Below are 144,179 nucleotides of genomic sequence, written 5' to 3'. Positions count from 1 at the left end.
TCAAATGGGTATAACTCTCTCATCGGGACACCGTTCTAGGTCGTTCTTGTGTCCAAATCGAAGCCCCGGAAATAAGCTTCCAATGGTTCTAACCTCACATTCAAATTCAAAGTGTGGAAAAAGAAAAGGACAAATGAATGACGGCTGATCGTAGGTTAATTATTCGAATTAAATTCGTTGGTCCAATCTTACTTTACCATCATACCACCACCTCAAACAATACCCCAAAATAAGGTAAGAACATTCCAAATACACTATTAAGAATGTCAAAAATGAGCCCATGCTGGAGCGGAGGGTAAAAAAATTCCAAGCCGATACAATAAAGGTCGCCATAACTCAGCAGATAAGTCTTTAATTCCGATAGATATAGTTGAATTAAAACACATTAACCCCTAATTAAATAAGGATGACTTTCTATACGCATTTTGGGGTCATTACAATGGCTGTATGCAATCTGCCATTCTTTTAAAGCATTGCGAACATTTTCTGGAAAGGCAACAATGTGAATACCAAATTTATCCCACCAAACGAGAAACCAGTTGGGGAGATCGTTGTGTAAAAGGTCGGGAAGGACACGAAAGAACCAAGAATGGTTCCGTGGGGGATTCATATAATAAAATGCTTGAGAAAAAGCATTAATGTAATCCCAATAGCTGTAATGAGATTCCTTATTTTCGATCTCAAGGGTACGAGTAACATGAGGATGCATGCCCCAGGCTGGCATCTGCAAGATCTGCTGGATAGTAGCTTTGCTGTAATTAATGGGACTAGCTGTGCGATTGGGCTCAGCAAGAGTATGTTTGAAGTCGACAGAGGCAGTATCAACAAGGATCTGCTCATAGATATATCTGTTTTGATCAAAGTGAGGTAATGAATGTTGGGTAGTCAAATACCTCCTTTTAATTTCCCATGGATCTTTCATCCATTGAATATCAAAATTTTCAATGTAAAGGACTGTTTCCTCAATAATAAAATTCTGGACATATGGTACTGGAGTGAGGAGGACATCTTTAGCCGAACGGCTAGATTCCCCTTTTTTACTGGAAGTGGCATATAGCCCTGGAAATTCTGTATTGTAGGGATTGCCCCTACCGCGGCCCCGTCTGCTGGAGCCTCGGCCCTTATTCTGCATCAGGACCCTGCAAATATTCGCGGGTCAGAAAGTCTAGGAGAGAATTAGTTTCTCCTTTAATATATTCAATATCAAAATCAAAAACTGAAAGTTGGCCCTGCCAGGTGGCAAAAATTTGTTTTTGAGCCACCTAAACCACCTAAGCTATGTCCTTGGAGGCGGCATGTCACCTGTACCTGAAAATGGTTTCCCAAGTAGGGTGAGCTAAAACCCAGCAGAGATATGTGAAAATAATATATGAGAATTAACTAAGATATCAACATCAGATAAATGTTCAATACTTGCAAACCAACTTACATCCTTTCCATGACCAATTAGTATCGACATCTATATTTCAGTCTATTTCCATTCATTTAACCAAATCAATTCATTGATATAGTTCATTGTAATTTAAACAATTCAAACGAGACTACAACTCATTTATCAACACTTCATTATTCAATCACTTTCATTTTCTTGCCATTTTACGGAATCACATCCGAGGGTTCGGGACTTTCACCCTGGACACTCCGGCTAACTTAGTTTTCAATGGAGTCCATCCCTATCTCCTCCCAAACAATGGAGTACATCCCTTATCTCCTCCTAATAATGGAGTACATATACAATGTATTTAAAAGCATGTCATATATAACGACTACCAAAATTCATACATTCAACAATTTAATCAAACCGTCATATTCAATGACATAATTCATATGACTAGTTTCAATTTACCTAGTCCTCATTCGGTTTCTACAACAATTATAGCGATCCCAGTTTTCCCATCTTTGTTTATTGTATTCTGGACTCAATTCCGTGGATGTGTTGTTGTTGTTTTTCTCATTCCCATTCTGTATTCATAGTATTTGAGTCTTGGGTTGTGTTAGGCACGTTTGAAATAGGTTGGTTGTGTTTGGAAACCAAAAGTTGATGCCCAGATTTTGGTCTTCACGCTCGAGCGGGGCTTTTGACGCTCAAGCGGGCCCTTTGCTTTTGTTCCTCCGCTCGAGCGGGCAGTTTGGCGCTTGAGTGGGATTATTCAGTCTATAGTATTTTTCTCTGTAGGTCATCGGACGCTCAAGCGTCCACTTTCATGCTCGAGCGGGGACCTTCGTCTGCAGAACTTTTGGAAGTGTGCATTCAACGTTCGAGCGTTGCTTTTCACGCTCGAGCGAGGGTCTGTGTCTGACGCTCGAGTGGGGCGTTCCACGCTCGGGCCGACTGTGTTTTATATCAGTCCGAGATGAAGATATTTTGGATCACTTTTTCGACTCTCTCTCTCTCTCTAGCTTTTCAAAACCCAAACTTGAGAGCTTCTCACTCTAGATTACATCTTCTCTCCAAGAAATCATCTAGTTTTAGTGATCTTCCACCCGAGCCCCTTTGTAAAAAGTGTGGAGCTTGGTGTGAGCTACATTTTGATCCGAAAATCATTGAGTTTGGAGCACCTTCGAATTTCTTCATCTTCTCCTTTGAGCTCCGAAATTTGAGGTAGGGATTACTACTCATACTTATGGTCTTTGACATAAACTTGTAGTCATTTTGATTAAATGTTGAAGTTGGGAAATTTTGGGTGTTAGGGTTTCAAAATGTATAAAGAGGGGTTTTGTTCTTTTGACCCATACATGAGTATTTTGTGTCTTAAAATGAGGTTATTGATGTTCATTGATGATATTTGGACCTTTGGGTCAATGTTGAAAAAAGGGTGAGAAAAGCCCTAATTTGTTGTTATGAATTAATTTGTATAATTAATTTGGGACAATTATGAAAGCATGAAATCGAGTTGGAAATAATGAAATTGGGTAATTATGAGATTTAATGGTGGAGTTGGATTAATTAATCACTCACTTTTGAAATTGTAGATAATTTATCTGTTTGATAATTTATTATCTGTTTAGAAATAATTGTTTTGGACTATCGGTGGAGGATAGTTTTGATTGTTGTAGACACTGCATGATCATTAGGTGAATTAAAACTAATCAATTGAGTATATCATTGAACATGACGGAAGGAATAACACATATTAATAATGGTGCTTGACACAGGCTAAAGCTAGCACGTCTGTCAAGGACTTACGAGAAGGACCTAACCGCAATCACTGCTAACAGCCTGACTCTACGCGACTTGGGTGACGTCCCACTAACCCTAACACTGTACTACTCATCATTAAGCACTAACCCATGAATAATATTAATTATAGTTTTATTTTATTTTATCCTAATTATCACATCTATGGTCTCATGATCTACTGTGCTGGAGAGGGAGGCCTAACGGCAGTAGCCAATAGGCAGATTTGTTCCTGGATTTAGTAAAAAAAGACAGGGTAGAGTTTTGACTCTAGCCTTGATCTTCTGAACAGCTTCTGTATGTTTTGGACCCCATGGAAGAGGATTTTTTCGAAGTCGGAAATATAAAATAGCAACATCTGTAGCAAGGTTAGGATAGTAATCATGGATATAATTTAAACTTCCTAAAAATCTCTGTAATTGAGTTTTGTCTTTCATTTCATCTGGAAATTTAGATGCAAATTCCATGCTTCTATTTATGGGAATAATAGTACCATTATGGATATTATGACCCAAAAATCGAATTGTAGTTTGGAAAAGTTACATTTTTGATGCAGAAACAACTAAGCCATTTTTAATAATAACATGCTTAAAAATGTTAATACATCATCAATATAGCAAATAGAAAATTCTGTATAAGGATTGAATATATCATTCATAATATGCTGGAATTCAGAAGGTGCATTTTTAATCCAAATGGCATAACATTGCATTCAAAATGCCCAAAGGGTACTGTAAAAGCAGTTTTGTATCTGTCTGCTTCGGCGATTTGGACTTGCCAATATCCTGATTTCATGTCAAATTTAGAGAATATGACTACATCCTGAAGACGATCTAAAAGATCTTTTTTATTGGGAACTGGATACTTTATCCATTGTAAGGCTTCATTAAGAGCTTTATAGTTGATTACCAATCTTGGCACACCTCTTTCAATTTCTGCATTTTTATTAACATAAAGGCAGTACAACTCCAAGGAGATCTACTGGAGCGAATGAGCTGTTTGTGGAGAAGAGTATTAATTTCTGACTTACAGAGTTCTAAATACTCTTTTTTCATTTGACTAGGTCGAGCGCGAGTAGGCATTTTCCGCTCATCATAACCTGGTTTATAAGGAAAAGAAACTATGTGTTTCTTCCTACTCCAAAAGGCATTTGGAATATCACTGCAGATTTCATGTTGAAATTCTTGTCCAAGTGATTTAATTTTTTCCTAGAAAGAAGACTGTTGAAGTCGTTGTTCTGTGGTTAAAAAGATAATTTCCTTTTGTAGGAAATTAATTTGTTTTACTTTGAAATTAACTAGATCCTTAATCTGATCTAATTCTTTGGTATAAGGTTCTGTAATGAATTCAAAAATAATCGGTTGATTATTTAAGGTTGTGTGTATGCCAATAGAATCAATTTTAGAAATTGGCATAAGTAAACACAAAAAAGGTGTTCCTAGGATTATAGCCTGAGACATGTTTTTAATAAGAACAAAAGAAGTCGGAAGACATAATCCTTGATTACAAATTAATACTTCTGGAAGTTTATACTAAATGAATAAAGAATTACCACTTGCACTGGTAAGCGATTGAGTTCTTTTATGAAAGTATTTAGTAGGAATTAATCCTTCATGAATACAGTTCATATCAGCTCCACTATGTACAAGGGCAATTGCATCTTTTATAATAAAATCGGGTTTTTATCATAAAAGTGATTCTGATATACCATTTCTGAAAAGTAACTGTACTCATGAGCATGAGGTAATCAGGTTCCTTTGTTTCTGAACTAGGAAGAGATTCAGAAGTGGATTCATTACTTATGATTCCTTTTTCCTTATGCTGGATCTTACTATTAATCTTTTTTATTTCATAATTAATAGCAATATTAGAAGTTTGCAAATGTTTAATTTCAACTTTTAAAGCATTGACTTCCATTTTCAAGTCCTGGATAGTTAAAGGCTTTTCTTCAGTTACAGGTTAGAGTGTTTGAAAGACTTCTTTCATACTGTAACGTTGAGGAGGAAGAATTTCTTCCTTCTTCAGATGTTGCAAACATAATTCCAAGAATTTTAATTTCATTTATGGATTAGAAATCTGATCAGCAAAAGTAATCATATTCTGTTCTTCTTCTGTAAGAACATTGATACTGGGTCCTCCAATATCAAGTCCGTTCATTTCAACTATGGCTTTCCAATAGTTGACTTCATCAGATATATGATTTATGTGATTTTTACATTCACAAATTTTTGGAGAGTCATTGGACTCATTCTCACTTCTTGAAGAGTATAAAGCTGCAATTTCATCTTCTTCATTAGAAGAAGTGTCTGATTCATCAGAAAGTATTCCAAGAATCTGTTGCTGAATATCATTATCGATTGATAGTTCATTAAGCTTCTGTTGTAATTTTGATTTACAATGATTAGCATAATGGCCTATCTGTCCACATTTATAGCATTTAATTGTGGATTTAGATTTCTTCTTGGAATATTTTTGCTTACCTTTTGAAGGTATTTGTGGCTAAATTGGATTTTTAACATATTTATGTTTTCTGGATTTTTTGGAATAATACTTGGAAGATTTTCCAATTTTATGTCTCTTCTGTTTGTGAGGATATTGTAATTTTGTATCATAGGAAAATTGTTCACAAAATTCGCCTAATTCTTTCCTTCCTGTAAGATGTTGGTGTTTCATCAGTTTCTGTAGTTTAAGATCATTACATAAAGCAAGTCCTTCATCAGTGATAATGCCTACGAGTTGGCCATAGGTATACCTACTGTATGGGATAGCCAATTGATTATGACGATCTCTTAACTTCTTTCTTACTCTTTCGGCAAAAAGAGTAGGAAGACCATCAATAAATTTGGCTTTCCAATGGTCTGAATTAGCATCAGCCCGATGATGTACTTTCATTAAGAATACATCCTTATACCATCTATAATGAGATAAAGATGGACATCGTAATTTCTGTAATAGTTCTCTACTCCGATCTTCAATACCGGTTAGGGCACCAATGAAATGGAGAACTATAGTGTTTACCAAAGTGTAATCAGTATCTTGCTCAGTAGTTTCAGCTCTGGTGTCTGGATCAGTTTTTATACGAGTAGAACCTAAAATTTCATTATTTTGTGCTGTAGTGAGAATACTATCCCACCATCCTTTGAGTAACCCGGTAAAGCCACTGACTATAAATCGGGCAACTTGATGGTCAGTATTCTCATTTTGTTTGCATACGGTGGCAAACATAATCATATGCTGAAGGACTTCGAATATTTGATATTCTGTAAGACCATCAATATTCCATTCATAAATGGTTCTACTGTGGTAAGATTTCTGACTATGGAGGAAATCTTCTTCATAAAGAAGTTCCATAGGGCTAGGTCTGGAATAATAATATCTGCTTGGGGCAGTATAAGCAGTTCTGTCTACATTGGTCCCATAATTGACTTTATTTATTGAAGAAGGTTCATTTAGGAAATTAACCTGGATTTCAAATATTTGATGAGGATCCAAATTCTAATAATTTTCATCTATCTCTTGGAAATGATCTCTGGATAACATATTAACTTGAGATGATTCTCCTATATGAAGATTTTTAATCTTAGTTAAAAGAGTATCCACGAATTCTGTATTATCTTTTTTAGGTTTTAAGTTAAAATTTGTTACTGTAGGAGTAGGCTTAAAAGCTACAAGTTATATGTCTGGAGTCTTAGTTTGGAGATGACAGGTGTCCTTAATATGAACAACTATTTCTTCAATTCTGGTTAACTGCTTTCCCATAGTTTGACAGAAAAGATTAGTATAATTATTCTGTTTTAGAATAGGAATAATTTGTTTAACTGTCACCGCATTAGTGCTTTTTGCAGGAGGTTCTACAAAAGCAGTAATAACTAAGGGTTGGCTGGTAGTAGAATCTCTAGGAAGTAATTCTAAAGATTTTGCAGGAGGATGTACTGATGTAATAATATTGCCATCAGTAGTTACCCGATTTTTCTGAATATTTTCTAAGACATTTATTTGTGAATTTGATATATTACCACTTTCCATAAACCATAATGGAAAAGGTTGATTCCTTTGGTTTTATTTTAAATGTTTATAGTACTGGATTTTAGTTTCTGTTAATTGTTCTGGAGTGTGATTTGCAAAATACCATTCTTTGAATTTTGAATATTTTTCCTGGTAAAAATCTTGATTTAGGATTTTCCTGTTTTCACTACCGGGATTAAAATCCATTAAACTTCAAAATTCATATCACTGGCAGTAGGACTATAAGGTTCTTTGCTACTGGATTCCTGAGGTTCATAAATACCATGTGGGATTCTATTGGTTGAAAATTGTAATCCTTGGACAACTGGATCCATAGGGTCGATGTGGTCTGGATTACTTGGTGGTCTTGATGGCATACCTTGGATAACATATTCTACAGGTTTAGCACTAGAGTGTCTGGATGACTCAGGAAAGTCTGCCCTATATGCTTCTCTAAAAGAGGGAGTAGATCTGATACTGGCGGTTGACAGACTTCTGGATAATTGCCTTTGAGGTCGTTGGAAACGAAGGTAAACATTACCTCCTTCTGTTTGTATAACATCATCCAAATTGTGTCGAACAATTGGTGTTGGAGGAACAACATTAGTTATTTGCCATTTTTTTAGAAAAGTAATTTTTTCCCATTCAATCATTTTAGGAATGGTAACTTGACTACTGTAAGGATTGGTGTCAATAAGCCCTGTGTGACCTTGGTCACTCTGCTTTCTAATATAAGGATTTGAAGTTGATAAAACCTTTAAATAAATTCTGGATATTACTGTAAAAGGTGGTGACCCTAGAAGATACTTATAACCATGAGATAAAATTCTCAGTTCTAAAACCTTAGATAGGTTTTGATCTGATAGGGCTACACTCAAGTTGGGATATATGTCAAAATATATTGGACCATGAGCTAGGCTAGTTTCTATGGCTCCCATTAGTGAAGCTCTCCAATTGGTACACCTACCATCTCGTAGTGTACACTGGATACTGGTATTTTGACCTAAAAGAGTCAGAGGTTTAAAAGCAACCTGGACAAGTCCTATGTGGACATATTTGTATTTCCGCAAAGAAAGGATAAAGATCCTGAAGTTGTATTAAATACAACTTGGACATAGATATGTCCTTGTATCCTGGAAGGTGGCTGTATGCAATCTGCCATTCTTTGAATGCATTGCGAACATCTTCTGGAAAGGCATCAATCTGAATACCAAATTCTACAGTCCATTTTGTTATCCGCTTTGGTATTCCCTAGATTTGGAAATGGGATTTCCAATGTGATTTCTAGAATAAAATTCCTCGTTTAAAACGAGTTTTCTTTTATAAATGGTGGAATAAAATGGATGATCCCAAACCTCATCAAGAACTTCTCCAGAAAATCAAAGGTCATACACAGGCTTGCTGGGATGCTACTTCCAAGCTAATCCAGCAGCACCTACAGTCTAGAATCCATTTGTCCAAATTTAAAATGAATTACGACAAAAATATCCAGCACTTTCAGAACAAGAATTGGTCATCAAAAGTGTGGACTACATGAAAGAACAATTTCTTCAGTCATTTAACCGTGATGATACTAGCATGAAATCTGGTACCAGTCACAACGATCCAGATGAAGGTCATACTGATCCTTATGAGGATGAAAATGAATTTACAGTACTGGCAGGCGAATCACAAGAGCCAACAGATGCCGATCCAAATTTTGGAGATTTTTGGGACTCACTCACGGGATTGATTGCCGACAAAATGAGTCAAGAAAAGGACAAGAAAGGAAAAGGAAAAGAGGAGTAATGCGCCACTTTGTCCTCCATAAATCCAGCATCACTTTCCAGCTCCATGTCAAGACAAACCTACTTTCAGCTAAAGTAGATTCTTTGATAGTTGGCCATCTAGCCATCCAGCTGTCTATCTATCGACAGTAAGTGATATGGGAATTTTGAGAAGATAAGACGATCGACTCCAAGCCAACCAGGACACGCCACTTGTCTTGCTCATCCTTATCCATTATCTTTTATTTTATTATATAAGGGATGCCTCACCCTTGTTGAAGGCACGCTTTGAATATTTTAAGTTTTTCAGTTTATAAGGCTGTAATCTCTCCCTCTCTCAGTGTGTAATTTTCTTTCAACCGTTTGAAGTATAATAAAAGAATAGTTGCAGTACTGATTGTAAGTATTTCATACTCTTCTTTTGATGTATGTCTGTTTATACTCATGTTATATTAAGTGATACATTAGCTTTTCATATTGAAAGTAGAAATAATTTTTTAGAAAACTTTTTAGCCATTTGGCCTAATGACCCTTGGGGTCTCCAGCAATTAGAAGAGACTAATCGACAGATTAACCAAGTCCAGTTGCAAATCCAGGAATAAATCTGCCTATTGGCTGCGGCCCTTAGGCCTCCCCCTCCAGCACAGTAGATCATGAGACCATAGATGTGATAATTAGGATAAAATAAAATAAAACTATAATTAATATTATTCCTGGGTTAGTGCTTAATGATGGGTAGTACAGTGTTAGGATTAGCGGGACGTCACCCAAGTCGCGTCGAGTCAGACCGTTAGCAGTGATTGCGGTTAGGTCCTTCTCGTAAGTCGTTGACAGACGTGCTAGCTTTAGCCTGTGTCAAGCACCATTATTGGTATCAGAGCCAAGTTTAATGTTGGTTATAGTTAGTTTTATTTTATTTTAATTATACATTTATGGTCATCATACAACTCTATGTCTACTACTCCTACAGAAGATGTTACATCTACAGTAGCCAACACAGTGGCCAATACAGTAGCTTCTACATCAGAAGCCAGAGAACTCGTAGCTTATCAAGATGTTAAGGAAGCACTTGATAAGTGGACCATACCAAAAGTTAAACTAGATACCATCTATAAGATAGGTATGCTTGATTTCTCCAGTCGAAGAATCATTAAAGCTTTTGAGCATGCAGCTTCAGTCCAGAATAATGATAAACTTATGTATTTAATACAACTTCAGGATCTTTATCCTTTCTTGCAGAAATACAAATATGTCCACATAGGACTTGTCCAGGTTGCATTTAAACCTCTGACTCTTTTAGGTCAAAATACAAGTATCCAATGTACACCACGAGATGGAAGGTGTACCAATTGGAGAGCTTCACTAATGGGAGCCATAGAAACCAGCCTAGCTCATGGTCCAGTATATTTTGACATATATCCCAACCTGAGTGTAGCCCTATCAAATCAAAACCTATCTAAGGTTTTAGAACTGAGAATTTTATCTCATGGTTATGAGTATCTTCTAGGGTCACCATCTTTTACAGTAATATCCAGAATTTATTTAAAGGTTTTATCAACTTTAAATCCTTATATTAGAAAGCAGAGTGATCAAGGTCACGCAGTGCTTATTGACACCAATCTTTGCAGTAGTCAAGTTGCTGTTCCTAAAATGATTGAATGGGAAAAAATTACTTTTCCAGAAAAATGGCAAATAACTAATGTTGTTCCTCCTAGACCAATTGTTCGACACAATTTGGATGATGTTATACAAACAGAAGGAGGTAATGTTTACCTTCGTTTCCAACGACCTCAAAGGCAATTATCCAGAAGTCTGTCAACCGCCAGTATCAGATCTACTCCCTCTTTTAGAGAAGCATATAGGGTAGACTTTCCTGAGTCATCCAGACACTCTAGTGCTGAACCTGTAGAATTTGTTATCCAAGGTATGCCATCCAGACCACAAAGTAATCCAGACCACATTGACCCTATGGATCCAGTTGTCCAAGGATTACAATTTTCAACCAATAGAATCCCACATGGTATTTATGAACCTCGGGAATCCAATAGCAAAGGACCTTATAGTCCTACTGCCAGTGATATGAATTTTGAAGTTTAATGGATTTTAGTCCCGGTAGTGAAAACAGGAATCTATTTGACTTATCCATCTTTGGCGGAATCACTTCATAGCCCCACTTGACCATTGAGGTTATTTTGTGTATTCGGCAGCGGACTCATGCTCAAATGGGATAAGGGCAGATATGTGAATTTATTTGGCTTATCCATCTTTGGCCGAATTACTCCATTGCCCCACTTGACCATTTTCTGAAGCTCGTTTCTTGCTTTGTGCTTAGTTTGGTGCTTTAGACAACATACATAACTTTCATTGCAACTTTCATTAACATACATAAGTTATTTCACAAAACAGGTTTCATTGACATACATAAGTTTTTTCTCAAAATAGGCATTTTTCATTCATAAACTATATGAACAAGTATCACTTTATCAATGAAAACCGCCCTAATACAAAAAATTTACTAATACTAAAACAACTAGATAAATAAACAAACTACAAATAGACTATCTTTAAACATCTTCAAAGTCCTCTGAATTTGACTCCAGAGGTTCAACTTCTAGCTGCTCGTATGGAATCGGCAGGTCAAGAGTCACTTTGGCAGCCGCCAAAGCTTTGAGCCGGCCATTCTTGAAGCCTCAGTTTTCAAACTTCAACGCTTTGTCTGCAAGTAAATCCTTGGCTTTAAGCTCACTGGCATCAAATGTCTTGCCTACGTGTACCTCTACGCGCTCCCGGGCTTTCTTTGACTCCTCTAAGTCGGCCATTAATTTGGCATTCTCTACTTTGGCTAACTTCAACTCATCATCTATCAAGGCAGCCCTCTCCTCGGTAGCCCCCTCTCCTCAGTGGCCCACTAAAGCAGATCAACATGTCTTGATTTCTTCTCTTCGACAGCAGCCTTCGCCTGCTCAACTTTTGTCCTCTTGCCTTCGGCCTCGGCCTTTGCCATGCCCGCTGTCAATTCGGCCATTACGGCTGTAGCCTTATTTCTTTTGTCCTCAAGTTGGCCTTCTATCACGCCAAGTCTCTCCATCACTTCGTAGTGACGACGACCGATTTCTGCTATCTTGCCCGCTATCTAACAAGCATGATATAGCAGTCACATTGGTCAACAACAAAACAATACAAAAAGATCAAAGTACACGCTACTTACCAATATAGTCGATTGAGTCGCCAGGGCAATAGAGACGACATCCGATTCGGCACGGAACGCGGCTTTGTCTCACGGAAGTGAAAGCGCCGATGCTACACTTAAAGCCATGGCTGGATCCCTAATAGTCGATCCACCGAAAAGAACCGGCACGTGTTTCATCCTTGGCAAGATGATGAACGGCTTGGCCAAATTCGGGGAAAGCGCCTCCAACCTTTTCCGTTTATCAATTGGTTCTTTTGGTGATTCAGCAGGGCGATTTTTGCCCATTTGATCGGTTTGATCAGAAGCAGAGGTTTCTATTGGTTGTTGATTAGGGACTTCATCAGCCACAACCAATTCCTGAATTGTTTCTAGGACGGCCATTGGAGCGGGAGTTTCTAGGCCCCCCCCCCCCAGTATCACTGGCTTTTCTTCTTGCTGTCATCTTCTCAGCATTTCTTCATCTGGAAAACTAGGCAAGTGACTCTTTGTCTATCTCATCAAACTCGGCCCCAGGAAAATCTCCTAATTTGGTAAATATGTCGTCCTCTGGAGAAGCAATCACTACTTGGCCAGAAGTAGAGGGTTGGCCGTTACCCTCAGGGTTAAGTTGCTCAAACGCCAACTCAATTTCCCTGTTTAATTCTTGTTCCTCCAAACGACCCCCCTATCCAGCTTCTTCGACATCTGAACTTTCTTCTTCTGTATGGCCCTCGGGTATAGCCTCTTCGGCGTCTCAATCTTCAAGGCCAATGCTCCTTAGGCTCCTGAAATGGGGGAATATAAGTGCCATAAGTTGTTGTTCGCCCCTTGGCACAGGGATATGGTCAACTGTTGAAAATGTTGAGTAGGTTGGGTCGTATCTTAATAGCAGGTGTGTCGCATGCCCCTTCCCTTGTAGATTGGCATGCCTTTTGTACTTGAGGACCATCTTCACCTGATTAAGAATGGCCTCATCTGGCGACGGGAGGTCTCTTTTTAAGTCGTTACCTGCACACAACAAAACTGGTTAGTAATCTTTTAGAGTTGAATAGAACGTTAAACTTAGAATTATGTTCAGCCACCTGGCTCGCCCTTCAGTCTTAGCATAAGGTCTTAGCGATCTTCTTCCTTGACGAATTCCCAATTGCCTCAAACGGCGACCGTTACATCGTCGACTCTTTTTCCAGAGCTGGCAGGCATAGTCACCAAGTGGTGATCTATGTCCTTGGGTGTAAGAAAATAACAGCCTTGCCAACTAATCAATTTCGCCATGACGTAGTAGTGCCAAATGCCTAGGATTCCTAGGTTGAGCCCAAGTCGGCGATTCAGTTCCACTAAACTCATGATTGTACGGTAAAAATTCACATTGAGTTGAGAGGGAATGAGACCCCCAGTAACACAAAACAGTCTTGAGGAAAGGGTGTAAAGGGAAATGGACCCACCCTCAGCAATTGATAGGAGAGGGAAGACAATGGTGTTTGCATCATCCCTTTCCATATCAACCACACTGTCTCCAACAAGAGACACATGGACATCATCTAGGATCAAAAAGTGACGACAAAAAGCAGCGACTCGCTCCACAGAAAGGAGAGCTTTCAAATGAGTCGCCATTCTAGGCGGAATATAGGAAATGCAAATAAAAACACAAAGGGGCTAGAATGCGAACAAAAGAGGAAGAGAGTGACGGACTTACAGGTCTGAACAAAGGAACAAAGCGAAGAAGCGATATGAAGCAAAGTTAAAAACGCAGGAATCTTGTGAGAAAGGAAAAACGGTGTGAAGAATGCCGAAGAACCAATGTTCAACACATACAAATTTCAAATCGCATTAAATGAGCGTCAAATTATGAAGAAGTAGAAGCACTGATGATCCCATATTGCGTATGATCTGACGTATCAGTACTAAAAGGCGTGCGTGTGCCGTATTTTCAACTTTTGAGGCTTGAGAAATCTATCAGTCGAAAAGTACACATGGAAGCCAACCATGCCAAATAACAGATGCTAATCGGATGTTCGGGGGGCAATTGGGGTGGCCGAATAAATACAGTCCTAAGCTTTATGAACTGGCTGGGTACAAGTTGGCCTATACCAGGCCCATCAGCTGGTCGCATATAAGTCGACCCAAGCCAGAGGGCCCATACCAGGCCCATCAGCTGGCCACATATAAGTTAGCCCATGCCAAGTCCAGTGGAGGGCCATAGTCGAGTACAACCGAATTGAAGGGCTATGAGAGCCGTGTAACTCATGGGCTATATAAAAGGCCCAGGAACGAGGTCAAAGCCCAATAGTGGGTAGTGGGCCCTGAGAGGGTCCATGGGGAGCAATATAAAAAGGGTGAGAGAGAAGAGATGAAGGGAGAGTTCTGTTTGAACGAGAGAGTATTTCTAAATCCATTTCACCACAATACCTTTTTAAGAGCGTTTTATTCATGAGTAGGTCTAACAGGGTTCATGTCCAGTTTTTGGTTGCCATGGTAGAGATTAATCGGATCGGGGACTATGATTGGGGCGACACGACTTTGGCCACCATGTACAGTTATGCGAGTGCTATGTCACATAATTGTGGTACTGGATTACGTAGATAATGGCATATGTAGAAGGTACATCTCTTACTTCTCCTCTTGACACTTTCTTTGTTTCTTTATTTGTATATATCTCTCTATCTATGCTACTTGTTTGTTGCCCGCACTATTTATATGCTGCCAATTTTATCTGATTATCTACTTTCTATTCTTGCCTGCAAATGTGGTTCTTTGAAAACTTCCTAGAGGTGGGCCCTGGGGTACGAGGCTTCTCCCTGAACGTCTTTCCACAAGCTATTCGATACTAAAGGGATTACAGGGACTGGTATCATCCTCCACTCTTCTCTTCCATTTGCGAGGATTTGCAGATGCTCGATACCATCACTCATGACTACGTGACTCTTTCAACTATTGATACTTTGGTTTACTCTGTTCTTTTTCCACTTGCTTGTATTGATTATCAAATTGCCTTTTTAACATCATGTGGAGACCTTGGGCTACTGTAACTATTATTGGTATGGTCTAGTTCTTGGCCATCCAAGTGGCTACTTGACAACAACTCTTGCTGGAGGGGTCGTTTTATCAAGTTAGCTACCTAGCTGAGTGGTTGTGCCGCTAGTGATTTGGTATGGTCGGCTCTAGGATTCTAGTAATTCCTTTTACTAGCATGAGGGCAGGGTATTTTTTCACTGAGGAGGAGCTCATCTTGGTCAAAGATGGCACTGATGCCATAGGAGTGCTAGTGGAGGGGTACCACATGGAGTATGTCTATTTCTATTTGAGAAGACACCTAGTGGGAGTTGTAAATCGTCTTGACATCTTCCCTGCTACTCGAGGTCGAGGTCGAGGTTTAGGTCAGGTTTAATTTCCAGGTCTAGGTGTTGTGCTAGCTTAGGGCATTGGGGCTATTACAGTTGAGGGCCACTAGTGATGCCTACTGTTGTATCAGTGATGGTACACAACCAGCAATAATACCCTTCCATGTGCCTGCCGAGGTCGAGCAAGTATCTTTCTTATTTTCAAATTTTTACCTCTATATATTGTTTATGTTTTGTTCTGGTCTTGATTCCACTTTTCTAATATAGATTCCACATGCACATATCAAGAACTGCTATAGGACGATGGTAGGTATGATAGTGATGATCCAGGAGTATGGTATGGGTACCCGAGGCCCAATCTAGGTATCTTTCTCTTCGTCCTTTCTGGTGATCCCAACTATTCTAAAATTTTGGCATATTCTAAGTCCCTTTCGGTTCTTTGTACGGTGTTGGCCTATCTGGTCATGCAAGTAGAGCTTCTACTTCTCGACCTGTGGAAGGGAGTGATTTAAATGATGATTTCGAGGCCAACAGAGACGATGATGATGATGATGATGATGATGATAAGGAGGAGGAGGAGGGTTAGGGCACTTCAAACCACCTCGGGGAGGTTAATTGGGTCCACTCTCCATAATCTTAGGATTTCTTATTGTATTTTTGTATTTTTGTTCTTTTTTAGAAAACATTGTATAGGATGCATTTGGGAAATGCCTCATGCTTTTCATAAAAACATTTGTATTGCTCCAAAGTTCAAAGTATATACACATTGAAATCTTATATTCTTTTTATCAAAACCTTTTATTTCTTTTAAATGCCTGGCCTCTTGCACTTTTGTCATGAATCTAGTAATAACTCTTTGACATAAAAAAAAAAATTATAACTCAAAAATACTATACGAACAACCTAACATGACTCTAACATAGATGTTGGAATGCCCCTATTGTCTCTAAAGCGCCATGCCTCAAATGAGCCAAACTTTTCCTATCAGCACATGATGTTCCAATGCACCAAGGATGTACGTATGAACAACCTAACATGACTTCACAACTAGCCGTGGAGTTTGGGTTTTAGGGTTTTTCCACTTTAAGCCATCGTTGCTCTTGTTTGGCCTATAAATACTCCATCTTGCACAAAGGTTTCTTCACACAAGTCTCTTCTAAATAGTTTCTATCACCATACCTTGCTCTCTATCTTTAGTTTGTAGCCATGTCTTTTGGGAATGGTTTATCAACATGGATAGATAGTCTGGATGGTGCAGAGTGTGTCGGCTTTCGTAGTTATGACCTGAACTCCATATTTCCTCTTAGCAAGTTGAAAATTGACTTGTTTTTCCTTAGTGTGGCGGTTCAGTTTTAGGACTCGAATGTCCATGTTTTCAGACATGGTCATTAAGAGCTTTGCCCCACTTTTGACGAATTCAAAGCTTTGCTAGACTACCCTCCGAGGGCTGACTTGGTGCTATCGACTCCTTTGGTAGGCTATCCCAAGTTGCACGGGAAGTTCTGTCCGTTGTTGCTGGGTGAAGCCAATGCTTGCATTCATAATGGTGAGTTGTTAATTATCACTTTGACTAATAGGTTCCTCAATAGGTGAGACTAGAGGGACCGAAAGTTCTAGGAGTACAGGCGGACCCCTCTATGTATCTGGTTGCTTGTACAATTCTTGGTCGTGCCGAGTAACGAGATAGTTAGCTCCATCATGGTTGATGTGGCCATGCAGGTCAAGGATGTGAGGAGCTTTATTAAGCTGGTTCTAGCAGAGACTCTAATGGATTTGGATGAGGGTTAGATTGGTAGGACCTTGGAATTTGCAAGGTGTCCATTATTGCTTCAGGTATCACCTATCTTACCTCATCTTTCACCTCTATATTTTTTACCTCTCTTTTCTATTTTTGCACACTCAATTGACTTTTTCCCCTCATCTCGTACCTCTCTATTCTTTTGTCCCTCTTTTTCCAGATGTGGTTGATGGATAAGTTGAAGGTACAGGCAGCTTATACCTTTTACTCGGCAATCTCATACCATACTCATTCCCAACTAGTGATGATGGATTCTGCTAAAGGTTAGTATGATTTTATGAGCTCCCGAACATACATAGATATAAGTTGGCGTTGTCCTTGGTTAGTGTTTCTAGCTATGACTCAAGGGATACCCCCATTTTTAGATGTAGAGGTAGTTGGCCTGACTTATATGGTCTACTATTTCCCTCATCGGATTTTACGGCAATTTGGGCATGAACAGGTGGCTCATTTCGGTTCCCCTTCATACCGACCTTCTTTTGCTTTCTGGGTGTTTTACTTGAAGGCAAATGCCAAAGCTTGGCAAGATAGGACACTTATGATGGCGAAAGTCGGTTCTAGTTGTCGGCTATCAAAGGCATTCATTTCGTGGCTTGAGCATGAGATTCAGTGGGTCGAGACACACAATGAAAGTCCATTTCAGAGGATAATGACTGAGTAATTCCGACATAACTCACAGTGCCCCTAGTTTAGAGTTTAAATCCCCTTCTTTTATTTTATTTTGAGCTTCTCAAGACTTTCATTGAATAGAAATTAGTTAGCTTTTCTTTTGTTTGTCATGTTTGAAATTTTTATCAATAAAATAGTGCAATGAAGTTTATTCTTTTTGTTTTGAAAATGTTGTGTAAATGATCAGATAGAAAGGAACACAAATCACTCACCCTTCTCATTAAAAACAACCCAAAACACAATTCTGCGAGCTCACTAATCAAATAATTCTACAGTTGAATCCAATGAATTGTGCAACTAAAATTCATTTCCTCAACGGATCTTGCCATTTAAGTATTTGGATTAATGACAGGTGCTAATGGATGATGAAATCTAAATAAGATGTGGCCGAACTTTGGGGTGAAGTTGCCTACGTATCCCAAGGGTGGGAATCACGCCGTTTGAAGTTCAGGGTAAGGTTTACTCGAGTGTTAACTCACTCCTTTTGCACCCTAACTTTTGCCAAGATTGCTTGTTCGAGTTTTCAACCTCGCGAGCTTCCATTTTTTTCTTTATTTTTTTTTCTTCTTTTTCTTTTTCCTTTTTTTTTTCTTTTGCTCTAATTTGTTTTAGGTTGCCTGTTGGATTTTTGACCCCTGTACATTCTGCATTCTGATGGCTATTGCCCTGTTTTCCACAGTTATGGGTTTTCGTATACTTTCCGACGCTAGCCCCAGAGCTCGAGGTGGAGGTGCCTCTTGTGATTCCGTACTCGCTCGTATTTGAGGGCCAGTACCGGCCGAGGGCTCGAGAGACTCTGCCTTACCTGCGACAGTTTTTTGATACGGTGCGGACGACCGAGGTAATTCAGAACTCTCAGTTCTCCATGTTTTCATCTTTGGTTCATCTTGCACATTTAACATTTCTAATCGGCTCATGCACTTGATTATCCGTAGATCACTTGGCAACCCTGGGCACCTCTGGATGGAGATACCCGATTTCAGTTTCGTGGGGGATGGGCTGCTTCTCGGTACAGGATCCTATTTGAGGGGCCAGTTGGCAGGGCCTGGTTTCTGGGGGACCGCTTCATGCGCCAGACAATGGGCTACCCCGAGCAGAGTGTCCTCGCAACACCTCCGAACGATATGCGGTCCACTGAGGGACTCACTCCTCAGGAGGTTGATTTGGCTATGCTGGGCACTGATGTAGCTCTACATTTGGAGGAGTGGGAGTACGCGACCTACCGTCATGCATACTTGATGTCCCCATTGATAGGTGTCCGCACTCCCACTCGGAGGGCTTCTGGCATGCCATCATCGAGTCGAGCCCGAGCTACAGACATACCTTCGACTAGTAGGACTCGCACATCGAGAGGTGGGGCTGAACTGGTTCCCCCGATTCCCCCGACTTATCAGCACGCTAGGTGGCCAGATATTCTGATCGAGCTAACAGAATGGCGATACGGGGCATCTTACCCGATCCCATTAGAGCCTCCATTGCCTGATCATCGATACGTCAGAGACCCTGACTCACCACCAGTATGCTTTACAGTTTTGATTTATCACTCAGATATTTAGGCATTCATTCATTCACTCATAACTTGCATTCGCATCTGCAGCCTCCCAGCAAGTATACTGAGGGGTTGCTCGGGTTGATGACCTCACTCGAGGACATGGTCCTGCGGAGAGAGACGCAGTTGTTCATCGCCGGTGTTTCGGTACTTTTCAGTTTTCCTGCATTTATTATACTTTTGATGACATGCTGAATTCGACTATTTCACTGCATTGGTTGACTGTATGTGTAGAGCACATCTGACACACACCACATTCATATACCATATCTGCGTGCATCCACTCCACGTAGCTTTCTTGTCTCTGCATCTGATATACATATTGGCTAATGCATTCAAATTGCACTCTTCCTTTTCAGATGCCACTGCTACAGGCTGGGCCATCTAGGCCTTCTCGGGGAGCTGGGAGAGGGGGTTCGACCCGCAGCCGAGGCGGACGCAGAGCGCCTGTCACAGAGAAGGAGTCCAGCGAGGAGGAGGAGTCTGCACATCCCCAGTTAGAGACATCCGCTGACAGAGAGGGTGACTCTAGTTCTGGCTCCGATAGTAGAGATGATGCCGAGGAGGATTCTGAGGACGACGACTCCGATTTAGATGATGATGATGGTGCAGAGGTTGTTCCGCAGAAGAGGACGAAGAGGGCCTCTTATTCCTACGCTTGATAGCACTGATGCAGCTGTTCCTGCTTTATTTGCCTTTTTTTATTAGTAGTTGTAGCACATTGTACATTATTAGGCAGTTTTATTTTCTGTAAAACTTGTACCCTTGTTGTAAAATGTTGTAACAAAGGAAGCATGATGGAATGAAACAGATTTTTTGAAAAAGTGTTGTATTTTATGTTCTTAGCATCACATCGCATCATTTTGTACAAAAATGAGATTGAATGAAAATTGAGCAATGTGTATCACCAAGTCAGGTAGTGAACCGGCGCAACAAACTAAACAACTTAACTCGCTAAGAAACAACAACACCTTAGCAAGTTTACAACTCGATAAGCAAATCCCGAGGAATGTTGATAAACAAAGAGTAACCACTCGACGAACAAAACTCGACAACTCGATAAAACTTAACAACAACTCAATAAACAAATGCAATTCGGACAAGGCGAGCGATGGAATGCGTCCGAAATAGAAGGAAACATGGTCCTTCAATACTCCCAACACACGGGAATGCTAGGTGCTCCATTCTAGAGATTAGGAAAAGGCCGAAGACCAGCTTTCCTCCATGGTCGACCACCAGAGGAGGCTGGCTGACCAGCTATTTTCCTTGGAGACCAAAGGGGTGGTCGGCCTACTAGAAAAAGTGGTCGGCCGACCACCTGGTTTGGCGACAACCAGATTTTTGACAAGTGTCCCCAAACAGTGCCTTATTCACTATAAAAGTTCTAGCTTCGTGGTTATTTCATTTCATCTCAGTTTTGCATCAAAATGGAGGCATTCCTCATCAAAAATCTCGCAGCTTGGATTGCTACTTTAGACGGCTCGAAAAAGTTGAACTTCCGGGGCTTTGGCTTGAATGCACTATTCACGTTGAGCTGCACTCCGCTGCATCTTCCCTTTCTCCATGCCGCGGCGAGGTTTTGGAATCTGGTAACACATGTCTTTAGCTTCGGTGGGCAAGAGATGTGTCTTAGCTTCGAAGATTTCCAAGCTTTGATAGAGTTTGAGTGCAACGAGGAGATCTTGCCCCAACTCCGCTTTGGCCATGTTCAAGCCTTAGGACGAATGTGTGGGCTCACTATGCACGACGCTTGGTGTCTGATCTGCAATAGAGAATTGGACATCCTCAGTTTCATTCAATGTTTTTCTGATCCCGGTGACCGCGGTGACCATCATTGGCAAGGCTTTCGGCGACATGCCCTTCGCTTGTGCATGTTATCTAACTTTTTGCTTGCCCCAGGCTTCAGCGGGTCTAGCGTTCGTTTGATTGAAGTTGCCCAAGGCTTGAGGGAGGGTAAAAGCTGCATTGTCATGACATTGGCCGAGACACTGATGGGCTTGGATGCTTTCCATTGCCGAGAAACAACCAGATTTATGGGGAGTCCACTACTACTGCAGGTAATGTTTCCCACCCTATCTCACATATATATTGCTCACATAACTTGGCCGTCAGGCTCAGTTTTTCTCATGAAACCCTTTTCTCACTTTTCTCTCAACGTATACCTCTTTGTTCTTTCATCTCTCATTTTTCATCCCTCCCCAGGTGTGGTTGATGGACAAGTTGCAAGTTGTGGACTCTTGCCCAGCATACTCAGCTCGCGACTACTTCTTCTGACGACGTCTAGTCGATGCCCTTGATGAGGAGTGGTGGTTCCACTGGATGTGCAATTTGTCCGCAGACCACATTGCTTGGCGTTGTCCTTAGCTCAATCTACCGACAATGAGCTACAGCATGTCCCAGCAGACTAGGATTCAGTTGATTAGTCTGACGCACAGCGTGTTTTACTTTCCTTTCCGGTTCCAGCGCCAGTTTGGCCATGATCAGACTTGCTCGCCAGAGGGGATAGAGTATCCTGCTGCATTCCCGGTCCGAGGCACACATCTTGCCCGGTATGCCACAGCATAGAGGACGAGAGAACTCCTGGCTCCCACTCCCAATTTCAGTTGCACCCTGTCTGATGAGTGCATAGATTGGCCCAATGAAGAGGCACAGATTGGGCCTACTTTGGCATCAGAAGCTTCGACCAGCTCTGGGAGGGGGCGCAAGAACACCTAACTTAGCTACTGTAGACGTGCCCATGGGCCTCATGCTACAGTTCGGACTCAGATGTGTCACGGTTCTTAATCTGATCTCACAATGTGCAATGTGAGACTGATAAATCACCAAAGAGTCCAAATCCGGCAAATCGTTTTGTGAAAACAGATTTTTAGAGAGAAGTGCCAAACATGGACTGCTTTGTCAGATACAGAGTTACCACCTAAATATCTTTTATGGGAGAATTTAGGAAACCCTGACTCGTTTGCCTAAGGCCACGTGTCTATCATCACCAAAGTTGCCTCGGCTCAGGAACTTGGGTACGATTGGGGAAGGTCAGCTATGAGCACCCCCGCTCGCCTGATCCGAAAATCGGCCTCTACTAACCATGATATCTAGTTTTGAAAACGTTGTGTGTTCTTATTCTGATTAATTAGCTAATCTTACTATGTGATGCGCACAACACAAAAGTATAGACTAGATTGCCTAATTTGGAACAAAGCATTGCATATCCATTTGTTTGGAAAATGGTTTGAAATTTGCTACTCGCAAGTAGGCTAAAATACAAATTTCAACGAGTTGTTCCAACTCAAGTAATCCAACCTTCACCCACAGGCATTCAGACAGTAATATCACATAAGCACATGGCCACATGGTAAGCATGCTGTCATGTTAACATTCACACTCATGCGAGATGCTAAAGCATAAATACTTACAGCGTACTCCGAGCCAAAACAAAGAACATGTTAGCAATCAAACGTATGATCCAAGTCCACGTTAAATGGCTAATGCATCACAGGCAAAATGCAATCTAGAATAGGCTCGGCTAATCCTAGGATGGCATGTGAAATGCAACAAGTAACATGTATTCCAGTTAGATTTGAAATACTATGCAGTTAGCATGATGCGCCGAGCCCGGTGCATGCAATACTGATGAATGAATGCACGTATGCATAGCGTAAGGTATGCTAAATTAAATATGCTACTAACCATCAAAAGCAGGTAACTAAAAGGGAGAAAGAAATGGAGGTTGGAAGACATGCACACACACACCCACACTTATTACACATTCGCTCTCGCTCGGAGGGACTAAAAGAACAATACAAATTAATTAACCTACAAGCTAATTAATTATTACAGACCACTGTAGACACCCCATTTTTGACCGACCTTAAGACTCAGACGTCACCAACTGAGCGCTCAGTGATGTTGCAAATTATGCTCGTTCTGAGGTTGTAGAGTCTCGGCTGAGAGCCCTGCCTCCGGGATTCAGAACCTTTTTCGTGCCTTGCCTCGGTTTGCGAACCAGGTCCTGTTTTCGCTATTTTCTCTTACTGAAGGGAGGGAGAGGTCTCGTAGACCATCTCTTAGTGGCCGTAGGCTACGTTTTGTGGTCATAGGCCATTTTTTCCATTTGGAGACCAGTTTTCGATTTTTGAAGCCGTCAGCCGTGTGCCTCGGTTTGGGACCGCTTAACTAACTCCGTTTGCTCTGATTTTTGGCACACACCTTGTTTCCTCTCTTTTGAGGGACACTGTGGCCTGAGAGGTCACCTTCGTGGTCGCGCGCCACCTCCGGTGCCTAACAGCCTGTTTTCGGGGGCCCGAGCCGCGTGTTTTGGCCCCCGTACCCTCGTTTTGCATCGGTTAGGGTTCATTTTTGGTATGGACCCTATTTTCATTGTTTGGAAGGTGGTACTATAGTGGGAGACCAGCAATTCATTTGGAAATCATTTTGTCTCTCCTCCAGCCAGTTTTCTTGACAGAAAGCTAGTTTTCCTCACTTTTGGGCCATAATTTCTGGTCTCCCATACCACCATTGTGATGTACTCTTCTGGGAGGCCACCAATATGGGTAGGTCGACCATCTTTTCTTCCTAACCCTTTTGAACCTTGCTAGAAAGCTAGTTTTCCTCTTTCTTGGGCCACAATTTCTGGTCTCCCACCATACAGCTGTGTTGTACTCATCTGGGAGGCCACCTTTCTGGTATGGCCGACCAGCATTTCACCTTGACCGTTTTGAACCCTGGTCAGCCAACCAGGGTAAGTGGTCGGTCGCCCACCTTGGCTGGTCGGCCAGCCTTCTGCTTTTTGGACTTCTTGAGTGCAACACAGCTGTGCTAGCTGTGAAGCATTTGACCCATCCTCCGAGATTTTGACCCTCTTGTTTGTCTTCTTAAGGAGGTTTTGACCCTTTTGCATAGCTTCTAAGAGAAGCTTGACTCTTTTGTCAAGCTTCTTGAGGAAGCTTAACCCTTTTGCTTAGCTTCTTTTAGAAGCTTGGCCTTTTTACTTGAGGCTTCTACAAGAAGCCTTGGCCCTCTCCCTCTATAATACAAACCCTCCTCTCCATTTGCAAGGGTTGAAGAATTTGGTTAAGGCACTTTGCATACAACTCTCCATATCTCTCAATCCTAAGCTCTAAACTCCATGATTCTTGGCCATTTGCACACCAACCCTTAGCACAACACCTCCACCACCCATCCAAACATCTTGGAACTGATTTTCAAAGGTTAAAGGCTCACCATCTTGGTCCAGAAGTTCTGGAGGTCTTCTCTACAAGGGTAAGTCTCTATTTCCCCCATTTTTGCATTATCTTGCTTCATTCTTTATCCTTGTTTGAAAGCATTTATGGGTTTCGTATTAAACTAAAAAGTGCCTTATTTTGAGCTCCTCTTGATGTTTGATTAAGGACACTTTTCTATTTGAGGTCATCTATCTCCTTGTATGCTCCATCCCTCTTTGTAGGCTTATTTTGCTTCCTATCTTAGCCTTGCTTGCAAGCATTTTCGAGATTTGTTATAAACTGAAAAGAGTCTTGTTTTGAGCCCCTCTTGAAGTTTCGTTAAGGACATTTTTCTGTTGGGGGTCATCTACCCCCTTGTATGCATGCTTGCCTCTTGCTTTGAGCCATGCATCTAGGCCTTTGTTTCATGCTTTGTTTGGCCTCCTAGCCACTGAAATCCAGTGGATTTTTAGTGGCTATCACACTATTTTGAGAGCCAAAATCAGAGGGGGATGACCCCCTCTCTCATTGTCTTGATTGTTGGCCCTTTTGGCCTTCCAAAGGGGCCCCTACTTGCATGTTGTGAAGTCACATTTCAGGCCCTATTTGGTGAGTTTTAAGGTCTTCCTTAGCTCTTTCCAGAGCCCTTTTCGCCATATTTTGTGTCCCTCATGCATGTGTGGAACAATCCTCTTCAAGGCCTTTCAAAGGGACCTTTCATTGCATGTTTCATTGGCCCATTTCAGGACCTTTTTGGTGAGTTTTAGGACCCTCATAACTGATTTCCAGAGGTGGTTTTGCCATGTTCCATGTCTATTTTGTATGTGTTGAACAACCCTCTTATTGGCCTCTCAAAGGAGCACCTCATTCTAGCATGTGTTGACTGAGTTTACATGGGTTTTGGGGGTTTATTTGACATGCCATGTTTCTATTTTTGGCTGGTTTGGTGACCTCTCTTGTGCTTCATATACATGTAGTGAAAACCATGCTTACTATTGCATGTTGTTTTGGCCCTTCATGTTAGCACTTTTTGGCCATGCCTTAAACTGATCTTAGGCATATTTTGGACTTCTTTAGCTCTATTTTTGTGTCTCATTGTCGAATGGTGTTTGTTTTGCATGCTTGTGGTTCAATACACTTGCTTAGCTTTGAGTTTCGGGGTCCATTACATACATATATTGAGGTATTTCCTTATTTTGGGGCCATTATACCTCATATTTTAGAGCTTGTTTGAATGCCATATTGTCATGTTTTATACTCTTTAAATGCGTTTGAGAGTTGGGCTTGTATGCCTCATTTACTGACCATTGAATGAGCTCCATTTCATTGCATTCCGAGCCATCATTTTAGGCCATTTCCCCACTGTTTCAGACCTATCTAGGGTCTGTTTGGGGTTGGTTTTGGCATTAGTTCATTGCTTTGGGTACCTCTAGTGTAATGCACTTCACTAGTTTCGGTACCCGGGCCCCCTAGCTTGCATTGTGTGCCATGTTTGCATGTTTCAGGACCATTTTGTATCATGTTTCAGAGCTAGAATTTGTGTGTTTGTATGCCATACTGCATCCTTTTCCATGCTTTGGTAGAGTGGCATTTGATGCCTTAGGATCGATCCCTCGCATCGTGCATGTTTGTATGTGCTTCGGTTGTCTCATTTCCATCATATAGCCACTGATGTGAGTGTGGCTGAGGTCCACTCATGTTGGTGTAAGTCCATCGTACATCGTGTATGCCATTTTAGTCCATAGCATTGCGTTTGCTAGGTTGCATGTTAGAGCATTATGTATGCCATGTTACATCACGTTCATCGTATATGCCATTTTAGTCCATAGCATTGCGTATGCTAGGTTACATGTTAGTCGCATTGTGTTTGCCATCTCATTCTCATTTGCATTGTGTTTGGGATAGGAGTTAGCCCGAGCACAGGAAACGAGGGACGTTTCGTACTCCAAGTGACGGAACGTGTCTCAATTCCTAGTCGCCGAAACTCTAGATTAACCATGATGGAGTCTAGCCCTTGTTGTGTTTATATGTGCATTCATTTCACATCGAGTCGTGCAATTTGACTCCTCGACCATCGTGCATCGAGATGCATGATTGCTGGCACGAGGATCGAGGTGTGCATACATATGTAAAAATACTTTGCCATGCCCCTTTCTTGCTCTCTGTTGCAGGAAATTAGAAATTAGCAACTTTCCAAAGCCTTGCATAGCATTTCGGGATTAATTGCAAACAGAGGCAAATCGGGGCATCGCAATGGATTTCTGCGCAAGGCAACTCCAGCATGCATCTTTCATCATTCGGAACAGAGCTGAGGCGGTCCATGAATTTGCATGCTAGTTTATTTGCTTTCCTAGTTAATTTGTTAATTAATTAGGGTTTTGTAATATTTAATCATTCATTCGGACTGTAATTATTTATTCGGACTGTATTATTTATTCGAACCCTCCGAGCGAGGGCAACGTTGTAATAACTGTGGGTGTGTGTGATGCATGTCTTCCAACCACACGTCTTTCTCCCTTTTATTTACCAGCTTATGATGGTTAGATTAGGGCATGTTTCAATTAGCATACTTATGCTCGCATGTTCGCATCATTCATCTGTATTGCACGCACCGGGCTCGGCGCATAATACTAACTGCATTGTATTTCAATTCCAAGTTGAATACATGTTATCTGTTGCATCTTATATGCGATTCTTAGGATAGCCGAGCCTATTTCTAGTTGCATTTTGCATGTGTTGCATTAGCCATCTTAACATGAACTAGGATCATGCATTGATTACTAACAAGTTTCTGTTTTGGCTCAGAGTACTCGGTAAGTGTTTTTGCTTTAGCATCCTTGCATGCGTGTGAGTGACTGCCATGATAGCATGTTTACCATGAGGCTAACTGCTTATGTGATATACCTGCCTGAATGCCTGTGGGTGAAGGCTGGATTATCTGAATTGGAATAATGCATTGACTGTGAGTTTTAAGCCCACTTGAGAGTGGCAAATCACCATTTTTTCTAAGGCCACCCGAGGGTGGCAAAATCTGCATTTTTAGCCTACTTGCGAGTAGCAAACCGCTTTAAAAAACAAACATGAAATGTTTTGTTCCAATTCAGGTGATCTAGTCTATACTTGTATGATGTGCGCATCACATAATGTTTTCAAAACTAGAAATCATGGTTAGTAGAGGCTGATCTTTGATCAGGCGAGCAGGGGTGCTCACGAAGTGACCTTCCCCAATCGTACCCAAGTTCCCGAGCCGAGGCAACTTTGGTGATGACGGACACATGGCCTTAGGCAAATGAGTCAGGGTTTCCTAAATTCCCCAAAATAAAATATTTAGCTGGCGACTCTGTATCTGGCAAAGCAGACCATGTTTGGCACTTCTTTCACAAAAATTTGTTTTCAAAAATGATTTGCCGGATTTGGACTCTTTGATGATTCATCGGTCTTGCATTGCACTCTGCGAGATTAGATACAGGCCCGTGACATATTGAGTCCTGAACTGTAGTGAGCCCCAATGAACAAAATGGAGAATTCCCTCCCGGGGCGTTCGGGGACGTCTACAGTTTCTGGCGACTCTGCTGGGGAGTTTAAGAACTTGACTCGAATTTGTGATATCTGGTTTTGACTACACTTGTCTGTTTCTTTGCATTGCATTTGCATTGGTGCGCCTAGGACACCGTGTTTGGCGTATGCTATTCCTGAACGGTTTACCGGAGGCTCGCTTCGAGAAGCGTGCCATAAGGCTGACCGGTTGCGGGCTCTGCCACGACGGGAACACAAACCTCGGTCTTACCGGGACACCCTCTTTGACCATTCGACCTAGTGCATATCGGAATCCATAGTGACCATTCCAAACTAGGACAGGTTTCCTACCCGATTATAGGTTATTTGAAACCGCTGTGTGCGTAGTGAAACCCTAGCTCCTGACAAAATAGGACAGGGAAACCCTACCCCAACATAGGGGTGTTTTGGCTCTCACTTGCTTGTTATGTTCTTTTAGAGTGCGTCTCTACAGGAATGCACGCATCTGTTTGCAAGTCTGGGCATTAGGCCTGTGGGCACCAGCTTAGTATTTTGGGAATCAGTTATCTGCGGGTATCAGATTCAGTTTTGGGGGCAATGATTTGGGGATAATGATCAATGTTTAAGAACAATATTTTCAACTTATCGACTCTGTGTTGTGATGCCCAACTGTGTGTTGTGTATTTATTTAAAGCCGTTATGCTGTCCGTTTGTCTGCTTGTTTATTTCCTTATTATTACTTTATTTATCTTTTTGCTAGGGTAGTTTAGCACAATTGCTTCAAACCAAGCAGATATTCGCCAAGCACTCTAGACAAGAGGTCGCCGACTCAATCGATCTAAGGATCTGGTCGACGGACAACCAGTGTTCCACTCTCTACCCCAGTTATCAGGCGGAGGTCAAGAAAACGTAGTGTATTCGAGCAAAGATTGCCAAATCAGTGGACTTTGAACAGTCAGGTTGAGCTTTCCGAGGCTACTCCAAAGTTAGACCTACCGGTAGTTCAGATAGATCAGGGCAGTATGGCAGGAACGACAGGAGTTGAGGAAATGGTGCGTCAGATGCAGGAGACCATGAGAGCCATGCAGCAGGACGTTGTTCGTCAAGATGAATTTGCCAAACAACAGGCCGAGATCATGGCCTAGCAGGCAGAGTTAATTGCCAGGCTGCAACAACAAACCGGGGCATCTGCTTCACGTCAAGCTCCTCCACCACCAGGGGTTCAGACACCCAGGGAAACACCTAATGTCCAGGAAGGTACAGACATTTCGGTAGGGCTGGCTCCGCCCCCAATTTTACCCCAGTTATCCAAAACACCTACCAATCTACCGGACTCTCCCTTCGAGTTCGAGGTCGACCCTACCGCGTTGAAATTGAGCAAGCTTGAGAAGTTGTTCAAGAAATCCCAAGGTGTGAAGTCTATCACGGGCATTGAGGACAGGTACACCGACGTGGCTGTGACACTGCCAGATAGGTTCAAAATACCACAAATCGACTACTTTGACGGATCTGGGGATCCCATGGTGCATCTCTGGTTGTTCTCAGATGTACTACGACCGATGGGCCTCACCAGACCACAGAAGCTTTCATTATTCGGCCGGACCTTGTCGGGTGTGGCCGTTATCTGGTATGCAAAATTAGAAGATGATGTTAAGCGAAACAGGGATGAGATGGCCGAGGCTTTCATTGCACAGTACTCATATAATACGCAAATCGATATTACAACCCGTGATCTTGAGACAACAAGGCAGGAGCCTAAGGAGAGTTTTTCAGAGTTCGTAGCCAGGTGGAGGGCGAAGGCCTCAATGATGACCTTAAGGCCTACCGATAAAGATCAAATCCGGATGATTGTGCGCAATCTCCAGCCTAAGCTGATGCAGAAAATAATCGTACTCTCCTTCCCTACCTTTTCAAATCTGCACGAGATGGGAGTACAAATTGAGGATGCTTTGAAATAGGGCTTGATTGATAATGACAGAGAGCAACCCAGAAGAACCTTCAACCACAACAACAATACAGGCACCAGCAATGCCGCAAATCCTAGAGCTTTAGAAGTAAGCATGGTCACCACCATTCCCCCTCCAAGACCCATGGCAGCTACACCTTTCTCCGGCGCGTCCGGAAGCAACACACAAACCCCAAAATACCAACCTCGAGGCCAAAGGAGCTTCACCCCATTATATATGCCCCTGTCCAAGGCTCTGGGGGTATTAATCAGGAAAGGGCACCTAAAGCCCCTAGAGCCGAGGCCATTGCCAAATCCACTCCCTCCCTCTCATAACCCAGCAAAATACTGCGCATATCACCAACAACATGGTCACGACACTGACCAATGTTTTAAATTGCGTCACAAGATTTAGGATCTCTTTGACAAGCAGGCGATTGTGCCTCTAGAAAAACCTAATGTCACAACAAACCCTCTCCCACCGCACAATCAAGCTCCACCCCCTAAACGTATCAACTTTATCCAGACTGGGGTCGTATCTTACGATCCCAGCATATATATCACCCTATCCCACCTACCCAAGCCGAAGGTGCTCCTTCCTGACTGCACTGACTTGTGCATGTTGGACATCTCCAGAACCCAACCTGAACCAATGGTGGTGACTGTCGAAGACTGAACAGGGAAGATTTCAAGACAGAATGGGATTATTGAGTCTGAATTCGAGGAATCTGTGAGTTTTGCTGAGGAGGTATACAGTCCGAGTGACTACATTCTATCAATGGGCCAGGTTGGGCCAAATGTGGAATTGCCAGCAGGGGCAGAGCTTTGTGTAATACAGGGGGATGAATCTAGTCAGAGGATAGGTGGCATGGCAGCTGTGGAAGAGGACTTTGCTAACCTCTAATTTTTCAATGAACAAGATCCAGAGGGCATGATAGTCAACTGGTTAGATTTTGAGGAGTCAGCAGAGGTAACCAGGTGGCTTGATGACCTACCAGATGTTGTCGACGAAACTCAATTGGAATGGGGCTCGGCAGGGGCAAGAACATCAGTTGTGGCTGGAAGGGCAGAAATCAGAATGCATCGCCGGAGAGCGCCGGTGCTAAGAATTTCACTCAGGATCTGGGCATTTGGAATACAGGTATTATAGAGCAGCTAGCTGTACTGACGCAGTTGGAGCAAAAAGGAATCGAGGAGTTTCACAGAATTAGAAAAGCCAAGGCCCCGTGGGGACTGAAAGTACTGTGTGTACGAGGATAGAGAATGCTCCGAGCATGTGGACATAAAGTACTACAAGTACAATTGTACTGGAGCCGGATAGGTGCTTGTTGGCTGCCAAAGGAATGTGGTAGGAAGACGATGATCTATGTCTTGCCCATACGGATGAGGATTGGGGGAGCAACCAGCCAGACGATACCTGGTACATCGACGAAGTCGATCATATGACTAGAAGCGGGCGGTATTTTAAGCCCCCACATCTTGATCAGCCAGAGGTGTTTGGGAAAGATAAGGAGGCGGAGAAACAGAAAGAGAAGCAACTCGAAGAAGAGGCTGTACTGAAGCAGTTGAAAAAGACACAAGCAGACATCTCCATCTGGGGACTGCTTATGGCATCGCGAGTGCATTGGCAAGCTGTCTTATCGGCCATGGACAAGGCCAAGCTCTCAATAGACACCACGCCCGAACAGCTGGTGGGCTTAGTTTTTTCGGGAGGGGCTACGCCAATGTTGACTTTCTCTGACAAAGAACTACCACCTGAGGGTGCGAACCATAACAAGCCACTCTACATATCTGTGGAGTGTAGAAACAAATGGATACCCGTGGTGCTTGTTGACACAGGGTCCGCCATCATTGTGTGCCTGGCAAGAACTGCATATGCCATCGGTTTAATGATCGCGGACTTTGTGCTGACAGCCCAGGTGATTTGGGCATATGACAACACGAGCCGAGAAGTAATGAGGACAGTGAAAATTCAGACCAAGGTTGGGCCGGGACAACATGAGATTGACTTTCACGTCTTAGAAGTTCCTGCGACCTTCAATCTACTCTTGGGGCGGCCGTGGCTGTACCAGGTGAAGGCAGTTTCGTCCACCTCACATCAGATAGTGAAATACCCCCATGGGAAGGGAGTAGCCATTGTTTTTGGGAATTCATCGATCCATCCACCGCTGGAGGTGTCTACACCAGTCCTAAAAATTGAGCACGGTATGGAGGATATGTTCTTATCCAGTTTCACTTTGGCTGAGGCCCGGGTCGTGCAGAACATTTTGGCTGTTAATGAGGGGGTGTATGTCAGTGCGCAATCAGTATACCTCAAGAACAAGCTTCAACACATCCCCGGGATGGGATTGGGAAAGAGCGGTCGGAAGGGCGTTGCAGCGTTGGCTGAAGTGCCACACAACCCACACACCTTTGGCTTGGGTTATCTACCCACCAAAGAGGATTGGATAAGGAAAGGTAAGGAGATGGCTAGGAGAGCCAGAGCAAAGAAGGAAGGGAAGTCGTATGAGTTAATGCACCGACCCATCCAAGGTACCCTAAACGGACGCTTCGTCCGGGAAGGGGAGGACTTTCCATTTTGTGGCTTCCCAGAGTCATGGATAAACGAAGAGAAGCGCTGTGTGCCAGGGTTTGAGATTTTCTTTGACCTACAGTTGTCCGGGGATGACGTTGTCGAAGAGCAGACGGACCCATTAGCTAAGGCTGAGCAGAGCAAGAAAGTGGAGTCTGAGGACGCCGAAAGTGAAATAGGGGTAGCGTTGGCATGTCTACTTTCAGATCCTCCGATCGAACAGAAGTGCTTGGGCGATAACTTCTCAGTATGCGTGATTGGGGATGAAATGGCTACGGGCCTACCAGTAAACATTTTGGATGCATCTATCGCACCCTCTCTCATTTAGCAGTATGAAGAGGGATTTTTGTCAAGCAGCACCGGGTCAGGTAGTGAGCCAGAATCTGATTCCCCCGAATCTATTGAGTCGGAATCAGGTTCCAGCTCGACTAAGTCTGAGTCTGGTATTCCTAGGGGTGATAACTCGGATACCACAGTCCTGTCCAGGTCGTCATTTTCTTTCTCTTTTGAGTCTGTTGTAACCGAAGAATCGGACGATTTGAATGTGCTTAATGAGAATGATGTGGCTGTGGTTTCTGAGTACTTTTCTGTGCCCTTGATTTATTGCATTAAATCAGACTTTCAAAATTTTGATGAAAACGACGAGGAAGAAATTTCTCCAGTTTTACAATGCTTAATTGAACAAGAGCAGGAAAGATTTGTCAAACCCTTAATGGATGAAATCACTACTGTGAATATTGGTACTAAGGAGGACCCGCGGCTGGTCCAGATCGGGTCCACGTTGTCTTCAGAGGAACGCGAGCGCTTAGTCGCTTTATTAAAAGATTTCAAAGATGTTTTCCCGTGGTCCTACGAAGACATGCCTGGAATCGATCCTGAGATTGTACAGCACCAGATCCCTCTTGACCCCGAGGCTCGACCCATTAAACAAAAACTCAAAAGGATCCGCTCGGACTGGGCTCTCAAGATTAAGGAAGAGGTCACCAAGCAAATTGACGCAGGTTTCCTGCTGGTATTCGAATACCCAACTTGGTGGCCAACATCATTCCGGTGCCGAAGAAGGATGGTAGGATCCGGGTATGCGTGGATTTCAGGGACCTGAATAGAGCTAGTCCGAAGGACGACTTCCCCTTACCGCATATCGATGAGTTAGTGGACTTCACAGTGGGGCATGCTTTGCTTTCGTTCATGGATGGCGTTTCAGGCTAAAACAAGATAGTGATGGCACCTGAAGACCGAGAAAAAACTGCATTCACCACCCCGTGGGGGACTTATTGCTACAGGGTAATGCCATTTGGACTGAAGAACGCTGCAGCTACATATCAACGGGCCACGACCACGATATTGCACGACATGATCCACAAAGAGGTGGAGGTGTATGTGGACAACATGATTATCAAGTCCAAAGAAAGAGAGGACCACTACACCGCCTTGCAAAAGTTCTTTCAGAGGATCCGAGAATTTCGGTTGCGGTTGAATCCTTAGAAGTGTACGTTTGGTGTTACAGCAGGGAAAATGATGGGGTTTCTGATTACATAGAGAGGTATCGAAGTCGACCCTTCCAAAGTCAAGGCCATCTTAGAAATGCCACCACCAAGGACTGAAAAGGAGGTGCGAGGCTTTCTGGGTAAAGTGCAATTCATAAGACGGTTTATCTCAAAATTAACCTTGACTTGTGAACCACTTTTTGGCCTCCTGAAGAAAGGAAAGAAATTCTAATGGGACGGTCAATGCCAAGTTGCTTTTGAACAGATCAAGGAATACTTACAGAACCCACCTGTGCTGTCACCGCCAGAGCCGGGGAGACCGTTGATTTTGTATCTTTCAGTAACTGAGACTACAATGGGTTGCATGCTCGCGCAAGAATCAGAGGACAAAGTGGAGAGAGCCATCTACTATCTGAGCAAGAAGATGCTAGAGTATGAGACTTGCTACACACCGTTGGAAAAAGGCTTGCTTAGCTTTGGTATGGGCTACTAGGAAGCTGCGGCACTACCTGTTAGCTCACTCCGTAATGTTGGTTTCACGACTAGATCCCATCAAATATCTCTTCGAGAAATCGGCATTTACGGGTAGGCTAGCTCGTTGGTTGCTGTTGCTTTCCGAATTCGATCTGAAATATGTGACGCGCAAGTTAGTCAAGGGAAGAGCAGTAACAGAATTCTTAGCCGATCATCTAGTGGAAGGAGGTGAAACAGTTGAGTACTTATTCCCAGATGAGGCCATTTTGCATATCGAAGACGAAACTTGGGCGATGTACTTTGACGGAGCATCAAACCAGTACAGGTATGGGATAGGGGTGTTACTGATAGCACCCGACAATTCCTGTATCCCTCTAGCATTCAAACTCCGATTCAAAGTCTCGAACAACGAAGAAAAATATGAGGCATGCATTGCTGGTCTAGAAGTAGCCTTGGAACTAGGGGCAAAACGGTTGGACGTCATCGGGGACTCGAATCTTGTTGTATCCCAAGCTAAGGGGGATTGGAAGGTCAAAGAAGAAAAGATGGTAATGTACCACCAAACCTTGGATCTGCTGATTCCTCAATTTGAGAAGCTAAACTTCACTCATCTACTAAGTGAAAACAACAGGTTCGCAAATTCACTAGCAACTCTATCTTCCATGATAGACATCCCGTTTGGAGTCCGGATGCGTCCAGTCATTATCGACCAGAAATTTGTGCCAACTTACGAGTCGATTGCTGCTATAGATGAGGTTCAAGATGAGAACCCCTGGTATTACGATATTTGGAATTTCTTAGAGAAAGAAGCATATCCACCAGGGGTAAATGCCAAGGATAAAAGGGCAATCAGAAGAATGGTCGTTTAGTTCATCATCTGCAGAGGTAAATTGTATAAAAGAGGTCATCTAGGAATGCATAAACTGTGCGTTGAAGCTGAAGAATCGAAATGCCTGATGGAGGCCATCCATATAGGGGAATGCGGTGCGCATATGAACAGGGTCATGCTAGCGCGAAAGATCCTCAAACAAGGTTATTATTGATCCACCATGGAGAAGGATTGTATCGGCTTTGTTCGGCGATGCCACAAGTGTTAGATCCATGCAAACCGCATGAACATTCCGCCGTCGAAGCTGTACAATATGACTTCGCCATGGCCATTTTTAGTTTGGGAAATCTATGTGATCGGGGCTGTCGCTCCAAAAGGGTCGAATGGGCATGAGTTCATCCTAGTCGTGATAGATTATTTAACGAAGTGCGTTGAGGCCCAATCTTATGCGGTGTTGAAGGCATCGCATGTTGCAAAGTTTATCAGAAAGAACATTATCTGTCGTTATGGGGTCCCAAACGAGGTCATTTTAGATAATGGTTCTCACTTCAAGAAGGAAGTGATTCACTTGTTGGAGGAATACAACATGGCTTTTCATAACTCATCCACATACCAGCCGCAAACCAATGGTGCGGTTGAGGCCGCCAACAAGAATATCAAGCACATACTGTAGATGATGGTGGAAACCTACCGGGATTGGCCAGATAAGCTACCGTTTGCTCTGTGGGGTTACCGGACGTCAATTCAAACTTCTACTGGGGCGTCTCTATATTCATTAGTTTATGGGATGGAGGTCGTTCTACCTATCGAGATTGAGGTTCCGTCTTTATGAGTGTTGGCTAAGTGTCAAATAGCTGAAGCAGATTGGCAGCAGAGCAGATTTGAAGAACTCATGCTCTTTGATGAGAGAAGACTGAAAGCACTGTAGCATGTTCAAGGTTATCAGCGCAGAATTGCTCGGGCTTTCAACAAGAAGGTTAAGTCCAGGAATCTAAAAGAAGGAGATTTGGTGCTCAGGGACAACCGAGCTCCCATCCACGACCCTAGGGGCAAGTTCGGACCCAATTGGATTGGTCCCTACAACATTAAGTCTATCTGGTCAGGTGGAGCAGTGGTTCTGATGGACCTAGATGGCCTACGGTTCTCCCAATCGATCAACATGGACAAGTTGAAGAAATATTGCCCCTGAGAGGCTCGCTAGGCTGAAAACCCGAAAAGGCGACCTAGGCAAGAGTTAGAGCATAGAAAATTGGAAAATATAAAAACTAAGCTCGCAAGGTTGAAAACCCGCAAAGGGCAGCCTTGGCAAAAGTTAGAGCGTAAAAGGAGAGTGAAAATACTCGAGTAAACCTGAGCCTGAACTACGTAAGGCTTGATTCCCATCTTTGGGATACGTAGGAAACTTTATCCTAAAGTTCAGCCATAAGCTTTTCCTCGATCAACTTTGTCCATTTGATCATCTCGGCCATCTTTGTGTATTCAGCATTCAAGAGCTCGCAAGGTTGAAAACCCACAAAGGGCGGCCTTGGCAAAAGTTAGAGCGTAAAAGGAGAGTGAAAATACTCGAGTAAACCCCAGCCTGAACTACGTAAGGCTTGATTCCCATCTTTGGGATACATAGGCAACTTTATCCTGAAGTTCAGCCATAAGCTTTTCCTCGATCAACTTTGTCCATTTGATCATCTCGGCCATCTTTGTGTATTCAGCATTCAAGAGTTCGGTTATGATCTCTGGTGCAGTGCCTTTCAGACTAGGGGCAACTTTCCATTGCTGTGCAGTGCTGCGGTACTATTCAGACTAGGGGCAACTTTCCAGTTGCTAGGATCCAAGGTTGTGCATCTCAGTGACAGATTTCAGGCGTGTCCAGTTCTGATCCATATCGAAAATGGTTTTGAAAAGTTTTAATAAAAGTTGACTCTGTTCAAAATTAATCTTTTTACAACTTAGACCATTTTTGGACCAAAGCGGAAAATTTTCAGTACCCACAACCTTCAATTTCATTGATTTCTATACAGAGTTCTCCTGCTCTTGCATACAAATTGAAGTTTCTTTTTATTACATTCATAAAGAAAACTTGAAAGTACTAATAAAGCAATAAATCCGGGGCATAGATAAGTCAGGTGTTCCTGCGCCCCCTCCCAGAGCTGGTCGAAGCCTCCGATGCCAAAGTGGGCCCTTCCTGTGCCTCTTCATTAAGCCAATCCAAGCACTCATCAGACAAAGTGCAACTGAAAATGGGAGCGGGGGCCAGCAGTTCTCTAGTCCTCCATGTTGTCGCATACCGGGCAAGTTGTGCGCCTCGGGCTGGGAAAGCAGCAGGGTACTTTATCCCCTCTGGCGGGCAAGTCTGATCATGCCCGAACTGGCGTTGGAACTGGAACGGAAAGTAGAAAACACAGTGTGTCATGCCAATCAATTGAATCCCAGGTTGACGGGTCATGTTGTAACTCATTGCCGGAAGATTGAGCCAAGGGCAGTGCCAAGCGATGCGATTTGCAGACAAATTGCACATCCAGTTATACCACCGCCCCTCATCTAGGGCATCGACCAAGCGTTGTCGAAAAAAGTAGCCGCGAGCTGAGTATGTTGGGCAAAGCTCCACAATCTGTAACTTGTCCATCAACCACACCTTGGGAGGGATGAAAAATGAGAGAATAAAGAATAGAGAGATGTACGATGAGAGAAAAGAAAGAAAAGGGTTTTGTGAGAAAAACCGAGCCAGAGGGCCGAGTGATGTGAGCTTTACATATGTGAGATTGGGTGGGAAACATTACCTGCAATAGTAGTGGGCTCCCCACAGGCCTAGCCGTCTCCCGGCGATGAAAAGCGTCTAAGCCCATCAATATCTCGGCCAATGTCATGGCAATGCAGCTCTTGCCCTCCTTCAAACCTTGGGCAACCTTGATCAACCGGACACTGAATCCACCAGAGCCCGGGGCAAGGAAAAAGTGAGATAGCAAGCATAGGTAAAGCGCGTGTCACCGATAGCCTTGCCAATGATGGTCGCCGCGGTCACCAGCATCAGCAAACCAGCGAACCAAGCTTGGGATGTCCAGCTCCCCGTCGTGAACCAATGGTCGAGCATCATGCAAAGTGAGGCCGCACATTCGTCCTAGGGCTTGGATGTGGCCAAATCGGAGTTGAGGCAAGATTTCCTCGTTGCGCTCGGACTCCATCAAAATTAGGAAATCCTCGAAAGTAGGACACATCTCTTGCCCGTTAAAGCTAAAGATGTGTGTTACCAGATTCCAAAACCTTGTCGCGGCATGGCGGAAAGGAAGATGCAGCGGAGTACGGCCCAGCGTGAATAGTGCATTCAAGCCGAAGCCCCGGAAGTTCAACTTTTCCGAGCCGTCTAGAGAAGCAATCCAAGCTTCGAGATTTTAGATGAGAAATGCTTCCATTTTGATGCAAACTAAGATGAAATGAAAGAACCACGCAGCTGGGACTTTTATAGAGGATAAGGCACTGTTCGGGGACACGTGTCAACAATTTGGTGGTTGCCAAGCCAGGTGGTCGGCCGACCACCTTTTCTGGTGGGCCGACCACCCCTTTGGTCTCTAATGAAAAAAGCGGGCCAGCCAGCTCCCTATGATGGTCGGCCATGATGAGAAGTAGGGCTTTGGTCTTGTCCTAGCCTCTGGAAGAAAGTTCCTAGCATTTCCATGCATTGGGAGTGTTGAAGGTGTGAGTTTTCCTCTGTTTCGGATGCGTTCCGTCACCCCGATCATCCGAGATACGTTTGTTTATCAAGTTGTTGTTGAGTTTTGATTATCGAGTTATTGTTGAGTTTTGTTTATCGAGTTGTTGTTGAGTTTTGCTTATCAAGTCGAGTTGTTAAGTTTATCGAGTTGTTAAGTTTTTATTGAGTTGTCGAGTTTTGTCCGTCGAAATTGTTGTTCTTTGTTTATCAACATTTCCGGGATTTGTTTATCGAGTTGTAAACTTGCTAAGGTTGTGTTATTTCTTAGTAAGTCGATTGTTTAGTTTGTTGTGTCGGTTCACTACCTGACTTGGCAATTTTCCGTACACAAATCCATTCAATCTCATTTTCGTGTGAAATGATGTGATGCGATGCAAGAACATAAAATGCAACACTTTTTCAAAAAGATGCTTCATTCCATCACGCTTCCTTTGTTACAACATTTTACAACAAGGGTACAAGTTTTATAGAAAATAAAACTGCCTAATAATGTACAATGTGCTACAACTACTAGTAAAAAAGGAAATAAAGCAGGAACAGCTGCATCAATGCTATCAAGCATAGGAATAAGAGGCCCTCTTCGTCCTCTCCTACAGAACAGCCTCTGCACCATCATCATCATCGAAATCGGAGTCACCGCCCTCGGAATCCTCCTCGGCATCATCTCCACTACCGGAATCGGAACCAGAGTCATTCTCTCTGCCAGCGGATGTCTCTGACTGGGGATGTGCAGGCTCCTCCTCCTCGCTGGACTCCTCCTCTATGACAGGTGCTCTGCGTTTGCCTCGGTCGCAAGTCGAACCCCCTCTCCCAGCTCCCCGAGAAGGCCTGGATGGCCCGGCCTGTGGCCCAGTATGTAACAGAGGCATCTGAAAAGAAAGAGCACAATTTGAATGCATCAGCCAAAGTATGTATATAAAATGCGGATGCAAGAAACCTACAAAGAGTGGGTGTATGCAGATACAGTACATGAATGTGGTGTGTGTCAGATGTGCTCTACACACACAGTCAATCAATGCAGTGAAATATTCAAGATCAGCACGTCATCAGAAGTATGATAAATGCAAGAAAACTAATGAGTACCGGGACACCGACGATGGACAACTGCGTCTCTCTCCGCAGGACCATGCCCTCGAGTGGGGCTACTAACCCGAGTAACCCCTCCGTATACTCCCTAGTAGGCTACAGATACAAGCTCAAGTCATCAATGAGTAAATAAATGCCTAAGTACCTAAATGGTAAACGAAAAGCAGTGGAACATACCGGTGGTGAGTCAGGATCAATGACGTATCGATGATCAGGCATAGGAGGCTCTATCGGAATCGGGTAGGAAGTCCCGTATCGCCATCCTGTCAACTCAGTCGGGATAGCTGGCCATCTGGCCTGATGATACGTCGGGGGAATTGGGGGAACCAGTCCAGCCCCACCTCTAGATGTACCGGCCCTGCTGGTAGAAGGGATATCTGCAGCCCGAGCTCGACTCGATGATGGCATGCCAGTAGACCTCCTCGTGGGAGTAGGGACACCTGTCAATGGAGGCATCAAGTATGTATGACGGTAGGTCGCGTACTCCCCCTCCTCCAAATACAGAAGTACATCAATGCCCAGCATGACCGACTCAACATCCTGGGGAGTGAGCCCCTCAATGGACCGCATGTCGACCGAAGGTGCTGCGGGGACACTCTGCTCGGGGTAGCCCATAGTCTGACGCATGAAGCGGTCCCCCAGAAACCAGGCCCTACCAATAGGCCCCTCAAATACGATCCTGTATCGAGAAGCGGCCCACCCCCCAGCAAACTGAAATCGGGTGTTTCCACCCAAGGGCGCCCAGGGCTGCCATGTGATCTGCGGATAACCAATGCATGAGCCGATTAGAAATCATAAATGTGCAAGATGAATCAAAGATGAAAACATGGAGAACTGAGAGTTCTGAATTACCTCGGTCGTCCGCACTGTGTCAAAATACTACCGCAGGTAGGGCAAAGTCTCTCGGGCCCTCGGCCGGTACTGGCCCTCGAATACAAGCAAGTAAGGGATTGTGAGAGGCACCGCCACCTCGAGCTCTGGGGCCAGCGTCGGAAAGTACGCGACAACCCATAGCTGCGGAAAACAGGGCAATAGCCATCAGAATACAGAATGTTGAGTGCAAAATGTGAATGCAGAATGTACGGAGAATGCAAAATGCTGAGAGCGGAATACAAAGTATAGAATGTAAAGTGTGCCATGTGTGCAGTGTACAGATAACGAAAAGCAGAAATGTAAATCAAGAGGGCAGAAAGTACCTCCCAGGCTCTCCAATAACCGCCGACTATGTTCCCCTGTCCGCGGGAGGTCGCACTCATGTAGCAATAGAGGGTAGCCAAGCCGGCGCCACCCCAGTCATACTGACTGACCTGTGATAGGTCTACCAGAGCACTCAGCAGATAGAGTCCGACAGTGTTCCCCCTATCGGAGAGCAGAGTGGTCCCGAGGAGGAACATCAAGAACCCTCGAGTGTACTGCGCTATCTCCTCGGGAGTCTTGGGTTCAGTCCCCCTGAAATGTGTGGAAAACCAAGTGTATCGGACCCTGCCCGATGCTCTGTCAACCGGTGGGCGAGCTCCCAATAGATAAATCCAGGCAGCCTTCCACTCGCCCATGTCCTCGTCATAAGGGATCAACCAGCCTCCCACGTCAAGGCCTGTCAGCACAGCGAAGGCGAACGGGGTCATAGTCATGTCCCTGGTTGCGGAGAAATGAAAGGAGTTGGTGGTGTCCCACCATCTCTCTACAAGGGTACCCATCAACGTCCTGCTAGCAGGATAGCGAGATATCCCCACGCAGGAGGGTCCTAACCCTGCCTGATCAACCCAATCACGAACACCCTCCGGGAGCTCTGTGTACCACTCCCTCGCAACGATGGAGCCATATCCTTGTGTAACATGGGAAGACACCTGCATTCATAATCAACACATGTATTCAGCTTCAGAATGGAAGTGTATGAGCTGTGTGCAAACCAAATCAGATACAATGCTGTGAGCCGTGTGTTCAACATGAAGTATACGAACTGTGTGCTCAGAATGGAAGTGTATGAGCTACGTGCAAACACAAGTGTGTGCTATGTGTTCACCTCAAATTTGGGATGCGTGTTCAAGAACTTAGAGTTCGGGCTACGTGTTCAACTTTCAACAAGTGTGGGCTGTGTGTTCATTTAAAATCAGTGAGCTGTGTGTTTAGATTTCAAAATCAGTGGGTTGTGTGTTCATCTCAAAGTTCGAGCTGTGTGTTCAGATTTCAAAATCAGTGGGCTGTGTGTTCATCTCAAAGTTGGAGCTGTGTGTTCAACGTCAAGTGTGTGAGCTGTGTGTTCAGATTTCAAAATCAGTGGGTTGTGTGTTCATCTCAAAGTTCGAGCTGTGTATTCAACATCAAGTGCTTCGGACTACGTGTTCAGACTTCAAAAATAGTGGGCTGTGTGTTCATCTCAAAGTTCGAGCTGTGTGTTCAACTCTCAATATCAAGTGTGTGCTGCGTGTTCACAATCAACAATGGGTTGTGTGTTCAGAAATTCAAAGTTTGGGTTGTGTGTTCAACTCTCAACAAGTGTGTGCTGTGTGTTCACAATCAACAATGGGCTGCGTGTTCAGAAATTCACAGTTTGAGCTACGTGTTCAACTCTTAACAAGTGTGTGTTGCGTGTTCACAATCAGCAATGGGCTGCGTGTTCAGAAATTCAACAGTTTGGGCTGTGTGTTCAACTCTCAACGAATGTGTGTGCTGTGTGTTCACAATCAATATGTGGGCTGCGTGTTCAGAAATTCAAGTGATTGAGCTGTGTGTTCAAGATGCAAACGGAATACTGTGTGATAGACTAAGTGTTCAGAACAAGCTGTGTGCTAGAATGAACAGATAAATATAGCGAAAGCATGAAACGCACAGAAAATACATAATACATTGCGGAAAACGTAAAAGTGAAGTACATACCTCCCGTGCCTGATGAGAGAGGTGGGACTCTGGCTCCCGCAATAGCAGATCCACAGGTGCTCGATCATCGAAATCGGTAAAATGGTAGAAGACGGCTCGGGGAAGGATATGCTCCCGGGGGTGATACCTCTCGGGATCAAATGGCCGAACCTTTTCTGGTAGGCCGACCACCCCCTGCACCAAACCTGGTCGGTGGCCTCCAAACCTGGTCGATGGAGTTCCCAAGGTGGTCTCCAGTGTCTCTTAGAGCTCCCTGCAAAATTTGGTAGTGATCAGAGTCCCCGGCACCTGAGAAAGTACAAGAAAAGTGCACTATTCGTCGCGAAATCCCTCCGCGGGAACTTCAACTCCAACTTTCGATGCGTGTTTCATCGTTACTCGTCAAAAGCAAGATGTATCCTTTTTGAGTGCATGGTGACCCTTCCGAGAGGTAAACCGGAGGCCGCGATTGAGTCGCCCTTGTCGAAACTTGCATTTCTTTGCCCGTTGTTTTGTGTCAAATGTGCATTCGAAGTTGTACTTATCCTGTATTGTTATGCACGTCACTTGCATTCGCATGCACACCACTTGCATTGTTGTGCACGTTTCATTGGTATTGTCATGCCTCCATACTTAACTTGCGTTGTCACGCACGTTTCTTCTTGCATTGCGATGCACTTTCTCATCGGCACCATGTTCGTTTGCGTTCGACATAGTGTTGAACATATGTTGCAAACTATGTTGTGCTTGTTAAGTTTCTCTCTCTTGGAGGCACGATATTGTATGTGTGGTTCATTTGAGGCTGGTGCAACCAGACGAACCGCGCAGGTATTGTATCTTCTCTGTGTGAGACGTGGCGAGAATTGAATAATTCTCCGCATTCTTAAACTGCATGAAATGTAGTTGTTGCTTTGCATTCTTGCTTAAAACTGTTGCATCTATTGTGAATACTTGCTTCATTACAGCTTGCTGCTTTGCATGATCATGAGTTGCGTTCGGCTTGGTGCATATCATTCTGCATTTTGCCCTTGCCTGCGGGCACATCTTTGTTTATCTCGCCTGTTTGCCTAAGTCTTCGGCCTTGTCGAAAATGGGTCGTCTCTAGGCTTTGACATTCACTCCCGTCACTTATAACTTCCGAGTTCTGTCAAAGAGGGGTAACTGCAGACACCCCATTTTTGACCGACCTTAAGACTCAGACGTCACCAACTGAGCGCTCGGTGATGTTGCATATTGTGCTCGTTCTGAGGTTGTAGAATCTCGGCTGAGAGCCTTGCCTCCGGCTTCGAAACCTTTTTCGTGCCTTGCCTCGGTTTACGAACCATGTCCTGTTTTCTTTATTTTCTCTTCCTAAAGGGAGGGAGAGGTCTCGTAGACCATCTCTTAGTGGCCGTAGGCTACGTTTCGTGGTCGTAGGCCATTTTTCCCGTTTGGAGACCAGTTTTCGGTTTTCGAAGCCGTCAGCCGTGTGCCTCGGTTCGGGACCGCTTAACTAATTCCGTTTGCTCTGATTTTTGGCAAACACCTTGTTTCCTCTCTTTTGAGGGACACTGTGGCCTGAGAGGTCACCTTCGTCGTTGCGCGCCACCTCCGGTGCCTAACAGCCTGTTTTCGGGGGCCCGAGCCGCGTGTTTTGGCCCCCGTACCCTCGTTCTGCATTGGTTAGGGTTCATTTTCGGTACGGACCCTATTTTCATTGTTTGGAAGGTGGTACTATAGTGGGAGACCAATAATTCTTTTGGAAATCATTTTCTCTCTCCTCCAGCCGGTTTTCTTGACAGAAAGCCCGTTTTCCTCACTTTTGGGCCATAATTTCTGGTCTCCCATACCACCATTGTGTTGTACTCATCTAGAAGGCCACCAATATGGGTAGGCCGACCAGATTTTCTTCCTGACCCTTTTGAACCTTGCTAGAAAGCTAGTTTTCCTCTCTCCTGGGCCACAATTTCTGGTCTCCCACCATACAGCTGTGTTGTACTCATCTGGGAGGCAACCTTTCTGGTATGCCTGACCAGCATTTCACCTTGACCCTTGTGAACCCTGGTCAGCCAACCAGGGTAAGTGGTCGGCCGACCACCTTGGCTGGTCGGCCAGCCTTCTGCTTTTTGGCCTTCTTGAGTATAACACAGCTGTACCAGCTGTGAAGCATTTGACCCATCCTTCGAGATTTTGACCCTCTTGTTTGTCTTCTTAAGGAGGTTTTGACCCTTTTGCTTAGCTTCTAAGAGAAGCTTGACCCTTTTGGTCTAGCTTCTTCAAGAAGCTTGACCCTTTTGCTTAGCTTCTTTTAGAAGCTTGGCCTTCTTACTTGAGGCTTCTCCAAGAAGCCTTGGCCCTCTCCTTCTATAAAACAAGCCCTCCTGTCCGTTTGTAAGGGTTGAAGAATTTGGTTAAGGCACTTTGCATACAACTCTCCATATCTCTCCATCCCAAGCTCTAAACTCCATAATTCTTGGCCATTTGCACACCAACCCTTAGCACAACACCTCCATCATCCATCCAAGCATCTTGGAACTGATTTGTAGAGGTTGAAGGCTCACCATCTTGGTCCAGAAGTTGCTTCTCTACAAGGGTAAGTCTCTATTTCTCCCATTTTTGCATTATCTTACTTCATTCTTTAGCCTTATTTGAAAGCATTTTTGGGTTTCATCTTAAACTAAAAATTGTCTTATTTTGAGCTCCTCTTGAAGTTTGATTAAGGACACTTTTCTGTTTGAGGTCATCTACCTCCTTGTATGCTCCATCCCTCTTTGTAGGCTTATTTTGCTTCCTACCTTAGCCTTGCTTGCAAGCATTTTCGAGATTTTTCATAAAATGAAAAGAGTCTTTTTTTGAGCCCCTCTTGAAGTTTGGTTGAGCGCATTTTTCTGTTGGGGGTCATCTATCCCCTTGTATGCTTGTTTGCCTCTTGTTTTGAGTCTTGCATCTAGGCCTTTGTTTCATGCTTTGTTTGGCCTCCTAGCCACTGAAATCCAGCGGATTGTCAGTGGCTAGCACACTGTTTTGAGAGCCAAAATCAGAGGGGGGTGACCTCCTCTCTCCTTGTCTTGATTGTTGGCCCTTTTGGCCTTCCAAATGGGCCCCTACTTGCATGTTGTGTAGTCACATTTCAGGCCCTATTTGGTGAGTTTTAAGGTCTTCCTTAGCTCTGTCCAGAGCCCTTTTGGCCATATTTTGTGTCCCACATGCCTACGTGGAACAATCCTCTTGAGGGCCTTTCAAAGGGACCTTTCATTGCATGCTTCATTGGCCCATTTCAGGGCCTTTTTGGTGAGTTTTAGGACCCTCATAACTGATTTCCAGGGGTGGTTTTTCTGTGTTCCCCTCTTATTGGCCTCTCAAAGGGGCATCTCATTCTAGCATGTGTTGACTGAGTTTACATAGGTTTTTGGTGTTTATTTGACATGCCATGTTTCTGTTTTTGGCTGGTTTGGTGACCTCTCCTGTGCTTCATATGCATGTAGTGAAAACCATGATTACTAGCCTATGTTGCATGTTGTTTTGGCCCTTCATGTTAGCACTTTTTTGCCATACCTTAAACTGATCTTAGGCATATTTTGGACTGCTTTAGCTCTATTTTTGGGTCTCATGGTTGAATGGTGTTTGTTTTGCATGCTTGTGGTTTAATACACTTGTTTAGCTTTGAGTTTCGGGGTCCATTACATGCATATACTGAGGTATTTCCTTATTTTGGGACCATTATACATCATATTTCAGAGCTTGTTTGAATGCCATATTGTCATGTTTTATACTCTTTAAATGCGTTTGAGAGTCGGGCTTGTATGCCTCATTTACTGATCATTGAATGAGCTCCATTTCATTGCAATCCAAGCCATCATTTTAGGCCATTTCTCCACTGTTTCAGACCTGCCTAGGGTCTGTTTGGGGTTGGTTTTGCCATTAGTGCATTGCTTTGGGTACCTCTAGTGTAATGCACTTCACTAGTTTCGGTACCCGGGCCCCCTAGCTTGCATTGTGTGCCATGTTTGCATGTTTCGGGACCATTTTGTATCATGTTTCAGAGCTGGAATTTGTGTGTTTGTATGCCATATTGCATCATTTTCCATGCTTTGGTAGAGTGGCATTTGATGCCTTAGGATCGATTCCTTGCATCATGCATGTTTGTATGTGTTTCGGTTGTCTCATTTCCATCATATGGCCACTGATGTGAGTGTGACTAAGATCCACTCATGTTGGTGTAAGTCCATCGTACATCGTGTATGCCATTTTAGTCCATAGCATTGTGTTTGCTAGGTTGCATGTTAGAGCATTGTGTATGCCATGTTACATCACGTGCATCGTATATGCCATTTTAGTCCATAGCATTGCGTATGCTAGGTTACATGTTAGCCGCATTGTGTATGCCATCTCATTCTCATTTGCATTGTGTTTGGGATAGGAGTTAGCCCGAGCATAGGAAACGAGGGATGTTTCGTACTCCAAGTGACGGAACGTGTCTCAATTACCGGTCACCGACACTCCCGATTGACCATGATGGAGTCTAGGCCTTGTTGTGTTTATATGTGCATTCATTTCACATCGAGTCGTGCAATTCGACTCCTTGACCATTGTCACATCCCGAACCCGCCCCCTATGGGTTAAGGACGTAACCGGCCAGTAATCCTGAGATTACCTACGGCCTCAAACCAAAATAGACATAACCCAACAGAGTAAAGGGGCCGAACGGAAGCAATAATCAAAAACTGTCCATAGAGCAGTGCTTCGATGTACTTCAAAACAAACCATACTCATATACCTTAACAACCCACGTCAAAAGTACAGTACCAAAAAAATTCTTTACAGACAGGCTCATCCAACTAAGTCAACCCATGACAGACTATTTACAAATATACATAAAGTCCTTGCCAGCAAGACAAATATAGTTACATAACAAAATGGCAAGGATAGGTCTCGTGCAGAGACACAAGGCTGACTTTCTCAAAACTCATGTTGTTCCTGGCAGACTTCACTGGGGCTGGGTTTGGACTTCCCTCGACTCACCTACAAACACATGAATGAGCGTGAGAGATAGCCCAGTGAATAATATCAAACAAGGAAGTCATATAAACAATATGTAAGACAACATACTCCAAACGGCCTTGGGCCCAATTCATATTCCTACTTAACATAGGTACATTTATGCAAGGTTTAGATCGAGTGACTGTAGTTCCAAACATACTGGCCTTTCGCCCATTCATTTATGTCAAAACGGCCTTCGGCCCATCCATTTATGTCATAACAGCCTTTGGCCCATATATTTGTGACTAAATGGCCTTCGGCCCACTCATTCGTGTCAAAATGGCCTTCGGCCCGCTCATTCATGTCAAAACGACCTTCGGTCCATCCATATATGTCAAAACGGCCTTCAGTCCGTTCATGTACATCAAAACAACCTTTGGTCCAGTCATTTCTACCAAAACGACTCTCGGTCCATTCATTTCTATCAAAACGACCTCCGGTCCATTCATTACTATCAAAATGACCTTTGGTCCATTCATCTCTATCAAAACGACCTCTGGTCCATTCATTTCCATCAAAACGACCTTAGGTCCAATTATTTTCATGTCAGACTTTTGTCCACAATCCCAATCAGCAATTCTTAAAGCTTATAAGGGAATAAACAATTGGACATTCACAATTATTCGAATATCGATATTACTCACAGTGATCAGCTTGTGGATTCGCCCTGGAGCTTGACCCTACACATTCCATAAATACAAAAGGGTCATTATCAATTCAACCCGTTCTTTAATTCACATATTCCTCTTTAGGCTTTATTCTTATCTCATTAACTCATTTACAATGCTTAACACATGCCTAAGAGTGCTTACAAGTGAAAGAGAACGGAAAACAAAACACAGAACGAGCATATAAAATTTCAGAGAACAGGGTCCCCGCACGAGCGTCAACTTCCCCGCTCGAGCGAACTGTTAAGGCCTACAAAGGTACTGGTTGCATGAAAAATATGCTCGGGCGTGGCATAGAGCGCTTGAGCGGAAGGCCTGTCTGCAAAACTCCCCGCCCGTGCGTGAGGTATCCCGCTCGAGCGGACCTCCAACTCTGCAAAAAGTGCTGGGAGCACGATTTCTCCGCTCGAGCGGCCCTTCCCCACTCGAGCGGAAGTCAAAATTCTGGAACTTCCAGATTGAGTTCTTGAGATTCACCTCGACTTTCAACCCACAATTTATGCATGTTATGGCTTAAAATTCACATTTACTCATGCTAACATGCTACCAATACAAAATTACAACATTAGGAAGCTCAATTTCTTATGTCATTTACATGCATGCCTCAAATTAATCCAAATTCATCACCAACATATCAAGTTTCAACATGCAAAGCTTGCTCTTTCATGATCTACTCTTGCATGTAAGAAATACACATTATTCACAACTTATTTGGTGAAGAAGTGGTCATACCCATGGATTTCATTCAAATTTCAATATAGATTACACAAAGTAAACTCAAACATGGAAATCTACAACAATTCTTTACATGCATGCTTCTATTAGCTTGAAATTGAACATATACAACTCAATCCCTTCACATTCAAACTAATTCATTCTCTTGGCCATCTATTAAACTTGAATTCACAAGATGATGACTAAAAATGCATGAATTACTCACCAAAGAATTTAATCTCCACAATCTATGGCAATTCTTAGAGCCTAACCTCCAAATTTCCAAGCTTTGGGCCAACCCTCAATCTCCTATTCTCTCTTCTTCCAACCGACCCTCTCTTAACTTCTTTCAGTTTATTATCAGTCAAAATGAGGATAGGGAGGGAGAGATTGAGTGTTTAAAGCTTCACAACAAAACCCACTAAGGCCAAGATTATAATAATAAAGTAGTTGGGCTCTAATTCATCAATTTAATCGGTTTAATCTAACCCGAATCAATTTTCAATTAAATTTCACCGTAGACTCTAAAAATTATGCCAATCACAATGGCGTAATCAATTTCGGGGTTCTGTGGCCGATAGGGCCCTCAATTTAATTCCGAAAGTAGTTTACTCAAACAGATATTCCTACAGTCAACAGATAGAATTGCAAAATCACATATATTCACATAATGGCACATAAAATCATGCTGAACACATAATCATATTCAAATTAAGGACCAATTTAGCATATTATGGAATAGGGGTATCACAACCACCGCGAATCAAGATGCGTGATTGGTGGCACGAGGATCGAGGTGTGCATACATATGTGAAAATACTTTGCCATGCCCCTTTCTTGCTCTCTGTTGCAGCAAATCAGAAATCAACAACTTTCCAAAGCCTTGCACAGCATTCCGAGATTAATTGCAAACAGAGGCGAATCGGGGCATCGCAATGGATTTCTGCGCAAGGCAACTCGAGCATGCATCTTTCATCATTCGGAACAGAGCTGAGGCGGTCCATGAATTTGCATGCTAGTTTATTTGCTTTCCTAGTTAATTTGTTAATTAATTAGGGTTTTGTAATATTTAATTATTCATTCGGATTGTAATTATTTATTCGGACTGTATTATTTATTCGGACCCTCCGAACGAGGGCAATGTTGTAATAAGTGTGCGTGTGTGTGATGCATGTCTTCTAACCCCACGTCTTTCTCCCTTTTATTTACCAGCTTATGATAGTTAGATTAGGGCATGTTTCAATTAGCATACTTATGCTCACATGTTCGCATCATTCATCTGTATTGCATGCACCGGGCTCGGCGCATCATACTAACTGCATTGTATTTCAATTCCAAGTTGAATACATGTTATCTGTTGCATCTCATATGCCATTCTTAGGATAGCCGAGCCTATTTCTAGTTGCATTTTGCATGTGTTGCATTAGCCATCTTAACATGAACTAAGATCATGCATTGATTACTAACTAGTTTCTGTTTTGGCTCGGAGTACTCGGTAAGTGTTTATGCTTTAGCTTCCTTGCATCCGTGTGAGTGACTACCATGATAGCATGTTTACCATGAGGCTAACTGCTTATGTGATATACCTGCCTGAATGCCTGTGGGTGAAGGTTGGATTATCTGAATTGGAATAATGCATTGACTGTGAGTTTTAAGCCCACTTGAGAGTGGCAAATCACCATCTTTTCTAAGCCCACCCGAGGGTGGCAAAATCTACATTTTTAGCCTACTTGCGAGTAGCAAACCGCTTTAAAAAACAAACATGAAATGTTTTGTTCCAATTCAGGTGATCTAGTCTATACTTGTATGCTGTGCGCATCACATAGTAAATCCAGGTTAATAACCGGAATAAGAACGCATAATGTTTTCAAAACTAGATATCACGGTTAGTAGAGGCCGATCTTTGATTGGGCGAGCAGGGGTGCTCACGAAGTGACCTTTCCCAATCGTACCCAAGTTCCCGAGCCGAGGCAACTTTGGTGATGACGGACACGTGGCCTTAGGCAAACGAGTCAGGGTTTCCTAAATTCTCCAAAATAAAATATTTAGGTAGTGACTCTGTATCTGGCAAAACAGTCCATGTTTGGCACTTCTTTCAAAAAAATCTGTTTTAAAAAATGATTTGCCGGATTTAGACTCTTTGATGATTCATCGGTCTTACATTGCACTCTGCAAGATTAGATACAAGACCGTGACACATTGAGTCCTGAACTATAGTGAGCCCCAATGAACAAAACGGGGGATTTCCCCCCCGGGGCGTTCGAGGACGTCTACAACCACTTAACTAGTTAAGCAAATTAACTAAGCTAAGAAAGCAATAAAACATCGTCGGGAAGAGGGTCCAATGCATGCGTGCTCGGGTTTGCTCGGAAATCCATCACCATGCACAAGCTGCCTCTATTTACCCTGCTCTGCTCTTCTGAAAATTGCACAAGTCCCAATGAACACTCTCTGAACACTGTGGAGCATCAATGACCAAGGGGAAACATCACCGACCATGGTAGAAGGGTCATCGACCAAATATTCAGCTCTCGGCCATCCATCATTGGTCGATTGGCACTTTATGCAGTCGACCGGCCATATTTATCTGCAGAATCCTGTTTTGACAACAGCAGAGGGAAAACATGGCATGGCAATGCATTTCAAGAAAATGTTTGCACATACACCCTCCTTATCATGTTCATGACTCAAAGGAGGATGGTCCTTGACCCTCGGGCCACCAATCATGCATTTCAATGCGTGATGGCCAAAGAGGCCAAGTTATGCATTTTGATGTCAAATGAAATGCAAACCAAATAAACACATAAGACCCAACCTCTATCACTTCATCAAGAGACAAGGCATGCATGCTCAATGCAATGCAACCTAGACATGTGAGCTAAGTATGCAATCATGAGCATGAAAGCAAGTAATGTGTACTAAGCACACAACCTAAACAAACAAACATGCAAGGCATGTAACAACATGTGCAAGCTAACAAGCATGCAATATGCAATGCGAACATGCAAACATGCAAGACATGTAACATGTTAAGAAACCAAGACAAAATGAAGAAAACATGCTAAATGCAATGTGATTCAAGCATGCAACACATGCGATAGGCCAAGTGTGCAACAACACACAAGGCGAGCACGCAACAACATGCAAAGGAGGGACTTACACCAAGATGGACAGCTTTCTACTAGATCCAAAACAGTGGCCAAATGCTAAGGAAATGAAGGCCAAAACGCATACAAACATGCATGCACACATGGCCCAACTCTTAAGCATAAAGAAACAACTTTTAAGCACGCTTAAAAGAGGATAAACATGGACTAATGGCAAGCATAGCAAGCTTTGAAAATACATGATGAATGATGCCAAATCAACCTATCAATGCCAGTAAGGCATGCAACTATGTCCAAAACTCAAGGTAAGCCAAGGGGCTTAAACCATAGCTATATGAAGCAAGTCTCAAAGGGCTATGGGGACTCAAAACCACCCCAAGGCAGATCAAAACAAGGTCAAAGGCACACCTAGATGGCATCTAAATGGCCTAAGTCTAAAGACATGCAAATGGGTTCAAACATGGAGCATAAGATACCAACCTCTTGAAGCATTAAACGAGCATCAAAAGCAAGCATACAAGCATACCACAAGGACTGAAATGATGTTATAAGTGGTGCCAAACCACTGAAACAAGCTAAGTAATGCATGTTCAACACTCACACACCCAAGTCTAACAAGCCAAAATGCAAGGTGGCTATGCAAAGCATGTCATGGACGGCCAAAACAACTCCAAACAAACCTTAAGCATACTAAGACATGCATAAAAGCTTCACAAAGCTAATCCAAAAACATGCTAGAAACAAGGCTCAAAGCACAAAGCATGTTAAGGCAATTCATGGCATTACAAGACAAGTATGCAAAGCAAGCATGGTGTGTCTAAACCAACTTTAAAAAGTTCTATATCATGGCAAAAGAAGCACAAATACTAACTAAGACATGACCAACATAAACTCAACAATGGTACTCACACATGAGGCTAAAATGACAACTTTTGAAGACAACAAGGAGAGGGGATGGCCCTCTCCTTCTTAAGACCTCAAAGCACCATCCCCACCACTGAAATCCCTCTAGATTTCAGTGGTGAGGAGGCCCAAACAAGGTGGTCCCGGAGCTCACCAAAATAGCACAAAATGGGGGCCAAACAAGGCCTAAGAGGGGTCAAACAACCCAAACACCAAAACAACCTTAAACAACTATTTTAAGCACTTAAAATCAGAACTTTTATATGTTATAAGTTAAGATTAAAAACAGATGCAAGGATGGCTAAAAGCCTATGCAAAAATAGGTAATAAAGGGGTAAAGTTCTTACCCTTGAAGACCTTATTCACAAGGACCACTCCAGCCCCTTCTCCAAGCTTAGATCAACTCAAGAACTCTAAAAATCACTCCTTAGTACCTCAGTAGCTAAAGGCAAGTGTAACTCTAGGTGTTTGTGTGCAAAACTATGAACAAAACACCTTAATACACACACAAAGAGCAAAAGAGAGGGAGATATAGAGATAGATAGATACACAAGACCTGACCCTAATTCATACCTCTGGAACTCTTTTTTGTAACCCTAAAGGAGGAAGGAGAAGGCCTCTCTTTATAGAGAATCACTCTTGCAAAGCTTACAAAACAAGCTAAGCAACAGTGAAATCCCTCCATACACATGTATGGGGGGGGATGCAAAGTGGGTGCCAGATAGCACAGCTGGCACAAAATATCTGCCAAAAGCAGATACACAGTGGTCAACCAGCCAAAAATGCCAAATTGACCAAATAAATGGTCGACCGACCAAACTGAGTGCCGACCGACCAAACATTTGGCCGATGGCAACAAAAAAAATTCCTGGTGGCCTCAAGCCATGGCCGGTGAGATATGGGGATGGCCAACAAGCCATTCCCTGCTCGTCAAAATCAAAACACAAGTGTTTGCTGCAAAACCAAACACAAAACAGGCAAGTCGAGAGGTCTTGAGGCAAGGCGCGTGGCCGAGACCTCCGAGAACTCAAGACGAACACGAACATGGATGATCACCGAGTGTTCAAACGGTGACGTCCAAGTCTTGAGGACGGTTGAAAATGGGGTGTCTACAGTTGCCCCTCTTTGACAGAACTCGAAAGTCATAACAGTGACAGAAGTGAGTGTCAAAGCCCGGAGACGACCGATTTTTGACAAGGCTGCAGACTTAGACAAACATGCAAGACAATAAAGATATGCGCCTGAAGGTGGGGGTAAAATGCAACTAACAATGCAAGAAGCCAAACATAACTCATGATCATGTAAAGAAAGCTGTAACGAAGCATAACATGCAACAGTTTTAAGCAAGAACCAAGCTACATTACAATGCAGAAAGGATGTAAGAGAATTATTCAATTCTCGATACGTCTCACACGGAGAATACAATACCTGTGCGGCTCGTCTGGTTGCACCAGCTTCAAATGAATCGTACATACAATATCGTGCCTGAAAGAGAAAGAAAACTTAACAAGTACGATATCGTTAGCAACATGCATAACAATGCGATCTAAAACTGTGTGACAGCGCAAGCGAAGGAGTGCATGACAATGCAACTCGTGTGACAACGCATAACAATGCGGAATGGATGCAAAATGATAATGCAATATATACAAAACTATGTATAAACAATGCAAACGATATGCAATGCAATTGAAACATAATCAAACCATAAGCAATTCAAAACCACACAAATATCATAAAGATGATGGAGATGCAAAATCCGTCTACCATAGAAAAGGTGCCGACACCCTCAAACTACAATACCAGCAGTGGAATAGGCGCGTACACATGCAGAACTATGAGTGTGTAGACGGAACACAAGATACAAGTAATTGGATGGGATGATATAAGTAGGGAATGCTCTACTCAGGAGAGATCGTGATCCTATATGCTGGATGCAAAACACTACACTACAATGTAATGAATGAAATGGATATGGCGCGCGACCAAAACATATCTTGCCTAGGAAAGGCATGGACACAAACAAACCACGTTTAACACAGAAACGGTGCCGTCACCCTCAACACTAGGTGCGTACAGATAATATCATAACTGTGCTTCAACGCGAAAAGTATGGGCACATACCAAACCAAGCTCAACATGGAAAGGCGCAAGCCGTAGATGGAGGTGATGTAGTGAATGCATGCAACTACAATGCAATACAATGAATGCATGACAATGCACTATTTACAATGAAACATATACTAAATGATGCAGTAGGGAAATTCATGACAATGCAAAGTAAGGAAGAATGCACTAAAATGCATGTAAGGAAAGATGCATGACAATGCAAGCTATGTACAATGCAATATTTACTAGCTAAAATGCAATGGACGCAGTGGATAAGGCCTGTGGCCAAACCGTATCTTGCCTAGGAAAGGCATGGACACATACAAATCACGTTTAACACGGAAACGGTGCCATCACCCACAACACTAGGTGCGTACACATAATATCATAATCGTGCTTCAACACGAAGAGTACGGGCACATACCAGACCAAGCTCAACATGGAAAGGCGCAAGCCGTAAATGGAGGTGATACAATAAATGCATGCAAGCTACAATGCAATATATACAATATGCAATGGAATGTAATATTTACAATGGATAAGGCATGCGGCCAAACCGTATCTTGCCTAGGAAAGGCATAGACACATACAGACCACGTTTAACACGGAAACGGTGCCGTCACCCACAACACTAGGTGCGTACACATAATATCATAACCGTGCGTCAACGCGAAGAGTGCGGGCACATACCAGACCGGGCTCAACATGGAAAGGCGCAAGCCGTATATGGAGGTCATGCAATGAATGCACGCAAGCTATAATGCAATATATACAATATGCAATGTAATATTTACGATGGATAAGGCCTGCGGCCGAACCGTATCTTGCCTAGGAAAGGCATGGACACATACAAACCACGTTTAACACATAAACAGTGCTGTCACCCACAACACTAGGTGCGTACACATAATATCATAACTATGCTTCAACGTGAAAAGTACGGGCACATATCAAACCAGGCTCAACATGGAAAGGTGCAAGCCGTAGATGGGGATGATGTAGTGAATGCATGCAAGCTACAATGTAATAAATACAATATGCAATGGAATGTAATATTTACAATAAAATGCATGACAATGCACTATTTACAATGATGCACGACAATGCATGTTTGTTTTTTTGGTTTTTTTGTTTTTTTTTTTTGTTGTTTTTCTTTTTCTTTTTTGCTGGTAGCTTGAGTACCTTGCACTACCGCAGGCAGGTTTTGTTTTCTTCGAAACTTTGTGCTTGAAAAGATGATGAAATGAAACAAACTTTTTGTCTGAAAAAGTCTTACATTTGTGTATTTCATACATCGCATCGCATTGCATCATATTACACCTCAACGTAAATGAGATTGATCTTTTGTCTAAAAATCAAACACTTGTGTTGTAATAACCAGGTAGTGAACCAGCTGATGACAAAATAACTTGTACAACCCACTGCTCATTCTGAACACATAACCCATAACACAGTGCTTGGTTTACTCTGCATACAGCCTATACACACAGTTCGTGCAACGCACTGCTTATTCTGAACACACAGCCCATTCTGAACACTGCTCATTCTGAACTTATAGCCCACAGCAACGTATTACCCATTCTGGATACACGGTTCATTCTGAACTCTGCAGAAGTTGAAACACACTCAGATGCTCCAAAATTTCTCGCTCCACAATCCGGAACCTAAAAGCTTCAAATAGGTCCTGGTTCTACTGTTTTGACATGTCCTGGGTTAAACCCTGCGGTTGTTGAAAGAACCAATCTTACTTTGCACAAATGTGGAGAATGGCATAGCACTCTGAGCACAAATGATTTGAGGAGAGGGTTTTCAACTGGGTATTGAGCCTACGACTGAACACAGCATACTACAACTCAACCAAAAGTATACAACCTAAACACAACGAGTCACGCTCAGAATAGACCCAAAACAAGAGTTAAGGTAAACAAAACAAAAGACACGACACACAGACACGTTATAAAAATGAGAGACTTCTCAGATCACGAGGAGCCAGTTTCTCCGGGTATTATTTCCCACCCTCTTCCCATTTGTGATTCTCGCATCACTCGGCCCTCAGGCTCGATTTTTCTCTCAAAACCCTTTTGCTCACTTTTTTGCTCAGCGCACATCTCTCTATTCTTTACTCTCTCATTTTTTTCATCCCTCCCCAGATATGGTTGGTAAATAAACAAGAGGTTGTGGGCTCATGCCCAACACTGTTAGCTCGCAGCTACTTCTTCCGGCGACGTCTAGTCGATGCTCCGGATGAGGGAATGGAGTATCTTAATCCATTCCAACTCATGCTTCGCACTTGGCTTGATACCTCATTGCTCGAAGGGTGAGAGAGCTTTCAGCCCTTTACAGACAGCTTCAGTTGTGCTCTTTCTGGCAAGTATGCTGGCGATGGGAAAAAAACAGGAAGCCTGACTCAACTGTGCCCCTAGTTCATCATTTTGACCATTTTTTGTTTTGGTTTTCTACTAAAACAATTTTAACCAAAATGAGAGTTAGATTAACATACTTGTTCGATTTTCTGATTTAAAATCATGCAAGTCAGGCTATGAGCACTGAAAATTTTCCTTTTTTGGGTCCAAGAAAATGGTCCAGTTTTGGAAAAGATGGAATAATTTTTGAGAAAATAGTCAACCTTAGTAAAAAAATTCTCAAAACTATTTTTGCAAACGGTCACTGCTCAACGAGCACGGAACTTACTCTCGAGATGCTCAACCTCGGATCAGAGGCAATGGAAAATTGCCCCAAAGGGCACAACACGACAACAGAAAGTTGCCCCTGGTTTGGATGGCGACTCATGGCAACGGAAAGTTGCCCCGGGTTTGGATGGCGACTCATGGAAACGGAAAGTTGCCCCTTGTCTGGATAACGCAGCAGCATACTGTAGTCAGTCCTCATTAGTGATGATCACAACCGAACTCTTGGATACAGAGAAGACGAAGATCGTCAAAACTAATATATGGACACAGTCACTTTGAAAGTGCATGGGGCTGGACTTCAGGATGAAGTTGCCTACGTATCCCAAACATGGGAATCAAGCCTTACGTAGTTCCAGTTGTGTCACAACCGAACTATCGGATTCAGAAAAGGCAAGGATGATCAAAACCATTACATGGACACACTTGATTTGGAAGTGTTTGTGGCTGGACTTCAGGATGAAGTTGCCTACGTATCCCAAACACGGGAATCAAGCCTTACGTAGTTCCGGTTAAGGTACACTCGTGTATTAACCTTCACTTTTTAGGCTCTAATGTTTGCCAAGGCTGCCCTCTGCGGGTTTTCAACCTTGCGAGCTTTATTCTTCTTTTCTTTTCAATTCCTTTTTTTTTATTAATTTTTTTTTGTCTTTTCTTTTTCAAATCTTTTCATTCTCTTTTTTTTTCATTTTTTTGTATTCTTTTCTTTTCTTTTTCTTGCTCTAACTTTTGCCTGGGTCGCCCTTCCGGGTTTTCGGCCCAGCGAGCCTCTCAAAGGGTAAAAGTGTAACAAGTCCATGCCAAATGGTTTTAGGATCTCGAAGCCATCCGTATCCGGGAGGATGGCTGTTGTATTGACTTGCAGAAGGATCCATCTTCTGCTCTTCGAGCACATCAGACATTTTTGCCCCTAGTTCGAGGGGTGCTTCCGTTCTAGCTTCGCAAGCTTCTTCTGATGAGGTCTGATCTTCTTGATCTGACTTTCTTGGCCTCTTGTTCGAGGGCTGCTTCAAATTTGGCCACGTAGGCCTCATGTTGTAGTTGACCGTTGAACATTCTGAACTAAGGTCCAAGGTTTGAAAGCAAGGCTCAAGTCTTGAGGCTGAAAGCGATCCTTAGCGGCACAATCTCAAGAGTGATTCCACACAGGTCTTCGCAGGACCGCGCAAAACATTTTGTTTTTGAAAATTTTTTCAGAAAGCGACAAATCGCTCGCGCTGAAGATAGTGCGGAACCAATCTGGATCAAGCCAGGGTCCTTCTCAGTACTCACGTTAACAAACATGATTCCAATCATTAAGGGCTTAGCATGCCTCTCTTTCTCTCAATTTGATCAATGTTTTGCAAATCCCAAGGAACTCCTTCCTCTTCGTTTTCATCACCACAATGTTAAAAAAGTTTTGAAAAACTTAGGTCAATGCAATGAATTCGAGGTGCAGAAGAGTAAGTGAGATGCCCCGCCGTTTCATTCAAATTTTCTGGCACAACTAGCTCGAAGTAGCAATAGGCATAGAAAACATGATAGCCGCAGCTGTTTCATTCAGATTTCCTGCTTGTAACTGGCTTCACAGCAGAGACAGACTCAAAAGAAAACAAAAGGGTAATTACAAAACAAAACGGTGTTCGAGGCAACAACCCCGGAATCACCTGACATTCTATACAATGGGACTAACTCGACACAACAAGACAGACCCTTAAGCAAAAAGACTGACTCAGGACAAAGAGACAGACTCAAAACAAAAACAGAGAACTGACTCGACACCCAAGCCAGAAATTACAAAAACTGCATTCGCAAATGCTCAACATAGTGCGTGCCAAACACCACATCTGAAATACACCGAGCGCCGCCCTCAGGTAGTCCAACCCCTGATCACATACTTGCAGTATCCTCGAAGTCCAACAACTTAGCGGTGATGGACTTTGCTGAGGTAGGTGGGAGGATGACCTCATTGCCGATCAAATCTTGCACTTCGTGGCGAAGGCGGAAACAACCGTCGGTGCTATGACCGGTTTGCTGGTGGTATGCGCAGTACAGAGTAGCATCATGTGAGAGAGGGAGATTCTTCGGGAGAGGTCGAGGCTTGAGGGGTTTAAGATGCCCCTTTTTAGCCAAAATTTGAAATTCCCTAAACAAAGGCATGTAGAGGGCATGAAAGACTCTGAGCCCTCGAGGTAGGTACTTCGAAGTCTGAGGATTCTTGCTAAACGCACTAACGAAAGGGTCGGCAGGGCACTTCCTTAGCTTTCTAATCTTTCCCAGGGGTAGGGTTGGGAGTGGAAGGAACTGCTCTGGCATGACGGGGCCTATCTCAATTTTTCGCCTGGCTTGAACTGCCTTCGATTGGAGTGGGGAAAGCATCATCCACAGTCTTAGCCATGACTGCGAGTACTTGTTGCTTATTGAACCCCCCGGCTTTCAAAGCCTCGACTGCCCACAGCTGTTGTCCAACGGGATCAGCATCTGTTCCCACTTTATTCTTACCTCTAGCCTCAACCTGATCGAGGGTTTGGGTTGCTATATCAGAGCGGAACCCAGTTGTTGTTGACATGTCATTGCCATAGCTTGAGACAGCCTCAGGCTGGCTGAGCTCGATCACAATTCATCCCAGTAGCGGGGGCTCTTGTGGTATGAAATTCCCGGCATATGGTGCAGCTGGTGGCGAAGCCAACATTCCGTACGCGAGATCCGCCACAGACCTCTGGAGGTCACCAATCATTCCCATTAATTTAAACGTTGTGGGCTCACGAGTTTGAAACAACTGGGGTTCCCAGATTGGGCGCGCGGCAGGTGACTTGGGCGGATGTGGTACTTCGACATTAGTCTCCTCCCGCAAGATGGTTCCTCGGTCCAATGCGGCTGCCATAACCATGATTTCCTCTGAACTCTTTGTCATCATAAGTCCGCTGAACTGAACGGTGATGATGCAACCGGCGACTGACGGATCAGGCATCTGCCTTGCCTCAGCAAGGGAGAACACTGGTTCTTCTGTACTAAATCTCTAAACTAAAAGAGAAGACACGCAACATTTCAGCCCAAATCAGAATAGACACAAGTATGGCTGAATAACTGTACTCTACTACTGATCACTGTTCCCCAAAATCACTGCCCAAAAACTGAATCTGATACCCGCAGATATAACTGATTCTCAAAAAATACTGATACTGATGCCTCAGGCCTGGTACTCAGATTTGCAAACTGATATGCGCATCCCCTGTAGAGATACACTGCAAAAGCACACATAGTGAGTAAATGAGAGCCAAAACACCCCTATATTGGGGTAGGGTTTCCCTGTCCTATTTTGTTAGGAGCTAGGATTTCACTACGCACACAGCGGTTTCAAACAACCTATCGGGTAAGCAACCTGTCCTAGCTTGGAATGGTCACCATGGATTCCGAATATGCACTAGGTCAAATGGTCAAAAGGGTGCCCCGGTGACAACCAGGGTTTGTGTTCCCATCGTGGCAGAGCCCGTAACCGGTCAGCCTTATGACACGCTTAACAAAGCAAGCCTCCGACAAACCGTTCAGGAATAGCAGACAGCAAACACGGTGTCCTAGGCGCACCAATGTACATGCAATGCAAAGAAACACATAAGTGAAATCAAAACAAGATATCACGAGTTCAAGTCAAGCTCTCTAACTCCCCAGCAGAGTCGCCAGAAACTGTGGACGTGCCCGTGGGCCTCATGCTACAGTTCGAACTTAGATGTGTCACAGTTCTTAATCTGATCTCACAATGTGCAATGTGAGACTGATAAATCACCAAAGAGTCCAAATCCGGCAAATTGTTTTGAGAAAACAGATTTTTAGAAAGAAGTGCCAAACATGGACTGCTTTTCCAGATACAGAATCGTCACCTAAATATTTTTTATGGGGGAATTTAGGAAACCCTGACTCGTTTGCCTAAGGCCACGTGTCCATCATCACCAAAGTTACCTCGGCTCGGGAACTTGGGTACGATTGGGGAAGGTCAGCAATGAGCACCCCTGCTCGCCCGATCCGAAGATCGGCTTCTACTAACCATGATATCTAGTTTTGACAACGTTATGTGTTCTTATTCCGATTAATTAGCTAATCTTACTATGTGATGCACACAACACAAAAGGATAGACTAGATCGCCTAATTTGGAACAAAGCATTGCATATCCGTTTATTCGGAAAATGGTTTGAAATTTGCTACTCGCAAGTAGGCTAAAATACGGATTTCAACGAGTTGTTCCAACTCAAGCAATCCAACCTTCACCCACAGGCATTCAAGCAGTAATATCACATAAGCACATAGCCACATGGTAAGCATGCTGTCATGTTAACATTCATACTCATGCGAGATGCTAAAGCATAAATACTTACAGCGTACTCCGAGCCAAAACAAAGAACATGTTAGCAATCAAACGTATGATCCAAGTCCACGTTAAATGACTAATGCATCACATGCAAAATGCAATCTAGAATAGGCTCGGCTAATCCTAGGATGGCATGTGAAATGCAACAAATAACATGTATTCAAGTTAGATTTGAAATACTATGCAGTTAGCATGATGCGCCGAGCCCGGTGCATTCAATACTGATAAATGAATGCACGCATGCATAGCATAAGGTATGCTAAATTAAATATGCCCTAGTACTAACCATCAAAAGCAGGTAAGTAAAAGGGAGAAAGAAATGGGGGTTGGAAGACATGCACACACATACCCACACTTATTACACATTTGCTCTCGCTCGGAGGGACCAAAAGAATAATACAAATTAATTAACCTACAAGCTAATTAATTATTACAAACCACATAACTAGTTAAGCAAATTAACTAAGCTAAGAAAGTAATAAAACAGCCTCAGGAAGAGGGTCCAATGCATGCGTGCTCGGGTTTGCTTGGAAATCCGTCACCATGCACAAGCTGCCTCTGTTTACCCTGCCCTGCTCTTCTGAAAATTGCACAAGTCCCAAGGAACACTCTCTGAACACTGTGGACCATCACCGACCAAGGGGAAACATCACCGACCATGGTAGAAAGGTCATCAACTAAATATTCAGCTCTCGGCCATCCATCATTGGTCGATCGGCACTTTATGCAGTCGACCGGCCATATTTATCTGCAGAATCCTGTTTTGACAGCAGCAGAGGGCAAACATGGCATGGCAATGCATTTCAAGAAAATGTTTGCACAAACACCCTCCTTATCATGTTCATGACTCAAAGGAGGATGGTTCCCGACCCTCGGGCCACCAATCGCGCATTTCAATGCGTGATGGCCAAAGAGGCCAAGTTATGCATTTTAATGTCAAATGAAATGCAAACCAAATAAACACATAAGGCCCAACCTCTATCACTTGATCAAGAGACAAGGTATGCATGCTCAATGCAATGCAACCTAGACATGTGAGCTAAGTATGCAATCATGAGCATGAAAGCAAGTAATGTGTACTAAGCACACAACCTAAACAAACAAACAAACATGAATGGCATGTAACAACTTGTGCAAGCTAACAAGCATGCAATGTGCAATGCGAACATGCATACATGCAAGACACGTAACATGTTAAGCAACCAAGACAAAAGGAAGAAAACATGTTAAATGCAATGTGATTCAAGCATGCAACACATGCGATAGGCCAAGTGTGCAACAACACACAAGGCGAACATGCAACAACATGCAAAGGAGGGACTTACACCAAGATGGACAGCTCTCTACTAGGTCGAAAACAGTGGCCAAATGCTAAGGAAATGAAGGCCAAAACACATACAAACATGCATGCACACATGGCCCAACTCTTAAGCATAAAGAAGCAACTTTTAAGCATGCTTAAAAGAGGATAAACATGGACTAATGGCAAGCATAGCAAGCTCTGAAAATACATGAGGAATGATGCCAAATCAATCTATCAATGCAAGCAAGGCATGCAACTATGTCCAAAACTCAAGGTAAGCCAAGGGGCTTAAACCATAGCTATATGAAGCAAGTCCCAAAGGGCCATAGGGACTCAAAACCACCCCAAGGCAGATCAAAACAAGGTCAAAGGCACACCTAGATGGCATCTAAATGGCCTAAGTCTAAAGACATGCAAAAGGGTTCAAACATGGAGCATAAAATACCAACCTCTTGAAACATTAAAGGAGCATCAAATGCAAGCATACAAGCATACCACAAGGACTGAAATGATGTTATAAGTGGTGCCAAACCACTGAAACAAGCCAAGTAATGCATGCTCAACACTCACACACCCAAGGATAACAAGCCAAAATGCAAGGTGGCTATGCAAAGCATGTCATGGACGGCCAAAACAACTTCAAACTGACCTTAAGCATACTAACACATGCATAAAAGCTTCACAAAGCTAGGCCAAAAACATGCTAGAAACAAGGCTCAAAGCACAAAACATGATAAGGCAATTAATGGCATTACAAGACAAGTATGCAAAGCAAGCATGGTGTGTCCAAACCAACCCAAAACAGTGCTATATCATGGCAAAATAAGCACAAATACTAGCTAAGACATGGCCAACATAAACTCAACAATGGTGCTCACACATGAGGCTAAAATGACAACTTTTGAAGACAACAAGGAGAGGGGATGGCCCTCTCCTTCTTAGGACCTCAAAGCACCATCCCCACCCCTGAAATCCCTCTAGATTTCAGTGGTGAGGAGGCCCAAACAAGGTGGTCCTGGAGCTCACCAAAATAGCACAAAATGGGGGCCAAACAAGGCCTAAGAGGGGTCAAACAACCCCAAACACCAAAACAACCTTAAACAACTATTTTAAGAACTTAAAATCAAAACTTTTATATGTTATAAGTTAAGCTTAAAAACAGATGCAAGGATGGTTAAAGCCTATGCAAAAATAAGGAATAAAGGGGTAAAGTTCTTACCCTTGAAGACCTTCTTCACAAGGACCACTCCAGCCCCTTCTCCAAGCTTAGTTCAACTCAAGAACTCTGAAAATCACTCCTTAGTACCTCAGTAGCTAAAGGAAAGTGTAACTCTTGGTGTTTGTGTGCAAAACTATGAACAAAACACCTTAATACACATACAAAGAGCAAAAGAGAGGGAGATATAGAGATAGATAGATACACAAGACGTGACCCTAATTCAGACCTCTGGAACTCTTTTTTGTAACCCTAAAGAAGGGAGGAGAAGGCCTCCCTTTATAGAGGATCACTTTTGCCAAGCTTACAAAACAAGCTAAGCAAGAGTGAAATCCCTCCATACACATGTATGGAGGGGGTGCAAAGTGGGTGCCAGCTAGCACAGCTGGCACAAAATATCTGCCAAAAGCAGATGCACAGTGGTCAGCCAGCCAAAAATGCCGAATTGACGAAATAAATGGTCGACCGACCAAATTGAGTGCCGACCGACCAAACATTTGGCCGATGGCAACAAAAAAAATGGCCGGTGGCCTTAAGCCATGGCCGGTGAGATGTGGGGATGGCCAACAAGCCATTCCCTGCTCCTCAAAAGAAAAACACATGTGTTTGGTGCAAAACCAGACACAAAACAGGCAAGTCGAGAGGTCTTGAGCCAAGGCGCGTGGCCGAGACCTCCGAGAACTCAAGACAAACACGAACATGGATGATCACCGAGTGTTCAAACGGTGACGTCCAAGTCTTGAGGACGGTCAAAAATGGGGTGTCTACAGCTATGCCCCAGATTTATTTCTTTATTAGTACTTTCAAGTTTTCTTTTATGAATGTAACTGTAGACACCCCATTTTTGACCGCCCTTAAGACTTGGGCGTTACTGATGGTTTACTTGGTGGTAACAGGTGTGCAGGGCAAATGTTCAAATTCGTCAGCAATGAGAGAGTCAAATCCCAACTTCATACCCCTTTTGGACCAAAACAATCTTGATCAAAATATTTTAGATCTTAAAATCCTCTCTTTCAAAATGTTTTGAAAATAAAATTCCTACGATGTTCCGACGCTCACATTTCGGTAAATGTTGGGCTTTTCGGTAAACCGAGCAAGGACAAGTTGGAGATGAATGAAATAGAGATGAATTCTTGGAAAAATCTTTCAAAACACTTTGTTTAGGGGTTTGGAGTTGAAGAAAAGTGGAAAGGAGGGGAGAAAACTAGTTTGGGAGAAGTTCGGCATGAATCCGGGTAAGAGAGAGTTGAGCAGCCCTCGCTGAACCGGGCTTATTCATTTTCATACTTGGATTTTAGCTATGAGGCCACCACTGTTGGAAAGCTTACTTCCGGGGCTTCATTTTTCACTCAAGAATCGCCTAAAGCCAATTCCGGGTGGGGGAGATATGGTTGATTGAAATAGGGCATCACTCCGGTTGGACCGAATCTGCGCGGCTTCACCAAAAAGGGCATAACTTTTTGTACATGAGGAATTTTAATGCAAATTTTGCACCATTAGAAAGAAAACTTTTGGGGCTTCAATATAGACCCCCACTGGCCACATTTTGGCCTCAAAAGCCACCTACCGGCCATCAATTTAGCCGACTGACCAGTCAAAATAGCCGACCGACCAAATAAGTAGCCGACCGACCATTTATTTGGCCGATGGCCTCCTTTTATAGCCGGTACCACCTTTTGGACTCTTGCAGGCATGGTGCATGCCAGCTGTGCCAGCTGGGGTGCACAGACCCTGCCCCCATACGCGTATGTGGCTGTTTTGGCCCCTTTGTACCCTTTTTGATCCAAACTTCCTCTAGAAGATTGCACCCTTTGCTCAAGCTTCTTGAGGAAGCTTGACCCTTTGTCTTAGCTTCCTCAAGAAGCTTGAACCTTTGGGTTAGCTTCTCTTGGAAGCTTGGCCCCTTTGACCCTTCTTTTTTTAGCTTCTTTAAGAAGCTTGGAGCCATTCCCTTGTCTATATAAGGAGACCCTCCTCCTCCTTTGTTGGGGTTCAGCAAAAAACCAGACCTTACATCTGATATATGATATATATCACCATCTCTCTCTATATCTCCCTCTCTCTCTACATTTGGGTGTGTTAGAGGGTTCAAAAGGGTCTTGTTCTTGGCCATTTACACTACACCTCTAAGCCTAACACCTCCACCATCCATTCCAGCACCTTGGAACTCATTTTCAGAGGTTCAAAGCTCACTTTCTTGGTCCGAGGTTGGCTGTATTGCTGTGCTACAAGGGTAAGTCCTCATTTCCCCCATTTTTGCATTATTTTTCTCTATACCTTAGCTCCATTTGCAAGAATTTTCGAGCCTTGGTGCAAACTGAAGATAGTCTTATTTTGAGCTCCTCTTCATGTTTGTTTAAGAGTACTTTTCTGTTTAAGGTCTCCTACCCCCATGTATGCTTTATCTCTCTTTTAGGGCTTATTTTGCATGATATATTAACCTTATTTGTGAGCATTTTTGGACCTCGTAAACTAAATAAAGTTTTGTTTTGACCTCCTCTTTAAGTTTTATTGAGATCACTTTTCTATTTGGAGTCATTTTCTTCCTTGGGTGCTTCGTTTCCCCATGTTTTGAGCCATGTATGTGAGCATTTGCATTGGCCTTATTTTGGCCTCTTAGCCACTGAAATCCAGTGGATTTTCAGTGGCCTTGATGTGTCTTTGAGCTCCAAAATCATAGAGGGATGACCCTCTCACCCCTCATTCTCTTTACTAGCATTGCTGGCCTTCCAAAGGGACTCTATTTTGCATGCATTGAAGTCATGTTTCAGGCCTCATGTTGTGAGTTTTATGGTCTGCATTAGCTCTGTCTAGAGTCCATTTTCCCATATTTTATGTCTATGATGCATGTGTAGAACAATCCCACTCAAGGCCTTTCAAAGGGTCTTTCATTTGCATGCTTCCTAGGTTAATTTCAGGGCATTTTTGGTGAGTTTTAGGGCTGTCATAACTCATTTCCAAAGGTGGTTTTTCCATGTTACATGTCTATCTTGTATGTGCTTAATAACCCCTTTGTATGGCCCTCTAAAGGAGCTCATCGTTTTTGCATGTATTGGCTGCATTTCAGTGGTTATTTGGGCATCTTTTGTCAGGTTTTATTCACTGTTTTTGGCTGGTTTGGTGAGATTTCATATGCTTCATATAGGTGTGGTATAAACCATGCTTACTAGCCAATCTTGCATATTGTTTTAGCCCTACAGGTTAGCACCTTTTGGCCATGCTTTAAACTAGTATTGTGCATATTTTGGGACTACCTTGGCTCTATCTTTGTGCTTCATGGTCAAATAATGCTTGCTTTGCATAGTTATAGCTCAATACATGTGCCTAGTTTTGAGTTTCGGGGGCTATTTCATGCATTGGGTGGCATATTTGCATGTTTTGAGACCATTGAGCATCATACTTCAGTGCCGGAACGTATGCCATTGTATGCCATAATTCGTCCTTTCAATGCCTTTGTGGAGTTGTGTTTTGTGTCTTAGACTCGGAGCCATTGCATTGTTCATATTTGCATGCATCTTGGTTGCCTCATTTTCATCACATGGCCACTGATTTTGGCATGCTTGCGAGCTATCCATGTTAGTTTAAGTCCGTCATCACATGATGTTGCATGCCATGTTTGTTTACATGTCTAGGTTGCGTGCCTAGTATACATTGCTCATTTGCATGTTCATGTTGCACACTTAGCCTCCATGCCTAGGTTGCATTTCATTAAGCATGCATCCCTTGCCTCTTGATCAATCATGATAGGGGTTGGGGCCCTTTGATGTGTTTTGTGCTTGCATTTCATTTGATATCGAAGTTGCACACTTGGCTTTTGGGCCATCATGCATTGAAATGCGTGATTGATGGCCCGAGGGTCAAGGGCCTTGCTCCCTTGAGTCCATTGCATGATAGGGAGTGTGGCCATGCACACATTTGTTTGAAAATTCCATGCCATACACTGCTTGCCCTCTGCTGCTGTCAACTGCAGCTTTCAGTAGGAAGAATTGGCCGGCCGGCAGTTTTGGGTGCCGACCGGCAAAACATGTTTGGCCGAGAGCATAAGATTTGGCCGATAATCCCATTGCCATGGCCGGTGGCATTTTGTTCTGGCCGGTGACACTCCAGAGCACTCAGGGAGTGATTCAAAGCAGTTCTGAAAATTTATATGATCCTCAAATGGGCAAGGCAGTGCAAACAGAGCCAACAGTGCTATGGCAGCGAGTTTCCGAGCGGGGCGAGTCAAGCATGCATCGTCCGCGCACCTCGATGCGGGGCTGCGACCACCTTTCTTCTGCATTTAATTTGTTAATTAATTAGAAATTTTTGTAATTAATTATTTAGCTTGAGAGTTAATTAATTAGGTGGTTTGTAATATTTATTCAGACCCTCCGAGCGAGGGCAATTGTATAATAAGCGTGCGTGAGTGTGTGTATGTCTCCCAACCCCACGTCTTTCTTCCCTTTTATTTACTAACTTTCGATTGTTAGCCTAGGGCATGTTTCAATTAGCATACAGTATGATAGCATGCGTGCATCCATACATTTGTCTTACATGCACCGGGCTCGGCGCATCATACTAACTGCATTTGTATTTCAATTCCAAAGTTGAATACATGTTAGTTGTAGCATCATCATATGTCATCCATTGATTAGCCGAGCCTATTGTAGCTGCATCTTGTATGTGTCGCATTAGCCATCTTAACATGAGTTAGGATCATACATTGATTACTAACTAGCTTTTGTTTTTGCTCGGAGTACTAGATAAGCTTTCATGCTTTAGCATCCTTGCATGAGTGTGAGTGTTGCCATGACAGCATGCTTACCATGTGGCTAGATGCTTATGTGATATAAACTGCTTGAGTGCCTGTGTGTGAAGGTTGGATTGTTTGAGTTGGGACAACTCGTTGAAATCCGTGCTTTAGCCTACTTGCTAGTAGCAAATTTGAAACTGTTCTTCAAACAAACGGATATGCAATGCTTCGTTCCAAATTAGGCTAACTAGTCTATATTTTTGTGTTGTGCGCATCACATAGTAATTCTAGCTAATTGACGGTAATAAGAACATATAACGTTTTCAAAATCGGATATCATGGTTAGTAGAGGCCGATCTTTGGATCGGGCGAGTGCAGGTGCTCATAGCTGATCTTCCCATATCGTACCCAAGGTCCCGAGCCGAGGCAACTTTGGTGATGACGGACACGTGGCCTTTGGTACCGAGTCAGGGTTTCCTAAATTCCCCCATAAAAAAAATATTTAGGTGGCGACTCTGTATCTGGCAAAGCAGTCCATGTTTGACACTTCTTTTAAAAAATCTGTTTCTCAAAACAATTTGCCAGATTTGGACTCTGTGGTTCAAATTAAGAACCGTGACAATTTGAGAGTCCTGAACTGTAGTGAACCCAAAACGAACAGAACGGGACTCGTCCTCCCGGGGCATTCGGGGACGTCTACAGTTTTTGGCGACTCTGTTGGGGATTTAGAGAGCTTGACTCGAACTCATGATATCGTGTTTTGATTTCATTTATGTGTCTCTTTGCATTGCATATGCATTGGTGTGCCTAGGACACCGTGTTTGCCATCTGCCATTCCTGAACGGTTTGCCGGAGGCTTGACTTTGTCAAAGCATGCCATAAGGCTGACCGGTTGTGGGCTCTGACAGTATGGGAACACAAACCCTGGTTTTACTGGGGCACCCTTTTCGACCATTCGACCTAGTGCATATTCGGAAACCATAGTGACCATTCCAAGCTAGGACAGGTTGCTTACCCGATTATAGGTTGTTTGAAACCGCTGCGTGCGTAGTGAAACCCTAGCTCCTGACAAATAGGACAGGGAAACCCTACCCCAACATAGGGGTGTTTTGGCTCTTACTTGCTTGCTATGTGCTGTCAGAGTGTGTCTCTACAGGTTGTGTGTATTAGTTTGCAAGTCTGAGTATCAGGCCTGCGGGCATCAGTATTTTGGGGCAATCAGTTTTACCTGTGGGTATCGGTTTATAGGCAGAATTTAGGGTAGAATTCAGTAAAGATTCAAATCTGTTTTGGCGAAATCAGACTGAGATGCTGTCTGTTTTCTCTTTTGCTAGGTAGTCTGGGAACCATAGCTTCAGAAGGCTCCGATATCCCCTAGGTACATTGGACTAGTGCCGATAGACTTTGTTAGGTCAGAAATTCAATTCAAGGGCAACCAGTGTTCTTTCGCTGAGGCAAGACAAAGAAAGGCCAGTCAGGGCTCACCGATCCATCTGATCCGTCAGTCGCCAGTCACATCACCTTTGTTCAGACTCAGCAGACCATGATGGCACAGGGTTCGGAAGAATTTGTGGCCGTGACAGCAGCGTTAAATCAGGGAACTGCCATGCAAGCTAAGACCAGTATTGAAATGCAGCGTCCATCTGGGGCATCTGCCTCACATCCAGCTTTGGGACCCCAGCCAAACTTTGACCCACTTCTGCCAGTTGAAAATTTGCAGTGTCCGAATCCTTGAGAAAGGTTGACTCAAGCTCAGGTGCTCAGACCCCTGGTGCAGCCTAATGAGAGGCTTTATTCCCTTGATGTTAATGAGCTCAATCCGACTGCAGTGAAGATTGCGAACCTTGAGAAGCAATTCAAAAAGGAACAGGGCCTTAACTCCATTCCCGACATTGAGGATGAGCACACCGAGGCTGCCGTTCGGCTCCCAGACAGATTCAAAATGCCATATATTGACCGTTTCGACGGGTCTGAAGATCCAATGGTACATATCCGACTTTTCTTGGATGTCCTGAAGCCGATGGATCTGACTAAGCCACAGAAACTCTCTCTGTATGGAAGAACCCTGTCGGGTGTAGCAACCACTTGGTACGCTAAGTTGGTAGATAAAGTGAAGCAAGACTGGGAAGAATTGGCTGAGGCCTTTGTCGATCAGTATTCCTACAATACCCAAGTTGAAATGACCATGCAAGAGCTTGAAACAACCTGCCAGAACCCAACAGAGCCTTTTGTGGAATTTGTTGCAAGATGGAGAGCAAAGGCAGCACAGATGACAGATCGGCCTTCCGAGAGGGATCAAGTGCAGATGATGGTGCGAAACCTCGAGCATGATATGTTGCAAAAGTTGATAGTCGCGCCACTATTCACTTTCAAAAGTTTGCATGAACTGGGGGTTCAAGTCGAGAATGCGTTCAACAGCGGGATCATTCCCAGAACAAGTGAAGTGACAAGGAGGGTGATTTCAGGGAGTGCCAATGCTGGTAGTAGCACTATTCCCAAACCCGCAGAAATCAATACAGTCACCGCAGCCAACCCTTTTGCCAATCCAAGCCTACAAACCACCGGTCCAGCCCGAGTTCAGGGCAGAACTTTCACCCCTCTCTATATGAGCCTGACTAGCGCACTAAAAGTCTTGATGGAAAGAGGATATCTCAAACCCCTCGATCCTCAACCTCTGCCTGACCCATTCCTAGCCAGACATAACCCCTCCAAGTACTGTGTGTACCATCAGCAGCGTGGTCATTGCACCGATCGTTGCAACCGCCTTCGTCATGAGGTCCAAAATCTCATCGACAACCGGACAATAGCTCCACCTTCAGACCCCAATGACCAAGTACCTCATCCACATCTCAATCTAATCCACACACTGGCCGTCCCTCACGACCCCAGCGTATACATCACCCCAGTCCATCTACCCGAGCCTAATGTGTTTATCCCTGGAGCCTGGACTTATGTATGATGAGTGCATCTGAACCCCAATCATCTCAAACCCACGAACCCACTACTTCTGAGCTGATGAAAATGATTGAAGACCTTCAGAGAACTGTGGCAGATCTGGCCTTTGGGGTTTTGGCCCCATCATTGATCACATCACGTACCAGGGAGTTCATGTCTAGAGGCTCCCCAACCTTGGGACGAGTTGCATTGGAAGAAGGCCACTCCCTTGGCAAAGTGGAGGCAAGTGGTAAGAACAAGGTAGGGGCAGGCATTGGTCCCCATGAACACCTTCAGTGGGATATTGAGGCTTTGAAAGCCGAAAGGCTGAACAAACAGCAAGTACTCGCAGTTGTTGCAAAAACTGTGGATGACACTTTCGCCACTCAGAATGAGAGCAGTTCAAACCGAGGGGCAAGCCGGGAGAAGGGCCGTTATACCAGGAATGTTCCTTTCAGCTCTAAACCCTCGCTCGGAAGAGATCAGCAAACCCAGTCAGCGCCTACCAATCCCTTTGCTGGTGCATCCAGCAAAACTCCACAAACCTCAAAACACCCACCTCGAGGCCAGAGGGTGTTCGCACCACTGTACATGTCTCTATCAGCGGCCTTGAGGGTTCTGATTAAAAAGTGGGATCTGAAACCCCTGGAGCCGTGACCACTGCCAAATAGACTTCCTCCCTCCCATGATCCGGCCAAGTATTGTGCCTTTCATCAGCAAGTCGACCATGTCACTGATAGTTGTTTTCGTCTTCGCCACGAAATACAAGATCTGATTGACAATAAGGTCATCGTCGCACCAACTCAGCAAAGTCTATCGTCATTGGATCAGTGAACTTGGGGGATAATGTGAATATGTGATCGGGGGATGAACCAGCTACGGGTGGCGCTCGATTTACTCCAGATGTGGCGTATGGCACGCACTGTGTTGAGCATTTGCGAATGCTAGTTTCTAACTTGGGTATTTAGGTCAGTTTTGTTGTGCTGTTTTGAGTCTGTCTCTTTGTTTTGAGTTAGGCTTTTCTGTTTCGGGTCGGTCTTGTTGTATCGAGTCAGTCCTATTTGTTAGAGTCAGGTGATTCCGAGGGTGTTACCTCGGGCATCACTATTTTGTTTTGTGTTTGTCTTTTCGCTTTCTTTTGAGTCTGTTTCTGCCATGGAGCCAGTTACACCAACAGTTATGAATGAAACAGCTGTGGTTTTTCATGCTTTTGTGCTTACTTCTGCCTTGTGCCAGTTGTGCTAGAAAGTCGAATGGAGCGATAGTGCATTTCACCTGCTTTTCTGTGCTTTTAAGTCATTGCGTTGACCTAAGTTTTTCAAAGCTGTTTTTGAACATTGTGATGAAAACAAAGAGGAAGGAATTCCTCGGATTTTTTGCAAAAATTTGATCATTTGAGAGAAAGAGAGGCATGCTAAGCCTTTAATGATCGAGATCATGCTTGTTAATGTGAGTACTGAGAAGGATCCTGGCTTGATCCAGATTAGTCTCACACTGTCTTCAACGCGAGCGACTAGTCGCTTTCTTAAAAGATTTCAAAAAAAAAAAAATGTTTTGTGCGATCCTGCGAAGACCTGTGTGGAATCGCTCTTGAGATTGTGTAGCCTAGGATCGCTCTCAGCCTTGGGACTCGACCCCTCATTTTCAAACCTTGGACTTAAATTCAGAATGGTCAATGGTCAACCATCAAAGGAGACCTGTGTGGCCATATTTAAAGCAGCCCTCGAACTAGGGGCAAGAAAAGTCAGATCAAGGAGATCAGATGTCACCAAAAGAAGCTTGCAAAGCTAGACCAGAAGTATCCCTGGAACTAGGGGCAAAAATGCCAAATGTGCTCGAAGAGGCGAAGATGGATCGTCCTGCAAATCAATGAAAACTGGCAAGAATGCCAAACCCCAGAAGAGAAGAAAGAAGAAAGTATTGCTGAAGAACAACTGAGTTCCTATCCACAACACTAGGGGCAAATCCAGCCCCGATGGGATGGACTCCTGCATTGTCAGCGAACAGCAGTCACTCTCCTGGATTCAGACGGATTCGAGATCTCAGAACCATTTGACATGGACCAAGCTACACTTTTACCCTTAAAAGGCTCGCTGGGCCGAAAACCCGAAAGGGCGACCCAGGCAAAAGTTAGAGCGAAAAAAAAAAAGAAAAGAAAAGAACAAAAGAGAAAAACGCAAAAAAATGAAGAAAATGCAAAAAAAAAAATTGAAAAAAAAAGAAGAAAAAGATTAAAAAAAAAGAAGAAGAAGAAAAGAATTGAAGAACATAGCTCGTAAGGTTGAAAACCCGCAAAGGGCGGCCTTGGAAAAAGTTAGAGCACAAAAGGAGAGGTTAAATAACTGAGTGTACCTTAACCCCGAACTACGTAAGGCTTGATTCCCATCTTTGGGATACGTAGGCAACTTCATTCCGAAGTCCAGCCGTAAAACACTTCAAAATCAACTGTGTCCATGTAATGGTTTTGATCATCTTTGCCTTCTCTGTATCCGAGAGTTCAGTTGTCATCATCACTCTGAGGACTGATTGCAATGCGCTGCGATGCTATCCAAACAAGGGGCAACTTTCCGTTGCCATACAATGTGCCGTGGTGCCATTCAAACAAGGGGCAACTTTCCGTTGCTGTGCAGCTCTCTTCAAGCAAGGGGCAATTTTCCTTCGAATCTGAGATTGTGCATCTTAAGAGTAGGTTCCGTGCTTGTTGAGCATTGGCCGTTTGCAAAAATAGTTTTTGAGAATTTTTACAGAGGTTGACTGATTTTCTCGAAAAGTATTCCATTTTTTAAAAAAAACTGGACCATTTCTTGGATCCAAAAAAGGAAGATTTTCAGTGCTCGTAGCCGGACTTGCATGATTTTAAATCAGAAAATTGAACAAGTATGTTAATCTGACTCTCATTCTGGTCAAAATTGTTTTAGTAGAAAACCAAAACAAAAAATGGTCAAAATGATGAACTAGGGGCACAGTTGAGTCAGGTGTTCTGTCTTTTCCCCATTGTTAACATGCTTGCCAAGGAAGGCACCATACCTGCCGGAAAAAGGCACCACTGAAGCTAACCGTAAAAGGGCAGAAAGCTCTCACATCTTCCAAGCAACGAGGTATCAAGCCAAGAGCGAAGCACGAACCAGAATGGGACAAGATATCCCATTCCCTCATCTGGGCAGATCTGATCACGTCCAAACTCACTGCTATGAACAAGAAGAAGAATCTAGCGGGATGCTAGGGGCAAGACCCCGCAACTTTTTGTTTATCCACCAACCACCCAGGGGAGGGATAAAAAATGAGAGATTGAAGAATAGAGAGATGTGCGCTGAGAGAAAAAGTGAGAAAATGGCTTTTTTCAGAAAAACAGAGATTGAGTGCCAGAGTGATGTGAGAATCACAAATGAGAAAAGGGTGGGAAACACTACCCGGAAAAACTGGCTCCTCGTGAACTGAGAGGTCTCTTGTCTTTGTAACACGTCTGTGTGTCGTGTCTTTTGTTTTGTTTACCTCAAATTTTGTTTTGAGTCTTTTTCGAGTGTTACTTGATGTGTTTAGGTCGTGTACCTTTTGTTGAGTCATAGTATGTTGTGTTCAGTTGTAGGCTCAATACCCGGTTGAGAACCCTTTTCTCATTTTCAAAAAATCGTTTTGTGCTCAGAGTGCTGTGTCATTCTGCACATTTATGCAAAACAAGATTCTTTCTTTCATAAACCGCAAGGTTCAACCCAGGTCATGTCAGAATAGTAGAACAAGGACCTATCTGAAGCTATATAGGTTCCGGACTACAAAGCAAAAGAAAAGAGGGAAAATTTAAAGCATCTTAGTCTGTTTTAACTTCGGCAAATTCCGAAACTGCACTCCAGGTGCACCTTCTCAGGCCTCACCATTTCTCTGGAGTATGAGTGTATCTCGACCCCAAATGTAAGCCTGCTTCAAGTCAGAATGGCAGTCCAAGCAACACCCGAGGGTTTCACATGCAGATGTTATCTCTCGCCAATATAAACAGGGTGTCCCCTTTTGAGCTGAGCGTATTGCCAAGTCCTCCGAAAGGTAAATCGGAGGCACCAGAGTACGTGTTTGATGCCCTTCCATTGCATAGAATGTGCACTTTCATATACACTTCTGTTACACGCGTGCCGCGCATCGTTATAATTCATGCATAGAATATGCTTGCTTTCGATTCTCCATAGAATATGCTTTCAATATTGCATAGAATATGCTCCTATTTCTTACATAGAAAATGCTCGTATCTTTTGCATTGAAAATGCACTCTTCCATACTTGCATAGAAAATGCACCTCATTTGCATAGAACATGTATTCACTTGCACTGTCTTGTGCACTTACACTTTGTATCTCACTAGCACTATCTTGTGCATCTTGTGGTTGTATCTCACTCGCACTATTTGTGCATTGCATATCACTCGCGCTGTTTAGCGTATCGCACTGTCTTGTGCATTTCAAAATCAATCACACTGTTTAGCGTATCGCACTTTCTTGTGCATTTCAAAATCACTCGCGCTGTTTAGCGTATCTCACTGTCTTGTGCATTTCAAATCACTCGCGCTGTTTAGCATATCGCACTGTCTTGTGCATTTCAAATCACTCGCGCTTTCTTGCGCATCGCACTATTTTGTGCAATTTACACTTGCGCTATTTAGCGTATCGCACTTTCTTGTGCATTTCAAATCACTCGCGCTGTTTAGCATATCGCACTGTCTTGTGCATTTCAAAATCACTCGCGCTGTTTAGCGTATCGCACTGTCTTGTGCATTTCAAATCACTCGCGCTATTTAGCGTATCGCACTATCTTGTGCATTTCAAATCACTCGCGCTTTCTTGCGCATCGCACTGTTTTGTGCAATTTACACTCGCGCTGTTTAGCGTATCGCACTGTTTCGTGCAATTTACTTTCGCGCTTTCTTGTGCATCGTACTGTTTTGTGCATCACATTGTTTCATTCGCGCTATTTTGTGCATCGCACTGTTTTGTGCAGTTTACACTCGCGCTCTCTTGCACATCGCACTATCTTGTGCATTTCATTACATGCTCTTTCTCATCTTGCATAGAAGATGCTTGTAGCATTTGTCAGTGCATTGCGTCGCACTGTTTTGTGCACCTTACTTCCATTTTGCATGCATTCTATCACGCTTTCTTGCGCACCTAACCTGTACTTGTTAGTACGTTGCACTGCACTGTTTCGTGCATCTTCTTAGCACTGTTTTGTGCATTCACTCTTCACTCGCACTTTCTTGTGCACTCTCCGGTCTAGGAGACCTTAAGTCCTCTAAAGGTGCAATTCCTTTGGTGTTTGTCGTGCCCGAACGACTTCCGGTGGTCTGGTATAGCCACCTGCCTGTGTTTGCGGTGAGTTCCTAGGAGACCAACTGAGACGGTGGAAACTAGAGTTCGAATGGCTCATGCCCAGAACACAAAGGTTCGGGATTTCCGAGACTAAAGTCTGGTTTAAATACCTAGGGGTATATCCTCGGCTTGAAATCTGTATGACAGCCCTATAGATTGAGATAGCATATGTATGTGCCTCAATTCTGGATACCGAATCAACCTAGTCTGTCACCCTGTTGGAGAATAGGGAAAGCTGCAACCATAGTCAGGGAGAAGAGTAGTACCTGCAGTTTGACCAAGAAGAAGGGGAAGGTCCCCAGCAGCATGAGGTAGCTCATTGCCAATTGCCCCTATAAGGTACCTTCGCTTTCTAGCTATTACATCGCATTTTTTTACATTGCATTGCATGGCATAAATCCCCAATTATCAAACCGGCTTCGCGTAGCGTACAAGTCCAATTTTCAAACCAGCTTCGCGTAGCGTATAAGTCCAATTATCAAAGTCTTCTTTCATATCATTTGCATCCTGCCCCTGAACTACGCTGGTTTGATTCCTTGCAAAGGGATACGCAGGCAGCCTGCGGGCACAACCATTTATTTATCGGTATTTTGCTTGTTTGTCCAAGTCTTCGGCCTTGTCAAAAATGGGTCGTCTCTAGGCTTTGACATTTACTCACGTCACTTCTTGACTTCCGAGTTCTGTCAAAGAGGGGCAACTGTAGACACCCCATTTTTGACCGCCCTTAAGACTTGGGCGTTACTAATGGTTTACTTGGTGGTAAAAGGTGTGCAGGGCAAAGGTTCAAATTCATCAGCAATGAGAGAGTCAAATCCCAACTTCATTCCCCTTTTGGACCAAAACAATCATGATCAAATGATTTTAGATCTTAAAATCCTCTCTTTCAAAATGTTTTGAAAATAAAATTCCTACGATGTTCCGATGCTCACATTTCGGCAAATGTTGCGCTTTTCGGTAAACCGAGCAAGGACAAGTTGGAGATGAATGAAAGAGAGATGAAATCTTTGAAAGATCTTTCAAAACACTTTGTTTAGGGGTTTGGAGTTGAAGAAAAGAGGAAAGGAGAGGAGAAAACTAGTTTGGGAGAAGTTCGGCATGAATTCGGGTAAGAGAGAGTTGAGAAGCCCTCGCTGAATTGGGCTTATTCATTTGCATACTTGGATTTTAGCTATGAGGCCACCACTGTTGGAAAGCTTACTTCTGGGGCTTCATCTTGCACTCAAGAATCTCCTAAAGCCAACTCTGGGTGGGGGAGATATGGTTGATTGAAGTAGGGCATCACTCCGGTTGGACCGAATCTGCGCGGCTTCACCAAAAAGGGCATAACTTTTTACACAGAAGGAATTTTAATGCAAAGTTTGCCCCATTGGAAAGCTAACTTCTGGGGCTCCAATCTGGACACCAACTGACCACTTTTTGGCTTCGGAAGCCACCAACCGGCAATCAATTTAGCTGACCGACCAGTCAAAATAGCCGACCGACCAAACAAGTAGCCGACCGACCATTTATTTGGCCGATGGCCTCATTTTCCAGCCGGTACCACCTTTTTGACTCTTACATGCAAGGTGCATGCCAGCTGTGCCAGCTGGGGTGCACAGACCCTGCCCCCATATGCGTGTGTGGCTGTTTTGGCCCCTTTGTACCCTTTTTGATCCAAACTTCCTCTAGAAGATTGCACCCTTTGCTCAAGCTTCTTGAGGAAGCTTGACCCTTTGTCTTAGCTTCCTCAAGAAGCTTGAACCTTTGGGTTAGCTTCTCTGGGAAGCTTGGCCTCGTTGACCCTTCTTTTTTTAGGTTCTTTAAGAAGCTTGGAGCCATTCCTTTGTATATATAAGGAGACCCTCTCTCTCTATATCTACCTCTCTCTCTACATTTGGGTGTGTTAGAGGGTTCAAAAGGGTCTTGTTCTTGGCCATTTAGACTACACCTCTAAGCCTAACACCTCCACCATCCATTCCAACACGTTGGAACTCATTTTTCGAGGTTCAAAGCGCACTTTCTTGGTCCGAGGTTGGCTGCATTGCTGTGCTACAAGGGTAAGTCCTCATTTCCCCATTTTTGCATTATTTTGCTCTATATCTTAGCTCCATTTGCAAGCATTTTTGAGCCTTGGTGCAATCTGATGATAGTCTTATTTTGAGCTCCTCTTCATGTTTGTTTAAGAGTACTTTTCTGTTTGAGGTCTCCTACCCCCTTGTATGCTTTATCTCTCTTTTAGGGCTTATTTTGCATGATATATTAGCCTTATTTGTGAGCATTTTTGGACCTCGACCTAAACTGAAGAAAGTTTTGTTTTGACCTCCTCTTTAAGTTTTATTGAGATCACTTTTCTGTTTGGAGTCATTTTCTTCCTTGCGTGCTTCGTTTCCCCATGTTTTGAGCCATGGATATGAGCATTTGCATTGGCCTTGTTTTGGCCTCTTAGCCACTGAAATCCAGTGGATTTTTAGTGGCCTTGATGTATCTTTGAGCTCCAAAATCATAGAGGGATGATCCTCTCACCCCTCATTCTCTTTACTAGCATTGTTGGCCTTCCAAAGAGACTCTATTTTGCATGCATTGAAGTCATGTTTCAGGCCTCATTTTATGAGTTTTATGGTCTGCATTAGCTCTGTCCTGAGTCCATTTTCCCATATTTTATGTCTATGATGCATGTGTAGAACAATCCCACTCAAGGCCTTTCAAAGGGTCTTTCATTTGCATGCTTCCTAGGTTAATTTCAGGGCATTTTTGGAGAGTTTTATGGCTGTCATAACTCATTTCCAGAGGTGGTTTTTACATGTTACATGTCTATCTTGTATGTGCTTAATAACCCCTTTGTATGGCCCTCTAAAGGAGCTCATAATTTTTGCACGAATTGGCTGTATTTCAGTGGTTATTTGGGCATCTTTTGTCAGGTTTTATTCACTGTTTTTAGCTGGTTTGGTGAGATTTCATATGCTTCATATAGGTGTGGTATAAACCATGCTTACTAGCCAATCTTGCATATTGTTTTAGCCCTACAGGTTAGCACCTTTTGGCCATGCTTTAAACTAGTATTGTGCATATTTTGGGACTGCCTTGGCTCTGTCTTTGTGCTTCATGGTCAAATAATGCTTGCTTTGCATAGTTATAGTTCAATACATGTGCCTAGTTTTGAGTTTCGGGGGCTATTTCATGCATTGGGTGGCATATTTGCATGTTTCGGGACCATTGAGCATCATTCTTCAGTGCTGGAACATATGCCATTGTATGTCATAATTCATCATTTCAATGCCTTTGTGGAGTTGTGTTTTGTGCCTTAGACTCGGAGCCATTGCATTGTGCATATTTGCATGCATCTTGGTTGCCTCATTTTCATCACATGGCCACTGATTTTGGCATGCTTGCGAGCTATCCATGTTAGTTTAAGTCCGTCATCGCATGATGTTGTATGCCATGTTTGTTTACATGTTTAGGTTGCGTGCCTAGTATACATTGCTCATTTGCATGTTCATGTTGCACAGTTAGCCTCCATGCCTAGGTTGCATTTCACTGAGCATGCATCCTTTGCCTCTTGATCAATCATGATAGGGTTTGGGGCCCTTTGATGTGTTTTGTGCTTGCATTTCATTTGATATCGAAGTTGCACACTTGGCTTTTGGGCCATCATGCATTGAAATGCGTGATTGATGGCCCGAGGGTCGAGGGCCATGCTCCCTTGAGTCCATTGCATGATAAGGAGTGTGGCCATGCACACATTTGTTTGAAAATTTCATGCCATACACTGCTTGCCCTCTGCTGCTGTCAACTGCAGGTTTCAGCAGGAAGAATTGGCCGGCCGGCAGTTTTGGGTGCCAACCGACAAAACATGTTTGGCCGAGAGCATAAGATTTGGCCGATAATCCCATTCCCATGGCCGGTGGCATTTTGTTCTGGCCGGTGACACTCCAGAGCACTCAGGGAGTGATTCAAAGCAGTTCTGAAAATTTATGTGATCCTCAGAGGGGCAAGGCAGTGTAAACAGAGCCAACAGTGCTATGGCAGCGAGTTTCCGAGCGGGGCGAGTCAAGCATGCATCGTCTGCGCACCTCGAGGCGGGGCTGCGGCCACCTTTCTTCTGCATTTAATTTGTTAATTAATTAGAATTTTTTGTAATTAATTAGTTAGCTTGAGAGTTAATTAATTAGGTGGTTTGTAATATTTATTCGGACCCTCCGAGCGAGGGCAATTGTATAATAAGCGTGCGTGAGTGTGTGTATGTCTCCCAACCCCACGTCTTTCTTCCCTTTTATTTACTTGTTTTCGATAGTTAGCCTAGGGCATGTTTCAATTAGCATACAGTATGATAGCATGCGTGCATCCATACATTTGTCTTACATGCATCGGGCTCGGTGCATCATACTAGCTGCATTTGTATTTCAATTCCAAAGTTGAATACATGTTAGTTGTAGCATCATCATATGTCATCCATAGATTAGCCGAGCCTATTGTAGCTGCATCTTGTATGTGTCGCATTAGCCAGCTTAACATGAGTTAGGATCATGCATTGATTACTAACTAGCTTTTGTTTAGGCTCGGAGTACTAGGTAAGCTTTCATGCTTTAGCATCCTTGCATGAGTGTGAGTGTTGCCATGACAACATGCTTAACATGTGGCTAGATGCATATGTGATATAAACTGCTTGAGTACCTGTGGGTGAAGGTTGGATTGTTTGAGTTGGGACAACTCGTTGAAATCCGTGCTTTAGCCTACTTGCAAGTAGCAAATTTCAAACTGTTCTTCAAACAAACGGATATGCAATGCTTCATTCCAAATTAGGCCAACTAGTCTATATTTTTGTGTTGTGCGCATCACATAGTAATTCTAGCTAATTGACTGGAATAAGAACACATAACGTTTTCAAAATCGGATATCATGGTTAGTAGAGGCCGATCTTCGGATCGGGCGAGAGGGGGTGCTCATAGCTGACCTTCCCCAATCGTACCCAAGTTCCCGAGCTGAGGCAACTTTGGTGATGACGGACACGTGGCCTTTGGCACCGAGTCAGGGTTTCCTAAATTCCCCCATAAAAAAAATATTTAGGTGGCGACTCTGTATCTGGCAAAGCAGTCCATGTTTGGCACTTCTTTACAAAAATCTGTTTCTCAAAACGATTTGTCCGATTTGGACTCTTTGGTTCATATTAAGAACCGTGACAATTTGAGAGTCCTGAACTGTAGTGAACCCAAAACGAACAGAACGGGACTCGTCCTCCCGGGGCGTTCGGGGACGTCTACAGTAACCGAAAGCAACTTTAATTTGTAAGCAAGAGTAGGAGAACTCTGCATTGAAATCAATAAAATTGAAGGTTGTGGGTACTGGAAATTTTCCGCTTTGGTCCAAAAATGGTCTAAGTTGTAAAAAGATTAATTTGAGCAAAATCAACTTTTATTAATACTTTTCAAAACCATTTTTTACACGGATCATAACTGGACAAGCCTGAGATCTGTCACTGAGATGCACAACCCCGGATTCCAGTAACTGGAAAGTTGCCCCTAGTCTGAGTAGCACTGCACCAGAGATCACAACCGAACTCTTGAATGCTGAATAGACAAAGATGACAGAGATGATCAAATAGACAAAGTCGATCGGGGAAAAGTTTATGGCTGAACTTCAGGATGAAGTTGCTACGTATCCCAAAGATGGGAATCAAGCCTTATGTAGTTCAGGCTCGGGTTCACTCGAGTATTTTCGCTCTCCTTTTGCGCTCTAACTTTTGCCAAGGCCGCCCTTTGCGGGTTTTCAACCTTGCAAGCTCAGTTTTTATAATTTCAAATTTTCTGCGCTCTAACTTTTGCCTAGGTCACCCCTTCGGGTTTTCGGCCTAGCGAGCCTCTCAAGGGTAATATTTCTTCAACTTGTCCATGTTGATCGGTTGTGAGAACTCTAGGCCATCTAGGTCCATCAGAACGACAGCTCCACCTGACCAAATAGACTTAATGATGTATGGACCAGTCCAATTGGGTCTGAACTTATCCCTAGGATCATAGATGGGAGCTCGATTGTCTTTGAGTACCAAATCTCCTTCCTTCAAATTTCTTAACTTCACCTTCTTGTTGAAAGCCCTGGCGTTTCTTCGTTGATAACTTTGAACGTGGTACAATGCTTTCAGTCTTCTTTCATCAAAGTGCATGAGTTCCTCAAATCTGCTCTGCTGCCAATCCACCTCAGTTATCTGACACTCAGCCAACACTCTTAATGACGGAACCTCAATTTCAATAGGTAGAACAGCCTCCATCCCATAAACCAATGAATACGGAGTCGCTCCAGTAGAAGTTCTAATTGAAGTCTGGTAGCCCCACAGAGCAAATGGTAGCTTATCTGGCCAGTCCCGATAGGTTTCCACCATCTTCTGCAAAATGTGTTTGATGTTCTTGTTGGCAGCCTCGACCGCTCCATTGGTCTGAGGCCAGTATGTGGACGACTTATGAAAAGCCATGTTGTATTTTTCCAACAAGTCAATCACTTCCTTTTTGAAGTGGGAACTGTTATCTAAAATAATGTCGTTTGGGACCCCGTAACGACAGATGATGTTGTTCTAGATGAATTTTGCAACGTGCGAAGCCTTTAACACCGCATAAGATTGGGCCTCGACCCACTTCGTGAAATAATCTATCCTGACCAAAATGAACTCATGCCCATTGGACCCCTTCGGAGTGACGGCCCCGATCACATTGATTCCCCAAATTGAAAATGGCCATGGCGAAGTCATATTATACAGCTTTGACGGCGGGATGTTCATGCTGTTTGCATGGATCTGACGTTTGTGGCATCGCCGAACAAAACCGATACAATCCTCCTCCATGGTGGACCAGTAGTAACCCTGTCTGAGGATCTTCCATGCTAGCATCACTCCGTTCACGTGTGCTCCGCACTCTCCTCCATGGATGGCCTCCATCAGGCGCTTTGATTCTTCGGCATCAACACATAGCTTATACATCCCCAGATGACCCCTTTTATACAATTTACCCCCGCAGATGATGAACTGAACGGCCATTCTTCTGATTTCCCTTTTATCCTAGGCATTTTCCCCTGGTGGATACACCTCCTTTTCGAAGAAGTTCCATATATCGTAGTACCAGGGGTTCTCATCTTGAACCTCATCTATGGTAGCAATCGACTCGTAGGCCGGCACAAATTTCTGGTCAATGATGATCGGACGCATCCGGACTCCGAAAGGGATGTCTATCATGGAAGATAGAGTTGTTAGTGAATCTGCGAACCTGTTGTTCTCTCTTAACAGATGAGCAAGGTTTAGTTTCTCAAACCGAGGAATTAACAAATCCAAGGTCTGGTGATACATTATCATCTTTTCTTTTTTGACTTTCCAATCTCCTTTCGCTTGAGATACAACAACGTTCGAGTCCCCGATGACGTCCAACCGTTTTGCCCCTAGTTCCAGGGCTACTTCTAAACCAACAATGCATCCTTTATATTCTGCTTCATTATTCGAGACTTTGAACAGGAGTTTGAAGGCTAGAGGGATACGGGAATTGTCGGGTGCTATCAGCAACACCCCTATCCCATACCCATACTGGTTCGACGCTCCGTCAAAGTACATCGTCCAAAACTCATCTTCGATATGCAAAATGGCCTCATCTAGGAATAAGCACTCAACTGCTTCACCTCCTTCCACTGGATGATCGGCTAAGAACTCTGCTACCGCTCTTCCCTTGACTGACTTGCGCGTCACATATTTCAGATCGACTTCGGGAAGCAACAACAACCAACTAGCTAGCCTACCCGTAAGTGTCGGTTTCTCGAAGAGATATTTGATGGGATCTAATCTTGAAACCAACATTACAGAGTGAGCTAACAGGCAGTGCCGCAGCTTCCTGGTAGCCCATACGAAGGCTAAGCAAGCCTTTTCCAATGGTGTGTAGCAGGTTTCATACTCCAGCATCTTCTTACGCAGATAGTAGATAGCCCTCTCCACCTTGTCCTCAGACTCTTGTGCGAGCATGCAGCCCATTGTAGTCTCAGTCACTAAAAGATACAAAATCAACGGTTTCCCCGGCTCAGGTGGTGACAACACGGGTGGGTTCTGTAAGTATTCCTTGATCTATTCAAAAGTAGCTTGCCATCGGCCATCGCATTGGAACTTCTTTCCTTTCTTCAGGAGACCAAAAAGTGGTTCACAAGTCAAGGTTAATTTTGAGATAAACTGTTTTATGAATTGCACTTTACCCAGAAAGCCTCACACCTCCTTTTCAGTCCTTGGTGGCGGCATTTCTAAGATGGCCTTGATTTTAGAAGGGTCGACTTCGATACCTCTCTGTGTAATAAGAAACCCCAGCATTTTCCCTGCTGTAACACCGAACGTACACTTCTGAGGATTCAGCCACAACCGAAATTCTCTGATCCTTTGGAAGAACTTTTACAAGGCGGTGTAGTGGCCTTCTCTTTCTTTGGACTTGACAATCATGTCGTCCACATACACCTCAACCTCTTTGTGGATCATGTCGTGTAATATTGTGGTCGCGGCCCGTTGATATGTAGCTCCAGCGTTCTTCAACCCAAATGGCATCACCCTGTAACTGTATGTCTCCCATGGGGTGGTGAAAGTAGTCTTCTCCCGGTCTTCAGGTGCCATCACTATCTGATTATAGCTCGAGAATCCATCCATGAATGAAAGCAAAGCATGCCCCGCTGTGAAGTCCACTAACTCATCAATATGAGGCAAGGGAAAGTCGTCCTTTAGAATGGCTCTGTTCAAATCCCTGAAATCCACGCATACCCAGATCCTGCCATCCTTCTTCGGCACCGGAACAATGTTGGCCAACCAAGTTGGGTATTCGGATACCAGCAGGAACCCTACGTCAATTTGCTTGGTGACCTCTTCTTTAATCTTGGGGGCTCAGTCCGGGCGGATCCTTCTGAGTTTCTGTTTAACGGGTCGGGCCTCGGGGTCAAGAGGGATCCGGTGCTGTACAATCTCAGGATCGATTCCAAGCATGTCTTCATAGGACCACGCAAAAACATCTTTGAAATCTTTTAATAAAGTGACTAAGCGCTCGCGTTCCTCCCAAGACAACGTGGACCCGATCTGGACCAGCCTCGGGTCCTCCCTAATACCAACATTAACAGTAATGATTTCATCAACTAAAGGTTTAATAAATCTTTCCTGCTCTTGATCAATTAGACATTGCAAAACCGAAGGAATTTCTTCCTCGTCGTTTTCATTAAAATTTTGAAATTCTTGATTAATACAATAAATCAAGGGCACAGAAAAGTACTCAGAAACCACATCCATTCCATTCTCATTAAGCATTTCCAAATCGTCCGATTCCTCTGTTACAACAGACTCAAAAGAGAAAGAAAAAGATGACCTGGACAGGACTGCGGCATCCGGGTTATCAACCCCAGGAATACCAGACTCAGACTTAGACGAGCTAGAACCTAATTCCGACTCCACAGACTCGATGGAATCAGATTCCGGCTCACTACCTGACCCGGTGCTGCTTGACAAAAATCCCTCTTCATACTGCCAGGTGAGAGAGGGTGCGATGGATGCATCCAAAATACTTGCAGGTAGGCTCGCAGCCATTTCATTCCCAATCATGGACACCGAGAAGTTATCCCCCAAGCACTTCTATACGATCGGAGAATCTGAGAGTAGACAAGCCAGTGCTACCCCCATTTCGATTTCGGCGTTCTCAGAATCCACTTTCTTGCACTGCTCAACCTCAGCTGATGGGTCTGTCTGGTCCTCGACAACATCATCCCTGGATAACTGCAGGTCGAAGAAGATCTCAAAACCTGGCACGCGCTTCCTCTCCGTATTCAACCATGGCTCTAGGAAGGCGCAGAACGAAAAATCCTCCCTCTCTCGGACGAAGCGTTCATTTAGGGTACCCTGAATGGGTCGATGTATTAACTCATATGGCTTCCCTGCCTTCTTCGCTCTGGCTCTCCCAGCCATCTCCTTACCTTTCGTCACCCAATCCTCTTTGGTGGGCAGATAACCCAAGCCAAAGGTATGCGGGTTGTGCGGTACTTCGGCCGATACTGCGATGCCTTTCCGGCCACTCTTTTCCAATCCCATCCCAGGGATGTGTTGAAGCTTGATCATGAGGTATATTGATTGTGCGCTGACATACACCCCCTCATCAACAGCCAAGATGTTTTGCACGACTCGAGCCTCAGCCAAAGTAAACCCCGATAAGAACACATCCTCCGTGCCTTGCTCGATTTCCAAGACTGGTGTAGACACCTCCGGCGGTGGATAGATCGATGAATTTCCAAAAAACTATAGCTACCTCCTTTCCGTGAGGGTATTTCAACATCTGGTGCAAGGTGGAAGAAACTACCTTTACCTGGTGCAACCACGGTCGCCCCAAAAGTAAGTTAAAGGTTGCAGGAACGTCCAAGACATGGAAATATATCTCGTGTTGTCCTGGACCAACCTGCGTCTGAATTTTGATAGTCCCTATCACCTCCCTGCTTGTGTTATCATACGCCCGAATCACCTGGGCAGTTGGCACGAAGTCCGCGGGCTTCAACCCGATTGCATATGCCGTCCTCAACGGGCATATATTAATGGCGGATCTCGTGTCAACAAGAACCACCGGTACCCACTTGCCTCTACATTCCACAGAGATGTAGAGAGGTTTGTTGTGATTTGCGCCCTCAGGCGGTAGTTCTTTGTCAGAAAAGGTCAAGGTCGGGGAACCTCCTCCCGGAAAAACCAATCCAACTAGCTGCTCCGACGTGGTGTCTATCGAGAGTTTGTCCTTGTCCATGGCTGAAAGGACGGCCTGTCTATGTACTCGAGAAGCCATAAACAGTCCCCAAATAGAGATGTCTGTTTGTATCTTTTTCAATTGTTTCAACACAGCCTCTTCTTCGAGTAGCTTCTCTTTTTGCTTCTCCGACTCCTTGTCTTTTCCAGACGCCTCTGGTTGATCTAGGTACGGGGGCTTGAAATACCGCCCACTCCTAGTCATATGGTCAACTTCGCCAATATACCAGGTATCATCCGGTTCATTGCTTCCCCAGTCCTTATCCGTGTGGGCAAGACATAGATCATCGTCTTCCTACCACATTCCATCGCCAGCCGTCAGACATCTCTCCGGCTCTATTACCACTGTCTTTGTTCTCACAATACTTTCTGTCCACGTGCTCGCAGCATCCTCTGTTCTTGTACACACAGCACTTTCAGTCCCCACAGGGGCCCTGGCTTTTCTAGCTCTCTCACAGTTTTCAATTCTTTCCTGTTCTAGCTGCGTCAATGCAGTCTGTTGTTCAACATTTCTGGTATTCAAAATACCCAGATCCCGAGCGAAATTCTTGGCACCGGTGCTCTCCGGCGATGCATTCTGACTCCCGGCCCTTCCGGCCACAATTGATGTCCTTGCCCCTGACAGGCCCTTTTCCAGCTGAGATTCTTTAACAATATCTGGTTGGTCGTCAAGCCACCCTGTAACCTCTGCCGACTCCTCAAAATCGAACCAGTTGACTGTCATGTCCCCTAGATCTTGTTCGTTGAAAATCTGAAGGTCAGCAATGTCCCCTTCTAGAACTGCTAAATCATCCATCCTCTGATCAAGTCCATCCCCCCGTAGTACACAAATTTCTACCTCCACCGACAATTCCACATTTGGCCTCATCTGACTTGCTGACGCAATGTAGCCACTCGGATTGTACACCTCTTCAGCAAAGCTCCCCAATTCCTCAGTCCCTGAATCCACCGTACTAATTTCCTCTAAAATCATCCATGTTCCATCTTCGATGGTCACCACCATTGGTTCAGGTTCGGCTCGGGAGATGTCCAATATGCACAAGTCAGTGCTGTCGGGAAGGAACACCTCCAGCTTGGGTAGGTGGGACGGGGTGATATATATGCTGGGGTCGTATGACATGGCCCCAGTCTGGATAAAGTTGATTCGTTTGGGAGGTGGAGCTTGGTTGTGTGATGGGAGAAGGTTGGTTGTGACGTTGGGTTTTTCTGGAGGCACAATCACCCTATTGTCAACGAGATCCTGAATCTCGTGACGCAATCTAAAACATTGGTCGGCGTCGTGACCATGTTGTTGGTGAGATGTGCAATATTTGGCTGGGTTATGGGAGGGAGGAAGTGGATTTGGCAATGGCCTCAGCTCCAGGGGCTTCAAGTGCCTTTTCCTAATTTATACCTCCAGAGCTTTGGACAGGGGCATATATAATGGAGTGAAGGTTATTTGGCCTCGAGGTTGGTATTTGGTTGTTTGTGTGTTGCTTCTGGACACACTGGAGAATGGTGTAGCTGCCAGGCTTCTTGGAGGGGTGGTGGTGACCATGCTTACTTCCAAAGCTCTAGTAGTTGCAGCACAGCTTGTGCCTGCATTGTTGTTTCGGTTGAAGGTTCTCCTGGGTTGCTCTTTGTCATTGTCAATCAAGCCCTGTTTTAAGGCATCCTCGATCTGTACTCCCATCTCATGCGGATCTGAAAAGGTCGGGAAGGGGAGCACGATCATTTTTTGCATCAGTTTGGGTTGGAGGTTGCGCACAACCATCCGTATTTGATCCTTATCCATTGGCCTTATGGTCATCATTGAGGCCTTGACCCTCCAGCGAGTTACGAATTCAGAGAAACTCTCCTTAGGCTCCTGCCTTGTTGTCGCGAGATCACGGGTTGTAATCTCGATTTGTGTGTTATAGGAGTACTGTGTAATGAAAGCCTCGGCCATCTCATCCCAATTCCGCTTGACATCGTCTTCCAATTTTATGTACCAGATAGCCGCCACACCCGACAGGGACCGGCCAAACAATGAAAGCTTCTGTAGTCTGGTGTGGCCCATCGGCCTTAGTATGTCCGAAAATAAACGTAGATGCACCATGGGATCCCCGGACCCGTCAAAGCAGTTGATTTGTGGCATCTTGAACCGATCTGACAGCATCACAGCTGCGTCGGTATACCCGTCCTCAAATGTCTGGGATGGACTTTACCCTTGGGATTTCTTGAACAGCTTTTCAAGCTTGCTCAACTTTAACATTGTAGGGTCCACTTCGAACTCAAAGGGAGAGTCTAGTTGATTGATAGGCGTAGGTGCCTTGGATAGTTGAGGTAGAATTGGGGGCGGAGCCGGCCCTGTTGGAATGTCTGTATCCTCCTGGATATTCGGGACATTTGGTGTCTCCCCGGGTAGTGGGACCCTTGGTGGGGGAGGAGCTTGATGTGAGGCTGATGCTCTGGCTTGCTATTGTAGCCGGGTAATTAGCTTTGCCTGTTGGGCCATGACAACGGCCTGTTGTTTGGAAAATTCTGCTTGTCGAACAGTGTCCTCCTGCATGGCTTTCATGCTCTCCTAAAGCTGACGCACCATTTCTTCCATTCCCGCAATGTTCTGTTGTTCCGGCTGACTGACTGGTATATCTATCTCTGTGGTAGAAACTGAAGCCTCAGCCTGACTGTCTACTAACGGGGTAGACCACTGTTCTAGCAACCTCTACTCAGATACACTACGTCTTCTTGACCTCCGTCTGATAACCGTGGGTAAGGAATAAAACACTGGTTATCCGTCGACCAGATCCTCAGATCGATTGAGTCGGCGACATCTAATCCAGAGTGCTTGGGGAATATCTGCTTGGTCTGAAGCAAATATGCTAAATGACCTAGCAAAAAGATAAATAAAGCAATAATAAGGAAATAAACAACCAGACAAACGGACAGCATAATAGCGTAAGTAAACACACAACACAAAGTTGGGCATCATAACACACAGTTGATAAGCTGACTAGACTGTTCTCAAACACTGATCATTGTTCCCAAATCACTGCCCCCAAAACTGAATCTGATACCCGCAGATAGCTGATTCCTAAAGTACTGAACCGCTGCCCGCAGGCCTGATACCCAAACTTGTAAACTGATACATGCATTCCTATAAAGACACACTCTAAAAGCACATAGCAAACAAGTGAGAGCCCAAAACACCCCTATGTTGGGGTAAGGTTTCCCTGTCCTATTTTGTCAAGAGCTAGGGTTTCACTACGCACGCAGCGGTTTCAAACAACCTATAATCGGGTAAGCAACCTGTCCTAGCTTGGAATGGTCACTATGGATTCCGAACATGTACTAGGTCGAATAGTCAAAAAGGGTGCCCCGGTAAAAATCGGGGTTTATGTTCCCATCATGGCAGAGCCCGTAACTAGTCAGCCTTATGGCACGCTTCTCAAAGTGAGACTCTGACAAACCGTTCAGGAATAGCATATGGCAAACACGGTGTCCTAGGAGCACCAATGCAAATACAATGCAAAGAAACATATAAGTGTAATCAAAACAAGATATCATGAGTTCAAGTCAAGTTCTCTAACTCCCCAGCAGAGTCGCCAGAAACTGTAGACGTCCCTAAACGTCCCGGGAGGGAATCCCATTTTGCTCATTGGGGCTTACTATAGTTTGGACTCAATGTCACGGTCCTGTATCTAATCTCGCTGAGTGCAATGCAAGACCGATGAATCATCAAAGAGTTCAAATCTGGCAAATCATTTTGAAAAACTAATTTTTAGAAAGAAGTGCCAAACATGGACTGCTTTGCCAGATATAGAGTTGCCACCTAAATATTTTATTTTCGGAGAATTTAGGAAACCCTGACTCGTGCCTAAGGCCACGTGTCCATCATCACCAAAGTTGCCTCGGCTCGAGAACTTAGGTACGATTGGGAAAGGTCACTTCATGAGCACCTCCGCTCGTCTGATCAAAGATCGGCCTCTACTAACCATGATATCGAGTTTTGAAAACATTATGTGCTCTTATTCCGGTTATTAGCCTAGAATGACTATGTGATGCGCACAGCATACAAGTATAGACTAGATTGCCTAAGTTGGAACAAAACATCGCATATCCATTTGTTTTGAAAATGGATTGAAGTTTGCTACTTGCTAGTAGGCTAAAACACGGGTTTTGACGAATTATTCCAACTCAAACAACCCAACCTTCACCACAAGCATTCAGGCAGTTATATCACGTAAGCACATAGCCTCATGGTAAGCATGCTATCATGGCAGTCACTCACACACATGCAAGGATGCTAAAGCATAAATACTTACCGAGTACTCCAAGCCAAAATAGAAGCTAATTAGAAATCATGCATGAATCCTAACTATACTAAGAATGCCCAATGCAACACATGCAAAAATGCAACTACGATAGGCTTGGCTATTCTTGGATGGCGTATGAGATGTAACAATCGATACATGTATTCAACTTGGAATTAAAATACAATGCAATTAACATGATGCGCCGAGCCCGGTGCATGCAAAACAGATGAATGCATGCAAACATACAAGCATAAGGATGCTAATTTAAATGTGCCCTAAAACTAACCATCATAAGCTAGTAAATAAAAGAGAGAAAGATGTGGGGTTGGAAGACATACATCACACACACACACACTTATTACAACATTGCCCTCCTCAGAGGGTCCGAATAATACAAAACCAAATGAATAATGAACTACAGCTAATTATTACACGACTTTAACTAATTAATAAACTAGCTAAGTAAGCATCTAAACTAAATGAATGTGACTACCTCGGCTCTATTTTGGATGACAATGGATGCATGCATGCTCGAGTCGCCTGGTCAGGAAATCCATCGCGATGTCTCGTCTCGCCTTTGTGTGCAATTGATTTCAGAAACTTGCACAAAGCTCCAAGAGGCTGAAACTCCACTCTGGGAAGTTGTGGAAGGGCTGCCGACTAGCCAATGGCCTTGGAGACCACCTGCCGACCACCTTTTGTGGTGGAGACCAAAAGAGGTGGTCAGCTTGCCAGAAAAGCTGGTCAGCCAACCAGTTTCTGCCTCCTGTTCTTGGTTTTCTGCAACACAAAGCAAAAGAGAGGCATAGCAAGGTATTTTCAACAAATGTGTGCATGACCACTCTCCCTATCATTGCACAAGCTCCAAGGAGTATAGTCATCGATCCTCGTGCCATCAATCACGCATCTTGATGCATGATGGCCGAGGAGTCGGATTGCACGACTTGATGTAAAATGAATGCACAAATGAACACAATAAGGCCTAAACTCCATCATGGGTAATCCGGAGTGTCGGCGACCGAGAATCGAGGCACGTTTCGTCACTTGGAGTACGAAACGTCCCTCGTTTCCCGTGTTTGGACTAAACCCTATTCCAAACACAATGCAATATATATGGAATGGCATGGCATGCAAACACAATGCAACAACTAGCATGCAATCCTAAACGAAATGTAAATAAGACATGCAAACATGCAAGGAAAGACATGCAAAGGTGCAACTAGCATACGCAATGCTATGAAATACAATTGGCATACTCGATGCACATGACGCTATATGGCATACACAACGCACATATGACGATGGACATACACAAAGGCATAATCAAGACATACACAATGTGACGATCAAGCACGCGACAACATGGACATGGCATACATAATGCAAGATGGACTTAGATCAATATGAGTGGACCTTAGCCACACTCAAATCAGTGGCCAAACATGATGAAATGAAGCAACAACACTCATGCAAACATGCCCAAATGCAAGGGACCAAAACTAAGGCACCAAGTGCAACTCTACCAAGGCATGGCAAGCATGTAATATAACATACAACAACACATTTTCTAGCTCTGAAATGACATACGAAAGGGTCCCAAATCATGCAAACACCCCACACAATGCATACTAGGTGGCCCAAATACCGAAACTAGTGAAGTGGATTACACTAGGGGTATGCAAAGTGATGCTCAAATGACCAAACCACCCCCAAACAGTCCCTATGCAAACCAAAATAGTAGCAAATATGGACTAAAATGGTGGCTCAAAAGGCATGGAAATGAAGCTCATGCAATGGTCCAAAAATGAGGCAAACAAGCACAACTCTCAAATGCACTTAAGGAGCGGAAAACATGGGAACATGGCACAAGTATGATGTCTGAAATAACATGCACAATGATGCCAAGACATGCAAGCACCTCTATTCAGGCATGTAAGGGGCTACAAAACTCAAGGCTAGGCATGGATATTGAACTACAACCACGCATAGCATGCATCATTCGACTATGAGGCATAAAAAAAGAGCTAAGGCAGTCCAAAACATGCACAAAATCAGTTTAAGGCATGGCCAAAAAGTGCTAGGATCAAAGGCCAAAATAGCATGCAACACAAGCTAGTGAAGAGGGTTTACACTACAAGTATATGAAGCATTCAAGAGGCCAACAAACCAGAAAAACTTAGAGGTATGACATGCCAAATAAAGCCCAAAAACCCACTGAAACATAGTCTATGCATGCAAGAATGATAAGCTCCTTTGATAGGCTATAAAGAGGGTTGTTCTACACATGCAAGATGGACACCCAAAATGGAAAAATGGGCTCTGGATAGAGCCTATGCAGGTCCTAAAACCCACCAAAAATGGCCTAAAACATGGCCTGGAAGAATGAAAATAAGGGCTCCTTTGTAAGGCCAAAAATGCTAGAAAACAAAACAAGGAGAGAGAGGGTCACCCCTCTCTAATTTTGGCACTCAAAACAGCATGCTAGCCACTGAAAATCCACTGGATTTCAATGGATGAAAGACCAAACAAAGGTCAATGCAAAGGCCCTAAGGCATGGCTCAAAATAAGATAAAATGAAGCATGCAAGGGGGTATATGACCGCCAACAGAAAAATGGTCTCGAACAAACATGTTAAGAACCTCAAAACAAGACTTTTTTCAGTTTATGACAAAACCCAAATATGCTTGAAAGTATAGCTAAAAGATTAAGCAAAATAAAGGCCAAAAGAGAGAAAGAAGTGTTACCCTTGAAGCTCAGCAACTCCAGCAGCTTCGAGGCCAAAAACTCAGACCTTAGGACCTCTCAAGACATTCTAAGAAGCTTAGGTTGGTGTTGGATGTGTTAGGCTAAGAGGTGTAGTGTAAAGGTGCAAGAACAAGGGACTTTGGAGCTTGAAATAGAGAGACAGAGAGGGGTGTATGTATATGCCTTAACGAAATTTTCTGAACCATTGCAAATGAGGGAGAGGGTCTCCCTTATAGAGGAACAAAGGTCCAAGCTTCTTCAAGAAACTTATGCAAAGGTCCAAGCTTCTTGAGGAAGCTAGAGCCAAAGGGTCAAGCTTCTTCAAGAAGCTAAAAAGGGTTCAAGCTTCTCTTAGAAGCTTAGAGCAAAGGGCCAAGCTTCTTTAAGAAGCCAAAACAAGGTTGCCACGTGTATGAAGGATGCAATCTGTGCCTTCCAGCTGGCACAGCTGGCACACACTCACAGAGACAGAAAAGGGGGAAGCTGGCTGACCAGTTCAGGTGGTCGGCCGACCACTCCCCCTGGTCGACCGACTAGTTCAAAAGGTACAAGTGAGCAAAATGTGGTCGGCAGCTCTAATTGGTGGTCTCCCAAGTGAGTGCAAGCTAGTGGTGTGGTGGGAGACCAGCAATTATAGCCCAAAAGTAAAGGAGACCAACTACCTGACATGAAAACCGGCCGATCGGGGAAAAGTGGTCTCCAAGGAGAAAAGGTGGTCTCCCACCCTAGTACCACCTTCCAAACAATGAAATAGGGTCCATGCCAAAAATGAACCAAGACGGATGCAAAACGAGGGTTCGGGGGCCGAAACGCACATTTGGAGGCCCCGAAAACTAACTGTTAAGCATCGAAAGTGGCATGCGAACCACGAAGATGGTCTCCCGGGTCACAGTGTCCCTCTAGAGGGAGAAAACAAGGTGTGTGCCAAAAACCGGAGCAAACGGAGAAAGTGAAGCGGTCCCAAACCGAGGCGCACGGCCGACGGCTCTGAAAATCAAAAATTGGTCTCCAAACGGGAACAGTGGTCTATAACCACGAAAAGTAGCCTATGGCCACTGAGAGATGGTCTACGAGACCTCTCCCTCGTTTGAGGAAGAGAAAATAGAACTTGGTTTGCAAACCGAGGCAAAGCACAAAAGAGTACCGAAGTCCGGAGGCAAGACTCTCAGCCGAGACTCCGTAACCTCAGAACGAGCACAACATGCGTAATCACCGAGCGCTCAATCAATGATGTCTGAGTCTTAAGGTCGATCAAAAATGGGGTGTCTACAGTTGCCCCTCTTTGACAGAACTCGGAAGTCATAAGTGACGGGAGTGAATGTCAATGCCCAGAGACGACCTATTTTTGACAAGGCCGAAGACTTAGACAAACAACCGAGATAATGGTCGAGGCCCTATGGAGTATAGTGGCCATCTGGTATGCAAAGTTGGAAGACTCTGTGAAACGGAGTTGGGAGGAAATGGTCGAGGCCTTCATTGCGCAGTACTCCTACAATACTCAGATCAAGGTCACAACCCATGATCTTGAAGTGACCCGTCAGGAGCCAAAGGAGGGCTTCTCGGACTTTGTGACTCGATGGAGGGCTAAGGCCACTATGATGACTATCAGGCCATTTGAAAAAGACCAAATCAGAATGGTGGTTTGTAACTTGCAAGAGAGATTATTACAGAAGATGATTGTCTTGCCTTTGTTTACATTTGTTGAGCTCTATAAGATAAGGATTCAAATTGAGGATGTGAGAAAGCAAAGGCTGATAAACAATGGGAAGGAACAGCCTAAGAGGCCCTTTAAAGCATCTCCAATGCAACCACAAGTGGTAGCACCTCTGCATGGCCTTCAGATGTGAGTATGGTCACCACCACACCCAAAACTGCCAACCCATTCGCCAATACATCTAACACAACTCCACAAACCTCAACCAGCCAGGCCCAATCTCAAAGGTTCTTTACCCCACTCTATATGCCTTTGTCCAAAGCCTTAGGGGTCCTTATCAGAAAGGGGCATCTTAAGCAGTTAGAACAACGCCCACTACCCAATCCTCTCCCTTCGAAACACAACCCGGCCAAATACTGTGCCTTTCACCAGCAGCACGGTCATGACACTGATCAATGCTATAGGCTGTGTTGTGATATTCAAGATCTCATTGACAATAAGGTGATAGTGCCTCTCCAAAAGCTAAATGTCATTACAAATCCTCCCACACCCCATAACCAAGTCCCTCCACCCCAGCATATAAACCTCATCTACACACTGGCCGTCCCTTATGACCCCAGTATATACATCACCCCTTCCCACCTACCTAAGGCGGTGTTGTTCATTCCTGAGAGCACATACTTGTGCAGGATGAACACCTCTACATTCAAACTTGAACTTGTGGTGGTGACGAAGGTAGAAGAAGAGGGGTTGGTTAAGGAGAGTACAAGTTCGTTGCCGGCTGGGATGGAGGTCAGTGTAGTTTGAGAGGATGGCCCAAGTTAGGGATTGGATGATCTAGCTGACCTGGAGGAGGACATAGACAATTTACAGTTCCTTGATGAGCAAGATTAAGGGGATGTGCATATTGATTGGTTTGATTTGAACGGGTCACAGACAATTCTGGGTGGCTAAGTGATGAACCCGATAGAGATGAAGGAACTGAATTGAAGCTGGAAGAATAGAAACTGGGAACCGCTACAATGGTTAGAATGGCCGATGGAAAGGATAAACTACCAGAAAACACCGGTGTAGAAAAATTGGCTCTGGAACTGGTTATTGTTAGTATTATACATACTGAACAAGAAGACACACTAGAGCATTTTGAGCAAGAAACAGGTGGAAACAAACGGGAAGCTAGAAAAGCCCAACACCCTGCGGAGGGATTTGTAATGAGAAGGTAATCCGAACGGAGCCGTACAAATGTTTGTCGGATGCCGAAGGAGTTTGGTGGGATGATGACGACCTACACCTAGCTCATACCAATGAGGATTGGGGCAAAGACCTTCTTGACAACACTTGGTATGTGGAAGAGGTCAACCATGTGACAAAAAGTGGCCGATATTTCAAACCACTGCATCTAGACCAACCCTAAGCATCCAGAAAGAACAAAGAGGTACAAAAACAGAAAGGAAAACTGTTAGAGAAAGAGGTTGTACTGAAACAGTTAAAGAAGATTCAAGCTGATATATCTATCTGGGGTCAGCTTAAGGCTTCGCAAGGGCACAAAAAGGTTGCACTGTCGGCGATGGATAAAGCTAAGTTGTCCATCGAAACCACCCCGGAACAACTAGTGGGATTAGTCTTCCCAGGAGGTACTGCATCAACTTTAACCATTTTAGACAAGGAATTGTTGTTAGAAGGCTCTACACACAACAAGCCTCTATACATATCAGTGGAGTGCTGGGAAAAGTGGATACCAGTGGTATCAGTCGACACCGGGTCAGCAATCAACGTCTATCCTTGTCGCAGGGCTTATGATATTGTCCTGAAACCGGCCAATTTTGTGCCTACAACCTAGATGATTTGGACATATGACAATACAAGTAGAGAGGTGATGGGAACAGTGCAGATCAGAGTACAGGTCAGCCCAGCTCAACAGGACATCGAGTTCCATGTTCTGGATGTTCAGGCCACTTTCAACTTACTACTTAGGCAACCCTGGCTGCACCAAGTGAAAGTTATCTCTTTTACCCTGCACCAAATACTGAAGTACCCCTATGGAAAATGGGTGGCCATAGTCTTTAGGAATTCATCTATACATCCTCCGCCAGAGGTCACTATACCTGTGCTAGAGATTGTGCATGGCGAAGATGATGTTTTCCTTTCGGGGTTTACCTTGGCTGAAGCCCAGGTGGTACAGAATATATTGGCTATTGATGAGGGTTTGTATGTTAGTGCCCAATCGGTGTACTTCATGTCAGGAATAGGGCTGGGAAGAAGTGGCCGAAAGGGCATTACTGCATTGGCCGATGTGCCACATAACCCGTATGCCTTTGGTCTTGGCTATACACCTACCATAGAGGACTAGATAAGAAAAGGTAAAGAGATGGCAGGAAGAGCCAGAGCTAAGCAGACTGGGAAGTGCTAGGAACTTGTGCATAGACCAATCCGGGGAACCCTGAATGGCTATTTTGTCTGGGAGGATGAAAACTTTCCATTTTGTGGTTTCCCCGAACCTTGGTTCAACTCTGAGAGGCAGCGGGTTCCTAGCTTTGAGATTTTTTTTGACTTGCAACTGCAAGACAGTGATACAGAAGAAATAGCTGGACCAACTGCTAAAGCTGTGAAGAGCACAGAAAGTGATTCTGACAGCAATGAGTTTGAAGTAGGGACAGCACTGGCGTGTCTCCTTTCGAATCCTCCGATTGACTCAGAGAGCTTGAGGGATAACCTGACCGTTTCCATGATTGGGGACCAACTGGGTGTGGACCCTTCTAACAATATCTTGGATGTATCTAACGTACCATCCCTCATTTGGCAGCTGGAGGAGGGCTACATGTCTAGCAGTTTTGAGTCGAGTAGTGAAACAGAATCTAATTCCACAGAGTCTGTGGAGTTAGAATCAGATTCCGGTTCTTCTAAGTCTGGGTCCGGTATTCCTAGGGTTGATAACTTGGATGCTGAGGTTTTGTCCAAGTCGTCCGTTTCTTTTTCCTTGAGTCGGTTATAACCGAGGAACTGGATCAACTTGACCTTGTGAATGAGAATGCCAATGTAGTTTATGAGTATTTCTCTATGCTGCTTGTTTATTGCATTGATCATGATTTTCAAAATTTTGATGAAAACGATGGGAAGGAATTCCTCTGGTTTTGAAAATTTTGATTAATCAAGAGGGGGAAAGGTTTGCAAAACCCCTTGCTAATGAAATCATTGCTTTTAAGGTGGGTACTGTGAAGGATCCGCGTCTGGTCCAGATCGAGTCCACATTGTCTTCGGAGGAGCGCGAGCGTTTAGTCACTTTATTAAAAGATTTCAAAGATGTTTTCGCGTGGTCCTACGAAGACATATCTGGAATTGATCCTGAGATTGTACAGCATCGGATCCCTCTTGACCCCAAGGACCGACCCATCAACAGAAGTTGTAGAGAATATACCCGAATTGGGCCTTAAAGATTAAGGAGGAGGTCACCAAGCAGATAGACGTAGGATTCTTTCTAGTATCTGAGTACCCAACTTGGTTGGCCAACATGGTTCCAGTGCAAAAGAAAGATGGCAAGATTCGGGTGTGTATGGATTTCAGAGATCTGCATAGAGCCAGTCTGAAGGACGACTTTCCTTTACCACACCTCGACGAGTTAGTGGACTTCACCGCGGGCCATGCATTGCTCTCCTTCATGGATGGGTTTTTTGGGTATAACTAAATTCTGATGGCACCTGAAGATAAAGAGAAAACTGCTTTCACTACGCCGCGGAGAACCTACTGCTATCGGGTGATGCCGTTTGGGTTGAAGAATACCGGGGTCACCAATCAACGGGCTGCAACCACAATTCTACATGATATGATCCATAAAGAGGTCGAGGTTTATGTGAACGACATGATTGTCAAATCCAAGGAAAGAAAGGGCCACTATACCACCTTGGAGAAATTCTTTCAACGGATCCCAAAATACAGACTGAGGTTGAATCCACAGAAGTGTATTTTCGGCGTAACAGCAGGAAAAATGCTGGGTTTCTTGATCACACAGAGGGGCATCGAGGTAGATCCTTCCAAAATCAAGGCTATTTTAGAAATGCCACCACCAAGGACTGAAAATGAGGTGCAGGGCTTTCTGGGTAAAGTACAATTCATAAGACGGTTTAATTCTAAATTAACCTTGACTTGTGAACCACTTTTTGGTCTCCTAAAGAAAGAAAAGAAGTTCCGATGGGATGATCAATGTCAATTTGCTTTTGAGCAGATCAAGCAATACCTTAAGAACCCGTCTGTGTTGTCGCTGCCAGCGCCAGGGAAGCCTTTGATTTTGTATCTGTCAGTAACGAACACAAGGATGTGATGCATGCTTGCTTAGAAAACTAAGGATAGGGTGGAGAAAGCTATATATTACTTGAGCAAGAAAATGCTGGATTATGAGACCTGTTACACCCCGCTGGAAGAAGATTGTTTAGCCTTGGTATAGGCTACCAAGAAGTTGAGGCACTACTTGTTAGCTCACTCCGTAATTCAGGTTTAGAGATTAGATCCCATTAAATATCTCTTTGAAAAACTAGCGCTTATAGGTAGGCTAGCCCGTTGGTTGCTTCTTCTCTCCGAATTTGATCTGAAGTATGTTGCTCGCAAGTCTATCAAGGGGAGAGCGATAGCTGAGTTCCTAGCAGACCACCCAGTGGACGGGGATGAAGTGGTAGAATACCTGTTCCCAGATGAAGCCATTCTGCAAGTCGAGGAAGAGATTTGGACAATGTACTTTGACGGAGCGTGTAACTAGTACAGTTATGGGATAGGGGTGTTGCTGATAGCACTCGACAATTCCCATATACCCTTAGCCTTCAAACTTCGGTTCAAGGTATCCAATAACGAAGTAGAATACGAGGCGTGTATCGGTGGTTTGGAAGTCGCCCTAGAACTAGGGTCAAAAAGGTTGGACATCATTGGGGACTCGAACCTAGTTGTGTCTAAGCAAAAGGAGACTAGAAGGTTAAAGAAGAAAAGATGAAGATTTATGACCAAACCCTGGATGTTCTGATTCCTAGGTTTGAGAAGCTGACCTTCATGCATCTGCTAAGAGAGAACAGCAGGTTCATTGATGCCTTATCAACTCTATCTTCCATGATAGACATCCCGTTTGGAGTCCGGATGTGTCCAATCATCATTGAGCAGAGATATACGCCGGCCTACGAAACTATCGCCGCAATAGATAAAGTGCAAGATCAGAACCCATTGTTTTATGATATCTGTAACTTCTTGGAAAATGAGGTTTATCCACCAGGGGCAAATGCCAAAGATAAGAGGGCAATACGGCAGATGGCCGTTCAATTTATCATCTACAGAGGTAAACTGTACTTGAGGGGTCATTTGGGAATGCACAAGCTGTGTGTTAACGCAGAGGAATCAAAACGCCTAATAGAGGCCATCCATGGGGGAGAGAGCGGGGCGCACATGAATGGGTTCATGTTAGCTCGGAAGATTCTCAAACAAGGTTACTACTAGTGTACTATAGAGGAAGATTGTATCGGTTTTGTTCGGTGTAGACACCTCATTTTTTACCGTCCTCAAGACTTGGACGTCACCACTTGAACACTCGGTGATCATCCATGTTTGTGTTCGTCTTGAGTTCCCGGAGGTCTCGGATACGCGCCTTACCTCAGGATCCCTCGACTCGACTGTTCTGTGTTTGGTTTTGCACCAAACACTTGTGTTTTGCCTTGGAGGGGCAGGGAATGGCTTGTGGGCCATCCCCACACTCCACCGGCCATGGCTTGAGGCCACCGGCTGTGTTTTGTTGCCACCGGCCAAATATTTGGCCGGCCGGCACTATAGATGGCCAGCCGGCTATTTTTTTTTTTGGTCAATTGCATTTTTGGCCGGCCGACTACTGTGCATCTGCTTTTGCAGATATTTTCATGCAGCTAGCATGCACTTGGCTCCCCTCCATACACGTGTATGGAGGGATTTCCCCCTTAGCTAGCTTGTCTTGTAAGCTTACAAGATTGAAGCTCTATAAGAGGAGGCCTCTTCTCTCTTGTTCTAGGGTTAGACAACTTAGACAACATTTTCAGAGGGTTTTGAGTTTTAGGGTTACGGTTCATATATCCTCCATCTCTATATCTCTCTCTATCTCTTGTGTTTTGTGTGTGTTTTGTCTTAGTTTTGCACACAAACACCTACCATCACACCTTTTCTTGGAGCTAAGGCCCTTGAGGGTTGTTTTTGGAGTTGTGGAGCTGGTTTGAGCTTGAAGAACCAGCTGGTTCACCATTGGTGAAGAGGGTCTACAAGGGTAAGAAACTTGTCTCTTTATTCCCCATTTTTGCATTGCATTTTTGCCTACCTTGCATCTGTTTTTGAGCTTTGTGTATAACATATAAAATTTCTAATTTTTAGTGCTCTAAATAGTTGGTTAAGGTTGCTTTAATTTTTCGGGTGGTTTGACCCCTCTCAAGCCTTGAAAGGCTCCATTTTGTGCCATTTTGGTTGAGCTCCGGGACCATTGTGTTTGGGCCTCCTCACCACTGAAATCTTGAGGGATTTCAGTGATGAGGATGGTGCCTTGAAGTCCTAGGAAGGAGAGGGCCACCCCCTCTCCTTGTTGTCCTTGAAAAGGCCCCCTTTTAGCCTCTTGAGAGAGCATATTGTTTAGGCTCATGTTGGCCATGCCTTAACTGATTCTTGTGCTTATTATGTCATAATATAGCTTTGTTTTTAATTGGTTTTAGTACACCATGCTTGCTTAGCATACATGCCTTGTAATGCCATGTTTAGGTCTTAACATGCTTTAGGTTTTGATCCTTGTTCTAGCATGATTTTGGCCAAGCTTTGTGAAGCTTTTGTGTTTGTTTTAGCATGCTTAAACTCTGTTTTTGGTTGTTTTGGTCGACCATCACATGCTTAGTATAGCTACCTTGCATTTTGGCTTGTTAGCCTTGGGTGTGTGAGTGTGTAGCACGCATCACTTGCAGTGTTTCAGTGGTTTGGAACCACTTACCATGTTATTTTAGTCCTTATAATATGCTTGCATTTAATGCTCCTTTGATGCTTTAAGAGGTTGTGTTGTATGCTCCATGTTTAAGCATTTGTGCATGCCTCTATGTGTAGATCATTTAGATGCCATCTAGGTGGTTTTTAGGACTTGCCTGAACATGATTTAGGACTGTTTTGATCTAGTTTGGTCATTGGCTTCATGTGTAATATGATCATGCTTTAGGTCCTTGGACCAATTACATGCTTTGCTTGCTTTGATTAGTTGTTTAGCACCTCTTTTCTATGCAATTTCAAAGCTTAAGGTGCATGCCATTTATCCATGATTGCATCCTCTTAAGTGTGCTTGAGAGTTACTTTCAGTGTTTAAAGTTTTAAGCCATGTTTGCATGCATGCTTATATATGTAGATACTTGGCTCATGACACATTGTTACACACTTTTGTGTTGTTGCATTTGGCATGCTTTGTATCTAACATGTTGTCCATATTGCACCTTGCATGTGTGCATGTTGTTGTTACACTTTGCATGCTTGGTTAGTTGCATCTTTGCATTACTTGCTTGCATGCCCATATTGCACACTTAGGCTCACATGCTTAGGATTGCATTGGCATGCATGCTTCACCTCTTGATCAAGCCATGATAGAGGTTAAAAGCCCCTTGGTTTGTTTACGTGCATTGCATTTCATTTGAAATCAAAATGCACACTTGATTCTTTGGGCCATCATGCATGAAAATGCGCGATTGGTGGTCCGAGAATCGAGGCCCATCCTCCTTTGAGTCATACATATGATAAGGAGTGTGGTTGATGCATACATTGCTTGAAATGCATTGCCATGCTATGTTTTGCCCTCTGCTACTGTCAACTGCCGGTTTCGGCAGGAAGAATTGGCCGGCCGGCAGTGTTAGGTGCTGACCGAAAAAACATGTTTGGCCGAGAGCATAAGTTTGTGGCCGGTGACCAATCTCCATGGCCGGTGGTGTTCCCACTTAGTCGGTGGTGCTCCACAACACTCAGAGAAGCAACCCTAGGACTTTTGCAGTCTTTAGAGAAGGATAACAGTCAAGGCAGAGGCAACTTATGCATGGCAGTGACTTTCCGAGTGGGGCCGAGCGTGCATTGCATTGAGCCCTCTTCCCGAGGCTATTTACTACTTTCATTAGATTAGTTAATTTGTTAATTAATTGGTCTGTAATATTTAATTAGCTTGTAGGTTAATTAACTTGTATTATTCTTTCGGTCCCTCCGAGCGAGGGCAAATTTGTAATAAGTGTGGGTGCGTGTGTGCATGTCTTCCAATCCCCCACTTCTTTCTCCCTTTTGCTTACCTGCTTTTGATGGTTAGTATTAGGGCATGTTTACTTTAGCATACATTATGCTATGCATGCGTGCATCATTCATCAGTATTGCATGCACCGGGCTCGGCGCATCATACTAACTGCATAAGTATTTCAAATCTAAGTTGAATACATGCTACTTGTGCATTCTCACATGTCATTTATAGACTAGCTGAGCCTACTCTAGTGACATTCCGTATGTGTTGCATTAGGCATTAAACATGGACTTGGATCATGCATGATTGCTAACATGTTCTTGTTTTGGCACGAAGTACTAGGTGAGCTCTTTATGCTTTAGCATCTCACATGAGTGTGAACGTTAACATGACAGCATGATTATCATGAGGCCTGATGCTTATTTGATGAACTGCTTGAATGCTTGTGGGTGAAGGTTGGATTGTTTGAGTTGGGATAACTCGTTGAAATCCGTATTTTAGCCTACTTGTGAGTAGCAAATTCCAAATCGTTTTCCAAACAAACGGATATGCAATGTTTTGTTCCAAATTAGACGATCGGGTCTATACTTGTTTGTTGTGCGCATAACATAGTGATTCTAGGCTAAATAACTGAAATAAGAACACATAACGTTTTCAAAAATAGATATCACGATTAGTAGAGGCTGATCTTCGGATCGGGCGAGAGGGGGTGCTCATAGCTGACCTTCCCCGATCGTACCCAAGCTCCCGAACCGAGGCAACCTTGGTGATGACGGACATGTGGCCTTTGGCACCGAGTTAGGGTTTCCTAAATTTCCCAAAATAAAATATTTAGGTGGCGACTCTGTATCTGGCAAAGCAGTCCATGTTTGGCACTTCTTTTCTAAAAATCTGTTTTTCTCAAAACGATTTGCCGGATTTGGACTCTTTGGTTCAGATTAAGAACCGTGACAATTCGAGAGTCCGAACTGTAGTGAACCCAAAACGAACAGAACGGGGGTTCTCCCTCCCGGGGCGTTCGAGGACGTCTATATTCGGCAATGCCACGAATGCCAAATTCATGCTCATTGTATGAATATCCCGTTGTCGAAACTATATAGCATGACTTCACCATGGCCTTTCTCACTCTAGGGAATCGACGTAATCGGCGCAGTCACACCGAAAGGGTCAAATGGGCATGAATACATTCTAGTGGCAATTGATTATTTCACAAAGTAGGAGGAAGCTTAGTCTTATACACTGTTGAAGGCAGCATATGAGGCTAAGTTCATCTTAAACAACATCATTTGCCCGTTATGGAGTCCCAAACGAGATCATCTCAGATAATGGCTCCCATTTTAAGAACGAAGTGATCGACTTGTTGGAGAAATACAACGTGGCTTTTCATAAGTCATCCACATACTGGCCGCAAACCAACGGAGCTGTTGAGGTTGCCAACAAGAACATTAAGCATATTTTGCAGAAAATGGTTAAGACCTACAGGGACTGGCCAGACAAATTGCCATTTGCACTCTGGAGCTATAAAACTTCAATCTGGACGTCTACTGGGGCAACTCCTTATTCTTTTCTCTATGGTATGGAGGTTGTTTTTCCAATTGAAATAGAAGTCCCATTGATGCGAGTCATGGTTAAGTGTTAAATAACAGAGGCGTACTGGCAGCAGAGCAGGTTTGAAGAACTCATGTTGTTTGATAAGAGAAGGCTGAAAGCATTGTACCATGTTCAGGGTTATCAACGCAGGATTGCCAGGGTTTTAACAAGAAAGTTAAGTCCCAGAATCTCAAATAAGTGGATTTGGTGCTAAAAGATAACCAAGCACCCATCTACGACCCTAAGGGCAAGTTCTGACCCAATTAGACTGGTCCGTACATCATCAAAACTATCTGGTCGGGTAGAGCTGTTATTCTGATGGACCTGGATGGCCTATAATTTTCCCAACCGATCAATATGGACAAGTTAAAGAAATACTATCCCTGAGAAGCTCGCTAGGTCGAAAACCGGAAGGGCGACCTAGGCAAAAGTTATAGCACAAAAAATTACAAATAAAGAGAAACTGAGCTCGCAAGGTTGAAAACCCTAAACGGCAGCCTTGACAAAAGTTAGAGCACAAAAGGAGAGCATTAATACTCAAGTGAACCTGAACCAAACTATGTAAGGCCTGATTCCCATCTTTGGGATACGTAGGCAATTTCATCCTGAAGTTCGGCCATAAACACCTCCAATTCAACTATCCTATCCATGTGTTGATCAGGTCATCTTTGTCTATTCTTTACCTAAAAGTTTGGTTGTGATCCTTACTCCAAGAGAAGAGCTGGTTACAGTGTTATTCAGTCAAGGGGCAATTTGTAATCTTTGGATTCGGGGTTGTCCATCTCGAGGATAGATTTTGTGCATGTCAAGTTGTGATCCTTATCGAAAATAGTTTTAGAAAGTTTTGATAAAAGTTGACTTTGCTCAAATTTTACCTTTTACCACTTACACCATTTTTTGGACCAAAAGGAAAACTTTCAATGCTCACAACTTTAATTTCATTGATTTCAATACAAAGTTCTCCAACTCGCAATACAAATCAAAGTTGCTTTTATTACATTCATAAAACTTGAAAAGTAAGATCAAAGCAATAAACTAGGGGCATATATGAGTCAAGTGTTCCTGTGTCCCCCGCTCGTGCTTGTGGAAGTTTCTGATGCTAAAACGAGCCCTGTTTGTGCCTCATCTTCGAGCCAAGCCAAGCATTCGCCAGAAAGGGCGCAGCTGAAACGAGGGGCAGGGGCCAGAAGCTCTCTTGTCCTCCAAGTAGTGAGGTACCTAGCCAAATGCAAACCTCGGATTGGGAATGAAACCGGGTATTTTACCCCTCCTCTGGGCAAGTCTGATTATGTCCAAACTGACGTCTGAACCAGAACCGAAAGTAGAATACACAGTGTGTCAGGCCAATCAGTTGAATGCTAGGTTGTCGAGCCATGTTGTAGCTTATTTCGATCAGATTAAGCTGGAGGCAATGCCAAACAATGTCAGCAGCAGACTTATTACACATCCAATGGCACCACCATCACTCGTTCATGAAATCCACTAGCTATTGGCAGAAAAAGTATGGTCGGGCTGAGTATGCGGGGCAAGACTCCATTACCTTCAGCTCGTCCATTAGCCATATCTGGAAAGGAATGAAAGAAAAGAGAGATTAAAGAATAGAGAGGTGTGTGTTGAGAAAAGAGTGAAAAAAGGGATTTGAGAGAAAAACAGAGCATGAATGCCGAGAGATGTGAGAAATACATATGAGATGGGTGGCAAACATTACCTAAAGAAGTAGTGGACTCCCCGCGAATTTGTCTATCTCCCACCGATGGACGGCGTCTAAGCCTATCAAAGTCTCGGCTAACACCAAGCTAATGCAACTCTTTCCCTCTTTCAAACTTTGGGCCACTTCAATTAGCTGAATGCTAGACCCTTCGAAACTAGGGGCAAGAAGGAAATGAGCTTACATGCACAAACAAAGGGCGTGTTGTTGAAAACCCTGCCAAAGAAGATCGCCTTAGTCACCAGCTTTTCAAAAGCGATGGATCAAGCTGGGAATGTCCAAGTCTCCATTGTGAACCAAGGATCGGGCCTCGTGTAGAGTAAGCCCGCACTTTCGTCCCAAAGCTTGAATATGACCAAAACGGAGCTAAGGCAAGATTTCCTCATCGCAGCGGGACTCCATTAGCACGTGAAATTCTTTGATTGTCGGGCATATCTCTTGTCCCACGAAGCTAAAGACCAGTGTAATTGGATTCCAACACCTAGTCGCAACGTGAAGGAACGGAAAACAAAGCTGAGAATGACTCAACGGGAAAGTGCATTTATACCAAAACCCTGAAAATTTACCTTTTCCGAGTCATCTAAAGTTGCAATCCAATCCGAGAGGTTTTGGGCAAGAAATGGCTCCATTTGTGGCAAAAACCACAGCCAAAATGAGTTCTGGAGAAGAAATAACGAAGGTGAGGCTTTTGTAGAAGATAAGGCAGTAAGTGGAAGCCAGCTGTCAACAATCTGGAGGTTTTGCACATTGGTGGCTAGCAGGCCACTCTTATGGCCGGCAGGCCACTGTTGGTGGCTGGCATATCCCATCAATGGCAGGCATGTGGCCGACAAGCTCTTTAAGTGTCCGACAGCCATCTTGTCTATCCTGTTGTCCACCTGTGTGCTGAGAATGCTGAAAATGTGTGTTTTGTTCTGTTCGTTACACATTTTAAGGTCTTGTTTTGGGTCCTTTTAGTTTTAGCAAGTTTGTTGAGTTATATTCAAGTTGTTTTGTTGTATTTATTGAGTTGTTTTGTTTTGCTTATCAAGTTATTCCTATTTCGATTATCGAGTTGTATGTTGTGTTTAGAATTTCAGTTGTTGGTCGGTTCGTTGGCTAATCAAGACTGTTGTGGCAATACAAGTATTCAGTTTTCAGTATCAAATTCAATCTCGATTTCATGCTAAGTAGTGCTCATGATGCAAAATACAACACTTTTTTAAAGAAAAACTGGTTTTCATTCCGATCATGGTTGTTTTTTTTTTTTTTACAAAAGTACGGTACAAGTTTTTAAAGCAAATAAAACCTGTCTAAAGCTGTACAATCTACTATCACTACTAACAAAAAAAAAACTACGTAAAAATACAAGAAAATCAGCACTAGCCATCTCAAGCTCAAGAGGCCCTCTTCGTCCTCTTCCTGGGTGCGGACTCAGAGCTGTCTCCATCAGCATTGCTATCTAACTCAGATGTTGAGCTAGAACTAGAATCATAGCTACTCTCTGCCTCAGAGCCTAGCTCAACATCACCTCCACTCTCAGATCTGGAGTCATTGTCATCTCCACTCTCAGAGGACTCAGACTGTAGACTCACTGCCTTCTCGGAGTCACTGGTCTCGACATCGTCATCACTCAACACTGGCTCTGAAGGTCTCCTCCAGCCTCGACCACGACATCCCTCTCGGCTGCGTGCTGGGGCCTGTCTCTCCCTCCCCTCTGCTGCTAAAGAAGGTGGTGATGGTACAGGCGCCGCCACCACTGGTGCTCTCGGTAAGGCTGGAACCTGGAAAATACAATACCGATGCATCATATATGAAGTATGGCTGTAGATGCAATATGATGAAAGTGGAAGAATGCAATGAGCCAGATACAATACAAGTGCAGTACAGTATGTCAGTGCAGCATATCAGCGTGATGTGACAAGGTGCAAAATGTTATACTATGGTATAAATATCAGTGCTTTAGTGAGAATGGTATGTATAATAGTGTGAAAAATAATGAATTGAGGGCAGAGAATAGGGAAAATACCTGGATGCCATAAAGATTGAGCGGTGCCTCCCTCCTCAGTATCATGCTCTTCAATGATGCTATTAGCTCGAGCAATCCCTCAGTGTACCCCGGTGGTGCCTACAAATGCATTGAGAATGATTAGTATCCAGAAGGAACGAATATCAGAAACAGAATGGAAAACTGGAAAAGATATAGTACATATCGGAGGAGCGTCGCAAGCTCTAATGTATCTATGTCAGGCCTCCGCTGGCTCGATTGGAATCTGATAGGACATCCCGGCCGGCCTCTAGCATGTTAGCGTGGTCGGGATCTCTGGCCAACCAGTAGCCTGTCCAGTAGGAGGAACCCCTCCAGCCCTAGCCCTCATCCCCCGAGTCTTACCTGCCACTTTGTCTGCACAAGCACCTATCAAGAGAGGCATAAGGTGTGCCTGGATGAATATCGCATAATCCCCCTCCCCAAGGAAGTAGTTGGCGTCCAGGCCCCCAGTGAACTGAATCATCTCCTGGGAGTAAAGGCTCTCTGTAGCTCTCATAGATGCCTGAGGTGGCATGGGAACTACCGGCTCGGGCAAACCTAAGGTCTTGCGCACGAATCGCTCGCCTAGAAACTAAGCTCAACAAATCGGGCCCTCGAGTAGAAGCCGAAAACAAGAAGCCCCTCGAGCTTCAGCATATTGGTCCCGGGCTCCACCCGGCATCGTTACCCAAGGCTACCAAGCAATCTACAAATAGAGAATGTGCAGATTGTTTAGTTGCCATCAGATATTGAAATATGAATCAGAGCTGAAGTAAAGCAAAAACAACTGTGAGTTTTGAGTTACCTCTGTGGCAATCACTGTGTCGAAGTACCGACAGAAGAATGTGAAAGTCTCCCGGGTCCTCCGTAGACATCTCCCGTCATACTGGTAAGAGTATGGCACAACATTAGGCATCTCCACCTCCGACTCCAGAGCGAGGGTCAAGAAATATACCCATAGCTGCAAGGAAAAGGCAACAGTAAGTATACAGTGCACAGAAAGTACAGATACAGAGTGAAAGAATTAGCATGTGTGTACAGTGTACAGAAAATACAAATACATAATGCATAAAGAAAAATGTGCAGTGTACAGAAAGTACAGATATAGAGTGTAAGAAATAGCATGTGTGTATAGTGAACAGAAAATACAAATGCAGAATACATAAAGCAAAATGTGCAGTGTACAGAAAGTACAGATATAGAGTGTAAGAAATAGCATGTGTGTGCAGTGAACAGAAAATACAAATGCAGAATACAGAAAGCAGAATGTGTAGTATACAGAAAGTACAAATACTGAGGATACAAAATCTGCAATGCAGAGAGGGCAGTATATAGGTGTAAACAATACAATGTGCAGTGTACAGAAAGTGCAAAGCAGAAAGCACAGAAATAGCGGGCAAAAATGTAAAACATAAATATAATGCGTACCTCCCAGGCTCGCCAGTAGTCTCTGACTCTGTCTCCCCTCCTGCGAGATGTTGAGCTCATATAGCCATACAATGTGGCTAGGCCAGCACCGCCCCAATCATAAAGTTAGACCTGAGATAAGTCCACTAGAGCGCTCAGGAGATATAACCCTACAATGTTCCACCTATTTGCAAACAAGGTGGTGCTGAACAGGAACATCAAAAAGCCTCAGGCGTAATGCTCGATCTCCTCTGGGGTCTCTGGCTCTCTCCCTCGGAAACGCTCGGCGAACCAGCTATACCGTACTATCCCCGGTCGGAAGAGAGGTGGACATGCTCCTAGCAGGTGTATCCAGGCGGCCTCTCACTCGCCCATGTCCATATCGTATGGGATCCGATGACCCCCTATTTCTACGCTTGTGAGCATGGCAAAGTCGTAAGGAGTCATCATCATCACCCCAGCAATAGAGAAATGGAAGGAGTTGGTGGTATCCCACCATCACTCCACTAATAATGCACCAAGGAGTGGGCGACTCGCGATATGGCGCGACAGCCCCATATAGAATAAGTCGAAGCTGGCCTTGTCGATGATGTAGCGGACACCCGCAGGAAACTCCATATACCAGTCCCTCACAGACAAGGCTCCATAGCCCATAATAGCATGAGAGTCCTCCTATGATCAGAACAGTGATATATAGCAATATGAGAACAAGCAGATGAAAAGACAGTGTAAGAAATACAGTGTAAGAGTGTGATTAGGGCATGAAATGCAGTAAGAGGCAATAAATGCACTGCAAGCATTACAGTTGAAGTAAGGAACATAATTAAAGCAAGAAATGCAATGTACAATGAAGAAAACAAGAGAATACAATGTATAACTTGGTGGTGCCGTAAGACAAATAGGAGTCTGGCTCCCGTAGCAAGAGGTTCTCTGGTGCGCGTCACGTAAATGCTCTGAAGTGCCTGATACCCCCAGGGGGTGTAGACACCCCATTTTTTACCGTCCTCAAGACTTGGATGTTCTTACAGGTACATCCAGTGACAAGTTTGATTGCTCATTGAGCGCTCGAAATCCGTGACGAAACGCCATAGTTTTGAGCTTTCCAAACCCTGCATCAATTCTATCTCATTTTTGGACCATGTTTTGGTCCTTTCAGCATGTTATTTTTAATGCACTGTTGGCCATTGATGTGCCCTGCCGGCCATCAGTAGATATTTTCTGATATTTTGTGTCAGTTGTTTGCACAGGTTGAGCTATCTTCTTACACGTGTATGGCTGGATCCATTTGAGGGGATTTTGTATCTTCAATATATAGAAGCCTTCCTCTTGCATATGAAGGGTTAGAAATTTTGAAGACAAAAAAAAAATTCTCTCTCTCTCTCTCTCTCTCTCTCTCTCTAGAATCCTCTCTCTCTTGATATTTTATGCCTTAAAGCCTAAATTCGCTACACTCTTGCATGTGAGCCCATGATCAAACTTGATCATCATTGAGTTAAGGTTGTTTGAGGTCCTATTTGAGTTGTAGAAGAGGATATTGGCTTGGTTTGACTTGCCTTTGTTGCCTAAATAGCATCTTGTCTTCAAGAGGTAGAACACTTATATTTAAGCATAATCTAAATACTTGTTTGGCCATCTTTGCATGTTGTTTTGTGGTTGGTTTTAACTTCTGGAAATCTCTGTTTTCATAGACTAGAATGGTGGTTTGAGGTTTGATTGGAGTTAGGGGTGGTCCACCCTTCTTGTAGCTTGCTTGTTAAGTTGTTGTGCCATCTTTCAAAGCTTTCTAAAACAACTTTTTTGGCTCTCTTAACCACTAAATTCTAGGGAATTTTCAGTGGTAAAAACATTATTTTGAGGTCTAAAATAGGAGGGGGTAACCTCCCCTCCTTGTGTCGTGTTTGCATGAGTAGATAGCTTAACATGTGACCATGTTTTTCTAGCTTTTTGTGACTTGATCTCAGCATGTTTTTACTATTATTTTGACTAGTTTTAGCTCAGTTTTGAGTTGGTTTGGTCACTTGAGGCTTGCTTTTTATGCTTGTAGTGCAATTATGCTTACTAGTTTAGCTTGTGCTATGTGTTGGCCTCCTATTCTAGCTATTTTTAGGACTCCTTTTGAGTTGTTTTAGGACTGTTTTGGACTGTTTGTCCCTTTTGAGCTTTGTATTGCATGCCTATAGTGTAGTGATCTTCACTAGTTTGGTGTTTTTGGCTTTTAAACATGATTTGCATGAGTTGCTTACATGTCGTAGTATCACTTTGCATGCCATTTCAGCATTGAAAAATCTGCAACCTCCCTCACTTCTTCGCTTTTCCATTTTCTTTGAGGGTTGGTTAGCCTTAGAGTTGTGTTTAAGCTTGAGATTGAGATTTGTGCTTAATGGTTTTAATCCTCTTTTGAGGGTTTCTACTAACCAACAGCATGATCTCTCTCATGCCTTAAATCATCCCTTGGTTGACACCTCTCTTATTAGAGGACACTCACCTTGGACTTAGCCGGTTAAAGAATGGATTGATAATGACAATGAGTAAATAAAACATGACAAGTAAAACTTGAGCAAGGTAAGCATGTTGTATTGCATTGAATGTGTTCAATCGGACGTTATATTGAGCACAAGGTAGATTGGAGCATTTCATACTCAAAGTGATTAAATGAGTCAATCTCCTTAGTCTCCATTGCCTTTGATCATCCTTGACAAGGTAGTGGCCTAGAGTCTTGCTTTTATGCATTTATTGAAAGTGCTTGATTGGTGGTTTTGGATCCAAGAGTGCCACTTCTTTGATGTTTTGAGATGACAAGGAGGGGCACAGTACAAACATACCCTTGGAAAACCCTTCATTTTCCTCTGCTTGTGCTCTGTTGCAGTGTGGTGACTCAGAGCACCAGTGGCCGGCAATGGCTCATTGGTGGCCGGCAGTGGCTCACCCTTGGCCGGCAGAGGCACATTTTTGGCCGGCAAGGGGCCGGTAGCAAGCATTCATGGCCAGCAGGCCACTGGTGCAACCCTCAGCATTGAATTGGTAAATTGGAGCAGAAGGTTCTGGAATGTAGTCAACCCTGCAAATAGAGCCTATCAAGAGCAAACTGGAAGGCTTTTCAAGGCAAAAACCGAGTGCATGCAACATCCATTTCCCGAGGCAGAGCTGAAGCAGTGTAGTTTAAATATCTTGCATGATTAGTTAGTGTACATTTGCTTAATTAACTAGTTTGCTAATTAGTTAAGCATTGTAATAATTAGTGATTAGTTTGCTAGTTATTCATTTTGTTTGTAATAATTAGTCTAATTAGTTTAATTTGATTAGCTTAGCTTAGATTAGCTTAGCTCTTATTCATTCGGATCCTCCTTCGCGAGGGCATAATGTTGTAATAAGTGTGCGTGCGTGTGTGCATGTCTTCTAACCCCGCTTCTTTCTCCCTTTTATTTAACCACTTTCGATGGTTAGATTAGGGACATGTTTCAATTAGCATACCTTATGCTTGCATGTTTGCATCCATTCATTTGTCTTGCATGCACTGAGGCTCGGCTCATCATTCAAACTGTATTGCAATTTCAAATATCTTCTTTGAATACATGTTCAATAGCATGTTATCAAATTGAATCATATGCCATATTAGTAGACGAGCCTATTAATTGCATTATTGCATGTGTTGCATTAGGCATCTTACATAGTTAGGATCATGCATTGTTTCTAACTAGCTTTTGTTTTGGCTTGGAGTACTCGGTAAGCTTTTATGCTTTAGCATGCTTGCATGAGTGTGATTTCCATGATACCATGTTTCGCATGCTTGCCATGAGACTGTGCTTAAATGCTAAACTACATGAATGCCTGTGAATGGAGGCTTTGTTGCTTGAATTGGAACAATTCAACGAATGTGTGTTTTAAGTCCACTTTGCGAAGTGGCAAATCATGTTTTAAAGCCCATCATGTTTGATGGCAAATCCGCATTTCTGCCCACTTGAGGGTGCCAAATTCAAACCATTTTCGAAAACAAACATGAGTTGAATTCGTTCTAAGTCTTGGGACTTAGTCTATACTTACTTGTGTGCGTCACATAATAAAGTTTGCTATTAACTAGAATAAGAACACGTGAGGTTTATAAAACAAACATATCATGATTAGTAGAGGCCGATTTTTGATCGGGCGAGCGGGGGTGCTCATTTCAGGACCTTTCCCTCTCGTACCTAAGTTATCGAGCCGAGGCAACTTTGGTGATGACGAACACATGGTCTTTGGCACGAGTCAGTGTTTCCCAAATTTTCCCAAAATAAAATATTTAGATGGTGACTGTAATCTGGCAAAGCAGTCCAGTTTTGGCATTATTTGATCTAAAATTGATTTTCCAAAACAATTTGCCTGATTAGACTCTTTCGTGTTTATCAGTTTCACATTGCACTTTGTGAGATTAGATTCAGAACCACGACAGGAGTCCGAACTATAGGACCAATTCGAGCTCTCCGAAAAGGAGGGCGAGAAAAAGTCAAGCTACTGTTTCTGGTTACTCTGCTGGGGATTTAGAGAAATTGACTCAAATGCATGATATGTTGTTTTATCTACACTTACGTGTTTCTTTGCATTGCATTTGCATCGGTGCGCCTATGTCACAGTGTTTGCCATATGCTATTCCTAAGTGGTTTGCCAGAGGCTCGCTTGGAAAAGCGTACCATAAGGCTGACCGGTTGCGGGCTCTGCCACGATGGGAACACAAGTCTTGGATCTAGATCACCATTGACCGTTTCATCCTCCTTTCACTTCTCGATGTTAGGAGCGAGAGGTATATTAGGTGGTCTTGCTAAGGTACCCTTTTTTGACCAATCGACCTAGTTGCATATCGGAAGCTATAGAGACTGTTCCAAACTAGGACAAGTTGCTCGCCCAAATGTAGGTTTATTTGAAACCGCTTGCCTACGTAGCAAACCCCTAGTTCCTAACGAAACTAGGAAAAGGAAACCCTACCCCCATCATAGGGGTGTTTTTGCTCTCACTTGCTTGATATGTGCTTTTAGAGTGTGACTCTGCAGAAATGCATGTATCAGTTGCAAGTCTGGGTATCAATTTGAGGATATCAATTTTTAGGCAGAAATTTGAGGCAGAAATCAGTGTTTGAGTACAGATTGTCCATCTTATGATTTCAACTGTGTGTTGTCCTTAAGCCGAGGTGTTGTGCGTTTGCTGATTGCTGTTTCTTCTTTGCTTTATTTTCTTTTTACAAGGTAGTATTTCACAATTGCTTCAGACGAGGCAGTTACCCCTCGAGTACTCTAGACCAGAGTAAATAGGATTTATCGATCCGAGGATCTTATTGGAGGACAACCAATGTTTGCTTTGCTACCCCCGATTACGAGACGGAGGAGAGTCAGGCATAGATCACCGGTTCAACAGTCGCCAATTCAACGGTCACTATCTACTCCACCTATGCTCAGTCGAACCCAATCATCTGCTTCTACCTCAGAAAAAGAGTATACACCGGTCTTGACAGATCAGCACCCTATAGACAATATGCAGGATATGTTGCGTCAACTTCAACAGACTATTGAGGCAATGTAGTTAGACGTTGCCCGCCAAGCGGAAGTTACCACCCGCCAAGCAGAGATTGCACCCCAGCAAGCTGAATTGATTGCTAGGCTTCAACAGCAACAACAACCACAACAAGCAGCAGCTTCTACTTTGCATCCACCCCCAGTCAGGGTTCTAATACCTGGGGATACAACTAATGTCCAGGAGAATGCGGACATTCCAGCAGGGCTAGTCCCACCTCAGACTTCCAAAGCACCGGTCTACCCAACGGAGGGACCGTTTGAGTTTGAGGTCGATCCTACCACTCTGAAAGTGAGCAAGCTTGAGAAGCTTTTCAAACGAGCTCAGGGTGTCAATTCGATCCCCGATATAGAGGACGGCTACACAGATTCGGTGGTGACATTGCAGGATAGATTTAAAATGCCTCACATAGACCGCTTTAACGGTTCGGGTGATCCCATGATCCACTTGCGGCTATTTTCAGATATTCTGCAACCGATGGGCCTGACTAGACTGTAGAAGTTATCCCTCTTTGGCCGGACCCTGACGGGAATCGCGGCCATCTGGTACGCTAAACTCGAGGATTCTATAAAAAGGAATTGGGAAAGGAATTGGGAAGAGATGGTTGAAACCTTTATTGCCCAATACTTCTATAATACTCAAATCGAGGTCGCAACTCATGATCTTGAGACAACTCATCAAGAGCCAAAGGAGGGCTTCTCCGATTTCGTCACTCGGCAGAGGGCTAAGACCTCCATGATGACTACTCGGCCAGCTGAAAAGGACCAGATAAGAATGGTCGTTCGTAATCTGCAACCGAGGCTGCTACAAAAGATGATAGTCCTACCCCTACCTACATTTGCTGACCTTCATGAGATAGGGGTACAGATAGAGGATGTGATGAAACAGGGTTTGATTGACCATGAAAAAGAACAGCCCAAGAGGGCTTTTAGCCGGCAGGTGGCCAGCAAGTGTTCTGACGTTTTCCTTGGAGTCCTAATGCTACTTTGTGTCTTTGGCCTTCAAGAATTGAAGGGTTTGTTTATTGCTTGGTTCAGAATGTCTCTGCGAGAGCTTGAAGCTATGTTTTCGGCGTGATGTTGGTCACTTGTCAACGTGAACGAGTTGTATCCTTTAAATACATTGCAATTCTTCCGAAAGGTTAATCGGAAGTTGCCTTTGAGTTTGTTTTCGTCAAATCATGCTTTGTTATATTGCATAGAATGTGCATTTCTTTTTCGTTGTTGCATGGAACGTGCACTTCACTTTGTGGCATAGAATATGCATTTCACATATGTTGTTGTAAAATGTGCATCTCATGGTTGCATTTGCCTTTCAATCATGCATAGAATATGCTTATGCTTTTGTTTCTCGCATAAACATGCCATTAACGTGTATCTCGGTTGTTTGTCTTGCATAGAACATGCATTCATACTGTATCGCACTTGTTAAGTGTCTTTCCTTCGCATGCACGATATTGTATGTACAGTTCATTCAGAGGAATTCCAGGTAAAATCATTCGCACCCTTCAGATTGCATCCTTTCACCCATTTCTCCTCTCGCGTGAGACACGTTAGGATTGCTTTGGGTAAAAATATTCGGGTGCGTCCCGGTGTTCACACCAACCCTTCGGTTAAAAACATTCGGGTGTGTCCCCGTGTTCACACCACCCCCTTCGGTTAAAAACAATCGAGTGTGTCCCGGTGTTCACACCAACCCTTCAGTTAAAAACATTCGGGTGCATCCCGTTGTTCACACCAACCCTTCAGTTAAAAACATTCGGGTGTGTTCCGGTGTTCACACCAACCCTTCGATTAAAAACATTTGGGTATGTCTCGGTGTTCACACTACCTCCTTCGGTTAAAAACATTTGAGTGTATCCTAGTGTTCACACCATCTTTTCTCTTCTCGCGTGAGACGTGTGGATTGTTTGTATCGGTTACAAACATTCGGGTGTGTCCCAGTGTTCACACCACCCTTTTCCTTCTCATGTGTGCAACACATTAGGATCTCGATTGAGACCTCGGGTGTGCCCAACGGTTATGTCGTTCTTCGCCTTTTCTGCGCATCGCATAGTTAAGCTTGCATATTTTCTTATGTCCTTTCTGCATGAAGTGTGGTTTGGCTCGTGATTCCTACACGTGGCGTGTTTATTTGCTTACGTCTTTTCATGTTTGAGATTGTTGTACCTTGTTTCGATTTGTTTGAATGTGGCATTTTCATTACATTGCATTTGCATTTAAATGTTTCATTACAGCCTCACTGCATAATCACAAGTTATGTTCTTGCATCGTGCATAACACTTGCATCTTGCCCCAGAACTACGCTAGTTTGATTCCTTGTAATGGGATACGTAGGAAACCTATGGGCACAACCATTTTTTTTTTATTTGTTTGTTTGTCCAAGTCTTCGGCCTTGTTAAAAATGGGTCGTCTCTGGGCTTTGACATTCACTCACGTCATTTCGTGACTTCCGAGTTCTTTCAAAGAGGGGCAACTGTAGACACCCCATTTTTTACCGTCTTCAAGACTTGGATGTCATCGTTTGTGCACACAATGATTGTGATTGCATGTGTCGGTTTTGAGTGCTCGAAGTCCTCAGCGGAGTGCCCTGCTTTTGAGCCTTGAAACCGTGTCCATTTTGTGCCTTGTTTTGGACCAAAACCTTAGTGTTTCAAACCCAAAACTTTTGTTCTTCATACCTGCAACCCCTGGTGGCTAGCCGACCACTGTTTGAAGATGTCGGCCCCCAATTGTGCCCTGCTGGCGACCCTAATGCCTTGCCGGCCATCACTGGTGGCCTGCCGGCCACTAGTGACCTTTTTGCAGATATTTTATTAATAGTTGTTCCAGCTGTTGGCACAATGGGCTTGATTACCATACACGTGTATGGAATCATTTAACTCAGCTGAAAGCTTGTTTTTCTATAAATATGGGACCTTCTCCTCCATTGCAAAAGGTTACAAAATTTTGGGGAGCAAATTCTCTCTCTCTTTCCAAAATTCTCTCTTGAAATTTTGTGCTTAGTTGCTTAGTGTCTCTACACTTTTGTCTATCAACCCTTGACTAAAGTTGCTTCTCTTTGGGCTAAGGTTACTTGAGACCCTCTTTGAGCTTTAGAAGGTGGTTGTGGCTTGCTTTGTTGCCTAATTTGTGCCTTGGCTTCAAGAGGTATAACATTTTCTTTGTTAGCCTGTTTTACATACTTGCTTTGCCATCTTCTTCTATTGTTTTTGGGCTGTTTTGGGGCTAATTTTGAACTGTAAAAAACTCTATTTTTTTGGCCTGAAGGTGGTGGTTTTAGGCCATTTTTAGTTAGGTGGTGTAGACGCGCCTGCGTGGGCCTCGTGCTACAGTTCGGACTCGATTTGTGTCACGGTTCTTAATCTGAACCAAAGAGTCCAAATCTGGCAAATCGTTTTGAGAAACAAATTTTTGAAAAAGTAGTGCCAAACATGGACTGCTTTGCCAGATACAGAGTCGCCACCTAAATATTTTAAAATGGGGGAATTTAGGAAACCCTGACTCGGTGCCGAAGGCCACATGTCCGTCATCACCGGAGTTGTCTCGGCTCGGGAGCTTGGGTACGATCGGGGAAGGTCAGCTATGAGCACCCCCTTTCGCCCGGTCCGAAGACCGGCCTCTACTAACCGTGATATCCGTTTTTGAAAACTTTATGTGTTCTTAAACCAATTATTAGCCTAGAATTACTATGTTATGCGCACGGCAAACAAGTATAGACTAGATCGCCTAATTTGGAAATAAACATTGCATATCCGTTTGGTTTGAAAATGCTTTGGAATTTGCTACTCGCAAGTAGGCTAAAATACGGATTTCAACGAGTTTTTCCAACTCAAACAACCCAACCTTCACCCACAGGCATTCAAAACAGTTTAACACATAAGCATCTAGCCACATGTTAAGCATGCTGTTATGGCGACATTCACACTCATGCGATATGCTAAAGCGGAAATACTTACATAGTACTCCGTGCCAAAACAAAGAACTCGTTAGCACACATGCATGATCCAAGTCCATGTGAAGTGCCTAATGCATCGCATACAAAATGTCGCTAAGATAGGCTCGGCTAATCCTAGACATGTCATGTGAAAATGCACAGTTATCACATATTCAGTTTGGAATTGAAGCATTGATGCAATTAGCGTGATGTACCGAGCCTAATGCATGCAATACAAATGCATGGATGCACACATGCATAGCATAAGGTATGCTAAATTAGACGTGCCCTAATACTAACCATCAAAGCAGGTAAGTAAAAGGGGAGAAAGAAGTGGGGATTGGAAGACATTCACACACCCACACACACTTATTACAGATTTGCCCTCGCTCGGAGGGACCAAATAAATATTACAAATTAATTAACTACGCAAGCTAATTAATATTACAAATTAACTAATTAACAAATTAACTAATTAAATTAAATTAATTAAAGCAGGAAAGCGTCTCGGGAAACGCGCCACCATGCACAAGCTGCCTCTGTTTTCCTTCCTTTCCTCCTCTGGAGGCTGTCAAAGCCTCTGGACTGCATCCTTGGACAGAGGGGATCATCACCGGCTGAATGAAACTTCCACCGGCAGTGTAGTATGGCCATCGGCACAAAATAGGGTCTGTCGACAGAGAAAATTGTGCCGGTCGGCACATTAAACTGCCGGTCGGCAGAGTATTCCTGCAGAACCTGCAACTCACAGCAACAGAGGGCAAAACAAGGCATGGCAGCACAATTCAAAGCATGTATGCACCAACCATGTCTCTTATCATTGTAATGACTCAAAGGGACATGTGCCTTGGTTCTCGGAGCACCAATCACGCATTTCCATGCATGATGGCCCAAGGAACCAAGTATGCAACTTTGATTTCAAATGCATGCAAACCAATCAAACAAATTAGGCCCAATTCCTATCACCAATTCAAGGAACAAGGCATGCATGCAAAATGCAATGCAACCTAGGCAAACAAGCTAGGAATGCAACATGACATGGCAAGGCACTTATGCAATCATGCAAGCATACATAGAGCAATGCAAATGGATGGCAAGATGGACTTATACATGAATTAGGCAGCTCTAAAATAGGCCTAAAACAGTAGCCATTGTGCTAAAAGGTGAGGGCTAAATGGCATGCACACACATATGCACATAAGGACCAACACTTAAGCACAAAACAAGCAACATTCAAGCACACTTGAAAGGAGGGATCATGGACTAATTAGCATGCAACATGAGCCCTAAAATCATGTTATAAAATGATGCCAAATCAAGTTATAAATCAAGCCAAAACATGCAAAGAGTAGTCCAAGTGTTCAAGGCAAATCAATAATGCATTGAACTACACTTATCATGACCAAACATGGCATGCATTAAACAACTAAAAAACAGATTTTTAGCATGTTAAAACAAGGCCAAAGGACTCCTTAGATGGCATCTAAGTGGCCCAAATTCAAAGGCATACATCATGACCAAAACATGGAGCATTGCAACACATGCTTCCAAAGCATTAAAGAGGCATGCAAGGCAATCAAACAAGCATGGAAATGGGACTGAAATGACATATAGAATGATCCCAAATCACCAAAACAATGCAAAGATGGCATGCTACACATGCACATACTCAAGGCCAACAAGCCCAAATACAAAGGAGCTATATAATGCATGCTAAAATCAACCCAAATACTTATGGACAGACCTAGAACATGGCAAAATAAGCACATAATCTTCACAAGACTAAGCCTAAAACATGCTCCAACAAAGGCTAACAACCTAGACATGTTAAGGCACAAATATGGCATTACAAGGCAACTATGCTAAACATGCATGGAGTTCCAAAACCAACTTTAAATCATGTTATATCATGGATATATAAGCATGAAAAACAAACCAAACATGCTCAACACACACTCAAGCATAGGCTTCTTTAAGAGGCCAAAATGTGCCCTTTTCAAGGACAACAAGGAGAGGGGGTGGCCCTCTCCTTCTTGGGACTTCAAAGCATCATCTTCACCACTGAAATCCCTCAAGATTTCAGTGGTGAAGAGACCTCAACACCAAAATCCCGGAGCTAACACAAAATGGCTCAAAATGAGGCCTTTTGAGGCCTAAGGGTGGTCAACACCCCTCAAACAACAAAACACTCTTAATAAACAATAAAGAGGGCTTAAAAATAGAACTTTTTTATGTTATACAATAATCACAAAAACAGCTCTAAGACTAGTAGGAAATTGATGCAAAAATGGGGAAAAAAAGGACTAGAATCTCACCCTTGATGCCTTCTTCAACAAAGATGCTCCAATGGCCTCCTTGAGCTTGAATCCAAGACAAAAACTCCAAAACACACTCTTTAGAACCTCAGCTCCTAGAGGAAGGTGAAACACTAGGTGTTTGTGTGCAATAGTAAGGCACAAAACACCTAGTGAACAAAATGAGAAGGAAAGAGAGATAGGTGAGTGTATCTAACCCTAACCCTAGAAAACCAGAGCTCTCCTCTGTATTTTTTCTCTCAAAAATGTCTAAGCCTCTTTTTTGCCTTAGAGAGAGCTCTCTCTATAAGCCTCTTGTAAAGCTTACAAGACAAGCTTTGCAAGAGGGAGATCCCTCCATACACGTGTATGGAGGGGAGCAAAAGTTATACAGCTGTCCAAAAATATCTGCAAAAGCAGATGAACAGCAATCGGCCGGCAAAAAATGCCATCTTGGCCAAACAAAGTGCCGACCGGCACAAAAAAGTGCTGACCGGCAACAAATAGTGCCGACCGGCAAACTAAATTGCCGGTGGCAGCAAAAACCAGCCGGTGGCATCTAGCCACTGCCGGTGAAGGGTGGGGATGGTCTACAAGCCCCACTCTGCCTCTCAAAGGCAAGATACAAGTGTTTGGTGTAAAACCAGACACTAAACGGTCGAGTTCGGGGATCCCGAGGCAAGGCGCGCGAGCCGAGACCTCCGGGAACTCCAAACGAACACAAACATGGATAATCACCGAGTGTTCAAACGGTGACGTCCAAGTCTTGAGGACGGTCAAAAATGGGGTGTCTACAGTTGCCCCTCTTTGACAGAACTCGAAAGTCATAACAATGACGGGAGTGAATGTCAAAGCCCAGAGACGACCCATTTTTGACAAGGCCGAAGACTCAGACAATCATGCAATACAAATAAGATATGCGCCCGGAGGCAGGGGCAAAATGCAAGACAATGCACGGAGCCGAGCATAACTTATGATCATGCAAAGAAAGCTGTAATGAAGCAAACATGCGACAATTTTAAGCTAGCATACCAAACTACACTACAATGCAGAAAGGATGTAAGAGAATTATGGAATTCTCAAAAAGTCTCACTCGGGAGATACAATACCTGTCCGGCTCGTCTGGTCGCACCAGCTTTAAATGAACCGTACATACAATATCGTGCCTGCAAAGAAAACAAACTTAACAGGTACAATATTGTTAGCAACATGCATGACAATGCAAATGTGGATGCAAAACGATATGCGATATATACAAAACAATGTATAAACAATGCAAATGCAGATGCAATGTAATTGAAACAATGCAAGCTACATGCAAAGCAATTGAATCGTGATCCAATCACGAACGGTTCGAAACCACATCTATGTCAAATAGATTGATGGAGATAACAAGTCTGTCTACCACAGAACGGTCAACTGAACTGTGAGCATTGTAGACAGACGCAAGAACAAGTATTGGGTGGAACTGACATAAGTGGGGAAACAACCCGCTGGAGAAAGGACTACGATCCTAATGCCGGATGCAAAAATTACACTACAATGTAATGGGTGGATATGGCACGCAGGCCAAACCAAATATTGCCTAGGAAAGGCATGCATACATACAAGCCATGTGTAACACAGAAAAGGTGCCGCAACCCTCAACCAACATACCAACGTGGAATCGGCGCGATACACATACAGAACTGTGTTCTAACATGAAAAGTAAGGGCACATACCAGACCAAGCTCAACATGGAAAGGCGCAAGCCAAAGGCGGAAGGTGATGCAATGAATGCATGCAATCTACAATGCAATATCTACAAATATGCAATGGAATGGATACGGATACAATGGATATGGCACGCAAGCCAAACCAAATCTTGCCTAGGAAAGGCATGCACACGTACGAGCCATGTGTAACACAGAAAAGGTGCCGCAACCCTCAACCAACATATCAACGTGGAATCGGCGCGATACACATACAGAACTGTGTTCTAACATGAAAAGTAAGGGCACATACCAGACCAAGCTCAACATGGAAAGGCGCAAGCCAAAGGCGGAAGGTGATGCAATGAATGCATGCAAACTACAATGCAAATGCATGACAATGCAAATATGCAATGACTATGATTGCAACTTTCCCTATCTTACCAACAGGGTGATATACTAGGTTGGTTCAGTATCCAGAACTGAGGCGTAGACATGCCGCCTCAACCTATGGGGCTTCCATACAGATTTCAAGCCGAGGGTAAACCTCTGGGTATTTAAACCAGACTTTAGTCTCGGAACTCCCGAACCTTTGCGTTCTAGGCATAAGCCGTTCGAACTCTAGTTTCCACCGTCCCAGTTGGTCTTCTAGGAACTCATCGCAAGCACAGACAGGTGGCTTTACCAGACCACCGAAAAGTCGTTCGGGCACGACAAACACCGAAGGAATTGCACCTTCAGAGGATTTAAAGTCTCCTAGACCGGAATGCAAAATGTATGCATGACAATGCATGTTTTTTTTTTTGTTTTTTGAAATGCAAATGATGCACGTGATGCATGTTGCATGGAATGCGCGACTACACGCGGCTTAAGATATGTACAAAGCAATAGTGTGCACACCAATGCAATAAAGGTTTTGCACCTTCCAAGGATTTAAGGTCTCCTAGACCGTACGTGTTTAAGGTCTCGCCAGACCATGCGTGTTTAAGGTCTCGCCAGACCAGGGGTATTTACAAGACGCGTGACAATGCGCTGAAGGTTTCGCACCTCCAAAGGATTTAAGGTCTCCTAGACCGTGCGTGTTTAAGGTCTCGCCAGACCGTGTATTGCACGATGGTATGATGCGCAAGATAGCGCTATGCGCGAGTGCACAGGACAGTGCGATGGAATGCATGCAAAATGCAATGAGATGCGCAAAACAGCGCGAACAATTAAATGCACAAAACAGTTCAATGCGCAGAACAGCGTGAACAATACAATGCACAAAACAGTGCGATGCGCAAAACAGCGCGAACAATTTAATGCACAAAACAGTGCAATGCGCAGAACAGCGCGAGGTTTGAAATGCACAAAACAGTGCAATGCGCAGAACAGCGCGGGGTTTGAAATGCACAAAACAGTGCAATGCGCAGAACAGCGCGAACAATGCAATGCACAAAACAGTGCGATAACCAGTGTGACAGGCACGCCACATGGAATGTAAACGGGCTCAAATGCGCAACAACGCATGTATTCCGGAATGCACGACAATGCATGGAATGGAAATGCAATGATGACGCATAAGAAATGTGCACAACAATGCAAAGGGGTGCGTGTTGTAACGCATGTAACACGTGCATAACAATGCAAATGTGTGGCGCGTGACAGCGCGATGTAATGCACCGAAGTAGTGTGATGAACTTGTGCAACACACATGGGGCAACTTTTGAATTCAAAAGGATACAAAAAGGATACACCTTGTACGAATTCGAGTGCCACGCACTGGAGACACGGCCCGCGGTCAGAACGGAGGCCGGTTGAACATCGGAGATGCACTTTCTTGCACTTTCTTGAGCTATGAAGACCACAATCTTCTCAAATGGCCTAAACAAGGCTGTGGGAACCCCACCGGCAGTAAGGGGAGGCCACCGGCTGGCCATCGGCACAAAAACAATTCCATCGGCACAAAAAAGTGCCGGCCGGCACCAAACATTGCCGACCGGCAAACAGTTGCTGGTGCGGGGCAGTTTTGTCTTTCCACCTCGAGTGTTATAAAATAGGGCTTCATGCCCTATTTCCTCATTTCCTACCGCCGAAAACCCTTGTTCTCTCTCTCTAGAGTGCTTCTCTCTCATTTTTCGCCCGTTTGTTCGCGTTCTACGCCCGTTTCATCGTCGGATTCGCGATCCTCTTCGCGTTTCGGACATTTTCCACCGATCACATTCTTGTTTCGGTGCCTCGTTCGGCGTTCTCGCCTTTTCGGGGTTTGTTCCCCTCACTTTCCTCTTCATTTCCGTGCTTCTTCACATTCCGGCCTTCCCGGCCATTTCCGACCTTCTCGGGAGTTGACTTTTCAGTTGACTCTTCGCATTCCGGCTCGGTTTTCCCTTTTCCGACCATTTTCACACCACTCTCTACATGGCGGACGACATTCCACGTGTCGGGACTCCCCCGGACCACGAGATGGATCCCGGGGTCGAGGTCTTACCACTGAGCGAGCGCCCGTTCGACCCGGTGACCTACCGGCCGGCGATTCACGTTCTGCCCCCAGACGGCCTGCGTCAGTTCCGGAGTTTCGAGAGGTACGCGGCCCCTGAGCTACTGCTACGCGAGCCTACCTCCCACCTTTCATTCGGCACTCCCGAGGTAACTCTTCATCTTCTGCTTTACTTTCTGCAATGTAGGATACAAAACTGCCATAGTTAGCTGTATTCTTTAATTGCTGAAATCTGATATGCCGTAGACCGTAGTTGACTGTAAACATACATACAACTGATGTCTGCTTGAGACTGACACATGCACACACACTGCACTAGCCCTGAATTACTCGAACACACGGCACACATTGCATTCTACTGCACATACACTGGTACCCAGTATTTGTCTGAATCTGTCAAACTTGCATACATGCTACATCTGTTCTGAAACACCCAAACACGCTGACACAGCACACGTATTTTACTGTAAGCACACCGGCACCCGGTATTTGCCTGAATCTGACAAACTTGCATACATGCCATATCCGTCTTTTCACAACTGCATTTTGAATGTTGTCTTGCAATTGTCATTTTCTGTTTGCAGGAGGGTTCCGATACCATTCGCGGGTATGGGAATACCGGTGCTCGGGAGTGGTATGACGAGCTCCCTGATGCGGTCCAGCGCATCGTGGATCGGGCGGGCTTCGGCACCTTCTGCCGAGGGCTCTCCAGGTTGTCCACCTGCAGACCTCTTCTTGCCGCTCTGGCGGAGAGGTGGTGGGACACCACCGATTCTTTCCACTTTTCTGCTGCAGGGGATATGACGATGACCCCTTATGACTTCTCGATGCTCACAGGCATCGGGGTAGGGGGTGATCCGATCCCCTTCGACACCGACATGGATGAGTGGACCGCCGCTCAGGTCCATCTACTGGGGGAGGCCCCACCGCTAGCTCGTCCAGGCTTCGTCCGATACTCTTGGTTCGAGGCACAGTTCAGGGTCCAGCCCGCACTGGGGGAGGAGACTCAGATGACCGAGGAGGACGTGGAGAGGTATGCCCGCGGCTTCCTCATGTTCCTGTTCGGGACTACTATCTTCGCCGACCGGGCGAACACCGTGCCTCTCTGCCTTCTCAGCGCACTGGTGGACGTCCGAGACATCTTGCACTACGACTGGGGCGGCGCTGCTCTGGCCACCCTGTACGGCTATATGAGCTCGGCTTCTCGCGGCAGCGGCCAGCTGCTCGGAGGTTACTGGCGGGCTTGGGAGGTACATTCCTTCTCCGCTTTTCATTTCTGTCTCGTACTTTATGTACTCTGTATACTACACACACTGTAGTCTGCTTTACACTCACTGTATACTGTACACACGGCACGCACATACATTCTGCTTTACACTGACTGTACACTGCTCACACTGTACACTGCACACAATACACTGCACAACACACGGCTCTGCTATTTCTGCTTTATTCTATATATTCTGCTTTTTCTGATAGTCATACTGACATCTGTTTTGCAGTTGTGGGTTTACGCCTACTTCCCTAGGCTTGCACCCGTACCAGTCGCGGAGCCTCCTCCGGCTGTTCCCTTCTCGAGTCGCTTTGACGGGGGATGCACCCGGCGACCACGGGAGACGTTCGGCTTCTTCCGCCGATATTTCGACACCATCACCCCGGCCGAGGTACGCTTTACTTTCAGTTCATTTAGCTTCGCTTTCCTACTGCATGTTTCAATAACAGTAGATAACAAACTGTCTGTTACTTTCAGATCACTTGGCGGCCATGGGCTTCCTTGCCGTCGGCGATGCGGGGTCGGTTCCCTGGTGCTGAGGAGACCTCGCGTTTCCGGATTCTGCTTGAGGGCCCGGTCTGTCGGGCTTGGTACCTGGGGGAGCGTTTTCTACGCCAGACCCGCGGGTTACCTGAGCAGATAGTCCCGGCTCACCCTCCTGCAGAGATGAGGGAGACCGAGGGGCTGACCCCTGAGCAGCTGGATGATTACTCCATCGGCTGGGAGGAGGCCGGCTTCCGAGGGACCGGCGACTATCAGGAGTACGTGCGGACGTACCTGATGCGACCTTTGAGCGGCCGTCGAGCAGAGGGGGCCAGGCCTGTGGCATCGGCGGCTGGGGCCGGAGCAGGAGCAGGGGCTGGATCTTCGAGGAGGGCCCGAGTCCGTGGCAGGGGCGGAGTGCGAGGAGGACGAGGAGTGGGCTGGCCTGCCCTTCCTACTGTGCTGACTTTCCAAGGGCAGGGTGGGGCGACCTATCAGATCCCCTTCGCCCCTCCACCGGCTGGGCATGAGTTCACTGACATCCCCGACCTTCCGCCGGTATGTATCACTGCACTTCGTACAGTCATTTCATTTTAGTTTACTTGATATTCCACAGAATACTGATGCATCTGACACTTTTGCAGGCTTCTTCTGAGTACACCCGTCAGTCGTTGGCGATGAATGCCTCGATGATGGGGATGCTCCAGCGGACATTTGACCTCTTGGCCGTCTACAGCATACCGGTATGTCCTTCTGACACTGGCCTCAAACCATTCATACACTGCTTTGCATAATCTGATGCACGGCACAACACCTGACATACTGATCTCGCAGCATCTGAACACTGCATACGCTGCATTCTGCACCAAACTCTGTGCTGATAAACTGCTCACGGCATTCATACACTGTACTCGCATACTGCATTCGGCACTGATAAACTGCTCACGGCATTCATACACTGTATTCAACATTGCATTCTGCACTGATAAACTGTCTACAGTATACTGATGCATTTCACTTTTGTGCACTTTTTCAGCCTCCTTTCCAGATTCCCATGGCAGGAGGTGCTCCAGCTAGACCTACTGTCCCTGCTCGGGGGAGAGATGAGGAGGGCAGGATATTTCCCCGCACTAGGGGTGGGCGTACTCACGTCGGGAGCAGCTCGCGAGCTCCAGCTCCGGACGATGATGACGACGACGAGGAGTCAGAGGCGGAGGCAGGGTCATCGGAGGAGGAGACCGGAGGCGATTCTAGCTCGGGCTCTGACGACGACGCTGATGATGCTCCTGGACCCTCGTCCAGGAAGAGGACCAGGACAGACTGACGGCCCTTCGGAGTGCTTGACACAGATGCAGATTTTTGCTATCTTTTCTTTCTTTCTTTGTACTTTTCTTTTTGGTTGGTAGATAGATTACCTTGTATTGCCGCAGGCAGGTTTTGTTTCCAAAGCTTGTACATTTGAAAAGATAGTGAAATGAAACAGACTTTTTATCTGAAAAAGTGTTTACATTTACACATCTCATGCATTGCATCGCATCTCATCATGTTACACCTCAATGTAAATGGAACTGATTGGTTGTCTGAAAATTGAACACTTGCACTGTAATAATCAGATAACTTAAACAGCCAACAGCAAAATAGCCCAAGCAACCCACTGCCTGATTCTTGACACACGGCCCTTACTCTGTTGGGGATTGATCTGCATACAGCCCAAAACACAGCATTCGGTTCATTCTACACACAGCAAACTCTGAACAAACGACCCAATCTGACAAGACGGAGCTCAAAGACGGAACTGATTGGAGTCGAAACACGCTCGAATGTAGAGAATGGCATAGCATCCTGAGCATAAATGATTTTAGAAATCAAATGAGGGTTTTTCAAACCGGGATGTCGAGCCTACCACTGAACACAGTGGGGAGGACTTAAACAAAGAGGTACACGACCTAAACACAACGAGACACGCTCGGGAGAGACTCAAAACAAAAGACGAGACCGTCAGATGAAAGAGACACGACACACAGACGCGTAAACGAAGATGGGAGACCTCGGACCACGAGGAGCCAGTTCAATCTGGGTATTGTTTCCCACCCTTTCTCATTTGTGATCCTCACATCACTCGACTCTCAAGCTCGGATTTTCTCTCAAAACCCTTTTCCTCTCTTTTCTCTCAACTTACACCTCTCTATTCTTCAATCTCTCATTTTTCATCCCTCCCCAGGGTGATTGATGGATGAACAGGAAGTTGCGGGTTCACGCCCGATGCCGTTAGCTCACCGCTATTTCTTCTGGCGGGCAGAGCGCTCTTCTGGCAAGTACGTCGGTGACGAGGGAAAGACAGAACGCCTGGCGCAACTGTGCCCCTAGTTCATCATTTTAACCATTTTTCATTTTTGCTTTCTACTAAAACGGCTTTGATCAAAACGAGAGTTGGATTAACGTACTTGTTCGATTTTTGATTTGAAAGGCATGCAAGTCAAGCTGCAAGCACTGAAAGTTTTCCTTTTTGGATCCAAGACAATGGTCCAGTTTTGGAAAATGAAATAGTTTTCGAGAAAATAGTCAACCTCAGTAAAAGAAATTTCAAAAACTATTTTTCAAACAGCTGATGCTCAACAAGCATGGAACTTACTCTTCGAGATGCGCAACCTCGGATCGGAGGCAATGGAAAATTGCCCCTGGTTTGAAGGGGGTGGGGGGGCAACGGAAAGTTGCCCCTAGTTTGAATGGCGGCTCGCGGCGGGTGGTGGCAACGAAAAGTTGCCCCTTGTTTGGGATGGTGCCGCAGCAATCCGCAGACAGTCTTCATTGGCGGTGGTCGAACTCTTGGACACAGAGATGACGAAGACGGTCACAACACATATATGGACACAATCACCTTGAAGGGTGTTGGCCACTGGACTTCGGAGATGAAATCGAAACCATTGCATGGACTGAGACGCTTATGAAAGCGTTGGGGGCTGGACTTCATGATGAAGTTGCCTACGTATCCCAAACATGGGAATCAAGCCTTACGTAGTTCCGGTTAAGGTCCACTCGGGTATTTTAACCTTCACTTTGTTTGGCTCTCATTTTTGCCAAGGCGCCCAATGCGGGTTTTCGACCTTGCGAGCTCTCTTTTTTTTTTTTTTTCATTTTCTTTTGTTTTCTTCTTTCCTTTTTTGCTTTTTTTGTATTTTTTCATTCTTTCTTTTGTATTTTTCTCTTGCTCTAACTTTTGCCTGGGTCGCCCTTCCGGGTTTTCGGCCCAGCGAGCCTCTCAAAGGGTAAAAGTGTAGCAAGTCCATGCCAAATGGTTTCTTGAAATTGAAGCCTCTCTGTGTCCAGGAGAACGGCTGTTGCGCTGATTTGCAGAGAATCCATCCCGATTGCACCACGAGCTTTTTCCGGCGAGATTCACTCCTTCTGATTCAGCTTGGGTGCCTCTTGCTCGAGGGCTACTTCGAAACTGGCCACACGGGCCTCCATGGCGTTTGTCCGTTGAACTTTCTGAACATTTTGAACGGGTCCAAAGTTTGAACGGGTTGAACCTTGAGGCTGAGAGCGATCCTAGGCTGCGCGACCTCAAGAGCGATTCCACACATGTCTTCGCAGGGCCGCATAAAACATTTGCTTTTGAAAGTTTTTAAGGAAGCGACGAATCGCTCGCGCCGAAGATAGTGTGGAACCAATCTGGATCAGGCCAGGGTCCTTCTCAGTACTCACGCCGACAAGCATGGTTTCATTCATAAAAAGGCTTAGCACACCTCTCTTTCTCTCAAAATGATCAAAATTTTACAAAACCCGAGGAATTCCTTCCTCTTCGTTTTCATCACCGCAGTGTTCAAAAGTTTTTTTTTTGAAAAAACTTAGGTTAATGCTATGAGTTTGGCGCGCAGGAGAGCAGGCGAGATGTACTCTCAGCCCAATCAAATTCTCTGGTCCTTATGCTGGAAGCAAGCATGAAGGTTGAGATAGCAACAGCTGTTTCAATCGGCTTTGTTGGTACAACTGGCCCCTCGGTAGAGACAGACTCAAAACAAAAACAGATAATTACAAAACAAAACGGTGTTCGAGGCAACAACCCCAGAATCACCTGGTATTATATACAAAGGGGACTGACTCGATACAACAAGACAGATCCTTAAGCAAAAAAAAGACTGACTCAAGACAAAGAGACAGACTCAAAACAAAAGACTGACTCGACATCCAAGCCAGGATTTACAAAAACTCGGTTTCACCGATGCTCAAAAATGCGTGCCAGACACTTCATCCAAAATGTACCAAATGTTGCCCGCAGGCGGTTTACTTTACATACTCGCAGTATCTGAGCCCTCGAAATCCAGCAACTGAGTGGTGACGGGCTTGCCCGAGGTGGGTGGTAGGATAACCTTGTTATCAATCAAATCCTCCACTTCATGACGAAGGTGGGAACATCCATCGGTACTGTGACCGGACTGCTGATGGTACGCGCAGTATAAGGTAGCATCATGGGTGGTGGGGAGATTCTTCGGGAGTGGCCGGGACTCCAAAGGCTTAAGATGCCCATTCTTTGCCAATATTAACAATGCCCTAGACAAAGGCATGTGGAGGTCGTGAAAGACCCTGCGCCCTCGGGGCAGGTACTTTGCAGTTTGAGGATTCTTGCCAGATGCGCTGGCGAAAGGATCAGCTGGCGCTGCCTTGGCTTTTTGAACCTTCCCCGGCGTAGGGGTGGGAGCTACTGGAATTGTCTGGGCATGACGGGGCCCATCCCGGTTTTCTGTCTGGCTTGAACTGCCTTTGGTTGGAGCGGGGAAAGCATCATCTATAGCTTTGGTCACTATTGCAGATGTTTGTTGCTTGTTCATCCCTCTGGCCTTCAGAGCCTCGACTGCCCACAGCAGTTGCTCAATGGGGTCGGCATCTACCTTTGCCTTATCTTTTCCTCTGGCCTCAGCCTGGTCGAGGGTCTGGGTTGGTGCTGACATATCGTGGCTATAGCCGGAAGTCACCTCTGGCTGGCTGAGCTCTATCACAATCCGCCCCAGTAGCGGGGGCTCCTGTGGTACAAAATTCCCGGCGTACGGCGCCGCTGGCGGTGAAGCCGACATTCCATAGGCGAGGTCTGCCACAGACCTTTGGAGATCGCCTATCATCCCCATCAATTCGAAGGTGGTGGGCTCACGAGCCTGGTATAACTGGGGAGCCCAAACCGGGTGCACAACGGGCAACCTGGGCGGGTATGACATACTGATATTGGCCTCACTCTGCGGAGCGGTCCCCTGCTCCGATACAGCTGCCATAACCACAATTTCTTCTGAACTTTGTGCCGCCATAAATCTTGCCTCAGCAAAGGGGGACACTGGCTATTCTGTTTCAACTCTGCGACTCTCTGAACTGAAAGGAAAAACAGACAGCATTTCAGCCCAAACTGATCAACCACGGGTGTAGCTACACAACTGTTCCCTTTTACTGATCACTGTTCCCAGAAATTACTGTTCCCGAAAACTGAACCGATACCCGCGGATAACTGATTCTCACAACTGATACTGATACTGGTGTCCCCAGGTTTGATACTCAAACTTGCAAACTGACATGTGTGTTCCTGTAGAGCAACACTCTAAAAGCACATAGCAAGTAAAGAGAACAAAACACCCCTATATTGGGGTAGGGTTTCACTACGCACACAGCGGTTTTCAAACAACCTAACATCGGGTAAGCAACCTGTCCTAACTTGGAATGGTCACTATGGATCCGAATATGAACTAGGTCGAATGGTCAAAAAGGGTGCCCCAGTAAAACCGGGGTTTGTGTTCCCATACTGTCAGAGCCCATAGCCGGTCAGCCTTATGGACATGCCTTGACAAGACAAGCCTCCGGCAAACCGTTCAGGAATGGCAGATGGCAAACACTGTGTTCCTAGGCGCACCAATGCACATGCAATGCAAAGAAACATATAAATGAAGTCAAAACAGGATATCACGAGTTCGAGTCAAACTCTCTAAAAATCCCCAGCAGAGTCGCCAGAAACTGTAGACGCGCCCGCGTGGGCCTCGTGCTACAGTTCGGACTCGATTTGTGTCACGGTTCTTAATCTGAACCAAAGAGTCCAAATCTGGCAAATCGTTTTGAGAAACAAATTTTTGAAAAAGTAGTGCCAAACATGGACTGTTTTGCCAGATACAGAGTCGCCACCTAAATATTTTAAAATGGGGGAATTTAGGAAACCCTGACTCGGTGCCGAAGGCCACATGTTCGTCATCACCGGAGTTGTCTCGGCTCGGGAGCTTGGGTACGATCGGGGAATGTCAGCTATGAGCACCCCCTTTCGCCCGGTCCGAAGACCGGCCTCTACTAACCGTGATATCCGTTTTTGAAAACTTTATGTGTTCTTAAACCAATTATTAGCCTAGAATTACTATGTTATGCGCACGGCAAACAAGTATAGACTAGATCGCCTAATTTGGAAATAAACATTGCATATCCGTTTGGTTTGAAAATGCTTTGGAATTTGCTACTCGCAAGTAGGCTAAAATACGGATTTCAACGAGTTTTTCCAACTCAAACAACCCAACCTTCACCCACAGGCATTCAAAACAGTTTAACACATAAGCATCTAGCCACATGTTAAGCATGCTGTTATGGCGACATTCACACTCATGCGATATGCTAAAGCGGAAATACTTACATAGTACTCCGTGCCAAAACAAAGAACTCGTTAGCACACATGCATGATCCAAGTCCATGTGAAGTGCCTAATGCATCGCATACAAAATGTCGCTAAGATAGGCTCGGCTAATCCTAGACATGTCATGTGAAAATGCACAGTTATCACATATTCAGTTTGGAATTGAAGCATTGATGCAATTAGCGTGATGTACCGAGCCTAATGCATGCAATACAAATGCATGGATGCACACATGCATAGCATAAGGTATGCTAAATTAGACGTGCCCTAATACTAACCATCAAAGCAGGTAAGTAAAAGGGGAGAAAGAAGTGGGGATTGGAAGACATTCACACACCCACACACACTTATTACAGATTTGCCCTCGCTCGGAGGGACCAAATAAATATTACAAATTAATTAACTACGCAAGCTAATTAATATTACAAATTAACTAATTAACAAATTAACTAATTAAATTAAATTAATTAAAGCAGGAAAGCGTCTCGGGAAACGCGCCACCATGCACAAGCTGCCTCTGTTTTCCTTCCTTTCCTCCTCTGGAGGCTGTCAAAGCCTCTGGACTGCATCCTTGGACAGAGGGGATCATCACCGGCTGAATGAAACTTCCACCGGCAGTGTAGTATGGCCATCGGCACAAAATAGGGTCTGTCGACAGAGAAAATTGTGCCGGTCGGCACATTAAACTGCCGGTCGGCAGAGTATTCCTGCAGAACCTGCAACTCACAGCAACAGAGGGCAAAACAAGGCATGGCAGCACAATTCAAAGCATGTATGCACCAACCATGTCTCTTATCATTGTAATGACTCAAAGGGACATGTGCCTTGGTTCTCGGACCACCAATCACGCATTTCCATGCATGATGGCCCAAGGAACCAAGTATGCAACTTTGATTTCAAATGCATGCAAACCAATCAAACAAATTAGGCCCAATTCCTATCACCAATTCAAGGAACAAGGCATGCATGCAAAATGCAATGCAACCTAGGCAAACAAGCTAGGAATGCAACATGACATGGCAAGGCACTTATGCAATCATGCAAGCATACATAGAGCAATGCAAATGGATGGCAAGATGGACTTATACATGAATTAGGCAGCTCTAAAATAGGCCTAAAACAGTAGCCATTGTGCTAAAAGGTGAGGGCTAAATGGCATGCACACACATATGCACATAAGGACCAACACTTAAGCACAAAACAAGCAACATTCAAGCACACTTGAAAGGAGGGATCATGGACTAATTAGCATGCAACATGAGCCCTAAAATCATGTTATAAAATGATGCCAAATCAAGTTATAAATCAAGCCAAAACATGCAAAGAGTAGTCCAAGTGTTCAAGGCAAATCAATAATGCATTGAACTACACTTATCATGACCAAACATGGCATGCATTAAACAACTAAAAAACAGATTTTTAGCATGTTAAAACAAGGCCAAAGGACTCCTTAGATGGCATCTAAGTGGCCCAAATTCAAAGGCATACATCATGACCAAAACATGGAGCATTGCAACACATGCTTCCAAAGCATTAAAGAGGCATGCAAGGCAATCAAACAAGCATGGAAATGGGACTGAAATGACATATAGAATGATCCCAAATCACCAAAACAATGCAAAGATGGCATGCTACACATGCACATACTCAAGGCCAACAAGCCCAAATACAAAGGAGCTATATAATGCATGCTAAAATCAACCCAAATACTTATGGACAGACCTAGAACATGGCAAAATAAGCACATAATCTTCACAAGACTAAGCCTAAAACATGCTCCAACAAAGGCTAACAACCTAGACATGTTAAGGCACAAATATGGCATTACAAGGCAACTATGCTAAACATGCATGGAGTTCCAAAACCAACTTTAAATCATGTTATATCATGGATATATAAGCATGAAAAACAAACCAAACATGCTCAACACACACTCAAGCATAGGCTTCTTTAAGAGGCCAAAATGTGCCCTTTTCAAGGACAACAAGGAGAGGGGGTGGCCCTCTCCTTCTTGGGACTTCAAAGCATCATCTTCACCACTGAAATCCCTCAAGATTTCAGTGGTGAAGAGACCTCAACACCAAAATCCCGGAGCTAACACAAAATGGCTCAAAATGAGGCCTTTTGAGGCCTAAGGGTGGTCAACACCCCTCAAACAACAAAACACTCTTAATAAACAATAAAGAGGGCTTAAAAATAGAACTTTTTTATGTTATACAATAATCACAAAAACAGCTCTAAGACTAGTAGGAAATTGATGCAAAAATGGGGAAAAAAAGGACTAGAATCTCACCCTTGATGCCTTCTTCAACAAAGATGCTCCAATGGCCTCCTTGAGCTTGAATCCAAGACAAAAACTCCAAAACACACTCTTTAGAACCTCAGCTCCTAGAGGAAGGTGAAACACTAGGTGTTTGTGTGCAATAGTAAGGCACAAAACACCTAGTGAACAAAATGAGAAGGAAAGAGAGATAGGTGAGTGTATCTAACCCTAACCCTAGAAAACCAGAGCTCTCCTCTGTATTTTTTCTCTCAAAAATGTCTAAGCCTCTTTTTTGCCTTAGAGAGAGCTCTCTCTATAAGCCTCTTGTAAAGCTTACAAGACAAGCTTTGCAAGAGGGAGATCCCTCCATACACGTGTATGGAGGGGAGCAAAAGTTATACAGCTGTCCAAAAATATCTGCAAAAGCAGATGAACAGCAATCGGCCGGCAAAAAATGCCATCTTGGCCAAACAAAGTGCCGACCGGCACAAAAAAGTGCTGACCGGCAACAAATAGTACCGACCGGCAAACTAAATTGCCGGTGGCAGCAAAAACCAGCCGGTGGCATCTAGCCACTGCCGGTGAAGGGTGGGGATGGTCTACAAGCCCCACTCTGCCTCTCAAAGGCAAGATACAAGTGTTTGGTGTAAAACCAGACACTAAACGGTCGAGTTCGGGGATCCCGAGGCAAGGCGCGCGAGCCGAGACCTCCGGGAACTCCAAACGAACACAAACATGGATAATCACCGAGTGTTCAAACGGTGACGTCCAAGTCTTGAGGACGGTCAAAAATGGGGTGTCTACAGGTGGTGGTTCACCCTTCTTACTTCTTTGTTTGTAAAGCTTTTGTACCTTTGTTCACCACTTTCAAACCAATTTTTTTGGCCTTTTAGCCACTGAATTTCAAAGATGTTTCAGCGGCAAAAAACTCATTTTGAACTCCAAATTTGTAGGGGTTAGCATCCCCTTCTTGTGTCTTGTTTGCATACTTAGTTAGCTTTATATGTTAGAATGTTTTTCTAGCTTAACTTAGCTCAAGTCCAGCATGTTTTAGCCTCTGAAATATTCTTCTTTAGCTCTATTTTGGGCTGGTTAGTTCATTTGAGTCTTGTTTTGCATGGTTGTAGTGTAATAGTCTTCGCAAGTTGGTGTTTTAGGGTCTTAGACACCTCTTGTTTGAGTTGATAGCATCTTTTGGTGTTGTTTTTCATTCCATTTTAGCACTATAAACTCTACAACCTCCCTCTTTACTTCACTCTTTAATTTGCTTTTGAAGGTTGTTTCAAGCTTGGAATCTTTTAAGCTTGAGATTGAGGTCATGCTTAATGGTTTAATCCTCTTTGAGGGTTCATTATCAACGGCATGATCTCTCTCTTGCCTTACATTATCCCTTGGTTGACTTTTCTTTCATCTTAGAGGACACTCACCAATGGACAAATTGATTAAAGAATGAGTTGGTAACTAAAATGTGTAAACAAAATTGGCAAGTAAAAGTGGCAAGATAAGCATTTCTTTGTGTTGCATTGCATGTTCAAATCAGACGTTAATTTGAACACAAGGAAAATAGGACATTTCATACTCAAAAGTGATGAAATATGCCACTTTCCTAGGTCTCTGTTGCCCTTGATCATGCATGATAGGGTGATGGCATTTGAGTCTTGTTTCGCATTCATTGAACTTGTACAAATTGGTCCCTTAGCCATCATGCATGAAAATTGCTTGATTGATGGTTTGAGGGCCAAATGTATCACTCCTTTGAGCTCGTGTTGATGATAATGGGTGATACATGGTACAAACAACCTGTGGGACCACTCCTTTCTTGCTCTGTTTTATCCTTTGTTGCAGCAATGAAAGACTTGGCTTCAGTGGTCGGCAAACCCTCTTCAAAGGCCGACAGGCCACCTCTAATGGCCAGCAACCCCTCAGTGTTGGCCGGCAAACCCTCATCTGTGGTCAGCCGGCCCCTAGTGAAAAATTCAGTATTGTGCTTCTGAAGCAGAGCAGTGTTGATCTGGAGGAGGAAAATAGTGCAAGTGTTGTGCAACAGAGGCAATTAGTAGTAGACAACGGATGTTCTTTGGGTGAAAAATCGAGCTTGCATGCATCCCTCGTTTCCTAAGGCCATTTAGTTAATTTGCTTATTAATTAGTTGTAACTAATTCATGCAAATGTTGTAACTATTTAAGTAGATTAGTTAATTAGTTCACGTTGTGTAATTAATTAATTAAATAGCTTAGTCTAATGGATTAATTAGTTAAGTGTGTTGTAATAATTAATTAGCTTAGAGTAAGCTTTTTATTTATTCAAAGTGTTGTAATAATTAGTTAAGTAGTGTAGCTTAGCTAGTTTCATTCAGACCCTTCTTCACGAGGGTGTAATGTTGTAATAAGTGTGCATGTGTGCGTGTATGTCTTCTAACCCCACATCTTTCTCCCTTTTATTTACCCGCTTTTGATGGTTGGATTAGGGACATGTTTCAATTAGCATACCTTATGATTGCATCCATTCATTCGTATTGCATGCACTGAGGCTCGGTGCATCATTCAAGCTGCATTGCTATTTTAATAAATCTTTGAATATGTGTTTAATCGCATGTTATTCAAATTGCTTCATATGCCATATTAGTAGCTGAACCTATTAATTGCATTCTTTGCATGTGTTCCATTAGGCATCTTATATAGTTAGGAATCATGCATAGTTTTCTAACTCATATCTTCATAGCTCTGAGTACTAGGTGAGTTTTATACTTTAGCATACTTGCATGAATGCGAATGTTGCAATGTCTAGCATGCTTGCCATGAAGCTAAATGCTTACTTGATAAATTGCTTGAATGCCTGTGGATAAAGGCTTTTTGTTTGAATTGGAACGATTCAACGAATGTATGTTTTAAGCCCACTTTGTTGAGTGCCAAATCCGTTTTAAAGCCCACTATGTTTGGTGACAAATTCGCAAACTTTTAAGCCCACTTAAGGTGGCAAATTCAAACCATTTTCGCAAAAACAAACATGAGTTGAATTATTCCAACTTTAGCAAACAAGTCTATACTTGTTTGTGCACATCACATAGTAAAGCTAGTCTAATAATCAACAAGAGCACATAATGTTTATAAAAAATCATATCATGATTAGTAAATGTTGATCTTTGATCGGGCGAGCGGGGGTGCTCAATTCATGACCTTTCCCTCTCGTACCTAAGTTTCCAAGCCGATGCAACTTTGGTGATGATGGACACGTGGCCTTAAGCATGAGTCATGGGTTTCCTAAATTCCTCCAAAATAAAATATTTAGGTGGCGACTCTGTATCTGGAAAAGCAATCCAATTTTGGCATTTTTTATTCAAAATCAGGGTTCCAAAACAATTTACTGGATTTGGACTCTTTGGTGTTTATCAGTTTCACATTGCACTTGTGAGATTAGATTCAGAACCACAGGAGTCCAAACTGTAGGGCTTTCTTTTCATGCTTCCGAAAGGGGGCGCGAAAAAAGCCGAGACACAAAAAGGTGTTGCGGCATTAGCTGACGTGCCACACAATCCACATGCCTTTGGGTTGGGCTTTATGCCCACGAAAGAAGACTGGGCAAGAAAGGGAGAAGAGATGAAATTGTGACAACCCCGACCTATGTTTAGCGTTAATTTATGATTAAGCATGCTAAGTAAATGATTAACATGAAATCCCAAATTGATTATGTGAGTGTGTTGTTTAATTGCATTTCTATCTGTTTGATATAGAACGATCTGTTTACGTTTTAATTTCGAGTTGCGAATTGAGAGCCTTATCAGCGACCAATTCAGAAATTGACTTGTGTTATACGCTAGTTAGGAGTTATAGAATTTGATGGTAAGTTTAATTGAAATTCGATTTGGGGTGCTTAAATTATAATAAATAATGTTAATTAATATAACCTAAGTTAATTACATGTTTGCCATTAAGTGGACTTCCTCAAGGCCATTGTTTTGTTTCTATTTCATACATGTTTGACACCATTAGCCTCCATCTTCTTGCACAAAACGTGAGAGAGAGAGAGAGAGTTGGGAGAAAAGTGAGTTCAACAAGAGAATTGCCTGAATTTAGAAGTAATTGAAGAAGTATTGGAAGATTAGGCTTCCACACTTAAAAAGTTCAAGACTTAAGGTAGGAATTCACCCTCTTAATTGTGAATTTAAGTTGGTTCATGCATGGTTCATGGAAAAATTGGAGACCAAAGTCAAGAAATAGCCTAAAGAGTGGAATTAAGAATCAATTCATGCATGCATGTCAATATTATGGAATTTTGAAGTTGTTTTCATGAAATTCACACATGCATGTTCATATTTAGTTGTAATCTAAGAATTCATCATGATTTTGGAAAGAGTAGCTCATATGATCATGTGTTGGAAGTCATGAATTCAAATAGGTACATGCATGGCATAATTACACCATGTTCTTCCATTGCAAGTTGATTTTGTGTACAATTGATGTCACGCCCCACACTCGCCCCTAAAAGTTTGGGCATGTCCTATTTAGAAACAGATATTTAACCTGATATACATAACATACGGGGCCTAAACGGAAGCATTAAATATGATAAAATAACAGAAAACAACCTCCATTGAGCAATCATTACTATGCCAGGATCACAAACAACTTAACAAGAAATTAATATATAGAAACATACATCTGAGCATCGATTATATACATACACATATACAGACCCAGCCCTATGATTGGGCGTATAACCAAAACATCGCAGGTTGAGGAAGTTATATACATTCATCCTTAAGTAGGAAATTATAGTACGAGCCAACATCATAGAAAAACTTCACAAAACATAAGTAGCTTCGTCTAGTGCTTAGACACTCAGAGGTTGACAAAAGAGAACGAATGTCATGGGTTAGGACTGACCTCCCGGTCGGTTACCTACAGAAATAGACATAACACAGAGTGAGCCAAGCTCAGTGAATAATAGTACTTAAACAAATTGATGCTCAACTTAAATATAATACATATTAATGCGT

The sequence above is a fragment of the Camellia sinensis genome, chromosome 2, assembly GCF_055761805.1.
Source record: "Camellia sinensis isolate YWXY chromosome 2, ASM5576180v1, whole genome shotgun sequence".
Classification (NCBI taxonomy): Eukaryota; Viridiplantae; Streptophyta; class Magnoliopsida; order Ericales; family Theaceae; genus Camellia; species Camellia sinensis.
Note: the sequence above shows the minus strand (reverse complement) of the source record.